Source organism: Salmo trutta, chromosome 37 (genome assembly GCF_901001165.1).
Source record: "Salmo trutta chromosome 37, fSalTru1.1, whole genome shotgun sequence".
NCBI lineage: Eukaryota > Metazoa > Chordata > Actinopteri > Salmoniformes > Salmonidae > Salmo > Salmo trutta.
Genome location: NC_042993.1, coordinates 13,192,535 through 13,318,398, shown reverse-complemented (window position 1 = coordinate 13,318,398; position 125,864 = coordinate 13,192,535). Strand labels below are relative to the sequence as shown.

At 44.8% G+C, this 125,864-nt stretch overlaps 2 protein-coding genes and 2 long non-coding RNA genes across 8 annotated transcripts; 3 read left to right on the top strand and 1 right to left on the bottom strand.

The window, feature by feature from the left end:
* Positions 1 to 2,340: 2,340 nt before the first annotated feature.
* LOC115176446 (uncharacterized) lies at positions 2,341 to 3,993 on the top strand. The gene is made up of 3 exons (XR_003872238.1): positions 2,341 to 3,028; positions 3,382 to 3,429; positions 3,804 to 3,993. It is a non-coding gene; the product is annotated as an uncharacterized LOC115176446 (long non-coding RNA).
* Positions 3,994 to 52,610: 48,617 nt separating this feature from the next.
* LOC115176444 (IgGFc-binding protein-like) lies at positions 52,611 to 66,131 on the top strand. Its single transcript, XM_029736486.1, has 21 exons — positions 52,611 to 52,659; positions 53,006 to 53,053; positions 53,549 to 54,775; positions 54,982 to 55,322; positions 55,440 to 56,013; positions 56,106 to 56,710; positions 56,872 to 57,442; positions 57,594 to 58,192; positions 58,284 to 58,827; positions 58,989 to 59,185; positions 59,432 to 59,570; positions 59,717 to 60,042; positions 60,160 to 60,733; positions 60,826 to 61,430; positions 61,593 to 62,163; positions 62,275 to 62,873; positions 62,965 to 63,508; positions 63,670 to 63,866; positions 64,112 to 64,250; positions 64,397 to 64,725; positions 64,846 to 66,131. Exons 1-21 carry the CDS (start codon positions 52,644 to 52,646, stop codon positions 65,422 to 65,424), a joined length of 9,324 nt encoding a protein of 3,107 aa, XP_029592346.1. The 5' UTR covers positions 52,611 to 52,643; the 3' UTR covers positions 65,425 to 66,131.
* An 8,483-nt stretch (positions 66,132 to 74,614) lies between these two features.
* Positions 74,615 to 94,166, bottom strand: ncam3 (neural cell adhesion molecule 3). Of its 4 annotated transcripts, none has more exons than XM_029736489.1 (16): positions 93,901 to 94,166; positions 91,995 to 92,066; positions 88,871 to 89,065; positions 88,114 to 88,251; positions 87,524 to 87,661; positions 87,267 to 87,384; positions 86,760 to 86,914; positions 83,882 to 84,024; positions 83,611 to 83,749; positions 81,459 to 81,626; positions 81,086 to 81,206; positions 79,318 to 79,447; positions 79,050 to 79,215; positions 76,905 to 77,109; positions 76,648 to 76,773; positions 74,615 to 76,228 (listed from the first exon to the last, which is right to left on the bottom strand). In XM_029736489.1, the coding sequence occupies exons 1-16, from the start codon at positions 93,959 to 93,961 to the stop codon at positions 76,189 to 76,191; spliced, it is 2,115 nt and encodes a 704-aa protein (XP_029592349.1). In that variant the 5' UTR covers positions 93,962 to 94,166; the 3' UTR covers positions 74,615 to 76,188. The 4 variants fall into 4 exon arrangements, with proteins under 4 accessions (XP_029592349.1, XP_029592348.1, XP_029592351.1 ...); XM_029736488.1 differs by having other exon boundaries at positions 87,524 to 87,664; positions 93,901 to 94,163; XM_029736491.1 differs by lacking the exon at positions 76,648 to 76,773 and having other exon boundaries at positions 74,615 to 76,224; positions 87,524 to 87,664; positions 93,901 to 94,163.
* Positions 94,167 to 120,849: 26,683 nt separating this feature from the next.
* Positions 120,850 to 122,744, top strand: LOC115176608 (uncharacterized). 2 transcript variants are annotated; one of them, XR_003872249.1, is made up of 4 exons: positions 120,850 to 121,225; positions 122,066 to 122,137; positions 122,221 to 122,358; positions 122,587 to 122,744. It is a non-coding gene; the product is annotated as an uncharacterized LOC115176608 (long non-coding RNA). The 2 variants fall into 2 exon arrangements; XR_003872248.1 differs by having other exon boundaries at positions 122,061 to 122,137.
* The last annotated feature ends 3,120 nt before the right edge of the window (positions 122,745 to 125,864 follow it).

The window sequence follows — 125,864 nt, the reverse complement described above, 5'->3', positions numbered from 1 at the left end:
GGAAAGAATGTTGATTCAACCAGTTTTTGTCCAGTGGGTGTTATTGCAAAATAACACAAATCAGTTTGGTGGTTTGGCTGTGGAATTGTTGTGGCTGTTGGAATTTTTTTCTCTCCAAAAAGCAGAGGTTTGACAGTAATTTCAGTGAAATCAATGTTTTATTTTGACATCAGTACTCCTACACAACCCCCCAGTCCTCAATAAGAATAATTTGCCCAGCCACTGCTGGTCAGATAACACACAGCAGAGATGTTGGTACTACGTTCTTGGATCAAAGATTGTATTAATTATATATTTTCTGGAATACAACTCTCCTTCCTACAGGGCTAAAGCTGTTATGCACTGTCAATACATTCTACAGATATCTCTGCTAACTCTAATCTCCCTGCCAGGTACGTTTTATCTTTGTTTCGGTTAATTATATCCATCAGTGGTTTTTCTCATCACAAGGGCAATGATGTTTTAAATCGCGGTTTTCAGGCACACTCGTCCAGAACTGGTCAGTCTGGTACAGGTACAGGACTATCGTTATCTGTGCATCAAAAGGCTCATCAGTGGTATTTGACTGTACATACAGCTACCCAGCTACCCAGATAGTTAGAAGAAGGATATGGTTCACTCCGAGAGACTAGACGGCTCACAGCAAGGAGATGGAGTGTTTAACACATCTGGACTGATTAAGACAAGATACAGTAGAAGAACAGAGTTTTATGACCAAGACAATAACTGCACACTGAAACTCAACAATGTGACTGAAGATGACAGTGGTCGATTTTTCTTCAGATTTTAATCAAATACAAGTAATGACGCCCCTCAGGGATTTACAGGATCATTGGGTGTGGACCTGAAAATATCAGGTAAATCTAGACTTATGTACAGTTGAAGTCGGAAGTTTACATACACTAGGTTGGAGTCATTAAAACTCGTTTTTCAACCACTCCACAAATGTCTTGTTAACAAACTATAGTTTTGGCAAGTCGTTTAGGACATCTACTTTGTGCATGACACAAGTAATTTTTCCAACAATTGTTTACAGACAGATTATTTCACTTATAATTCACTGTATCACAATTCCAGTGGGTCAGAAGTTTACATACACAAAGTTGACTGTGCCTTTAAACATCTTGGAAAAATCCAGAAAATGATGTCATGGCTTTAGAAGCTTCTGTTAGGCTAATTGACATCATTTGAGTCAATTGGAGGTGTACCTGTGGATGTATTTCAAGGCCTACCTTCAAACTCAGTACCTCTTTGCTTGACATCATGGGAAAATCAGAAGAAATCAGCCAAGACCTTTTTGTAGACAACAATTGTAGACAACAATTGTCATCCTTGGGAGCAATTTCCAAATGCCTGATGGTACCACGTTCATCTATACAAACAATAGTACACAAGTATAAACACCATGGGACCACGCAGCCGTCATACCGCTCAGGAAGGAGATGTGTTCTGTCTCCTAGAGATTAACGTAATTTGGTGTGAAAAGTGCAAATCAATCCCAGAACAACAGCAAAGGACCTTGTGAAGACGCTGGAGGAAACAGGTACAAAAGTATCTATATCCACAGAAAAATGAGTCCTATATCGACATAACCTGAATGGCCACTCAGCAAGAAAAAAGCCACTGCTCAAAAACCGCCATAAAAAAAGCCAGACTACGGTTTGCAACTGCACATGGGGACAAAGATTGTACTTTTTGGAGAAATATCCTCTGGTCTGATTAAACAAAAATAGAACTGTTTGGCCATAATGACCATCATTATGTTTGGAGGAAAAAGGGGGAGGCTTGCAAGCCGAAGAACAACATCCCAACCATGAAGCACGGGGATTGCAGCATCATGTTGTGGGGGTGCTTTGCTGCAGGAGGGACTGGTGCACTTCACAAAATAGATGGCATCATGAGGCAGGAAAATTATGTGGATATATTGAAGCAACATCTCAAGACATCAGTCAGGAAGTTAAAGATTGGTCGCAAATGGGTCTTCCAAGTGAACAATGACCTCAAGCATACTTCCAAAGTTGTGGCAAAATGGCTTAAGGACAACAAAGTCAATGTTTGACCCAAGTTAAACAATTAAAAGGCAATGCTACCAAATACTAATTGAGTGTATGTAAACTTCTGACCCACTGGGAATGTGATGAAAGAAATTAAAGCTGAAATAAATCGTTATCTATACTGTTATTCTGACATTTCACATTCTTAAAATAAAGTGGTGATCCTAACTGACCTAAAACAGAGAATTGTTACTAGGATTAAATGTCAGGAATTGTGAAAAACTGAGTTTAAATGTATTTGGCTAAGTTGTATGTAAACTTTTGACTTCAACTGTACATGTCATCATACTAAACAATTAGAGTATTACCTAATGTACAGTAGAGTGGCCAGTTATTAACCCTTCAACGTGTCCTATATTTGTTATACATGTTTCTTCTTCATGTCAGTCTTATCCCTAAAGTTAAATGAAAATGGCCCTGTTAAGAAGAGAGATAATGTCATCCTGGCCTGTCATCCTGGCCTGCACGGCAGTCGTCTGACTATGACCTGCAGTAATAACGCCAACCCTGCAGCAGAGACCTACACCTGGTTTCAGAGGTCAGGACCGCTAACTTCACTAAGATTAGGGATGGGGAAAGAACACACCTTCAAAGAAATAGATTCTGATGACAGTGGACTGTACTTCTGTATGGCCCAGAATGCCCTTGGATCACAGAACTCTACAGACCTGGAGGTGAAAGTTAAAGGTTGTGCAACACTTCTGCACTTCTTGCATGTCACGCTGTTGTGATATCTGTCCTGTGTATCTCAACAAAACAATGGCATGCAGACAGGGATATGAAGTTACAGTATATGATGTTGCATGTCATCTGTGGAATATCTTGGAGGAAATATCTTATATACAAAACCATGGTCTGATCAGTTCTAATAGTGTATTTTCAGAATCAGCCCATTTAATGATGGTCCTGGCAGCATTTGTTGCTCTTTTCCTTGTCACAGCAGTGATTGTGGTGCTCAACATTTACATAAAAAGGTGAGTGGTTTGAAAATGCGTAATAAAGAACTAAACATATATTATAGTGCACTGAAGGGCCCTCTCTCCCCTATCTTCTTTAGAAATATACATAATTCCATTCCCCTCCCTCTTTAGCTGTGTATACAAATGAAAATACACTGTCTACAGGCTTGATGTTGTAATCATGTCACAACTGAGACTTCTTCTTTCTTCTTTCTTTCCAAATGTTCTTTCAAAAGAGATACCAAACTGGCATCGACAACCACCAACTGTTGGTTTGGTTGGCCAACAGTGGAAAGTTACTAAAAAACATAACAGTCTATTTAGTTGGCCTTTATGGCTGAATTCCCTCTTTGTTTTATCATCCACAGAATTGGAACAGGGCCGAGAAGAAGCTTCTGACCAAACCAGTCCCCCAGGTAGGTGTTCAGAGGAAAGTAATGTACTAACAGTAGCCTTACTGTGGTTGTCTGCTTCTACCCCTTCACCAACACAGTCAGTCTGATCACCAGCCCCTGTTGTCTGAAGGGAAATTACTAAATCGGTAACTGTGGAGAGTCACTTCAAAGTGATGCAATGGACTATGTTGTCATTGCAAAACAAACCTTACACATGACATTTATTGTTCTGTTTTTCTTAGATAATAAAAACCAGCTCGTATGAAAGTGAATGGTAAATGTGAAAATCAATCTCATTGAACTTTGAGTTAGTTAAAGTATACCAAAGAGTAGAAAGAGAGTCATTCTATGTCAGGGTCCAGTGCTCAGTATTTTGACTGTATTCTGACTGTTAGATACAAAAATCAACATTGTCTACACCAGAGGACATCTATGAAAACATGAGACGGTCAGCCAAGCCGATCACTGATCCTGATGACATGAACTACGCAGAGCTCAATATCAGCCCTGCTCCTTCACCCAGGTAAATAACCACAGAGTGAGTGAGACACTCACAGTAAATTCCACAAGTAAAATAATGTGTATCAAAACAATTGCATAATAACTTGCAAAAAAACATGTACCCAACAATGCAACAACAGGCTTACATTACGTAGTATCTGTAATATAGTAATAACTACTAGGTAAATACAAATATAGATCTGCACTAAAACTTCTTCCCCTTAAAAGGAGGCAGCGAAATAACAAGGCAGAGGATGACGATGCAGTTAACTACAGCCAACTACAATCACACTGAGGTGGTCAGAGTATGTACAAACAATGTACAGTGTACAAAATAAACAGTAAAAAAGTGGATAATTAAAGAAATACAAACATAAAATCATTACATGAGAACACAGGGTATGTCATTTAACAACAGGTTATAAAGAAATGTGCATTTCATATTGCTCTGTGCTATATAAGAGATCTGTATATTTCTCATGATTACAACACTTGAAGACATGTAATTTTGACACGTCGTTATTTGTTAATGAGATTATGCTGTATACTGTACATTCAATGTGGAAATATATTAATATGTTAGGATAAAATGTCCTTATTAAATAATGGTATGTCACTTTCAGATTTTTTGCAGATTAAAGTGAATATAAACTTCAATAAATAATGAGTTATGATTAAATTCATGAACTACGAAGGTCTCCCTGACAATTTACAGCAGCCTTAATGTACTGAAATATAACATGAATGTACTGAAACATAAAAGCAAGGAAATGTAACACTTAACATGAGATTAGACAGGGCTGGATGAAATTACAATCATCTGTTGATGTTAGACATTACAGTTCACAGATGACTTTCCTAATCCTTATCCTTTCTCAACATGGACTGTCCTGGGAACTCTCCAAAAACATTTAACTAAGACCCCAACTCACAATACTTCCTCCTTACTTTGGCATTTATAGGTTCCATTCTTCAGATACTATGATGTCACTTCCTGTTCAGTAACTCAGGCCTCTGTGGCAGGATCTCCACTGGGGGCCGTCTTCCTGATAGGAAATGATAGGTCAGGTTAGAAATAAAATACAACTCAATACAACTAGCCATGCAAATATTTAATGAGTCATTGGCTCAGTAACTCAATATGCACATGCAAATACAGGAAAAAAAGACTGTGTGCCTACTAATTCTGAGAGGGCATTCCCGTGTTCGTCAGCTCAAGTCATCAAAGACTCTAGCAGTGGCGAGTGGGTGGTGACTACCTAACAATTAAAATGGGTATAAAAAATGGCTAAGGGTTTCACTTTGCACATGGGTATAGTAGTTATAATTTAATTAGTCAGTGATCAAACACACTTGCTGACTTATAAGTGCGGAGATGCCTCTGTTTGCCCTTTTTTAAGGATCACAGCCCGTTTAGGGCGAGGGTGGGCTGTGTCCACCCCTCTGACATCATCATGGGCAGCCTACTCAAAATTTGGTGAGGGGCGCTTTGTCGTACGTGACCTCCGCCTGCAACCCATTATTTGCTCCATTTTGTGTCTGCAGTTTTGGGATGCTATCCCTCGCTATGCCAAGCCTATTCAACTTCAAGTCTCTGCATTGAAGGACACACATAAACTGAGGCTCAGGAGGGTTCATACAGAGAAACACACATAACCACACTACAACCCTCTAAATATGTTACATTGAGGAACAGGGAGACAGTAGGCTAGAGAACAGTGTTACCCATTAGAGGTGCCGTCACCCTCCTCCACAGTCTTCATCCCAGGAACCTTCTGCCCAAACAGCTTGACAGCCAGGAACATCAGCATGCCACAGTGGTTGGTATAGCAACAGGTGGCGTCCACAGCGATCAGTAGCACCAAGAAGATGACTATGACAATGCATGCCACAGCCCCTTTCCCCATCCCACCCTTATTCATCTTGGCTACTGAAAGGGAAGAAGGGAGGGAAGGAGTGAGGGAGGGGATGAAAGGGACGGAGAGAAGGAGATAGAGACACAGAGAGGGAGAGATAATCATAACATTTTGCTGATCATAACATCAGCAAAACATTTTATCCTGCCCTGGCATTCTGTTCTGTAACTGTTTTTATTTCAGAGATATTTTCCTCTCTATTGGACAATCGTCCGTTTTCCAGTATGTGACGTCACCAAATCATGAACTAATTGCTGGCACCTGTGCCTGTTTGCCAGCTTTGCCCGGGACTCTGGAAAACCTATTATAAGGTGAGAGTGCAGAAAGGTGTTAACGGGGGAGCTGGTCCTTCGATGAACGTGAGGCTCTGTAACCCTTGCATTTATATACTCACCCTATAATCAGGCATCGGCTATGAGCTTAATTACACACTAGGAGGTGACATTGCACACAAAGGCGGGAACATGTGGTTACACAGAAAACTGGACATCAAATACTCTTAAAGCGTGACTTCACTGCAGACAGGTGCTTGGACCAATTCAAACAGTCAAAAGACCCACACGATAGTGATGAAGGCACATATAGGACCCAGCCCTACAATTACAGTTCTGTCCTCCCTTCATAACCCAAACTGTAATTTAAAAAGGTACTCCTAAAAACTAAACACATTTAACAGGACTCAGCCAACAGAATAGGACACAGACATGACACTAAAAACATTTTTTTTTAAATTAAAAACATTCAGCTTGTCTAGCTGACGAGACGCTCCCGTGGGGTCTGAGCATGTGCACCCTTGCTGAGCTGGCAGGCACGGCAAGTTGCAGGCCGACGGTAGGTACATATCTAAGGTGCACTGAGTAGCCTTAGCCTTAAGCAACAACCTCGCAAAAAAGCTTTCTTATCTGGTTGTCGTCGGCAGCCTTACACAGCAGCGAATAACACCCTCCCACCATGTGCCTTACACCACAGTTTTCTTCTTCCTACTCAGGCTCAGTGGCATAGACAGCAGAAATATAGTAGGGCGCCTATCTGAGATAGGCTGTCTTATGAAATGAAATGTTTTTAATAAAGTATATAATTGTTTGTTATATTGTTGTTGAGTTCTGGTGTGTCCTTCACTCTGACATACCGGTTAATCTTAAGGTGGTGGCAGCACTACGTTACTCTGCTCAATCCAGTATTTGTCCCACCTCTCGAAAGGTCTCAAGCTTTATTTCACTACTACAGTATGCCATAGCAGCTTACCAGGCTGTGGGACGTTGAAGTTCAGCTTGGCGGGGCTGGAAGAGCCGTAGGAGTTGACGGCTAGCACCTCCATGTGGTAGTCTGATTTATACTGCAGGTCATGGAGGTTGATCACTGTCGAGTTTGACGGCACGTCCTTCTACCTCTAGTCCTCGTCCGCCTTATTCTTAGAGAGAGACAAAGAGGGGGGATAAGGACATGCAAACTCTGTAATGTCTTGAATGGAGCCGGAGAGGATGGCTGATGTTTTACATGCTCCTAAACAACTGTGTTACTTCTTTTTTTTCTTGTGTTGTTTGTAACTTATTTTTTTACTTATTTTGTACATAATGTAGCTGCTACTGCCTCTTATTACCGAAAATAACTTCTGGACATCAGAACAGCGATTACTCACGATGAAATGGAAGAAGCTTTTTCCTTTATCGAGTCCAATGTGAAGGATATACTGCTTTCCCGGGAACAGGCCCAAATCCCTGTCATTTGCGTGAAGCAAAGATGGAGAAAAAGGGGGTGGAGGTCAGGCTGCCATCTGAGAATTGGTAGGCGAGCGAGTAAACCTCCACTTCTATCCGTTCTACTGGCCAACATGCAATCATTGGAAAATAAAATTGATGACCTACGAGCAAGATTAATAAACTACGGGACATTAAAAACTGTAATATCTTATGTTTCACCGAGTCATGGCTGAACGACGAGATGAATAACACAGCTGGCAGGCTATACACTGTAGCGGCAGGACAGAACAGCAGCCACTGGCAAGACAAGGGGTGTGGGGCTTTGTATATTTGTAAACAACAGCTGGTGCATGATATCTAAGGAAGTCTCGAGGTTTTGCTTGCCTGAGGTAGAGTTTCTCATGATACGCTGTAGAATACACTATCTACCTAGAGAGTTTTCATCTGTATTTTTTATAGCTGTCTACATACCACCACAGAACAATGCTGGCACGAAGACCGCATATGTATACCACCATAAGTAAACAGGAAAATGCTCATCCAGAGGTGGCGCTCCTAGTGGCCGGAGACTTTTTAAATCCGTTGTACCAAATTTCTACAGGCATGTGAAATGTGCAACCAGAGGGAAAAAAACTCAAGTCCACCTTTACTCCACACACAGAGACACGAACAAAGCTCTCCCTCGCCCTCCATTTGGCAAATCTGACCATAAATCTATCCTCCTGATTCCTGCTTACAAAAAAATTTAAGCAGGAAGAACCAGTGACTCGGTCAATAAAAAGTGGTCAGATGAAAGAGTTGCTAAGCTACAGGACTGTTATTCTTGCACAGACTGTAAAATGTTCCAGGAATCTTCTGATGGCATTGAGGAGTACACAACATCAGTCACTGGCTTCATCAATAAGAGCATTGATGACGTCGTCCCCACAGTGACTGTATGTACATACCCCAACCAGAAGCCATGAATTACAGGCAACATCCGCACTGAGATAAAGGTTAGAGCTGCCGCTTTCAAGCAGCGGGACTCTAACCCGGAAGCTTATAAGAAATCCCGCTATGCCCTCCGACAAACCATCAAACAGGCAAAGCATCAATACAGGACTAAGATTAAATCGTACTACACTGGCTCCGACGCTCGTCGGATGTGGCAGGGCTTGAAAACTATTACAGACTACAAAGGGAAGCACAGCCGAGAGCTGACCAGTGACACAAGCCTACCAGATTAGTTAAATTACTTCTATGCTCGCTTCAAGGCAAGTAACACTGAAACATGCATGAGAGCATCAGTTGTTCTGGACAACTGTGTGATCACACTCTCCGCAGCCGATGTGAGTAAGACCTTTAAACAGGTCAACATTCACAAGGCCGCAGGGCCAGACAGATTAACAGGATGTGTACTCCGAGTACACGCTGACCAACTGGCAAGTATCTTCCCTGACATTTTCAACCTCTCCCTGTCTGAGTCTGTAAGACCAACATGTTTCAAGCAGACCACCATAGTCCCAGTGCCCAAGAACACTAAGGTAACCTGCCTAAATGACTACTGACTCGTAGCACTCACGTCTGTAGCCATGAAGTGCTTTGAAAGGCTGGTCATGGCTCACATCAACACCATTATCCCAGAAACCCTAGACCACTCCAATTTCCATACCACCCCAACAGATCCACAGATGATGCAATCTCTATTGAACTCCACAATGCCTTGTCCCAACTGGACAAAATGAACGCCTATGTGAGAATTACATGCATTGAGTACAGCTCAGCGTTCAACACCATAGTTACCTCAAAGCTCATTAATAAGCTAAGGACCCTGGGACTAAACACCTCCCTCTGCAACTGGATCCTAGACTTCCTGACGGGCAGCCCCTCAGGGGTGCATGCTCAGTCCCCTCCTGTACTCCCTGTTCACTCATAACTGCACGGCCAGGCATGACTCCAACACCATTATTAAGTTTGCCGATGACACAACAGTGGTGGGCCTGATCACCAACAACAATGAGACAGCAACTATGGAGGAGGACAGAGACCTGGCCGTGTGGTGCCAGTACAACAACCTCTCCCTCAACGTGATCAAGACAAAGGAGATGATTGTGGTCTACAGGAAAAGGAGGACCGAGCACGCCCCCATTCTCATCGACGGTGCTGTAGTGGAGCAGGTTGAGAGCTTCAAGTTCCTTGGTGTCCACATCACCAACAAACTAACATGGTTCAAGCACACCAAGACAGACGTGAAGAGGGCACAACAAAACCTATTCCCCCGCAGGATACTGAAAGGATTTGGCAAGGGTCCTCAGATCCTCAAAAGTTTCTACAGTTGCACCATCGAGAGCATCCTGACTGGTTGCATCACCACCCTGGTATTGTAACTGCTCGGCTTCTGACTGCAAGGCACTACAGAAGGTATTGCGTACAGCCCAGTATATCACTGTGACCAAGCTCTCTGCTATCGCACGGCAAGTGATACCGGAGCGCCAAATCTACTTCAAGAAGATTCTAAACAGCTTCTACCCCGAAGCCATAAGACTCCTGAACGTCTAATCAAATGGCTACCCAGACTATTTGCATTGCCCCCCCCCCATATTTTACGATGCTGCTACTCTCTGTTATTATCTATGCATAGTCACTTTAATAACTCTATCTACATGTACATATTACCTCAATTACCTTGACTAACCGGTGCACCCGCACATTGACTCTGCACCGGTACCCCCTGTATATATCCTCGCTATTGCTATTGTTATCTTACTGCTGCTCTTTAATTATTTGTTACTTTTATTTCTTAATCTTATATATATATATACTGCTCAAAAAAATAAAGGGAACACTTAAACAACACATCCTAGATCTGAATGAAATAAATCATCTTATTAAATACTTTTTTCTTTACATAGTTGAATGTGCTGACAACAAAATCACACAAAAATAATCAATGGAAATCCAATTTATCAACCCATGGAGGTCTGGATTTGGAGTCAAACTCAAAATTAAAGTGGAAAACCACACTACAGGCTGATCCAACTTTGATGTAATGTCCTTAAAACAAGTCAAAATGAGGCTCAGTAGTGTGTGTGGCCTCCACGTGCCTGTATGACCTCCCTACAACGCCTGGGCATGCACCCGATGAGGTGACGGATGGTCTCCTGAGGGATCTCCTCCCAGACCTGGACTAAAGCATCCGCCAACTCCTGGACAGTCTGTGATGCAACGTGGCGTTGGTGGATGGAGCGAGACATGATGTCCCAGATATGCTCAATTGGATTCAGGTCTGGGGAACGGGCGGGCCAGTCCATAGCATCAATGCCTTCCTCTTGCAGGAACTGCTGACACACTCCAGCCACATGAGGTCTAGCATTGTCTTGCATTAGGAGGAACCCAGGGCCAACCGCACCAGCATATGGTCTCACAAGGGGTCTGAGGATCTCATCTCGGTACCTAATGGCAGTCAGACTACCTCTGGCGAGCACATGGAGGGCTGTGCAGCCCCCCAAAGAAATGCCACCCCACACCATGACTGACCCACCGCCAAACCGGTCATGCTGGAGGATGTTGCAGGCAGCAGAACGTTCTCCACGGCGTCTCCAGACGCTGTCACGTCTGTCACGTGCTCAGTGTGAACCTGCTTTCATCTGTGAAGAGCACAGGGCACCAGTGGCGAATTTGCCAATCTTGGTGTTCTCTGGCAAATGCCAAACGTCCTGCACGGTGTTGGGCTGTAAGCACAACCCCCACCTGTGGACGTCGGGCCCTCATACCACCCTCATGGAGTCTGTTTCTGACCGTTTGAGTAGACACATGCACATTTGTGGCCTGCTGGAGGTCATTTTGCAGGGCTCTGGCAGAGCTTCTCCTGCTCCTCCTTGCACAAAGGCGGAGGTAACGGTCCTGCTGCTGGGTTGTTGTGCTCCTACGGCCTCCTCCACGTCTCCTGATGTACTGGCCTGTCTCCTGGTAGCGCCTCCATGCTCTGGACACTACGCTGACAGACACAGCAAACCTTCTTGCCACAGCTCGCATTGATGTGCCATCCTGGATGAGCTGCACTACCTGAGCCATTTGTGTGGGTTGTAGACTCCGTCTCATGCTACCACTAGAGTGAAAGCACCGCCAGCATTCAAAAGTGACCAAAACATCAGCCAGGAAGCATAGGAACTGAGAAGTGGTCTGTGGTCCCCACCTGCAGAACCACTCCTTTATTGGGGGTGTCTTGCTAATTGCCTATAATTTCCACCTGTTGTCTATTCCATTTGCACAACAGCATGTGAAATTTATTGTCAATCAGTGTTGCTTCCTAAGTGGACAGTTTGATTTCACAGAAGTGTGATTGACGTGGAGTTACATTGTGTTGTTTACGTGTTGCCTTTATTTTTTGAGCAGTGTATATCTTTTTTTAACTGCATTGTTGGTTAACCTGTTGTGGTATAGGGGGCAGTATTTGCACAGCCGGATAAAAAAGGTACCCGATTAAATCTGGTTACTAATCCTGCCCAGAAACTAGAATATGCATATAATTAGTAGATTTGGATAGAAAACACTCTAAAGTGTCTAAAACTGTTTGAATGGTGTCTGTGAGTATAACAGAACTCATATGGCAGGCCAAAACCTGAGAAGATTCCATGCAGGAAGTGCCCTGTCTGACAATTTGTTGTCCTTCTGTTGCATCTCTATCGACATTACAGCATCTGTGCTGTAACGTGACACTTTCTAAGGCTTCCATTGGCTCTCTAAAGCCGCCAGAAAGTGGAATGGGGTGTCTGCTGTCTCTGGGCAAAGTACAGCAGCAGAGTTTGTAAGTGGTCAGCCTGGGGACAGTGAGACTGAGATGCGTGTTCACGAGATTTCTAAACATTTTTCTTTCTCTCTCTGAATGAATACAGCATTGCCCGGTTGGAATATTATCGCTATTTTATGAGAAAAGTAGCATAAAAATAGATTTTAAACAGCGTTTGACATGCTTCTAAGTACGGTAATGGAATATTTTGAATTTTTTTGTCACGAAATGCGCTCGCGCGTTACCCTTCGGGTAGTGACCTGAACGCACGAACAAAACGGCGGTATTTGGATATAACTATGGATTCTTTGGAACCAAAACAACATTTGTTGTTGAAGTAGAAGTCCTGGGAGTGCATTCCGACGAAGAACAGCAAAGGTAATCCAATTTTTCTAATAGTAATTCTGAGTTTAGGTTGTCCCAAACTTGGTGGGTGTCAAATTAGCTAGCCGTGATGGCCGAGCTATGAACTCAGAATATTGCAAAATGTGCTTTCGCCGAAAAGCTATTCTAAAATCTGACATAGCGATTGCATAAAGGAGTTCTGTATCTATAATTCTTAAATTAATTGTTATGTATTTTGTCAACGTTTATCGTGAGTAATTTAGTAAATTCACCGGAAGTTTTCGGTGGGTATGCTAGTTCTGAACATCACATGCTAATGTAAAAAGCAGTTTTTTTATATAAATATGAACTTGATTGAACAAAACATGCATGTATTGTATAACATAATCTCCTAGGAGTGTCATCTGATGAAGATCATCAAAGGTTAGTGCTGCATTTAGCTGTGTTTTGGGTATTTGTGATGCATGCTAGTTGCTTGGAAATGGCTGTGTGGTTTTTTGTGTCTATGTACTCTCCTAACATAATCTAATGTTTTGCTTTCGCTGTAAAGTCTTTTTGAAATCAGACAATGTGGCTACATTAAGGAGAAGTGTATCTTTAAAATGGTGTAAAATAGTTGTATGTTTGAGAAATTTGAATTATGACATTTTGTTGTTTTGAATTTGCTGCCCTGATATTTCACTGGCTGTGTCCCGCTGGTGGGACGCTAGTGTCCCACGTAGCCCATAGAAGTGAACAGATCCACAGATGATGCAATCTCAATTGCACTCCATTCTGCCCTTTCCCACCTGGACAATAGGAACACCTATGTGTGAATGTTATTCATTGACTACAGCTCAGCGTTCAACACCTCAAAGCTCATCACTAACTGGATCCTGAACTTCCTGACGGGCCGCCCCCAGGGGGTAAGGGTAGGTAACAACACATCCACCATGCTGATCCAACACGGGCCCCTCAGGGGTTCAGGCTCAGTCCCCTCCTGTACTCCCTGTTCACTCATGACTGCACTGCCAGGCATGATTCCAACACCATCATTAAGTTTGCCGATGACACAACAGTGGTAGGCCTGATCACCGACAACGACGAGACAGCCGATAGGGAAGAGGACAGAGACCTGGCCGTGTGGTGCCAGGACAACAACCTCTCCCTCATGTGATCAAGACAAAGGAGACGATTGTGGACTACAGGAAAAAGAGGACCGAGCACGCCCCCATTCTCATCGACGGGGCTGTAGTGGAGCACTTTGAGAGCTTCAAGATCCTTTGTGTCCACATCGACAACAAACTAACATGGTCCAAGCACACCAAGAGAGTTGTGAAGAGGGCATGACCAAACCTATTCCCCTTCAGGAGAATTAAAATATTTGGCATGAGTCCCCAGATCCTCAAACAGTTCTACAGCAGCACCATCGAGAGCATCCTGACTGGTTGCATCACTGTCTGGTATGGCAACTGCTCAGCATCCGACTGCAAGGCACTGCAGAGGGTAGTGCGTACGGCCCAGTACATCACTGAAGCCAAGCTTCTTGCCATCCAGGACCTCTACACCAGGCGATGTCAGAGGAAGGCCCTAAAAATTGTCAAAGACTCCAGCCACCCTAGTCATAGACTGTTCTCTCTACTACTGCACAGCAAGCGGTACCGGTGAACCAAGTCTAGGTCCAAGAGGCTTAGAAACAGCTTCTAGCCCCAAGCCATAAGACTCCTGAATATCTTATCAAATGTCCACCCAGACTATTTGCCCCCCCCTTCTTTTACACCGCTGCATGCAACTCTCTGTTGTTGTCATCTTTACATAGTGACTTTAATAACTCTACCTACATGTACATATTACCTCAAATAACCGGTGCACCCGCACATTGACTCTGTACCGGTACCCCCTGTATATTGTCTCGCTATTTTCTTTTTACTGCTGCTCTTTAATTACTTGTTACTTTTACTTCTTATTCATATTTTTTATGTAAAATGTTTTTTAACTGCATTGTTGGTTAGGGGCTCATAAGTAAGCATTTCACTGTAAGGTTGTATTAGGTGCTTGTGACTAATAAAATTTGATTTGATTTTAAAATGCCAGCCTGGGTAAAGTTGAAAATTTACCCTGAGGCCTTTGACCCTACAGCTACCTTACTCACCAGTTTCTCCGCTAGAAGTCCATAGGTCATCCCAGTAGACTGCCCAAAACTAGTGTCTTACAGCTGTATACGTATCATGTAGGTATCAATTTAGGATAGTGCCTAAGCAACACCACTAAGTAGGAAAACCCTAGACATGACATTAGAGACAATGCCATGATAGTCATTTAGCCAAGGCCATGGACGTATATAGAATACAGTCCAATTAGATGGTTAAGGTGTGATAACTATATTTTGTTATATATCTTATATCTCTATATCTCTTTTATTTATGCTTCAATTAATTTTGTTTCATTTTCTTTGACACTTAGGAGCCAATCCCCTCTCCACTGGGATTCTCTACCTCAAACCCTATTACAGGTGTCACGAATTCCACCGAAGTCGGCTCCTCTCCTTGTTCGGGCGACGTTCGGAGATCGACGTCACCGGCTTTCTAGCCATCGCTGCTCCATTTCTCATATTCCATTGGTTTTGTCTTGTTCCATTACACACCTGTTTTTCATTCCATAATTACTGCATGTATTTAGTCCTCTGTTCTCCTCCATTGTCTTTGTGTGTAATTGTTTGTTTGTTATGTGGATTATTGTCAGGCGCATGTTCCGTGTTTTTGGCACGTTATTGTTTTTATGTGCTGTCATTTATGGAACGGAATTAAAGTGCGCCTGTTCACTACACTCTCCTGCACCTGACTTCGCCTCCCGTACACACCCTTGACAGAATTACAGCAGGAGCAGGGACTCCGGTTAGAAGAGTTGAGGAGCGCGTCTGTCACGTTCGTCGTAAAGATGGGACCAAGGCGCAGCGGGAATGTGTATACTCATCTTCTTTATTGTGAAGAAAACCAAAATAAACACTTAAACAAAAACAACGACGAACAGTCCTGTAAGGCACACGGCTTACATACGGAACAACTACCCACAAAACCCATAGAAAAACACCCCTACTAAATAGGACCTTCAATTAGAGGCAATGAGGAACAGCTGCCTCCAATTGAAGGTCAACCCAATAAACTAAACATAGAAATAGAAAAACTAGAATGAACATAGAAAATACTATCATAGAACATTAACCAAAAAAAAACGAAACACATAAAACAAACACCCCCTGCCACGTCCTGACCAAACTACAATAACAAATAACCCCTTTACTGGTCAGGACGTGACAGCGTCCAGGAACATTCTGCTATGTTACATCATCTTGGTGCCATGATGGATCGCGTTGTCCAGACTATGGACCGCTGGGAGAGACAGGAATTCTCCCCAGTGCCTCGACCGGCGCAACCGGGGTTACCTCTACTCGTCCCGTCCGGAACCAGTCCTAGTGGGATGTGTCTCTCCCTTCCCAGGGAGTATGATGGGATGGCAGCACAGTGCCAGGGATTCCTGCTACAACTGGACCTCTACCTGGCAACTGTGCACCCGGCTTCCTTGGAAAGGGAGAGAGTGTCTGCCCTCGTCTCATGCCTCTCGGGGAGAGCTCTGTAGTGTGCAAACGCCATGTGGGGAGAAGAAGACGCGGCGTTGGACCACTTCGGGGAGTTCACCCGTTGCTTCCGGGCCGTCTTTGACCATCCACCCGAAGGTAGAGCGGCGGGGGAACGGCTCTTTCTTTTGAGGCAGGGGACAAGGAGCGCCATGGAATTCGCCTTGGAATTCCGGACCTTGGCCACCGGAGCAGGCTGGAACGACAGGGCCCTCATCGACCACTATCGGTGCAGCCTGCGCGAGGATGTCCAACGTGAGCTGGCCTGCAGGGTTGCTACCATCTCCTTCGACCAACTGGTGGATTTGTCCTTCCGGTTGGATAACCTGCTGGTCACCCGCGGATGTCCAGAGGGAGCTCTGTCGGTGCCATCTTCCAGCACCCCCGCTCCGGTGCCCATGGAGTTGGGAGGGGCTGTGCGTAGGGAGACTGGGGGAGGAGCCATCACGTGCACCATCTGTGGCCGCAGAGGGCACACTGCTGGTCGGTGCCGTGTCAGTTCCTCTGGGAGTAGAGGCAACAGGCAGGGCACTCTGGCATCACCCCAGGTGAGTCTGCACCACACTCATCCAGAGTCCTCTGTTGACCACCTATTTGTACCTGTTTTTTTCCCTGATTTTCCCCCGCATTCCCAGCATAAGGCGCTCGTCGATTCAGACGCAGCTGGGAATTTTATCGACAGAGCGTTAGCCCTTAGTATAGGGATCCCCATTATTCCTGTAGTTAGACCTTTCCCGTTTCACACTCTGGATAGTCGACCATTAGGGTCTGGCCTAATCAGGGAAGCCACAATCTCCTTGGGCATGGTGACGCAGGGGGGTCACGAGGAGAGAATCAGTCTCTTCCTCATTGACTCTACTGCGTTTCCCGTGGTACTAGGCGTTCTCTGGTTAGCTCAGCATAACCCCACTATCTCCTGGCAACAGAGGGCTCTGACGGGGTGGTCGCGAGAGTGCTCGGGGAGGTGTGTAGGGGTTTCCGTTGGTGCTACCACGGTGGAAAGTCCAGACCAGGTCTCCACCGTGCGCGTCCCCCCAGAATATGCCGATTTGGCTCTAGCCTTCTGTAAAAAGAAGGCAACTCAATTACCCCCTCATCGATGGGGGGATTATGCGATAAATCTCCTGGTAGATGCTGCGCTTCCCAGGAGTCACGTGTATCCCCTGTCGCAAGCGGAGACGGTGGCTATGGAGACATATGTCTCTGAATCCCTGCGTCAGGGGTACATTCGGTCCTCCACTTCCCCCACATCCTCGAGTTTCTTTTTTGTGAAGAAGAAGGATGGAGGTCTACGCCCGTGCATTGACTATAGAGGTCTAAATCAAATCACAGTGAGGTACAGTTACCCGTTACCTCTTATCGCCACGGCGATTGAATCAATGCATGGGGCGCACTTCTTCACGAAACTGGATCTCAGGAGTGCGTATAACCTGATGCGTATCCGGGAGGGGGAGGAGTGGAAGACAGTGTTTAGTAACACCTCAGGGCATTATGAGTACTCAGTCATGCTGTACGGGTTGATTAATGCTCCATCAGTTTTCCAATCCTTTGTAGACAAGATTTTCAGGGACCTGCACAGGCAGGGTGTAGTGGTGTATATCGATTACATTTTGATTGTCTCCGCAACACGCGCCGAGCATGTGTCCTTGGTACGCAAGGTACTTGGATGACTGTTGGAGCATGACCTGTACGTCAAGGCCGAGAAATGCCTGTTCTTTCAGCAGGTCGTCTCCTTCCTAGGGTATCGCATTTCCACATCAGGGGTGGAGATGGAGCGTGACCGCATTGCAGCCGTGCGTAATTGGCCAACTCCCACCACGGTGAAGGAGGTGCAGCGATTTTTAGGGTTTGTCAATTACTACCGGAGATTTATCCGGGGTTTTGGTCTGGTGGCTGCTCCCATTACCTCACTACTGAAGGGGGGTCCCATACGGTTGCAGTGGTCGGCTGAGGCGGACAGGGCTTTTGGGCAGCTAAGAGCTCTGTTTACTTTGGCTCCCGTGCTGGCCCATCCGGATCCCTCTTTGGCGTTCATAGTGGAGGTGGACGCGTCCGAGGCTGGGATAGGAGCCGTGCTCTCACAGCGCTCGGGTACGCCACCAAAACTCCGCCCCTGTGCTTTCTTCTCGAAGAAGCTCAGCCCAGCGGAGCGTAACTATGATGTGGGGGACCGGGAGCTGTTGGCTGTGGTTAAAGCATTGAAGGCGTGGAGACATTGGCTTGAGGGGGCTAAACACCCTTTTCTCATCTGGACTGACCACCGCAACCTGGAGTACATCCGGGCAGCGAGGAGACTGAATCCTCGTCAGGCAAGGTGGGCCATGTTCTTTACCCGTTTGTGCTTATCCTATCCTACAGACCAGGTTCCCAGAATACGAAGGCAGAAGCACTGTCCCGGCTGTATGACACAGAGGAGCGGCCCATGGATCAGACGCCCATACTCCCAGCCTCTTGCCTGGTAGCGCCGGTTGTGTGGGAGCTGGACGCAGACATTGAGCAGGCGTTGCGTACAGAGCCTGCTCCCCTCCAGTGTCTCAACCCGAAACCTGCCCCTCCGCCTGCCCTGCCGGAAAATGGGTCCGCGGTTTGTGGAGCCATTCAAAGTCCTGAGGAGGGTGAACGAGGTATGTTACAGATTACAGCTTCCCTCTGATTACCGCATTAACCCCTCGTTTCATGTGTCTCTTCTCAGTCCTGTGGTGGCTGGTCAGCTTCAGGAATCTGAGGTGTGGGAGGTCCCTCCGCCCCCTCTGGACATCGAGGGGTCCCCTGCGTCCTCCATTCGTTCCATCCTGGATTTGAGCTGTCGAGCAGGGGGCCTTCAGTACCTCGTGGAGTGGGAGGGGTACGGTCCGGAGGAGAGGTGTTGCTTTCCCGGTTGTGGATGTTTTGGACCCCGAACTGCTGCGGGAGTTTCACCGTCGCCGGCCGGATCGTCCCCGAGGCCGGTGTTGGCGCACCGCTGGAGCCGCGCGTCAAGGGGTGGGGGGCACTGTCACGACTTCCACTGAAGTCGGCTCCTCTCCTTGTTCGGGCGGCGTTCGGCGATCGACGTCACCGGCTTTCTAGCCATCGCCGCTCCATTTCTCATATTCCATTGGTTTTGTCTTGTTCCATTACACACCTGGTTTCCATTCCATAATTACTGCATGTATTTAGTCCTCTCCATGTTCCCCTCCATTGTCTTTGTGTGTAATTGTTTGTTTGTTATCCTGTTGAGGACAGACGTTCCGCTAGCGGAACCCCGTTCCACCTGCGGAACCCCTAGCCAACAGCCAGTTGAGAACTTGTTCTCAACTGGCCTACCTGCTTAAATAAAGGCGGAAAAATTTTTAAAAACATAACAGATGACTCAGATGTACATGATGACTCAGATGTACATGATGACTCAGTTGTGTTCAAGAAATGTGACTGCTACATTGAGGGTATTAAAACCTCACTGGTGATTGACACTGGAGTGAAAGTGTCACTTTTGAACAAAGCCACTTATGAATCATTCTTCTTACATGTGCAGAGACCAGCAGTATCCCTCTACAGCTACAACCACACACCAATCTCAATCATTGGGACTGTCTCACTGCCAGTCTGTTACAACAACAAAACCACACCGGCCAACCAGTTCTACATTGCAACAGATGGCGCTAACATCCTGGGACTGGACTTATTTCCTGCCCTAGGGTTCAAGATGTCAGATTGAACTGGTGCACATGTGCATCACTTGCCTACACCAGTGTCTATGGAGTACTCAAAACTGTTTGAGGGGCTAGGTCATCTCAGAGGTTTTGTCCATCGGCCTACAGTCAACAAAGATGTCAAGCCAGTAATGCAGCCATTGCGGAGGGTTTCGTTGACCCTTCGGGAGCCCATTGACAAGGGACTTGAAAACCTCCTGGAGGATGACATCATCGAGCCTATCGATGCCTCGTCATGGGTCTCAAACCTGATAGTTGCACCCAAGAAAAATGGCGATCTTCAGATATACATGGACCTCAGGGCCGTGAACAAAGCTATTATTGCCGACAAGTACCCGCTACCAACCGCTGAGGAGCTCACAACCAATTTTTATGGATCCATGTTATTCAGCAAACGTGACCTGAGGCAGCAATACCTCCAGGTTCCCCTGGCACATGAGAGTCGAGATCTCACTGCATTTCTTTTGTGTTTCTTCCATTTGCGAATAATCTCACCAAATGTTGTCACCTTCTCACCAAGCTGCTTGGCGATGGTCTTGTAGCCCATTCCAACCTTGTGTAGGTCCACAATCTTGTCCCTGACATCCTTGGAGAGCTCTTTGGTCTTGGCCATGGTGGAGAGTTTGGAATCTGATTGATTGATTGCTTCTGTGGACAGGTGTCTTTTTTACAGGTAACAAGCCCTTTAAAAGTGTGCTCCTAATCTCAGCTCGTTACCTGTATAAAAGACACCTGGGAGCCAGAAATCTTACTGACTGAGAGGGGGTCAAATACTTATTTCCCTCATTAAAATGCAAATCAATTTATAACATTTTTGACATGCGTTTTTCTGGATATTTTTGTTGTTATTCTGTCTCTCACTGTTCAAATAAACCTACCATTAAAATTATAGACTGATCCTTTCTTTGTCAGTGGGCAAACGTACAAAATCAGCAGGGGATAAAATATTTTTTTCCCCCACTGTATCCACTGCTGCTAATGCTGCTGGAAGAGGTCTGAGCAGGAGACCAAAAAGGATTAGAAAACACAAGAATAGAATGACCTTCAGTCCATGGTCACTCAACAGGCTTTATGCCAGAGCAACTATCATTGCTTGTTTACAGAGAAAACATAAAGGGAGGACAGCCTTTTACACTAAAGTCCATTTTCATGGACAATACATTATACACAAAGTTCAACACAATACAGTGTTGAACTTCTCCCCCGATTGCTCAGTTTGGCTGGGCGGCCAGCTCTAGGAAGAGTCTTGGTGGTTCCAAACTTCTTCCATTTAAGAATGATGGAGGCCACTGTGTTCTTGGGGACCTTCAATGCTGCAGGCATTTTTTGGCACCCTTTCCCAGATCTCTACCTCGACAAAATCCTGTCTCAGAGCTCTACAGATATTTCCTTCGACCTCATGTCTTGGTTTTTGCTCTGATATGCATTGTCAACTGTGGGACCTTATATAGACAGGTGTGTGCCTTTCCAAATCATGTACAATCAGTTGAATTTACCACAGGTGGCCTCCAATCAATTTGTAGAAACATCTCAAGGATGATAAATGGAAACAGGATGCACCTGAGCTCAATTTTGAGTTTCATAGCAAAGGGTCTGAATACTTATCTAAATAAGGTATTTCAGTTTTTTTGTTATAAATTTGCTAAACTTTCTAAAAACTGTTTTTGCTTTTTCATTATGGGGTATTGTGTGTAGCTTGATTAGGATTTTTATTTATTTTATCCATTTTAGAATAAGACTGTAAAATAACAAAATGTAAAAAAAAGTCAAGAGGTCTGAATACTTTCCGAATGCACTGTATTACAGAAATGTCCGCAAAAACACTACAGTGATTACTATAGTATATAAACATAGTAATACCACAATATTTATACCATAGTATAGTACAGTATTTTTTCACGTGTGCATATGCTTTTTACATCCACTGTTGTCCCACGGGGCTTTGTCAGTAAAATGTATTTATTGATCTATTGATTGGTTGGTTGTAATGATGGCAGCTATCGAGAATCAACTGAAAATTGTTACATGTTTGTACCAGTCAATGTGGAATACATTCCTGAATGTGTGATTTTGTTATAAAAGGAGATGAACTAGCAATTGCATTGTCTTTTTGCTCATAACATAATATTTTATTGAGGGCTTCATTTAAAAAGCTGATAGTAAAAAGTTAACCGAATTACAACACATTTGAATTTTTTTTAATTGAATAGGAAAAATGGTGTGAAAAAAAACGTGTAATTTTTTTTTTTTATTAACAGGCAATGTTTATTTTTTTAACAGGGCTATGGCAGTCAATTGCAAAACATTCTAACAGTATTTGTTATTGTATTCTCAACTCACCATAATATACTTTTAATGTGGGGCTATGACAGACATTTGCAAATTAGTCTGACATAATTTATCTCATCACCACCACTAATGAGATGGGTGTGCTTGATACATGTCAGGTCTGAGATTCTCAAAGTCCGGGGTGTGGTCGACAATGTGCACCTCATCTCTCCTGTCACATCCAACCTGGATCCATATTTGTTTTTAATGCAGACGCGAGCACTGAATCAGCGTACCATGTGTTTCAATGCTCGGAGGGAGACGGCACAGAATTCCCTTTGAGTCAGAAACCAAAACTCCTCCATAGTGACCCGTGAATGACTTCTCTCCAGGATTCGGTCACATTACAGCTTGATCAGCTTTTCGATTTCACTTACCGCATGTCAATTGAGCCAGGATCACAGTCAAATGGATTTCACTGAGTCAGTCACTCTTCTGTAGATTTTTTTTTGTTTTTCCCCGGCATACTTGCATTCAGTTCGTTCAGTTTCCCAAATCCACTATATATACACAAAAGTATGTGGACACCCTTCAAATTAGTGGATTCGGCTATTTCAGTCTCACCCGTTGCTAACAGGTGTATAAAACTGAGCACACAGCCATGCAATTCCATAGATATATTGGCAGTAGAAAGGCCTTACTGAAGAGCTCAATGACTTTCAACGTGGCACCGTCATAGGATGCCACCTTTCCAACAAGTCAGTTGGTCAATTTCTGTTCTGCTAGAGCTGCCCAGGTCAACTGTAAGTGCTGTTATTGTTAAACGGAAACATCTAGGAGCAACAACGGCTGTAGAAGCACAAAGTGGTAGGTCACACAAGCTCACAGAACAGGACCGCCGAGTGCTGAAGTGCATAAAAGTCATCTGTCCTCGGTTGCAACACTCACTACAAAGTTCCAAACTGCCTCTGGAAGCAATGTCAGCACAAGAACTGTTCGTCGGGAGTTTCATGAAATGGGTTTCCATGGCTGAGCAGCCGCACACAAGCCTAAGATCACCATGTGCAATCAAAGCGTCGGCTGGAGTGGTGTAAAGCTCGCCGCCACTGGACTCTGGAGCCGTGGAAACGCGTTCTCTGGAGTGATGAATCACGCTTCACCATCTGGCAGTGCAACGGACGAATCTGGATTTTCTGGGTTTTGCGGAAACCAGGAGAATTCTGCTTGCCCCAATGCATAGTGCCAACTGTAAAGTTTGGTGGAGGAGGAATAATGGTCTGGGGCTGTTTTTCATGGTTCGGGCTAGGCCCCTTAGATCCAGTGAGAAATCTTAATGCTACAGCATACATTGACATTCTAGACGATTCTGTGCTTCCAACTTTGTGGCAACAGAAGGGGGATGGCCCTTTCCTGTTTCAGCATGACAATTTCCCCATGTACAAAGTGAGGTCCATGCAGAAATGGTTTGTCAAGATCCGTGTGGAAGAACTTGACTGACCTGCACAGAGCCCTGACCTCAACCCCATCGAACACCTGCGAGCCAGGCTTAAGTGACCGACCTCACTGATGCTCTTGTGGCTGAATGGAGGCAAGTCCCCGCAGCAATGTTCCAACATCTAGGGTAAAGATTTTCAGATGAGTGGAGGCTTTTATAGCAGCAAAGGGGGGACCAACTCCATATTAATGCTCATGACTTTGGAATGTGATGTTCGATGAGCAGGTGTCCACATACTTTTGGTCATATAGTGTATCAGTTGCAGACGGTAATATCAAAGACGGTAATATCAATAACGTGTGCTTTTATTGCGTAGCAGGCTTAGCCACTGTCATGACTGTCCTGATCAGGTCAGGGTACAGGAGACCACCACCCTACAGATTATCTCCCAAACCCCCAACAGAGGAGGAGAGATCTAGGGGTCTGAAGATGTGGGGGTTTATGACACCTCACGCCCATAATAAACCTTAGGCCACAGAGAAATTCCTTTATCCTAACAATGGAGAACTGGCCTCAGAACATTAAACATGCAATAAAGGGACTTTGGAACAATGGTTTCCGTCAGCCACAATGGTGGTCATGACGAGAGGTGGAATATTAAAATGTATGTAACTTTTGTATTGTTTTTAAAGGTTAAGAGATGACGTTATTATGAAAACATTGTACCTTTAAGAGTTTTCCCAGTATATGCCTGATGTTTATACATTGTACGTTGTGTAGAAAATATCCAAATCAAACAGAATGTTTTAGTAAAGATGAAATGTGAAGTTAGTGTCTAAAATGGGATTTTTAGTAGAATCTAAGCCTTGCACCCTTTTACTTGGTCCGCCCAGAGAATTGCCCTAAAGGCGGTTACACCCACTTCTGACCCGAGGGTATAAGACAGGAGAGTGAAGAATTAACATAGGAGACTAATTGACCCCAAGCTGCAGCTAAGGTCTAACAAAGTCGACGAACCCCAAAACGAAACACAAGGTTGAAGACAAAGAAATCTTTTTCTACATGAGCTACGGACGAGTAGCTGTGTCTAAGCGGGTGAATTCAAGCCGAACCACCCAGCCTCCACTCTCCATTTAATCGTGGTATCGACACCGTTCGGGCCGAAGCTGTGAGCTCTGAGCTACAGAGCTGTCTGTCCTCAGAAGACCCCTTTCAGATCAAGGGTGAGGGATCAGACCACTTAGCCAAGAAAGGACACTGACATCGTGAGGACAACCAGAGAGTTGCGCCGGAGAAGTGCGTCATTTAGAAGCCTAAACGACCCACGCGGAGCTTCCCACCTGAGACCTCCAACACGTAATTACATCATTATATTCTGACCCATAAGAGCGGCAGTTCGGGGCAAGGCTAATTTTAAATAAGCATGGCTGACAAATGAACCCAAATGTATATTTCTCTCGTGTACTTCCTTTATTTCTCTCTCTTTAAAATCCCCATTTTGGGTAACAAGCGCCATAGTGTGTTGGCCCGTTATACTAAGTCCTAATCAATAGCTAGACTGTGTTTTGTGTATGTGTATTTTTATCATCATTTTAGCTTGCTAGTAAATAAATAATCAACTAAGATTGGTGTGGTAAATTCAGTGGTAAAGCCCGGGTCCGTGCAGATTCCCGGATTATGCGACGTTCAGATTATGAGACTGTAGAGGAAATTGATTAATTTGGCGACTGTTGTAAAATCAATATTCTGATATCCTTTGAGTTAATTTGGGAAATAGAAACTCAATCAAAACAATGTTCCCATGGTGCCCCAGGTTAATGAGTTAATAATTGCTTGATTCATTGCTTAATTTATTTAATCACGCAATTATAAACCGTTAATCATTCGATGAGCAACAGTCATCACATTAACTAATACAACGTCACGACATATGGCGCCCCGTGTGAGGAGTCTAAGATAGGACTAGGCCGCACTGTTGTGTTATTCCATATCAATTGTGTAGCAAGATATAAACATTCCATTAATAGCTATAGGCAGGACTAGTGCGGGAGAGAAGTGTGTGTGTGTCGTTCCATTTGACCCAGATACTGGTCGGGAGAGAACGACCCCTGTTCTCTCCCAAAGCCAGTGTGAAGGGGGGTCTACTGAATGCTAACAGCTAGGGCATATGTACCAGCCGATGCAGGCATTCTGAGAAATAATACTAGTTGGGCCTAACGTAGTGTTATTTCTGTCGATCGCTTTCAGGAGTGATCTGACTCGGTCATAAGTAATTCCTAGAGCAGAGGACATATGAGCCAGCCATTACGGAAATTAGAGTAGATATATTCGTTTGACCGAAGCGAAGTTATTATCTCTCTACCTCTCGCGTTTGATAACAGTGAGACGTCACCAAGTAAACCCGTTCCCTTGTTGGAGGGAACATCCCTTGTGCAGCGAGGGGGAAACCCCGCGCAAGGAAAGCTAAGCATTGCGCCAGATGCTAAGCTAACAAAGGGGAGCAGCCATTTTTGTTTTCCTCTTTGTTCATAGTGAATTCCCGCGTTAGACGGGAATCCTGTGTGATCTCAGCTTGGGCTATCTGTAACCTCTGGTCTGGGGCTGTTTTTCATGGTTCGGGCTAGGCCCCTTAGATCCAGTGAGAAATCTTAATGCTACAGCATACATTGACATTCTAGACGATTCTGTGCTTCCAACTTTGTGGCAACAGAAGGGGGATGGCCCTTTCCTGTTTCAGCATGACAATTTCCCCATGTACAAAGTGAGGTCCATGCAGAAGAATCGCCAGTCATTTTTCGTGAAATAAGTCAGGTTACGCTGTAGGATATCAAACCAGTCTTAACTGATTAGATATCATTGTCTTGTTCAATTTTAAACATACATTAAATTGATACACTACCTTTCCAGGTTGGTTATGAGAATAATACACACACGAATGTGCCATAACCAATGAGACATGGTTAAACGGTTCCACGTTAACTTAGATATAGCAACTATTTCAGGTTAATTAAAGCTAATTCCTTTAGCCTATACGGGGTTGACTAATCATTCAAATTGATTAATAGATTAACGCTGTTTTACCAGCTTAATGGTGTTTAGGTAGACTTTTTAACAGTATTGTAAAATTCTATTTTCACTGGTACCCTGTCAATTTTAGCTTGTGTTAACAGTGACCTCCGGTGGTGAAGAATCACCAGTAATTATTTTTAGATAATTCAGGTTATGCTGTACGATATCTAACCAGTCTCAACTGATTGGATATCATTGTCTCGTTCAATTTAATATACATTAAATTGCTACACTACCGTCCAGGTTGGTTATTGGAATAATACGCAAACTAATGTGTACTAACCAATGAGACATAGTTAAACTTTTCAACGTTAACTTAGAGATAGCAACTCTTTCAGGTGAATTAAAATTAAAATTCCCAAATAGCCGATACAGGTTAGATTTATCATTAAAATCGATTTAATCAATTAAACCTGTTTTGGCAAGTTCAGTAATAACCAACTCACATTACTGACCCAGTCTTGATGATTCATTGACGTTTACAAACTGAGTTAAATCGTGTTTGCAGCCTCCAACTAAAAACCCCAAACATTACGTAAATTGAAATAACTGACAATCATAATAATGAGCAATCCATCAGATGGGTTTCCACCCATTTCCCCTCTAATCAGGGGACCTTCACCCACGGAAAGATTGATCGCGGACCTCAGAAACGATGCAAATCCTAACTATGCCGAGGGGCTGAAAATGTTAGATTTCAATGCCATAAGCGAGAAAAATGCAGACATTGCGACAGACGCTCTTCGAAATAGACCATCAGGCGGAGGCCTTGTGAAGGTTCTCTCCAGTTTAGCCCTCAACTATGCCCACCAGCAGAGATGGACAGTGCACCAGTACCTCAGTGCCCAGCAGAGGCACGAGCAGGAAGCTGGGGAGTTCAAGGTACAGGTGGAGAGAACCAGGGAGCTGGCATCGAAAGCCGAAAAAGATAAGTTACTGCTAGCTGAGGAACTGTGTGTGAGAACAGATAAATTGGAAGATCTGTCTAACACTTATAACAAAGAACGCGAACAATCTCTTGACCAAGTCCGTATTCTAAAAGAACAACTCGGTTTAGCCAAAACTAAATACGATGAAGTCCACGCGAAACTAGATGAATCGGACGAGCTAGCTAGAAAACGGGGCGAGCAAATTGATGCCCTACAAACGGTTGTGAAGGAAACCACTCAAAGCAATAATGCTCTATTCCAAAAGCTGCAGACCAAAGACGATCAGTTAATGAACACAATGACCAAGTTGGAGGACAAAACAGCAGAACTCATTGAAGTCGCTGATTTAATGAAGGATGAGAAAGACCAGGTGAGAAAGTTGGAAAATGTGACCTCTAAACAAAAGGAGGACATCGCATCACTGGATCTCTCACTCCACACTCGCGACCTCTCCCTGCAAACCATGACAGATAAGTATGAGGCCGAGCGAAGCAAGGGCGACACCTACGTGTCGAAAATAAACACCCTCAACTCCCAGGTGGACTCTGCGATGCAGCATAACACCACCCTTAGGTATCATCTGGAGGAACTCCAGAACAGTCACGCGCTATCGCGGGACAACCAAACCAAGCAACCTAGCTCACATCCGGAGCTAAGAGAACGAGGGAATGTAGATGACAGGAGATTTCAGCCTCTTTCTCTTGGCCATTCGGCCCACAGTGAATTGGGGCCTCCTTGCCAACACAACCACAGCTTGACTTTTCCTCTTGGCCTCTCGGCCCACAATTCTCCACGGGAGAGTGCAGATGCTCCCCGCGCACTTGGCGGGGATCGCCTTGACAAAATCTTCAAAAACTTCTGCCTCTTCGACCCCGTTCCGGGAAAGCCAAACGACACTGAGACATTCTTAGCAGACATAGAGGACGCCTTGGATGGCTACCCAAACGCTACGAATGCAGACAGGCTCTATCTTTTGAAGCGAACGTCCAACAGACACGTGACAAGGTTCATCCGTCTACAAGAGCAACACGTGCAAAACGACTATGCTAAACTTGCCACGGTTTTGAAAATAGAATTCAGTGGTTCTGCGACTCGCAAACACGATAGTTCGTTGGCTACCAATATCAGACAAGCTCGAAATGAACACCCACAAGCCTACTATCACCGGCTTCATTCAGCTTACTTTGGCATGCTCACTGAAACAGGAATGGAAGACCTATTACCGTTCAAACACCTTTTTCTGTCAAACATGTCTCCCAACTTCATTAACTACTTGGGCCCTACTGCCCACGTCGGGTTGCCAATCTCGACGCTCCGAGAGCTGGCAAGCACCGCTTTTGAAGCATCAAAAGCAAGCCGGGCTAAGAGCCCGGACACCTCGACTTTCGAGCTTAGGCGGGAACCATCACTCGAATTAGAAGGGGCTGCATCAGGGACATATGCTGTAAAAGAGGATGATCAAAGGGGGTGGCTACCAAGTAACCACCACCCCGACAACCACCGCCGTAACAATAGCTACGATGAACGTCCCCAATCTAACATGCCCCTCCGCCTAACTCTCACAAAGGGTCAGGACACAAGGGTAACAAGCGTAACAAGGGCAACAAAGTGTTCAACAATGATTTAAACGCTAACCGAAATGATATAGAAGCTCTGATAAAAGATGTACTGCATCGTAAGAAATTTGAGAAAGAGGACAAGGATAAATCCTCATGACTAGGTGTAAAATCGTTGGAAACCGAGTCCGCCGAAATTCATGCAATTCAAGAGGACGCAAACATTTCCATTACCCCCGCCCCCACTCAAATCCCTGTCCAGGTACCGCCCGTTCTAGACACAAGCCCGCAGGTTTTGTCTACAGACTTGGACACGGAGGTAGAGATGCACAAGATAAGCATCTTTGCAACAGACGATTCCTCTCCCATTCCGATAGAGGACCCACTGGGTCACGTAGGTGACTTATCCGTCTTGGAAATCGACACAGATTACAAACCGCTCCGTTCTCCCAACCCACTCCATTTTGTTGGGGATATGACGAGAAAAACCAACTCGAACAGGCCATACCTTAGAACAGTCCTGGAGGACTGTGTGACCTGTCACGCTCTGATAGATTCGGGTTCGACAATTTCCCTCATATCCGAAACCTTGCTGGATGAACTAAAAAGGGCAGTGGACCCAACAAAACGTTGGTTGAAAACGGAACATTGCGATACGAATCTTCGAGGTTTCACTCAAGCTACCTCGCCCCTAACCAAACGTCTCCTACTTAAACTCAACTTCGAAAGCGTGTCACTGATACACCCCGTGTATGTGACTAGCATCGAAATCGAACGGATGCTGATTGGGAGTGATTTAATTGACCGTTTGGTACCACTAATGGATTGGAAAACCAATCAAATCTGGTCACAGATACCTATGCCAACTCCGTTGACTTCGCCGCATTCTTCCAAGGCTACCTGCCATACATTGTGCAACGACGTGGGTCCGACGTCAGCATCTGACGCAAACCCGGTGAACTTGGCTATGAGCCCGCCATTTGTGGCAAATGACAATGTGAGTTCGACTCGGAACTTAACCGAACATGAGGTTTTCTTGTACGGCTTGGGTGATTCACCAGCCGACACTTACCGCCCTCCTCTGATAGGGGGCGTGTGTCTAAACGGCACTATGGCTGAGGATACCAGGCTGGCCACCTGGTCAGAAAAATCCGCAATCAGTTTGGAAATGTTCAACGAAATTTCGAAAACGGCTAACTGCCATCCCCTTGTGCCGAAAACGTTTAGATTTCCACTGAGAACGACTCCCCAGACAACACTCACCGCAATAGGGGTGTGCACGCTATCGATCCGCATTGGAACCAAGGAATTATCCCACTACCTACTGGTTGTCGCGGACCTCCCACATACAGTCTATGTGGGAGCGGACATTTTAGTAAGATTGGGTGTTAAACTTGATACCATACACCAAGTTCTTTGGTCTTTGGCGCAGCCAAAACAACATGCCTTGTCTTTCGACCCGGTGCGAATGGCTTCCGGGCAGACTATTCCTGAAGCTTGCAAGACGATAACTGAGTCCGCCATGTTGATACCGGCAAGAACCACAGAGGTTTCTGTAAGACTGAACCTGGCGCCCGGATACCGGATGGAAGGCACCACTGCGTTCTTCCAACCCTCCCCAAAACTATTCGACTTGGGGCTAACTATCAATGGCAACCCACTGTTGGAACTAACCGCTAGATCCACTTACCTCCTGGTACAAAATCTGACTCAAGCGGATATTTCCATTCCTCGGCACACTCAGCTAGGAACATTGATCGATTACGCCTTCCATGATTTTGAACTAGTTGTTCCTGTGATTGGGCCTCTTCCGTCCTCCCTAGACCTAGATGGCGAGGGAGGTACGCTGTTTACTTGTCAGTCAAAAGCAATAGCACTAACTCCTGTATTGCCACTGGACGACACATCGGCATTCCGGCTGGATGACGATCCTGACAGCAACCTGTTAATATACTCCATCGTCACGGAGGATGATATTGCGTCTCCTCCTGCATGCGAAGTACACTCTTGTGAGGAAACAACCGATGACTCTTCCAAAGGTGACATGCCGTCACCACCCGTTGAAGACCTGTACAATGTCGCCGAACCATATCCTGGTTTCCATGCACAGGTAATACAACTCCTGTCGGAGGCTGATGCTCTTGTCAATGACACTGAACGCCATCAGTTGAGAGAATTGTTTAACAAACACAGTGAGATCTGGTCGACAGACTCGCTGGATTGCGGGGTTACGGGTATCCATGTGGTGCGTATTCCTACGCCACCCGGAGCAACTCCTACGTTCGTTAGACAATACAAAATCCCGCTCGCAGCATACGCAGCAGTACAAGAGATTATTGATTCCTTATTAGCTAAACGGATAATCAGGGAATGTAACAGTACGTACAGCGCTCCCGTGTGGCCCGTTCTGAAACCAACGGGTAAATGGCGCCTTACCATTGACTATAGACAACTCAACAAACTAGTTCCGTTGTCTCGTTGGCCAATGACACAGCTCGACCAAGAGTTGCCAAAGGTGGCAAACGCCAAGTACTTCTCCACCGTCGACGTGGCAAATGGTTTCTGGACCATGACAGTCGACCCGCGTGACCAACACAAGTTGGCTTTCTCTTTCTCGAACAAGCTCTTCACGTTCAATCGTTGCCCATTCGGGTATGCGAACTCCCCCTCAGAGTTCAACATCTTCCTGTATAAGGCGATGCCAGACGCAGCCTCTAGGGGGACGATAATTTACGTGGACGACGTCATCACCTCAATGAAATGGACCACGTTCTCACCCAACTCGGGACTGCAGGGGCTAAGTTGGCCATCATGAAAGGACAATGGTGCAGGACCAAGGTAAACTACGTTGGGCTTCTGGTGGGTGCTGAGGGCATCCTGCCACAGTCTAACCGAATCCAAGCAGTCAGCAACATCAAAACACCTACAAACCTTCACGAGGTGCGCAGCTTCTTGGGAGTATGTAATTACTCCCGTCAATTCATCGAAAACTACGCCGACTTGTCAAAACCGTTGACTCACCTTCTTCAGAAAGACACCCCATTCGTTTGGGATGTCACTCACAACGAAGCGGTGGCTTCCTTGAAAAACCTGCTTTGCGAGGCACCCTGCCTGGTATACCCCAACAAAGACAAGACATTCTTTTTGGAAGTCGGTTTCTCAGAGCACTGCCTTAGCGCTGGGTTGTACCAAAAATACGACCAAGACAAACGTGTGGTTGCTTACGCGAGCAAAACACTCAACCCCGCCGAACACAAATACTCAGACTGCGAAAAAGCGCTGCTGTCGACAGTCTGGGCGATCAAACACTTCACCAGTTATGTCGGCGGACAAAAGGTGATCATAGAAACATGTCACCAGCCTGTGACTTTTCTGAAAAGCCAACGAATCCGTGAGGGTGCTGTACACAACAGCAGGATAGCGGCTTGGCTCATGACGCTGCAGAGCCATGATGTAGTAATCAACTACGCAAAAGCAAAGAACCTGCCTTTGGGCAGTGCTTTGGCGGTGTGTCAACACTGTGGTGACGATGAAACCGACTCCGGACCACCCCCGCGTGACATCGCTCCGCCATTGCCTTCGAACCATCACTATTTCGAAGAGAACGTGTGTCTCGACATGCCGATGGCATTTGTAGATGGCTGTTCTTACCGCCATCTAGACCACTTGCAAGCTGGGGTGGGATTGGTATGGCACAACGACATTCCGTGCAAACCACTTCAATTTCAGCTTGGCAACAAGACCAGCCAGTTTGCAGAAGTGGCTGGCGTGCTGATCACCCTGCAAACAGCGGTGAAACACGAATTGGCAGAACTGGCGATCTGCACCGACTCTAACTACGCGAGACTCACCTTCTTATGCCATTTGCCGTTTTGGAAACAAAAGCACATGACTACTTCAAGTGGTAAAGAGGTGAAAAACAAAGAGCTCATTCTAGCTTGTGATGATCTCATCACCAAACACGACATACAGGTGTATTGGAAGAAAGTCAAGGGACACTCCAAATCACCTGGTCGTGACAAACTTGGCAACGACCATGCTGACAGCATGGCGAAATCTGGTGCAATTCACGGCACCCCTTGGGTGTTTGCTGCTCGAGACGAAAAACCCACTGAGGAAGCTATGGTGTCTGCGGTAACGCGTAGCCATGTAGCACCACGGAAAACGTCGTCGCACAAACATAATGTGTTGCTAATGCATTCATTCATGAATGGCGACCTGGTAGCAATGCAACACCAAGATGAGTCCCTCGCCACTTTGATGGCATTCCTGTCGGATCCGGTCAACCACCCAGTGTCCGAACTGGCTTTGGCAGGTTCACACGACTTACGTTCGCTGTACGCAACTAAACAGCACCTCACACTTGTAGATGACCTATTGTTGTATGTTTCAGAAACCGACACCGTTCGAAGGTGGGTGGTTCCTAAAACACAGAAGGGGATAATGATAGCTCATGCCCACGACGAGCCATGTGGAGGCCATAGGGGGGTCAAGGCTACATGTGAAACATTGCGACAGGTGGCCCACTGGCCTCACATGGAACAAGACGTGACACGATACGTGAGGGGGTGTCTAGTTTGCTGCCAGTTTCAACCCACCAAGCCACTTCACAGAGCACCCCTGCAACGCAAGGGTGTGTCTTACCCCTGGAGCTCGATCCAGATCGACTGGGTCGGCCCAGTTGCCAGGTCTGCCAGAGGCAACAAGTACCTCCTCACAGTGACTTGCGCATTCACAAAGTGGGTGGAGTGCCTGCCGGCGACCAATGACACAGCGGAAACCACTGCCGTTCTTTTGCTAAACCACGTTTTCAGTCGTTTCGGCCTGCCAGGGGAAACCGTGGACAGCGACAGAGGAACCCACTTTTCGGCAGCTGTAATGACCGAACTGTGGAAGCTCCTGTGAGTCAAAGCTAAACTCCACATCGCGTACCACCCTAGGAGCTCGGGGGGGGTAGAAAGGAGCAACCAATCAATTGTCAGAATCTTGAGGATATATGTGGCAGCCAACCACAAAGATTGGGACCTCAAACTCCCATTGGTACTGATGGCAATCAGAGCCACACGCAACAGGTCTACGGGAATGACACCCTTTGAGATGATGACGGGCCGGCAAATGACCCTTCCACTGCATCTCCTGTACCAACCGGGAGATGTCGCCGCAGCCACCGCCTACACGGCTCATCAATACGTGACCGACTTGCGGAACCATCTCCAGACTATCTTTGCGTACGCTCAAGGACAATTGGAAAGAAGTGCAGAAGGTGACAAGACCTATTACGACAAAAAAAGCCTCACACCAGGTGTTCGAGGTCGGAGATAAGGTGTGGTACTACATATACACCAAACCCGCGGGCGTCGCAACAAAGTTCCTGCCCCACTGGACGGGGCCACACGAGATTGTGGTGAAGCTATCACCTGTAGCTTACCAGATCAAAATCAGCAAAGGTCGACAAAACGCCACATTAAAGTGGGTCCACCGGAACCAAATCAAGTTGTACACTCCCCCCATGGGAATAGAAGGGGTGCTAGCCAGCACCGAATAGATAAAAACCCTAGCAAAAAACCAGAGGTACTAAGAAAATTCTTAAGTACCCTCAGCTGATCCCTTCCAGGAGACCAGTACGTTGCACCTACTATCTTTTATTATCTTCCCAGCTACCAGATATACATCTGTTGTCACTAGTGATATCGTCCTGCGCTGTACTGATTAAAAATAAGAAAAACAGAAAAATAGTTGTCAAAACAATTTTTGTTTACGAATACAAATAACTGAAAATATCCAACGATCTCCGATTATGCGTTTCTGTAGGATGGAGTTCCTTTGGATGATCCTGACACTCTGCGCCCTGGTCAAAAGCAACCCAGCAGACGTAATCACGAACGGACCCCCTACGGGAATCGTTCTCCGCGACGATCCAGGACTCCTCATAACTAACTGCAGAGTACACACGCAGAGGGTATATGTCCGCCTAGATGCAGAGAATGTGTACCGCCAACACATTCCACCTGCGGCACATTTGAGTTGGGCCGGGGCTGACTGGACCAGCCAGGCAATTAAGCACGCCCAGCTAGACACTGCCCATATGTTGGCCCAACTCCAAAAGTTCACAGTAACCCAGTCAGAACTAGCTGAGCCCAGGCAAGAAAAACGATTCGTCGGGGCGCTACTATCGATAGGGGCAGCCGTAGGGTCACTATTTGCCCTAGGTACCACTGCCGTCAACGCAGTCAGTCTAGCCACAGTCAAGAGGAATGTTAGGGAGATTACTGAAGAGATGCCACTTATCCAGCAGCAGATGAAGGCACAGGCCCTTAGGTTGCAACATGTGGGAAAGTCTCTCCAGGACACTATTCTGGTGGTCAACACACACGCTACTCTCCTGAACAAAACTATCCTGTCTGTAGGAAAGCTAGCAGAGGTCATGAACCATGACTATGCCCATGTCCAATTGGTTCGATTGTTACTGGAGGATTTTCTCCGTGAAGTTAGCTCTTCTATGGACCACTTGGCCATGAATAGAATCCCCTCATATTTAGTGCCCCTCTCAATGGTGCACGACATATTGACCTTAGCTACTTCAACCACACTAAGGCCGTTACAATCACATTTGGCCTATAGTCTGGGGTCGGCCATCCCAATACACGTTGATGTTGATCGTAATGAAGTGGGTTTTCTACTGACGCTGCCGGTTGTTGAACTGGAGAATATCTATAGATTGAAAACGGTTCTCAATGTAGGATTTTGGCGCGACAGTACCCACGTAAAGATTGCCACGCCCCCAGTTGTAGCTTACCAGGAAAACAACCCAGATTTCTATCTCACCCCTAACCTGCTAATGTGTACTCTAACCAAAGATGTCCACTACCTTTGTCCTAGCAAACCATTTGTCAGGGATAACACTGAGCGTCTTTGTGGTATTAAAGCTATCACCAGCGAAGAACGCTGTAGAGCCAAACTAACAGCCAGGGATGGGGCCACCACCACACAAGTGGAGGTGGTAGGGAACCGATGGTTGGTCAACACACCGTTCGCGTCCGCCACTATGACTTACGAACGCCATGACTCCATCACCCAATTGAACCTCCCCAACCAGACTGTTTTTGTTACGGTACCAGAGGGGGCGATTATTCACGTAGACGACCTCGCTCTATACCACCTTCCCGACGACCGGATAGACACAGAGATTGAAATGCCGGACGCTTTTGCTAAACGTTCCCTTGAGTTACCACAAGCCATTCAATACCAAATCCGGTACGAGGGACCCATGACTGTTGATCTTAGCGTACTGGATGAGGCACTGTTAGTCGACCCGACTGACTACAGACCAAAAGATTGGTCTGTCGCCCGCTCTTGGACGGTGCCGGACAGTATCCTGACTGTTACCATGATCCTTGGTCTCATTTCCCTTGGCGTGTGCACCTACTACGTACACAGGCGCACACGTGCAATGGAAGACCTAATGAGGTCTTATACTAGGATCACCCGTGGGACGGAAGCGATCCCGATTTTTGGAAAGTTGGCAATGGATCCGGAAACCCTCTTACAGGGCCCAGTCCCAGCCTCCTCTCCCGAACTCGCTAGGTCAGCCCAGTAATGTCCCTAATGTAAGCTTTGGCCTTCAGGGGCCAAGTTCTTCCAAGTGCCTTAACTACCCACCTGCAAGTAGGATCACCCTAGACATGACATTAGAGACAATGCCATGATAGAGCTATTTAGCCAAGACCTTGGACATGTATAGAACATAGTCCATATTAGATGATTAAGGTGTGGTAGACATATTTTGTATACTTCTATGTTTTTATTCAAATTTTTCATTTCATTACCTTTGACACTTAGGAAGCCTTAGAGCCAAGACGCCGCTCGTTTGGGGAGGAAATGTAATGATGTATTGCCTGAGTGTTGTGCGTTATTAACGTCTGCCAAGTTACTGCCTAGGTCCACTAACCGGGAGAACCGGACGACGGGCCGGAACACAGAGCCACTGCCAGACCTCCTTGGTCCATTCTGGTGGTGATCCACAGCTTGCGGAAAGCCTACCAGGGGGAACCACCAAAGGGGGGGGGGGGGGGGCTGCTCTGATGATCCACAGACCAGGACATCCGATGGTCATTCTTATGGTGGGTTGCAACATGCAGAATCATTCCAAGTTGAACCTACCAGAGGGGGACTGTCATGACTGTCCTGATCAGGTCAGGGTACAGGAGACCACCACCCTACAGATTATCTCCCAAACCCCCAACAGAGGAGGAGAGATCTAGGGGTCTGAAGATGTGGGGGTTTATGACACCTCACGCCCATAATAAACCTTAGGCCACAGAGAAATTCCTTTATCCTAACAATGGAGAACTGGCCTCAGAACATTAAACATGCAATAAAGGGACTTTGGAACAATGGTTTCCGTCAGCCACAATGGTGGTCATGACGAGAGGTGGAATATTAAAATGTATGTAACTTTTGTATTGTTTTTAAAGGTTAAGAGATGACGTTATTATGAAAACATTGTACCTTTAAGAGTTTTCCCAGTATATGCCTGATGTTTATACATTGTACGTTGTGTAGAAAATATCCAAATCAAACAGAATGTTTTGGTAAAGATGAAATGTGAAGTTAGTGTCTAAAATGGGATTTTTAGTAGAATCTAAGCCTTGCCCCCTTTTACTTGGTCCGCCCAGAGAATTGCCCTAAAGGCGGTTACACCCACTTCTGACCCGAGGGTATAAGACAGGAGAGTGAAGAATTAACATAGGAGACTAATTGACCCCAAGCTGCAGCTAAGGTCTAACAAAGTCGACGAACCCCAAAACGAAACACAAGGTTGAAGACAAAGAAATCTTTTTCTACACGAGCTACGGAGTAGCTGTGTCTAAGCGGGTGAATTCGAGCCGAACCACCCAGCCTCCACTCTCCATTGAATCGTGGTATCGACACCGTTCGGGCCGAAGCTGTGAGCTCTGAGCTACAGAGCTGTCTGTCCTCAGAAGACCCCTTTCAGATCAAGGGTGAGGGATCAGACCACTTAGCCAAGAAAGGACACTGACATCGTGAGGACAACAAGAGAGTTGCGCCGGAGAAGTGCGTCATTTAGAAGCCTAAACGACCCACGCGGAGCTTCCCACTTGAGACCTCCAACACGTAATTACATCATTATATTCTGACCCATAAGAGCGGCAGTTCGGGGCAAGGCTAATTTTAAATAAGCATGGCTGACAAATGAACCCAAATGTATATTTCTCTCGTGTACTTCCTTTATTTCTCTCTCTTTAAAATCCCCATTTTGGGTAACAAGCGCCATAGTGTGTTGGCCCGTTATACTAAGTCCTAATCAATAGCTAGACTGTGTTTTGTGTATGTGTATTTTTATCATCATTTTAGCTTGCTAGTAAATAAATAATCAACTAAGATTGGTGTGGTAAATTCAGTGGTAAAGCCCGGGTCCGTGCAGATTCCCGGATTATGCGACGTTCAGATTATGAGACTGTAGAGGAAATTGATTAATTTGGCGACTGTTGTAAAATCGATATTCTGATATCCTTTGAGTTAATTTGGGAAATAGAAACTCAATCAAAACAATGTTCCCATGGTGCCCCAGGTTAATGAGTTAATAATTGCTTGATTCATTGCTTAATTCATTTAATCACGCAATTATAAACCGTTAATCATTCGATGAGCAACAGTCATCACATTAACTAATACAACGTCACGACACCATTCACCATTGGAATGATTCAAGTTCAACGGTCAAGTGTGCCCTTTTCCCACGATCTAAGGGCGCTCTCTGGTTGACTTTTAACTTTTGGATTAGAATAATTTTCATTTATATTTTTAAGGTTAATCACAGTACAATGATTTTGAGAGACAAAGATGATATTATAATGTATGTATATTTTTGTGTGTTTTTCTGCAGGATTTTGGAAATTCTCCCTTGACCCAATTTTTATATCAGGTGATCCCACATGGGGTCGTGACCCCTAGTTTGGAAACCACTGACCTAGCTCGAACAGCCACTAGTGACCTGTTCTAGTGGTCTAGTGGTAGCTGCTTCACACATGTCGAGGCAGCCTGGTCTCAGAGACTAGATGTAATATAGTAAAATTTAAATCCGGGCCACCCAAATTAGTATATGCTACGTTTGGTATGGCTACAAAAGACAGATGATTACTTTAAGGCAAAAACAAAAGTATTTTGGTTGGTCGGGATGGGTGGGCATATAATAGGAATGTATAGCAACCCAAAGGTTGCGAGTTAGAATCTCATCCCGGACAACTTTTGCATTTTAGCTAATTAGCAACTTTTCAGGTACTTACTACTTTTCAGCTACTTTACACCAACTTAGCTTGTTAGCTAACCCTTCCCATAACCCTAACCCTTTTAGCTAACCCTTCCCCTAAACCCTAACCTTAACGCTTTAGCTAACCCTTCCCCTAAACCCTAACCGTAACCCTTTTAGCTAAACTTAACCCTAACGCTAACCCCTAGCCTAGCTAACATTATCCAGCTAGCTAACATTAGCCACATAGCTAGAATTCATAACATATCATACGTTTGACAAATTTGTACCATATTGTACATTTACAAATTCGTAACATATTGTACGTTTGCAAATCTGTAACATATGATAGGAATTGTAATTCGTAACATATCATACGGAATTGGTGATGGACATCCACAAATTAATACATACCATATGAAACGTAACATATAATAAATGAAGTGTCACAGATTTACGTACAGAATAATATGAAATGATCTGAGACCACGTTGGTCGAGGGGATTCCCTCAAATTAAGGAACATGAAGACATCTCTGTTCCTAGCCTCAAGCATAGTGTGCAGTGAAGAATTTGAAAACAAAACTAGTTTTCTAGAAAATCAGCTGTCCTCGTTGTCATTGGTATTTTATATAATCCACCTAGTTAATTGAGTCTTTACCGACCTGTGAGACTGCAAAATGAATGTTAGTAGCATACAGGTGCATAGGATAATGCAGCCTATGTGCAGATGAAACAAATTAAGATGACAAATATAAACCGTTATCATGTTCACCTTTATTGGGGATTCTTGCTGTTGTAATTAGTTAGCCAGTTATTGCCCTGCAGTTTAGGTTACCGGTAAACTCATATCACATCATTATAGCTAGATGATACCCACGCTAGTATCTATCCATCTTTAAATTAAATCTTAAATCTTTTTAAATAAGGTATGCTATTATTTTTTAATTCAATTTGCAGGCTCTGATTGCTCTCAGTGATGATATTTCTAAGATAAAGCTACCGTAATTTCCGGACTATAAGCCGCAACTTTTTTCCCACTCTTTGAACCTCGCGGCTTAAACAATGACGCGGCTAATATATGGATTTTTCCTGCTTTCACTTTTTTTTCCAAAAAAACACATTCTGTGACGTGCTCAGTTTTTTGGCGGCATGAAGCTTTCATTATAAAAATGAAATTGCCGAACAGGTTAAGGTCAAATAACTTTTTTGTTTACTGTTTAGATTAATTTGAGCGCGCTCAAACTTCCCATCATTCTGATTACGGTAGTCATTTTGTCACCCTGATTCCTGGGGGTACAACAAAGTATTTGCAGCCACTCGACATCAGTGTAAATCGTGCATTTAAGGTGGCGCTCCGTGTTCAGTGGGAGGCTTGGATGACAAGTGGGGAGAAATCCTTCACTAAAACGGGCCGCATGCGAAGAGCAACTTATGGTCAAGTCTGCCAGTGGGTCCTGACAGCGTGGAGCATTGTCAAAAAATCCACTATCTTCAACGGGTTTCGAAAGGCTGGACTGCTGCGTGTTGAAGAGGGCTCAGCGGGGGATTTGCCTCCGGATGAAAGTGACGAGAGCGACAATGAAAACGATCCAATATCGGATGAAGCAATTCTGAGGCTATTCAACTCCGAATGGTTCAGTGGTTCAGTGGTTTCAGTGCACAGGAGGAGGAAGATAGTAACCAATGACTTTCTTGGTAGGCTACTGTTTACTGCTATTTTTTTATTTTTTGTTACAAGCCGTGTTTCGATAAAGCCTATTTATTTTTGTTATAAGCCATGTTTCGTTAAAGCCTATTTATTTTTGTTACAAGCCGTGTTTCGTTAAAGCTTATTTATTTTTGTTACAAGCCGTGTTTCGTTAAAGCCTGTGTAAAGTTCATTTGTTTCAATGTACCGGTAGGCACCTGGGGCTTATAGACATGTGCGGCTTATTTATGTTCAAAATAATATATTTTTTTAAATTCAGTGGGTGCGGCTTATATTCAGGTGCGCTTAATAGTCCGGAAATTACGGTTACAAGTTACAAAACCCAAAGTCTGGATACAGGTGACTGCCGAAATAAAGGAAACATCAATATTAAAATGTCTTATGGGGTTGGGCCACCACGCAGACTGGTCTCATAGACTAGACGTAACATAGTAAAAGTAAATCTGAGACACTGAAATTATACTGAACAAAAATATAAATGCAACATGCAACAATTTCAAAGATTGTACTGAGTTACAGTTCATATAAGGAAATAATTTAATTGAAATAAATTAATTAGGCCCTAATCTATGGATTTCACATGACTGGGAATACAGATATGCATCTGTTGGTCACAGAAACCTTAAAAAATAGGTAGGGACGTGGCTCAGAAAACTCCTCATGTCTGGTGTGACCACCATTTTCCTCATGCAGTGCGACACATTTCCTTCGCATAAAGTTGATCAGGCTGTTGATTGTGGCCTGTGGAATGTTGTTCCACTCCTCTCCAATGGCTGTGCGAGGTTGTTGGATATTGACAGGAACTGGAACACGCTGTCGTACACCTCGATCCAGAGCATCCCAAAAATGCTCACTGGGTGATGTGTGGTGAGTATGCTGGTCATGGAAGAACTGGGATAGCTTCCAGGATCTCGTCACGGTATCTCTGTGTATTCAAATTGCCATCGATAAAATGCAATTGTGTTCATTGTCCGGAGCTTATGCCTGACCATACCATAACCCCACCTCCATCATGGGGCACTCTGTTCACAACGTTGACATCAGCAAACTGCTCGCCCACATAACGTCATAAACTAAGTCTGCGGATGTGAGGCCAGTTGGACGTACTGCCAAATTCTCTAAAACAATGTTATGGTAAAAACATTTCCACTGCATTTCAGCCCTGCCACAAAAGGACCAGCTGACATCATGTCAGTGATTCTCTCGTTAACACAGGTGTGAGTGTTGACATGGACAAGGCTGGAGATCACTCTGTCATGCTGATTGAGTTTGAATAACAGACTGGAAGCTTCAAAAGGAGGGTGGTGCTTGGAATCATTGTTCTTCCTTTGTCAACCATGGTTACCTACAAGGAAACATGGGCCATCATCATTGCTTTGCACAAAAAGGGCTTCACAGGCAAGGATATTGCTGCCAGTAAGATTGCACCTAAATCAACCATTTATCGGATCATCAAGAACTTCAAGGAGAGCGGTTCAATTGTTGTGAAGAAGGCTTCAGGGCGCCCAAGAAAGTCCAGCAAGCGCCAGGACCGTCTCCTAAAGTTGATTCAGCTGCGGGATCGGGGCACCACCAGTACAGAGCTTGCTCAGGAATGGCAGCAGGCAGGTGTGAGTGCATCTGCACACACAGTGAGGCGAAGACTTTTAGAGGATGGCCGGGTGTCAAGAAGGGCAGCAAAGAAGCCACTTCTCTCCAGGAAAAACATCAGGGACAGACTGATATTCTGCAAAAGGTACAGGGATTGGTCTGCTGAGGACTGGGGTAAAGTCATTTTCTATGATGAATCCCCTTTCCAATTGTTTGGGGCATCTGGAAAAAAGCTTGTCTGGAGAAGACAAGGTGAGCGCTACCATCAGTCCTGTGTCATGCCAACAGTAAAGCATCCTGAGATCATTCATGTGTGGGGTTGCTTCTCAGCCAAGGGAGTGGGCTCACTCACAATTTTGCCTAAGAACACAGCCATGATTAAAGAATGGTACCAACACATCCTCCGAGAGCAACCTCTCCCAACCATCCAGGAACAGTTTAGTGACGAACAATGCCTTTTCCAGCATGATGGAGCAGCTTGCCATAAGGCAAAAGTGATAACTAAGTGGCTCGGGGAACAAAACATCGATATTCTGGGTCCATGACCAGGAAACTCCCCAGACCTTAATCCCATTGAGAACTTGTAGACAATCCTCAAGAGGCGGGTGGACAAACAAAAACCCAGAAATTTGGACAAACTCCAAGCATTGATTATACAAGAATGGGCTGCCATCAGTCAGGATGTGGCCCAGAAGTTAATTGACAGCATGCCAGGGCAGATTGCAGAGGTCTTGAAAAAGAAGGGTCAACACTGCAAATATTGACTCTTTGCATCAACTTCATGTAATTGTCAATAAAAGCCTTTGACACTTATGAAATGCTTGTAATTATAATTATACAGTATTCCATAGTAACATCTGACAAGAATATCTAAAGACACTGAGGCAGCAGACTTTGTGAAAATTATTATTTGTGTCATTCTCAAAACTTTTGGCCACGACTGTAATTCTTAACTTGACCATGCTTAAAGTGATATTAAGTGTCTGATTTGTTATTGTTCCCCATCTATCAATCATTTCCCTTCTTTATGAGGCTTTGGAAAAGCTCCCTGGTCTTTGTAGTTGAATTTGTGCTTTGAATTCAATATGTGACTAAGGGACCTTATAGATGTTGTATGTAAGGGGAACTGGTGAGTCCATATAACTTCTTATTTGATTTAGTAAACCAAATGTTACTCCTGAACTAATTTTCCTAAACAAATGTGGTGAATACTTATGCAGCAAATATACTGAACAAAAATACAACACAACATGTGAAGTGTTGGTCCCATGTTTCTTGAGCTGTAATAAAAGATCCCTGAATTTTTCCATAAGCACAAAAAGCAAATTTGTTTACATCCCTATTAGTAAACATTTCTCCTTTGTCAAGATAATCCATTCAGGTGTTGACAGGTAATCCATTCAGGTCCTGACAGGTGTTGCAACCTAGACATGTGAAATTCATAGATTAGGGCCTCATTAATTCCTTTCAATTGACTGATTTTCTTATATGAACTGTAACTCACTACAATCATTGAAACGGTTGCATGTTGCGTTTATATTTTGGTTCAGTATGTACTTTTGTTATTTAGGTTATTCTCATTTGTACAAATTTGTTGAATTTTCTTTTCACTTTGACATTATGGAATATTTTGTGTAGATCAATGAAAAAATATTGAAATTAAATCTATTTCAATCCCACTTTGTAACGCAACAAAATTGGAAAAAATCCAAGGTGGGTGAATACTTACGATACCCACTGTAAGGATTACTTTTCTGATAAGATTTGCATGATGGGACAAGGGAATTACCATAACTGTCTGCACTAAGCACCACACCCACACTCTCTCACTATCGCTGTCACACATTTTAGATGGTAAGAGCTGCTCTAACTTCACCATGTGGAGAGACGTAGACTTGCAAGTTGTTGCAACAAGACATGCTCGACTAACCTTGAGCCACCCACAGAAGGTACATATACAAATACAACACACCTACTCCTCCATCCCCACCTTAAGTATAATCGTTTTGTGAATCCATACATTGACCCACCAGGAAAAGGTTGCTAATAGGAACTTTTCATTTTATGAGAGGAATTTGCATTGTCACTTAGATAAAGAATAAAATACAACCCTGGTGATAGCAGTTCAAAAAGGTGCCCTCTGACACGTCACCCTCAGAGCTATACTGTGAACCCATACATGCATATTAATAATTTGCCCTTTACTTATATTGATGACAGGGATGAGGCCAGCCTGTGCCCACCATTTCAACGTGTCAAAGAAACTAAGCAAGAGGAGTGTTTTGTTTGTGAGCTGCAGTGCCATGTATGCCTAGTGTTGATTATAAGTATGTTGGCAGCTCTGTAATGCATTTCACATACTCACCTCTCCCCTTAAACTATGCAAACACGCCCATGACATGATGTGTATTTAAGACAAATAAATCCTCACCTCACCCCTCTCGTCACACCCCCAAAATCCTCATAAGGGTCCATAGTCAATTATTTTTCAGACCTCTGTCACCCTATTCTTGATTGGGCTGACAGTAAATAAAGATTGTTTTCTTTGTTAACTGGGATGTGGCTCTCATATCCTGTTTCAATATCAATGTTTCTGTAATGGTATCCATGGTTGGCTTTGTTTGTGTAAGCTCTCCTCGCTCGTCTCCTATTGACATAGACTTAAATCATGTTCTGTTGACATACACTTAAAACATCCATGTATAAGTGATGAGCACTTCTTCTAATCCATGTTTAAATAATGCCATAAAACAAAAAATTAAAAACATACGATATTTTGAATCATTTGAAAGTACATTGTTATTTTATATGGTCCCAATTTGTATTTCATTTATATTTTACCTTTATTTATCCGGCCAAGACAATTAAGAACAAATGATTATTTACATCACTACACAGTGATGCTAAAAACTATATAATAATTACATGGTTTACATGCCTTATAAGAGGTATAATAGTTGATAGTACTATGTAACAACTACCCACACTAGTTACACTACGCTGCTATATTAACATTATGTGATACTTAATATAGAGTGGGACCTTTTTAAAAGTTATATTCTATTGCAAATAAAACATTTAAAAATCTGGTCAGTGGGCCATAGTAAATGAGTCTATGAAAAATACAAAATCTAAAAGTGACAAACCTGGTTAAATAAATCAATTAAATTGTTTTATTTTATATATGTTGAGGTAGATTGAGGTAAAATTGTATGAAACAGATGTTTGTTTCCAATTTCTTTTAAAAGTATTGTTTATAAGGAAAAATCCTGTAACTGAGATGCTAGGAGTCGAGAAGCAGGTGCAGGTGAAACATTTAATAAAATAACAAACATGAAACGAGACAGCATAACAGTGGCAATAAGGCATGAACAATATCAACTGAGGAAGGAACTTAAGGGAGTGACAGATACAGGGGAGGTAATCAGGAATGCAATGGAGTCCAGGTGAGTATCCTAATGATCTGCAGGTGCGCGTAATGATGGATGCCAGGTGTACGTAATGAAGGATCATTTAAGTCATTTAGCAGGATCCCAGGACCAGTGGTTAGTATACTGGCGATGTTGAACGCCGGAGGGGAGGAGCGGGAGTAGACGTGACAGTACACCCCCTCTGACGCGCGGCTCCCGCCGCAGGACGTCACCTGCCGCAGGACGTCACCTGCCGATGGGACAACCCCGTGGATGAGGAGCGGGCCGGTTTGGGCGGCGAAGGTGGTTATCACGGATAATGTTGTGTTCCAGATTGTCCTCCACCGCAACCCAACACCGCTCCTCTGGGCCATACCCCTCCCAGTCCACCAGGTACTAGAGCAGACCCCCATGATGCCGGGAGTCCAGTAGGGATCTGACAGCATATGCTGGATTCCCCTCGATGTTCGGGGGGGGGGGGGGGCGTCGTGGGGGACAGCATCAGCTAGTGGACAAGGAACCACCAGCCTGAGAAGGGAGACATGAAAAGAAGGTGAGAATCAATTGTGACTGGGAAGCTGTAACCTATACGTCACCTCGTTGACCCTCCGGAGAACCTTGAACGGCCCCACAAACTGGGGACTCAGTTTTTTGCAGGGCAGGAAGAGTGGGAGGTTTATGGTAGAAAGCCAGATATGATCTCCAGGGTGTAACACAGGGGTCACATTCTACGGTGGCGGTCTGCCTGCTCCTTTTGCCGGTGTACGGAATGCTGGAGTCTCACGTGAGCGTCGCTCCACACCTCTTCTGCGCGCTGGAACCACTCATCCACTGCAGGAGCTTCTGAACACACTGGATGGGGGTCAACCCAGTGGAGGAGTGATGTAGCGAGTTCTGGGCGCACTCTGCCCATGGAAGGAATTGTGCCCACTCTCCCTGCCGGTCCAGCTCAAGGTTCATCCTCTTCACCTGCCCATTGGACTGAGGCCGGTACCCGGAAGTGAGGCTGACCGTTACCCCGAGCTTCTCCATAAAGGCCTTCCATACCCGTGATGTGAATTTGGGGGCACGGTCGGAAACGTGTCCTCCGGAAGGCCATAATGCTGGAAGACCTGCCTGAAGAGTGCCTCAGTGACCTGGATAGCAGTAGAGAGACCAGAAAGAGGGATTCATCGACAAGACTTTAAAAATCTATCTGCAACCCCCACAATGGTGGTGAAACCGTTAGAGGAGGGGAGATCAGTTACAAAGTCAATGGATAGATGTGACCAGGGTCGCTGAGGCACGGGAAGGGGGAGGAGCTTCCCCGCAGGAGCGTTCTGGGGGATTTGGTTTCGGCACATACGGAACATGTGTTGATGTAGCGAGTGACATCCTGCGTTAATGTGGGCCACCAGTATTTCCCAGAGATTGATTGGGTAGTGTGAGAAATACCTGGATGTCCAGTGACGACAGCTGAGTGCACCCAGGTCAGCAGCCGGTCCCTTATCTCTGTGGGAATGTAAATACGCTAGAGAAGACAGTTAGTGGGCGGGGGCTCCCTCTCCAGAGCCTGGCAGATGTCCACATCTACATCCCAGACCACAGGAGCTACGTCTCAGGAGGATGGGATTATAGGCGCGTTCTGAACCTTCTCCCGAATCGTAGAGATGGGACAGGGCATCGGCCTTGGTGTTCTTTGAACCTGGGCGATAGGTCAGGATGAAGTCCAACCTTATGAAGAAAACCTAGCTTGGCGCGGATTCAGCCTCCTCACTGTCAGTATGTACTCCAGGTTCCGATGGTCGGTGAGAATGACGAATGGCTCCTTAGCGCCCTCCAGCTATTGTTTCCACTCCTCCTGGTATACCCCCGGGATGTTGAGCTGAAGGGCAACCACAGGCCTCTCAACCGTCGTGGAACCACAGGGGACAGGGAATCAGGTCCTCCGGAATTCAGGTGACCAATCTGTAATTTTCATCCTCGACCATGAGATGGTAGGGTTATGTCGTTGAAGCCAGGGAAGCCGAGGATGATCTTGCGGACTGGTGCACTGGTAATGAAGAAGGGGATGTTCTCCTGATGAGTGGACTCCACAGTGACAGTGAGTGGTTGTGTGATGTGGGTGATGGTTCCGGATCCTAAGGGCCGACTATCAAGGGCTTGAACCGGAAAAGGAGAGGTGAGCGGAAGGGCTAGGCCCCTTTTTTCTCCACTTCCTGTCTGAATGACGTGTCCAAAGTAAACTGCCTGTAGCTCAGGCCCTGAAGCCAGGATTTGCACGTACCATTGGAAAGAAAACACTTTGAAGTTTGTAGAAATGTTAAAGTAATGTAGGAGAATATAACACAATAGATATGGTAGGAGAAAATCCAAAGATAAACCAACCAGAATGGTTTTTTTGGAGCGACCATCCTCTTAAAAATGCAAGAGAAAGGTCATATTGAAAATCAGCTCCCTGGATGAAATTCCTATGGCTTCCACAGGGTGTCAGCAGTCTATGTTCAAGGTTTCAGACTAGTAACTTCAAAAACGAATAAGAAATATCAGTTTTAGTAGAGGGACACAGTCTTGGAAATTCATGTTTGCACGCGCCATGAAGACATTACGCACCATATTTCTTTCTGTGTGACCCCTACCTCCATGGGTTTAGGCTCTGATTCCGAGTGTTCACTGAGGGAGGGAGAGAAGCAATGAGAGTACCTGCGCTCCCGAAGTAGGTTAGCCAGATGGATAGCAATTGTAATGAGTGCGTCCAAGGTGAGGTTGAGGAGAAAAAGGGCTGTGAGACACAGGTTTAATTCTGGACACATGAAAAGTGGGATGTATACGGAGGGTACGTGGCAACAGAAGACGAACAGCAGAGGGGCTAATGACCTTGGAGATGGGGAAAGGGTCGATAAACCGGGGGGAGTGTTTGCGGGGCAGATCCCGGGTGGACAGCCATACCTTCTGCCCAAGACGATCCCGGGGTCCGGTGGCGATCAGCTTGTCATCGATACCTGAAGGTGGTCTTGAGAAGGGCCGACCGGGCTCTCTTCCAGGTACAACGACAGCGGCGTGGCAGAGCAAGGAAGGGTGTTGTGGGTGTATTCGACCCACACTAGTTGCTAGCTCCAGGTGGTGGGGTTGCCGGAGACCAGACAGAGCAGAGTTGTCTCCAAGTCTTGGTTGGCTCGCTCCGACTTGACGCTGGACTGGGGTGGAAACCGGAGGACAGGCTGGCCGACAACCCAATGAGTGAGCAGAACGCCTTCCAGAAGGGTAGCTTGGGGAGAGGAATGAAGTGGGCGGCTTTGGAAAACCGATCCACTAAGGTCAGGATGGTGGTTTTGCCATCAGACAGGGGAGACATGTGACAAAGTCCAGGGATATGTGAGACCAGGGATGGTGAGGGACAGGTAGAAGTTGAAGGAGACCGGCCGAAGCTTGCCGAGGAGTCTTGTTCTGTGCACAGATTGTGCATGCGGCGACAAATGCGGAGATGTAAGGAACCACGGTAGGCACCAAAAGGGTTGTCGCACAAAGGCAAGGGTCCGACGGGAGCCCGGGTAGAAAGCAAGCCTGGAGGAGTGGGCCCACTCCAGGAACGAGGAGTGGTCCGTGTCAGGAACAAACATCCGGTTATCTGGGCACCCACCAGGGTTCGGCTGGGAACGCTGGCCTCACGAACCTGCTTCCCTATTCCCCAGCTGAGTGCTGTCTTCCGGCACGAGCTGGGAAGCATGGTCTCGGTTTCCGGGGTTGTAGCCTTGGGGCTACAGCGGCGTGACAGCGCATCCTGCTTGACATTCTTGGATCCTGGCCGGTATGAGAGGGAGAAGTTGAACCAAGTAAACAGCACGGCCCACCTAGCTTGCCTGGAATTGAGGCGCTTGGCGGTGCCGAGATATTCCAGGTTCTTGTGGTCGGTCCACACAATGAACAGATGTTCCGCCCCCTTCAGCCAGTGCCTCCACTCCTCCAACGCCATCTTCACCACGAGAAGCTCACAATTCCCCACATTGTAGGTCCTCTCCATGGCGTTGAAGCGGTGGGAGAAGAAGCCGCAGGGATGTAACTTGAGGTCCAGGCCAGACTGTTGGGACAGGACAGCCCCCACACCGACATCCAAAGCGGAAGTGATGGAATTTGCACTTCTCTGCTTTTACAAAAAGCTGGTTCTCCAGGAGGCGTTGGAGAACCTGTTGGACGTAAAGCATGTGTTCTTGGGTGGAGCGGGAGAAGATGAGGATGTCATCGAGGTAGACAAAGACGAACCGGTTCAACATGTTGCGGAAAACATCATTAACCAGAGCCTGGAACATAGCAGGGGCCTGGGTAAGGCAAAATGGCATGACCAGATACTCGTAGTGACCGCTGGCCGTGTTGAAGTCTTCCACTCGTCCCCTTCCCGTATCTGCACCAGGTGGTAGGCGTTCCGTAGGTCCAGCTTGGAGAACACGTTGGCCCCCTGGAGCGGCTCGAAGGCCAAGGAGATGAGGGGTAGCGGGTAGCGGTTCTTCACCGTGATGTCGTTGACAACCCTGCACCGGGGAGGCAGAAGGGGAGGCAGAAGGACGGATGAACCCTGCATCTAGGGAGTCCTCAATGTAGGTCTCCATAGCCTTTGTCTCCGGACACGACAGAGAGTACAGTCATCCCCGGGGCTGAGTGGTGCCTGGGAGAAGGTCAATCCCACAGCCATATGGTCGGTGCGATGGAAGCGAAGTGGCCAGGGCCTTTCTGAACACCTCCCGGAGGTCCTGGTACACCGCAGGAATGGCGGAGAGGTCCGGGGCAGGCTGCGCTGACTTCAGGCAATGGGCGTGGCAGAATGGGCTCCAGCCCATGATGGCACCAGCAGACCAGTCAATGAGGGGATTGGGTTGCTGGAGCCAGGAGAATCCCAATACCACGGGAACCTGAGGAAACTTAATGAGCAGGAATTGGATAGTTTCACTGTGGTTCCCTGACACAAGTAGGTTGATGGGGGTGGTATTGTGGCCTGTAGAGTGCCCGTCCAGTGCTCTAACGTCCATGGAAATGGAGAGGGCAGCGTGGGGATGCCCAGCTCGGATGCCAGGGTAGAGTCCAAAAAACTCTCATCGGCCCCAGAGTCGATGAGTACCCGGAGAGATTTCGACTGGTTCCCCCACAGCAGGATGGCATGGAAAGGGCTGCGAGTAAGGGGAGAGGAAAAGTTCTCCATAAGGCCCACCAGAGTACTCGCTCCTTCTTGATGAGTGTGTTTTTTTAATGGGCAGGTAGCTACGAAATGTCCCGTAGCTCCACAATATGGACAGCTCTGTGTGTTGAGTCGGTGTATGCGCTCAGCCGGAGTCAATCTCGCCCTGCCCAGGTGCCTAGACTCCGAAAGAGTGATTCTCGGTGATTCCCGAGAGAACTCAGGTGACGTTGGGTTCACTCAGACATGTAGAATTTGGGGCTCTCCGGGATTCTTCGGTGGCGAGGTGGGAATCGAGGGTGACAGGTCACAGGATGGTCAAGGCTATGAGGGAGTCAAGGTGCATGGGCAGCTCCCGGGCTGCAAGCTCATCTTTGACCACCTCCGATAATCCGTGAAGGAACATGTCGAACAATGCTTGCGGGTTCCAGGCACTCTCAGCCGCCAATGTGCGAAAATCCAATGCATAGTCTGCCACACTACAAGACTCTTGACATAGCTGGAGCAGCTTACGAGCAGCCTCTCTCCTGGACAATGGAGAATCAAAAACCTTCCGAAACTCCTCTAGACTGTTGCTCCTACACCACCATAGCCCAAGTGAGTGCGCTCCCAGACGTTAGCGATATGATGGACGCTATCCTCGAGTGGTCCGAGGGGAACGAGGAAAGGCTGCAGTTCGAAAACGAGGGAGCACTGGGAGAGAAAATCAAGGGGAAAACGCTGGTAGGTTTCACGAAACAAAACAAACTGGCAACAAACAAACACAGGTATAAATACACTGGGGATAACAGGGAAGATGGGTGACCCCTGCAGGGGAGTGGAGACAAAGTCAGGTGAAACAGATCAGGGTGTGTGCGACAAAAGTAGACGCTGTGAGTCGAGAAGCAGGTGCAGGTGAAACATTTAATAAAACAAGAAACATGAAATGAGACAGCATAACTGTGGCGATAAGGCATGAACACAGGAACAATGCCAGGTAATGGAGACCAGGTGAGTATCCTAATGATCTGCAGGTGCACATAAGGATGGATGCCAGGTGTGCGTAATGACGGATGCCAGGACCAGTGGTTAGTATACTGGCAACTTCAAACGCCGGAGGGGAGGAGTGGGAGTAGACGTGACAAAGCCTATGTAAATGTTTTGGTTAGATGGAAACTAAAGACGTGAAGTTGTCAATATATGCATTACAGTCATATATACACTATGTTGACTTAATAAGTACGGTAATTAAATATTTTGTCAAGGATGTGTTATTTTTATCCATCCTCTTCACAATATAAAACACCCTCTCATCCCTCCCTGTCTGTTATATCCTTCATGGTCCCACCAACAGGTAAAGTATGGACATCAGATCAGTCTTTTGCATTAGAAATATTGGTGAATAGTATCAGTTGAAGACCAAATTATTACGGAGAAGAAAGTAAATTGAAATAAACTATTTCCTGTCTTTGTAGATGCATGTACAATGTATTAATGCATAGTAATCACATTATTTTTGTGGATGTAATTTATTGATGGATATAAATTAATGAAAGTAAATGCCTTTAATATTAATTACATATGTCTTCTCTCCTGTCAGTAGCTACTCTATAATCTAATCTAAACAAAACTGATTTTGTTTTTACATCCATTTTCCATTTTTTCCATATAATTTGTTGACTGTGCATTTTGGTTTCCAGCCATGGGGCCAACTTTCCTGCTTTGTGTGGCTGTCACCCTATTCATTGGTAAGAATCACAGTTTACCTTTCAATATTCCATGTCATGTAATCACTGACAGAATTGAACAAGTTGATCATTTATTATTATCTAACATTATGGGTAAACAAATACAGTACCGTAGCTTGGCAAATGAAATCTTCCTAGCCTCCTCTAATTAGATAGTACATTTATGTTGTTTGTTCTGCAGGGCACACTATATAGACATGTAATACTGGTTATAAAGCTATTCAGGTGGAAGTGACAGCATGTGTATTGTTATGTTCACAAACATTTGTATACGGTCATGTCATTCAAGAAAAAACTAATTATTTTGTGCCTTACTAAACTGACACTTGACAGTCAGTGAATTCAGCAAGAGCAGTCGGAGCAAGACAATTGTACTGTACTTAATTAAGCTATAGTATATGTTTCATTATTAAACTGATATTACATTAGTCAAATGGTTGCAAAAATAATGCAGGTGCTCATCTGTAAAATTGTCTTTCTTCCTTTATGTTTTAGTGGTCAGCGGATCATGCCCAGTGGGGAGGGAGTTCATTACTGCCTTTATGCCTAACTATTTGCAGAGCTACCATGATGATCAGAGTCTTCAACTGGCCATAACCACACAGGATTTTCCAGCCATTGTTCAAATTCAGGTCAATGCAATCGGCTTCTCGACCTCAGTGAAAATAGAGAAACAGAACACCAAATGGATCGGCATACCTGGTACCGCTGAAATTGGGGGTCCAGGAGCTTCCACCAAAACAGTGCAGGTCACCTCCAACTCTGACATCTCGGTGGTGGCCTTCAACTACAAGTTCTCGACCGGAGACAGCAGTGTGGTCTTCCCGACTGACCAGCTGGGCACTGACTATGTGGCCTTCACCCCTGTAGGGGGTCCAAGCAACATGCACAAGCTTATGTCTATTGTCAACGGCAAAGAGCCCAACAAGATCACGATCATCCCTGTCTCCAACATGAATCTCAGTGGCGTGGATTCCTGGAAGCAAAGAAGGGCGATGATTGTTACCATGGAACCATACCAGGTCAACCTCTACCAAAGCTACACCACTTTCACTGGGACCAGGGTAAAAGCCAAGCACCCTGTGGCAGTCCTGGGGGGACATGAGTGCGTTGCAGATGGAGGCCGCTGCAATCACGTCTACGAACAACTGCTACCAGTACAGAGCCTCTCCACCAATTACCTGGTTCCTTCCATGCACATGACCCAATCAACAGACTTTGTCAACATTGTGGCCTCAGAGGACAACACTCTAGTGAAGATCTTTGAGGGAAAGGTATCCACTGCTAAACAGCTGAATGAGGGGCAGGCGTATGTGGTTTCTGTCCAACCCAAATATCCGCTGATCATCAAAAGTGATAAGAAGGTCATGGTGATGTACTTCAGCAACAACAAGCCCTACGATCCATTCCTCACCAACATCCTCCCAATGTCTGATCTAGCCAATGAGTGGTCGGTGGACACGCAGAGCAAATTCGAGAGCATGTTGGTCATTGTCTCCGAGGGGGAAGGGATCAAAACCGTTAAAGTCTGTGAGAAAAATAATTGTGTGAAATCTCTCCAATGGACATCATTCAACTCAGACCCTAAGTACGTGTGGGTAAATATTCCATTGGGAGAGCAGCAACAGCATTTCTCAATCAAAGGCAACTCCCTCATGGCTGTTTACGTTTATGGTGGCATGCCAAGAGACGGCTACGCTACAACAGGAGTATGTTCCAAAGGTACGCTGTTTATAGACACATCCACTTAAATAGCCTATCAACTGCCCCTCAATACCTCCCCTGTTAAAGAGTACAAATCTTTAACAACCCTTTGCAACTCAACACATTGCAATTCTACGCAACACAATAAAACAATACGCAATACAAAAAAATGCACTGCATGAAAACTAGTGTTAGTCTTGAATGTTACTTTTGTACTCCCTCAGGCACTGCACCACCCACTCCACCACCAGACACCTGTGAGAACGTCAAATGCAGAGAAAAGGAAGAATGTACAAAGGGGGTTTGTGCCCACATCTCCAAAGCAATCTGCAGGGCTGTGGGCGACCCCCACTACCTCACCTTTGACGGGGAGCGATTTGACTTCCAGGGCACCTGCTCTTACGTCATGGCCACGGTTGTTAAATCTGAACCTGGCCTCATCCCGTTTACTGTCCTGACCAAGAACAACCACAGAGGGAACAACAGGGTGTCTTTCGTAAGGAAAGTCTCAGTCACGGTCTATGGGCTGACTGTTGTGATCAGCACGCATAAAGGGAAGGTTGAGGTAAGTACCAAGAGACCAGAGGGAAATGATCAGGATTGGGGTCGGTTCCATGGTAAATTTGGTCAATCCAGGAGGAAAATGAGTGGTTTTTCCATATGCTTATTGATCTTTTCTTAGGTGAATGGTGAGAATGTCTACCTGCCTGTGACCCTAGCCAGGGGAAACCTAACGGTGGTGTATAGTGGCAGCTATGCTGTTTTGAAGACAAACTTTGGCCTGAAGGTTATGTACGACTGGAACATGAAGTTCTACATCACTGTCCCCAGCAGCTATTTCCGCACCCTGGGTGGGCTCTGTGGGAACTACAACGGGGATCACAATGACGAGTTCACTAACCCCAAAGGTAACAAGGAACCCAAAGTGGTGAAGTTTGCCCAGAGCTGGAGAACTGAAGACGGCGACTTGTTCTGTCATGATGACTGCCAAGGGGAATGTCCTAGCTGCACTCCGGCTCTCCAACAGAAATATAAGGGAGAGAAGTTATGTGGTCTCTTGGCCAAAAAAGATGGCCCATTCACCAGCTGCCACAAGGTCCTGGACCCAGGCATGTTCATGGACAACTGTGTCTATGACGTCTGCATCAATAAAGGCATCTATCAGTTCCTCTGTGAGAACATGAAAAGCTACAATGATGCCTGTTTGGCCGAGGGGGTCAAAATTAGCCCTGAGTGGAGGACAATCACTGGATGCTGTGAGTTTTCCGCTTTCCAGACTTTTCATGCAGATTTTTAGATTGCACTTTTCACTATTATTTAAATCTATTTTCTCATTTCACATTTGCAGCATTGGAATGTCCATCAAACAGCTACTACGAGGCATGTGGCACAGCTTGCCCTGCCTCTTGTTCAGATCTAGATGCCGAAGCAAAGTGCAAGGAACCCTGTGTGGAGACCTGTCAATGCAACAAGGGCTTTGTCCTCAGTGGAGACAAATGCGTCTCCAAGGAGAGCTGTGGCTGCTCTTATGAAGGACGATACTACCCGTCTGGAATGAAGTTCTGGGAAGATGACAAATGCACAAAGCAGTGTGAATGCAATCCAGGAACAGCCAAGGTTGAATGCAAAGCAACAGCATGCAAGAAGTCAGAGATGTGTGGCCTGCAGAGTGGTAAGAGAGATTGCTACCCAACATCTTATGCCACTTGCCAAGGTTCAGGCGACCCCCACTACCGCACGTTTGATGGCAAGAGGTTCGACCTCCAGGGAACGTGTACTTACGTTCTCTCCAAATTGGTCAGCAAAGATGACAAGTCTCTGGCGCCTTTTGAGGTGCTTGTAAAGAATCAGAATAGGGGGAGGAACATGGCAGTGTCTTACACAAAGACAGTCACCGTCATTGTCTTCAAAAACATCATCACCATGAGTAGGGACAACCCTGGCAAAGTATTGGTAAGCTACCTTAAAATGTTATCCATTCCAAATGAATGACATAATTGCATTCCGGGTTTACTGGTTAATAAGCTTTTATGATTATACTACTTAATGTAAGAGGAAATATCAGGACAGTATCGTCCTTCGTGTTTCATTAACGTTTCTTTCTCTCTTCCCAGGTCAACAACCAGTATGTGAACTTGCCATTTGATGTAGAAGATGGCCAACTGTCCATCTTCCGCAGTGGGTATTTCGGGGTGGTGAAGACCAAATTTGGCCTGACACTGAAGTTCAACTGGAACAGCCACGTCTCCCTAACCCTCCCCAGCTCCTACTCAGACCTCATCGGAGGGCTCTGCGGAAACTGGAACGGCCAACGGAACGACGACCTCCTCAAACCAGACAAGAGCCCTGCCAACACCCCAACAGTATTTGGGGACAGCTGGAAAGTGGGGAACGACCCTGGCTGCTCCAGCGACTGCGACGGCAAGAAGTGCCCCACCTGTGACCACAGCCTGATGCTTGATTACCAAACAGGGAAGTACTGCGGCAGGATCACAGACAAAAACGGTCCGTTCAAGCACTGCCACGCCAAGGTGGACCCCACAGAGTACTATGAGGACTGTGTGTTTGATATGTGTCTGTACCGTGGCCATGCCTCTGCCCTCTGTAATGCCCTCAGCACCTACACCACTGCCTGCCAGGATGCCCCTGCCAAGGTGGAGCAGTGGAGGTCGGACAGCTTCTGCCGTAAGTAGTGTACAGACACACCTCATCAGATGTGTATTTCAAAACAAAGACTGTAACAATTATGGTCGTAACAATAAGTCAGAAGTGGTTTGTCTAGCTAACAGCTCCTGGTACCAAAATAAAATTCTAAATTTGACCTAATGTGTTGTAGCATCTTCCTGCAAGGCCAACAGCCACTATGAGGTGTGTGCCTCAGGCTGCCCCCAGACCTGCAGCGGCCTCAATGAGCCTGAGAGCTGTGAGAACTCCCTGTGCACCGAGGGCTGTGTCTGTGACGACGGCTTCATACTGAGTGACAGTGAGTGTGTGATGCTGTCTGAATGTGGCTGCGTTCACCAAAGCCAGTACTACCAGATGGGCCAGGTGTTCTTCCCCAACGGCCAGTGCAAAGAGCGCTGTGTGTGTAACAAGGATGGACACGTGGGGTGTAATGTGAAGTTTGCCTGCGGTCCCAATGAGAAGTGCCAGGTCCAAGACGGGTTGCAGGCTTGTATACCCATGAGCACGGGCACCTGCCATGTGAGCGGGGCCAGGAGATTCCACTCGTTCGATGGCAGCTGCTTCAGCCTACACGGGGACTGTGTGTACAAAATGTCGGAGGTTGTGGAGAAAGACGGATCGATGGCTCCATTTGTTGTGTCAGTGCAGCAGTTGACCAAGATGGATGATGCAATGGTCACCAGGAGGGTTGAAATACAGGCCTACAAATACAAGATATCTATGTCTCCCAGAGTTATATGGGAAATAACGGTAGTTTTCTGTCTTGATCTACTCATTTCAGTATTAAAAAGCAACACTTGATTCGAAAAACTGATGTTTTCAATCTTTCCTTCTTTCACAGGTGGATGACGTTGCAACAAATCTCCCACTGTCACTCGGAGATGGAAAGGTCAGGGCCTACCAGAACGGCATTAACATCATCGTGGTAACAGACTTTGGCTTGATGGTGACCTACGACACCATTGCTGGCGCCATCATACAGCTTCCATCCACTTACAAAGGTGTTACCGGTGGTCTCTGTGGCAACTATAATGACAAGAAGGAGGATGACTTCTTGCTGCCCAGTGGGCTGCAGGAGTCGTCTGTGGAGAAGTTTGCAGCGGGATGGTTAGTGGTTCAGGAAGGGGTCAAATGTCAGACAGGATGTGACGGTGGCTTGAAGTGTCCTCCCACCAGTGGACCCCCGCCGGCTTGTAGCATCATAAAGTCAACCAAGGGTCCATTTGCCCAATGCCATGCTGTTGTGCCACCACAAGAGCACTTTGAGGAGTGCATGAAGGAGGGAGAGGGTGGAGATGCCCTGTGCCGCCACTTACAGACTTATGTGACTTTCTGTCAGGCATCCGGTGGCCTTGTCAGCAGCTGGAGATCTGACCAGTTTTGTTGTGAGTGAATTTTGATATTGAAAGTTAATTTACCTTATCCTGGTTTATCTTAGTGTGCAATATTTGTCTGACCTAATGCTCTGCTGAAAAACAATTGAAGCTGAAGCTGATTTAAGTTTTTTGATAACATGCATCTCCTCCCATTTCCATCTGTCCTCTAGCTCTGACGTGTCCAGCTAACAGTCACTATGAGTTGTGTGCCGACACCTGTTCTTCCACCTGTGACTCTCTCAGTGAGTCTCCCAAATGCCCACTATGCCAGGAGGGCTGCCAGTGTGACGACGGCTTTGTGTTTGATGGTGGCAAGTGTGTCCTACTGGAGAACTGTGGCTGTGTGGTTGATGGACACTATTACAAGGTGAATACTGATTTATTGTGTATTGACAAGTAAATTTTTTTTCATATCCCAAAAATTAAATGGTATCCTAAAGTGATAAATACAATTTTAGGCCTGTATCTGTTCTACGCTAAATGCAAATATAAAGTGCAAATAATATAATCAATCACTAACCTTGGTAAATATTTATTGTTTAAAATAAATCTATGGTTTATACCATAGTATAAACACTAAATGATATCATTGACTTGTTTTGCTGATTTTCAGTCTGGCCAATCTGTGATGCTTGGCAACTGTTCTGGGACCTGCAGCTGTGCAGCAGGAGTGTTCACCTGCAAGAACTCACAGTGCAAAGAGGGTCAAAAATGTGGTTTGAAGAATGGAGTCATGGACTGCTACATCACAGGTTAAAAACATGAATAATAATAAAACCAAACAGATATGGCTTTGTGTTAGTGAATTTGGATGTGGAATTATGGACTTTGTAAATGTTATTTTTTTAATATTACTATGAGCTGGATTTGCTAACGTCTCTAATGTACATTTTGTCAGACCCTTGTGAGGACAATGAATGCCGTGAGAATGAAAACTGTGCGGTGATGAACAATAAGGCGGTATGTGTGGCCCAGTCCAAGGCCACCTGCAGAGCTGTGGGCGACCCCCACTACCTCACCTTTGACGGGGAGCGATTTGACTTCCAGGGCACCTGCTCTTACATCATGGCCACGGTTGTTAAATCTGAACCTGGCCTCATCCCGTTCACTGTCTTGACCAAGAACAACCACAGAGGGAACAACATGGTGTCTTTCGTAAGGAAAGTCTCAGTCACGGTCTATGGGCTGACTGTTGTGATCAGCACGCATAAAGGGAAGGTTGAGGTAAGTACCAAGAGACCAGAGGGAAATGATCAGGATTGGGGTTGGTTCCATGGTAAATTTGGTCAATCCAGGAGGAAAATGAGTGGTTTTTCCATATGCTTATTGATCTTTTCTTAGGTGAATGGTGAGAATGTCTACCTGCCTGTGACCCTAGCCAGTGGAAACCTAACAGTGGTGTATAGTGGCAGCTATGCTGTTCTGAAGACAAACTTTGGCCTGAAGGTTATGTACGACTGGAACATGAAGTTCTACATCACTGTCCCCAGCAGCTATTTCCGCACCCTGGGTGGGCTCTGTGGGAACTACAACGGAGATCACAATGACGAGTTCACTAACCCCAAAGGTAACAAGGAACCCACAGTGGTGAAGTTTGCCCAGAGCTGGAGAACTGAAGACGGCGACTTGTTCTGTCATGATGACTGCCAAGGGGAATGTCCTAGCTGCACTCCGGCTCTCCAACAGAAATACAAGGGAGAGAAGTTATGTGGTCTCTTGGCCAAAAAAGATGGCCCATTCACCAGCTGCCACAAGGTCCTCGACCCAGGAATGTTCATGGACAACTGTGTCTATGACGTCTGCATCAATAAAGGCATCTATCAGTTCCTCTGTGAGAACCTGAAAAGCTACAATGATGCCTGTTTGGCCGAGGGGGTCAAAATTAGCCCTGAGTGGAGGACAATCACTGGATGCTGTGAGTTTTCCTCTTTCCAGACATTTCATGCAGATTTTTAGATTGCACTTTTCACTATTATTTAAATCTATTTTCTCATTTCACATTTGCAGCATTGGAATGTCCGTCAAACAGCTACTACGAGGCATGTGGCACAGCTTGCCCTGCCTCTTGTTCAGATCTAGATGCCGAAGCAAAGTGCAAGGAACCCTGTGTGGAGACCTGTCAATGCAACAAGGGCTTTGTCCTCAGTGGAGACAAATGCGTCTCCAAGGAGAGCTGTGGCTGCTCTTATGAAGGACGATACTACCCGTCTGGAATGAAGTTCTGGGAAGATGACAAATGCACAAAGCAGTGTGAATGCAATCCAGGAACAGCCAAGGTTGAATGCAAAGCAACAGCATGCAAGAAGTCAGAGATGTGTGGCCAGCAGAGTGGTAAGAGAGATTGCTACCCAACATCTTATGCCACTTGCCAAGGTTCAGGCGACCCCCACTACCGCACGTTTGATGGCAAGAGGTTTGACCTCCAGGGAACGTGTACTTACGTTCTCTCCAAATTGGTCAGCAAAGATGACATGTCTCTGGCGCCTTTTGAGGTGCTTGTAAAGAATCAGAATAGGGGGAGGAACACGGCAGTGTCTTACACAAAGACAGTCACCGTCATTGTCTTCAAAAACATCATCACCATGAGTAGGGACAACCCTGGCAAAGTATTGGTAAGCTACCTTAAAATGTTTTCCATTCCAAATGAATGACATAACTGCATTCCGGGTTTACTTGGTCAATGAGCTTTTCTGATTATACTACTTAATGAAAGAGGAAATATCAGGACAGTATCGTCCTTCGTGTTTCATTAACGTTTCTTTCTCTCTTCCCAGGTCAACAACCAGTATGTGAACTTGCCATTTGATGTAGAAGATGGCCAACTGTCCATCTTCCGCAGTGGGTATTTCGGGGTGGTGAAGACCAAATTTGGCCTGACACTGAAGTTCAACTGGAACAGCCACGTCTCCCTAACCCTCCCCAGCTCCTACTCAGACCTCATCGGAGGGCTCTGCGGAAACTGGAACGGCCAACGGAACGACGACCTCCTCAAACCAGACAAGAGCCCTGCCAACACCCCAACAGTATTTGGGGACAGCTGGAAAGTGGGGAACGACCCTGGCTGCTCCAGCGACTGCGACGGCAAGAAGTGCCCCACCTGTGACCACAGCCTGATGCTTGATTACCAAACAGGGAAGTACTGCGGCAGGATCACAGACAAAAACGGTCCGTTCAAGCACTGCCACGCCAAGGTGGACCCCACAGAGTACTATGAGGACTGTGTGTTTGATATGTGTCTGTACCGTGGCCATGCCTCTGCCCTCTGTAATGCCCTCAGCACCTACACCACTGCCTGCCAGGATGCCCCTGCCAAGGTGGAACAGTGGAGGTCGGACAGCTTCTGTCGTAAGTAGTGTACAGACACACCTCATCAGATGTGTATTTCAAAACAACGACAGTAACAATTATGATCGTTACAACATTAAATTCTATCATGTTTGACATAATGTGTTGTAGCATCTTCCTGCAAGGCCAACAGCCACTATGAGGTGTGTGCCTCAGGCTGCCCCCAGACCTGCAGCGGCCTCGATGAGCCTGAGAGCTGTGAGAACTCCCTGTGCACCGAGGGCTGTGTCTGTGACGACGGCTTCATACTGAGTGACAGTGAGTGTGTGATGCTGTCTGAATGTGGCTGCGTTCACCAAAGCCAGTACTACCAGATGGGCCAGGTGTTCTTCCCCAACGGCCAGTGCAAAGAGCGCTGTGTGTGTAACAAGGATGGACACGTGGGGTGTAATGTGAAGTTTGCCTGCGGTCCCAATGAGAAGTGCCAGGTCCAAGACGGGTTGCAGGCTTGTATACCCATGAGCACGGGCACCTGCCATGTGAGCGGGGCCAGGAGATTCCACTCGTTCGATGGCAGCTGCTTCAGCCTACACGGGGACTGTGTGTACAAAATGTCGGAGGTTGTGGAGAAAGACGGATCGATGGCTCCATTTGTTGTGTCAGTGCAGCAGTTGACCAAGATGGATGATGCAATGGTCACCAGGAGGGTTGACATACAGGCCTACAAATACAAGATATCTATGTCTCCCAGAGTTATATGGGAAATAACGGTAGTTTTCTGTCTTGATCTACTCATTTCAGTATTAAAAAGCAACACTTGATTCGAAAAACTGATGTTTTCAATCTTTCCTCCTTTCACAGGTGGATGACGTTGCAACAAATCTCCCACTGTCACTCGGAGATGGAAAGGTCAGGGCCTACCAGAACGGCATTAACATCATCGTGGTAACAGACTTTGGCTTGATGGTGACCTACGACACCATTGCTGGCGCCATCATACAGCTTCCATCCACTTACAAAGGTGTTACCGGTGGTCTCTGTGGCAACTATAATGACAAGAAGGAGGATGACTTCCTGCTGCCCAGTGGGCTGCAGGAGTCGTCTGTGGAGAAGTTTGCAGCGGGGTGGTTAGTGGTTCAGGAAGGGGTCAAATGTCAGACAGGATGTGACGGTGGCTTGAAGTGTCCTCCCACCAGTGGACCCCCGCCGGCTTGTAGCATCATAAAGTCAACCAAGGGTCCATTTGCCCAATGCCATGCTGTTGTGCCACCACAAGAGCACTTTGAGGAGTGCATGAAGGAGGGAGAGGGTGGAGATGCCCTGTGCCGCCACTTACAGACTTATGTGACTTTCTGTCAGGCATCCGGTGGCCTTGTCAGCAGCTGGAGATCTGACCTGTTTTGTCGTGAGTGAATTTTGATGTTGAAAGTTAATTTACCTTATCCTGGTTTATCTTAGTGTGCAATATTCTTCTGACCTAATGCTCTGCTGAAAAACAATTGAAGCTGAAGCTGATTTAAGTTTTTTGATAACATACATCTCCTCCCATTTCCATCTGTCCTCTAGCTCTGACGTGTCCAGCTAACAGTCACTATGAGTTGTGTGCCGACACCTGTTCTTCCACCTGTGACTCTCTCAGTGAGTCTCCCAAATGCCCACTATGCCAGGAGGGCTGCCAGTGTGACGACGGCTTTGTGTTTGATGGTGGCAAGTGTGTCCTACTGGAGAACTGTGGCTGTGTGGTTGATGGACTCTATTACAAGGTGAATACTGATTTATTGTGTATTGACAAGTAAATTGTTATTTCATATCTCAAAAACTCAATGGTATCCTAAAGTGAGTATTACAATTATAGGCCTATATCTGTTCTACGCTAAATGCAAATATAAAGTGCAAATAATATAATCAATCACTATCGTTGGTAAATATTTATTGTTTACAGTCGTCCTATGGTTTCCACCATAGTGTAAACTCAATGATATCATTGACATGTCTTGCTGGTTTTCAGTCTGGCCAGTCTGTGATGCTGGGCAACTGTTCTGAGACCTGCAGCTGTGCAGCAGGAGTATTCACCTGCAAGAACTCACAGTGCAAAGAGGGTCAGAAATGTGGGTTGAAGAATGGAGTCATGGACTGCTACAGCACAGGTTAAAAACATTAATAATAATGCAACCAAACAGATATGGCTTTGCGTTAGTACATTTGGATGTGGAATTTTTTACATTGTTGATGTTTCTATTATGATATTGCAATGAGCAAGCTATGTTAACATCTCTAATACCCATTTTGTCAGACTCCTGTGAGGACACTGAGTGCCGTGAGAAAGAAAACTGTGTGTTGTTGGACAATAAGGCGGTATGTGTGGCCCAGTCCAAGGCCACCTGCTGGTTGTTCGGTGACCCTCACTACAGCACGTTCGACGGCCAGCCCTTCTCCTTCATGGGCACCTGCTCCTACATTCTGGTGAATACGACGGGCAAAGATCCCTCCCTGCCTCAGTTCAGCATCCTGACCAAGAATGAGCTGCGCGCCAACTCCAAAGGCTCCTTCCTCAAATCAGCCATCATAGACCTGAGTGGTCACAGGATCACCATTCTCACTGGCCAAAGAGGGACAGTGGAGGTGGGTGGCTTCCAGTTATACTTGATACAGATTTTCCATGTTGAAATTGAATGTAAGAATCCTCTATGCTCTCCATCCGCTTTAAGTCCTCTTTAAATCCTCATCTCTCTATCGTCTCAGATTGATGGCATTAGGTCTGACCTCCCTGTGAGTTTGGAGTCTGGCAACATCAGAATCACAGAGTCTGGTTTCCAAGGGACCATCCAGACAGATGTCGGCCTGAAGATCACTTTTGACTGGACTGCCTTCTTCATGGTGACCATCAGCAGCAGTTACTACAACAACCTCGGTGGCATCTGTGGCAACTACAATGGTAACAAAGCAGATGACTTCACCACTCCCACAGGTGTGCTTTCAGCAAATACCACGGCTTGGGTGGCATCCTGGAGTGTTGCCGACGGTGACCCATTCTGCTGGCACGTCTGTAACAGCAACTGCCCCACGTGCTCAGATGCAGACCGGGCGCTTTACACTGGACCACAGTACTGTGGTTTGATGACAGATGGAGGGGGCCCATTTGAACAGTGTCATAAGAAAGTGCCGGTGAAGGAGTTTGCCTCAAACTGCCTCTATGATGTGTGTCTGAATGAGGGTCGACAGGAGGTGTTGTGTGAGGCCTTGGCTAACTACGTGGCCCAATGTCAGCAGGCTGGGGCTGTAGTCTCACCACTGTGGAGAAAGGCCTCCAACTGCCGTTAGTACTCAGCTATAACAAAACATCACATTTAGGAAATCAGACCTCCTCAAATGTGTATAATGACACGATAGACCAACTTCTGCATTTGCAAAATGTATTAGGACTGCATTTGTGATGTTTGTTTTTTCTCAACTCGAACAGCCCTTGCTTGCCCATACCACAGCCACTATGAGCTATGTGGCACTGCCTGCCCTGCTACCTGTGCCGATCCCAATGTCCCAGAGATCTGTTCCAAGGTCTGTGTGGAGGGTTGCCTGTGCGACAAGGGTTACGTGCTCAGTGGTGAACACTGTGTCATCAAGGAGTCAGGGTGTGGCTGAATGAAAAACTACTGAACAAATATGGAAAACCTGTACATGTCAAGTTTGGAGGCTTAATTTTCAAATAAACTCTCATGGCTCCAAAATATCCTTTAAAAATAAAAATGTTCCTTTCACGTCCTGGTTGTAGTCTAGAGCATTTCGACATAAAATCGTAAAAGTACCTTAAAATTACCTTCTGTATGTGATAACATATTCCAAACCATATAATGTTGTGAGGGATTATGAGTATTCATGCATGGAATTGTTATTGAACTCTATATTCATTCAAATTCAAATATAATCCCAGAGTTGTGTATTACTAAAACTCAGATCATCTCTGTACGCGTGTATCTGTGTCTATCCTTTACAACTTTCAAAAGCCTAATAATAAACATATAGCAGCAAAATGAGTCTGTGTCATCTGTTTATCCAGCATTTAGCAGTAATGGTGGAATTACTACACTTTTGGTAACTGTAATAACTCAAAACCTCTCAAGTAATTCATTCAAACAAAACTGTTGAGTATATTCATCTTGAAATATATGTCATGCCATGTTGTATACCTCCTCTGCCCACTGGGCACAGATGTCAGTTCAACATCTAGTTTTGAATTTTTACCTGCGAGGTATTGAGTTGTCAACTGATGTGTATTCAACGTGAAATCAACAACACATGTCTCCATGTCATTAGATTTAGGTTAAAAGTTTGGTGAAAAAAAGACAATCCCCTTACATTGATTACTTTATGCAAATCCAATCAGTTTTTCATGTTGATTCAATGTCATAACATTGATTTTTGGGGTTGAAATGACATGGACACAACGTTGATTCAACCAGTTTTTGCCCAATGGGTGTTATTGCAAAATAACACAAATCAGTTTGATGGTTTGGTTATGATATTGTTGTGGCTGTTGGAATTTTCTTCTCTCCAAAAAGCAGAAGTTTGACAGAAATTTCACCGAAATAGATGTTTTATGTTGACATCAGTACTTCTCCACAACCCCCCAGTCTTCAATAAGAAGTATTCGCCCGGACACTGCAGGTCAGATAACACACAGCAGAGATGTTGGTACTACGTTCTTGGATCAAAGATTGTATTAATTATATATTTTCTGGAATACAACTCTCCTTCCTACAGGGCTAAAGCCGCTATGCACTGTCAATATATTCTACAGTTATCTATGTTAACTCTACTCTCCCCAATACCCCAACAAAACCCATAAACAATAACCCCTAAACAATAAGGGAGGAAGGGAGGGTGGCTGCCTTCAATGACGGCACTGTGCTACACCCTCCCTCCCCAACCCACCTATCCTGGAGGTGGCTCAGGTGCGGGACGTGGATCTCGCTCCACCTTCGGCGTCGCCCACTTCGGTGGCGCCGATAGCTGTGCTGGGCAGACGGGCCACTCGGGCTGGGCCGGAGGACAGGCGGGCCACTCGGGCTGGGCCGGAGGACAGGCGGGCCACTCGGGCTGGGCCGGCGGACAGGCGGCCCACTCGGGCTGGGCGGAGGACAGGCGGGCCACTCGGGCTGGCCCGGAGAACAGGCGGGCCACTCGGGCTGGGCCGGAGGACAGGCGGGCCACTCGGGTTGGGCCGGAGGACAGGCGGGCCACTCGGGCTGGGCCGGAGGACAGGCGGGCCACTCGGGCTGGACCGGAGGACAGGCGGGTCACCCTGGCTGGACCGGAGGACAGGCGGGTCACCCTGGCAGATCCGGGCAGGCGGGCCACTCTGGCAGATCCGGGCAGGCGGGCCACTCGGGCTGGGCCGGGCAGGCGGGCCACTCGGGCTGGGCCGGGCAGACAGGCCACTCTAACTGATCCGGGCAGTCGAGCCACTCTGGCAGATTCGGGCAGTCGGGCCACTCTGGCAGCTCCGGGCAGTCGGGCCACTCTGGCAGCTCCGGGCAGTCGGGCCACTCTGGCAGATCCGGGCAGTCGGGCCACTCTGGCAGCTCCGGGCAGTTGGGCCGCTCTGGCAGCTCCTGACTAGCGGGCGGCTCTGGCGACTCTTGACTGGCGGGCGGCTCTGGCGACTCTTGACTGGCGGGCGGCTCTGGCGACTCTTGACTGGCCGGCAGCTCTGGCGACTCTTGACTGGCGGGCAGCTCTGGTGAATCTTGACTGGCGGGCAGCTCTGGCAACTCTTGACTGGCGGGCAGCTCCGGCGACTCTTGACTGGCGGGCAGCTCCGGCGTTTCTTGCCTGGCAGGCAGCTCTGGCGACTCTTGACTGGCGGGCAGCTCTGGCGACTCTTGACTGGCGGGCAGCTCTGGTGACTCTTTACTGGCGAGGCTGGGCTGACGCACGAGACGCCTGAGGCGTGGGGCTGGTACTGGACGTGCCAGCCTGGAGACACGCACCTCCATGCTAGTGCGTATAGCAGGAAACACCGGACCGTAGAGGCGCACTGGCGGTCTTGAGCGCAGGGTTGGCATCACCCCTTCCGGCTCGATGCTCACCTCGCCCTGGCACATGCTGGTACAGGGCGGACTGGGCTGTGCGTATGTATAGACGAGATGGTGCATACGTCAGCGAAACATGGCGCCCTCCACCTCATACGCACCTCCCTGTAATCACGGGTAGCTGGCTTACGGCTCTTCCTTGGCCTGGCCAAACTACCCGTGTGCCCCCCCCAAAAAAATTATTGGGGGTGCCTCTCCGGCTTCCTTGCCAGCCGTGTTCCAGCATAACGTTCGCTCCCTTTTCCTGCTGCCTCCGCTCTTCTCAGTGCCTCCACCTGTTCCCATGGGAGGCGATCCCTTCCGGCCAGGATCTCTTCCCAGGTGTAGGATCCCTTGCCATCCAGGATGTCCTCCCATGTCCATTCATCCAACCGATGGTCCTTCCTCTTCCGCTGCTTGGTCATTTTGTGGTGGGTAGTTCTGTAACACCTGTCTTCAAGAATGGACCAAGGCGCAGCGGGAATGTGGATACTCATATTTTAATAAAAACAAAGAGTAAAGCATCCACCGGACAAAAAACAATACACACGACAGGAACAGTCTTGCAGGCACACAAAACGCAATGCAAGAACAACTACCCACAACCCCAAAGAAAAACACACACTACTATATAGGACTCCCAATCAAAGGCAACTCAACACACCTGTCTTCAATTGGAAGTCCAATCACCAACACAACACTTAACAAACAAAACCCTGCCATATCCTGACCAAAACTAATACAATTGCTCCCTCTGCTGGTCAGGACGTGACACCCGTGGAATAAATATTGTGGATCTTAATGATTTTCCTCATAATCCTGGACTTTCGGACCAGCATTTTATTACGTTTGCAATCACAACAAATAATATGCTCAGACCCCAACCAAGGATCATCAAAAGCCATGCTATAAATTCTCGGACAAACCAAAGATTCCTAGTTGCCCATCCAGACTCCCTCCACCTACCCAAGGATGTCAGAGTACAACAATCGGTTAACCACCTGAGGAACTTAATTTAACCTTGCGTAATACACTAGATGCAGTCGCACCCCTAAAACCAAAAAACCTTTGTCATAAGAAACTAGCTCCCTGGTATACAGAAAATACCCGAACCCTGAAGCAAGTTTCCAGAAAATTGGAACGGAAATGGCGCTACACCAAACTGGAAGTCTTCCGATTAGCTTGGAAAGACAGTACCATGCAGTATTGAAGAGCCCTCACTGCTGCTCGATCATCCTATTTTTCCAACTTAATTGAAGAGAATAAGAACAATCCTACATTTATTTTTTATACTGTCGCAAAGCTATCTAAAAAGCAACATTCCCCAAGAGAGGATGGCTTTCACTTCAGCAGTGATAAATTCGTGAACTTCTTTGATGAAAAGATCATGATCATTAGAAAGCAAATTACGGACTGCTCTTTAAATCTGCATATTTCTCCAAAGCTCAGTTGTCCTGAATCTGCACAACACTGCCAGGACCTAGGATCAAGGGAGACACTCACAATTTTTAATAATATATCTCTTGACACGTTGATGAAAATAGTCATGGCCTCTAAACCTTCAAGCTGCATACTGGACCCTATTCCAACTAAACTTCCTGTGCTTGGCCCTCCTATGTTGAACACAATAAATGGCTTCCTATTCACCGGATGTGTACCAAACTCACTAAAAGTGGCAGTAATAAAGCCTCTCTTGAAAAAGCCAAACCTTGACCCAGAAAATATAAAAAACTATCAGCATATATCAAATCTCACATTCCTCTCAAAAAAATTTAAAAAGCTGTTGCGCAGCAACTCACTGCCTTCCTGAAGACTAACAACGTACACGAAATGCTTCAGTCTGATTTTAGACCCCATCATAGCACTGAGACTGCACTGGTGAAGGTGGTAAATTACCTTTTCATGGCATCAGACCAAGGCTCTGCATCTGTCCTCGTGCTCCTAGACCTTCGTGCTGCTTTTGATACCATCGATCACCACATTCTTTGAGAGATTGCAAGCCCAAATTGGTCTACATGGACAAGTTCTGGCCTGGTTTAGATCTTATCTGTCGGAATGATATCAGTTTGTCTCTGTGGATGGTTTGTCCTCTGACAAATCAACTGTAAATTTTGGTGTTCCTCAAGGTTCCGTTTTAGGACCTCAATTGTTTTCACTATATATTTTACCTCTTGGTGATCTTGGTGGTCTTCGGAAACATAATGTTAACTTTCACTGCTGTACATTTAACTTACACAGCTGTACATTTCAATGAAACATGGTGAAGCCCCAAAATTGCCATTCCTGGAAGCCTGTGTTTCAGACATAATGAAGTGGATGGTGGCAAATGTTTTACTTTTAAACTCGGACAAAACAGAAATGCTAGTTCTAGGTCCCAAGAAACAAAGGGATCTTCTGTTGGATCTGACAATTAATCTTGATGGTTGTACAGTTGCCTCAAATAAAACTGTGACGACCTCAGCATTACTCTGGACCCTGATCTCTCTTTTGACGAACATATCAAGACTGTTTCAAGGACAGTTTTTTTCCATCTACGTAACATTGCAAAAATCTGAAACTTTCTGTCCAAAAATTATGCAGAAAAATGTATCCATGCTTTTATCACTTCAAGATTAGACCACTGCAATGCTCTACTTTCCGGCTACCCGGATAAAGCACTAAATAAACTTCAGTTAGTGCTAAACACGGCTGCTAGAATCTTGACTAGAACCAAAAGATTTGATCATATTACTCCAGTGCTAGCCTCTCTACACTGGCTTCTTGTTAAGGCTAGGGCTGATATCAAGGTTTTACTGCTAACCTATAAAGCATTACATGGGCTTGCTCTTATCTATCTTTCCGATTTGGTCCTGCCGTACATACGTACATGTACGCTACGGTCACAAGACGCAGGCCTCCTTATTGTCCCTAGAATTTCTAAGTAAAAAACAGCTGGAGGCAGGGCTTTCTCCTATAGAGCTCAATTTTTATGCAATGGTCTGCCTACCCATGTGAAAGACGTTGGGGGAGATCTTCGTGGGCTGTACTCTGCCTTGTCTCAGGGTAGTAAGTTGGTGGTTGAAGATATCCCTCTAGTGGTATGGGGGCTGTGCTTTGGCAAAGTGGGTGGGGTTATATCCTGCCTGGTTGGCCCTGTCTGAGGGTACAGTCGGATGGGGCCACAGTGTCTCCCAACCCCTCCTGTCTCAGCGTCCAATAATTATGCTGCAATAGTTATGTGTCGGGGGCTAGAGCCAGTCTGTTATATCTGGAGTATTTCTCCTGTCTTATCCGGTGTCCTGTGTGAATTTAAGTATATTCCCTCTAATTCTCTCTCTTTCTCTCTTTCTCTTTCTATTTCTCTTCTCTTGGAGGACCTAAGCACCAGGACCATTCCTCAGGACTACCTGGTCTGATGACTCCTTGCTGTCCCCAGTCTACCTGGTCGTGCTGCTGCTCCAGTTTCAACTGTTTTGCCTGCGGCTATGGAACTCTGACCTGTTCACTGGACGTTTAACCTTGTCCCGGACCTGCTGCTTTCGACTCTCTCTCTCTACCGCACCTGCTGTCTCTAACTCTGAATGATCGGCTATGAAATGCCAATTGACATTTACTCCTGAGGTGCTGACCTGATGCACCCTCTACAACCACTGTGATTATTATTATTTGACCCTGCTGGTCATCTGTGAACGTTTGAACACCTTTGCCATGTACTGTTATAATTTACACTTGGCCACCCCTCAGAGCCTGGTTCCTCTCTAGGTTTCTTCCTAGGTTCCTGCCTTTCTAGGGAGTTTTTCCTAGCCACCGTGCTTCTACATCTGCATTGCTGGCTGTTTGGTGTTTTAGGCTGGGTTTCTGTATAGCCCTTTGTGACATCGGCTGATGTAAAAAGGGATTTATAAATACATTTGATTGATTGATTGAATGTGTTTATGTTTTAAATCGCGGTTTTCAGGCACACTGGCCCAGAACTGGTCAGTCTGGTACAGTGACAGGTTCAGGACTACCGTTATCTGTGCAGCAAAAGGCTCATCAGTGGTATTTGACTGTACATACAGCTACCCAGCTACCCAGATAATTAGAAGAAAGATATGGTTCACTCCAAGAGGCGATACAAAACTAGACGGCTCACAGCAAGTTGATGGAGTGTATAACACATCTGGACTGATAAAAGACAAGATACAGTAGAAGAACAGAGTTTTATGACCAAGACAATAACTGCACACTGAAACTCAACAATGTGACTGAAGATGACAGTGGCAGAGTTTTCTTCAGAATTGAGGAAAATTAACGTAATCAGGCCCCTCAGGGATATACAGGACCATGGGGTGTGGACCTGACAATATCAGGTAAATCTAGATTTGTGTACATGTCATCACACTAAACAATTAAGGTATTACCTAACCTAGGATGGTCAGTTATTAACCCTTCAACATGTCCTATATTTGGTTATACATGTTTCTTCTTCATGTCAGTCTTATTCCTAAAGTTAAATGAAAATGGCCCTGTTAAGGAGAGACCACGTCACCCTGGCCTGCACCTTCACCTGTAACCCTCCTCAAATAGAGTTCCTCTGGTTTAAAGATGGCCTCCCACTCCCTGGTTTCTCTGGTGTCCATGGTGGACAGTGTCCTCTAGGTCCACTTTCCCCTAATGACACTTGGTGCTACTCCTGTGGTCTGGGGCAAGGCATATCTACACCAATACTGCTGGATGTGAGATGTAAGTCAGCAATAAATGTTGGTTTGATGCGATTTATGCTGTAGTCAGCTATCTTAAATGTGTTGTTTTCTCTTCGCAGTGGCCAATGTACATCTGAGATGGCTTGGTTGATTCATTGTCTGTATTAATGTATAAATGCAGTACTACTAACATACAGTCAAATGAATACACGCAGAACAATGTTGTTTTCTGTACATCTGCTTCCAGATGCTCCAAGGGACGTTTCTGTTAAGGTCATTCCGAGCCCCGAGGTAGTGAACGGCAGTCGTCTGACTATGACCTGCAGCAATGACGCCAACCCTGCAGCAGAGACCTACACCTGGTTTCAGAGGTCAGGACCACTAACTTCACTAAGATTAGGGATGGGGAAAGAACACACCTTCAAAGAAATAGATTCTGATGACAGTGGACTGTACTTCTGTAAGGCCCAAAATGCCCTTGGATCACTGAACTGTACAGACCTGGAGGTGAAAGTTGTTATGTCTGCCCTGTGTATCTCAACAAAACAATGGCATGCAGACAGGGATATGAAGTTACAGTATATGATGTTGCATGTCATCTGGAGGGAATATTTTATATACAAAACCATGGTCTGATCAGTTCTAATAGTGTATTTTCTCGTCTTCCAGAATCAGCCCATTTAATGGTGGTCCTGGCAGCATTTTGGGCTCTTTTCCTTGTCACAGCAGTGATTGTGGTGCTCAACATTTACATAAAAAGGTGAGTGGTTTGAAAATGCATAATAAAGAACTAAACATATATTATAGTGCACTGAAGGGCCCTCTCTCCCCTATCTTCTTTAGAAATATACATAATTCCATTCCCCTCCCTCTTTAGCTGTGTATACAAATGAAAATACACTGTCTACAGGCTTGATGTTGTAATCATGTCACAACTGAGACTTACATAACTTCTTTCTTTCCAAATGTTCTTTCAAAAGAGATACCAAACTGGCATCGACAACCACCAACTGCTGATTTGGTTGGCCAACAGTGGAAAGTTACTAAAAAACATAACAGTCTATTTAGTTGGCCTTTATGGCTGAATTCCCTCTTTGTTTTATCATCCACAGACAGAAGTGGAACACGGCCGAGAAGAAGCTTCTGACCAAACCAGTCCCCCAGGTAGGTGATCAGAAGAAAGTAAAGTACTAACAGTGGCCTTACTGTGGTTGTCATTGCAAATCTGGTTGTCATTACGAATGGGCTATGTTGTCATTTCGAAACAAACTTTACACATGTAATTTATTGTTCTATTTTTCTTAGATAATAAAAACCAGCTCGTATGAAAGTGAATGGTAAATGTGTAAATCAATCCCATTGAACTTTGAGTTAGTTAAAGTATACCAAAGAGTAGAAAGAGAGTCATTCTATGTCAGGGTCCAGTGCTCAGTATTTTGACTGTATTCTGACTGTTAGATATGTTAAAGTTGCGTCAATTTGTTTCTGGTATCAGAACAAAATAGTCAGCACATAGTAACTTCTGATTTATTTGTACTTTAATTAATGCAGACACGTGTGTGGTAAATGTGTGGTTCGTATATATACGGTCTCTTTGTGACACCTCGCAGGGCAGACAGAGAAGAGATCGTCCCATCCTATTGTTCTCTCTTATATACTCTGACAGAGATAGTTCCCGCTCACTGCTGGCCTGTCAGAGGGAGGATGAGCGTGGTTTAAACATGCTCCTCCTATCGTCGGCGTGCAGGCTGGTCCCAGCCTCGTGACGCACTTCCTGTCGCCGGTTGTAGTTCTTCTTGTCTTCAGCAGTTGATTTATCCGTATTTTATATACTTAATATTGTAGCATAGCTTCCCCGGTATATTATATAAGTTATGCAAACAAATAGCCAGTTCAACCCTAACAGATACAAAAAGCAACATTGTCTACACCAGAGGACAATTATGAAAACATGAGACGGTCAGCCAAGCCGATCACTGATCCTGATGACATGAACTACGCAGAGCTCAATATCAGCCCTGCTCCTTCACCCAGGTAAATAACCACAGAGTGAGTGAGACACTCACAGTAAATTCCACAAGTAAAATAATGTGTATCAAAACAATTGCATAATAATTTGCAAAAAAACATGTACGCAACAATGCAGCAATAGGCTTACATTACGTAGTATCTGTAATATAGTAATAACTACTAAGTAAATACAAATATAGATCTGCACTAAAATCTGTTCCCCTTAAAAGAAGGCAGCGGAATAACAAGGCAGAGGATGACGATGCAGTTAACTACAGACAACTACAATCACACTGAGGTGGTCAGAGAACTTTGATATCTAGACCACAAGGCCTACAGTATGGTAAATTCAAGAAAAGTGAATGAAAAACAGCATGTTTTTAAGTCACATTTTTTAAATAGCAAAATGCATAGCTGTTATACTGTATGTGTATGTACAAACAATATACAGTGTACAATGTACAAAATAAACAGTAAAAAAGTGGATAATTAAACAAATACAAACATAAAATGATTATATGAGCAATTTGCAATTTAACAACAGATTATTAAAAAATAAGCACATCATATAGCTCTGTCATATATGAGCTCTGTATATTCCTCATGACTACAACACTTGAAGAGATGTAATTTTGACACGTTGTTATTTGTTAATGTGATTATGCTGTATACTGTATATCAGGGCTGCCCACCCACTTCCTGGAGATCTACCGTCCTGTGGGTTTTCAGTCCAACCCTAATTTAACACACCTGATTCTACTAATTAGCTGCTCAACAAGACCTTAACTAACTGAATAAGATATGCTAAATTAGGGTTGGACTGAAAACCTACAGGACAGTAGATCTCCAGTAGGAGGGTTGGGCAGTCCTGCTGTATATTGTTAATATGTTAGGATAAAATGTCCTTATTAAATAATGATATGTCGCTTACAGATTATATTGCAGATTAAAGTGAAAATAGACTTCAATAAATAATTAGTTATGATTCAATTAATGAACTACGAAGGTCTCCCTGACAATTTACAGCAGCCTTAATGTACTGAAATATAACATGAATGTACTGAAATATAACATGAATGTACTGAAACATAAAAGCAAGGAAATGTAACACTTAACATGAGATTACACAGGGCTGGATGAAATTACAACAATCTGTTAATGTTAGACATTACAGTTCACAGATGACTTTCCTAATCCTTATCCTTTCTCAACATGGACTGTCCTGGGAACTCTCGAAAAACATTTAACTAAGACCCCTCAACTCACAATACTTCCTCCTTTCTACTTTGACATTTACAGGTTCCATTCTTCAGATACTATGATGTCACTTCCTGTTCAGTAACTCAGGCCTCTGTGGCAGGATCTACATTGGGGGACGTCTTCCTGATAGGAAATGATAGGTCAGGTTAGAAATAAAATACAACTCAATACAACTAGCCATGCAAATATTAATGAGTCATTAGCTCAGTAACTAAATATGCACATGCAAATACATGAAAATAAGACTGTGCCTACTAATTCTGAGAGGGCATTCCTGTGTTCATCAGCTCAAGTCATCAAAGACTCTAGCAGTGGCGAGTGGGTGGTGACTACCAAACAATTAACATGGGTATCAAAAAATGGCTAAGAGTTTCAATTTGCACATGGGTATAGTAGTTATAATTTAATTAGTCAGTGATCAAACACACTTGCTGACTTATAAGTGTGGAGGTGCCTCTTTCTGCCATTTTTTATGGATTACAGCCCGTTTAGGGCGAGGGTGGGCTGTGTCCACCCCTCTGACATCATCATGGGCCACCTACTCGAATTTGGTGAGGGGCGCTTTGTCGCACGTGACCTCCGCCTCCAACCCATTCTTTTCCCCATTTTGTGTCTGCAGTTTTGGGATGCTATCCCTCGGTATTCCTAGCCCATTCAACTTCAAGTCTCTGCATTGAAGGACACACATAAACTGAGGCTCAGGAGGGTTCATACAGAGAAACACACATAACCACACTACAACCCTCTGAATATGTTACATTGAGGAACAGGGAGACAGTAGGCTAGCGAACAGTGTTACCCATTAGAGGTGCCGTCACCCTCCTCCACAGTCTTCATCCCAGGAACCTTCTGCCCAAACAGCTTGACAGCCAGGAACATCAGCATGCCACAGTGGTTGGTATAGCAACAGGTGGCGTCCACAGCGATCAGTAGCACCAAGAAGATGACTATGACAATGCCTGCCACAGCCCCTTTCCCCATCCCACCCTTATTCATCTTGGCTACTGAAAGGGAAGAAGGGAGGGAAGGAGTGAGGGAGGGGATGAAAGGGACGGAGAGAAGGAGAAAGACACAGAGAGGGAGAGATAATCATATTTAAACTCAGTAAAACCTTTTATCCTGACCTGGCATTCTGTTCTGTAACTGTTTTATATCAGATAGTCTGTGCAATAGTCTGTTTTCCAGTATGCGACTGTGGTAAAGCTGTGAAACAGCTCGTAAGGAATGACATCACCAAATAATGAACTAATTGCTGGCACCTGTGCCTGTTTGCCAGCTCTGCCCGGGACTCTGGAAAAACTATTTTTAAGGTGAGAGCGCAGAAAGGTGGTAGCGGAGGAGCTGGTCCTTCGATGAACGTGAGGCTCTGTAGCCCTTGCAATTATATTGCGCTCACCCTATAATGGTGGGAGGGTGTTATTCGCTGCTGTGTAGGGCTGCCGACGGCAACCAGATAAGAAAGATTTTTTGGGGGGTTGTCGCTTAAGGCTAAGGCTACTCAGTTCACCTTAGATACGTACCTACCGTCGGCCTGCAACTTGCCATGCCTGCCGGCTCAGCAAGGGTGCACATGCTCAGACCCCACGGGAGCGTCTCGTCAGCTAGACAAGCTAAATGTTTTTACATTTTTTAAATATTTTTAGTGTCATGTCTGTGTCCTATTCTGTTGGCTGAGTCCTGTTAAATGTGTTTAGTTTTTAGGAGTACCTTTTTAAATTACAGTTTGGGTTATGAAGGGAGGACAGAACAGTTATTGTAGGGCTGGGTCCTATATGTGCCTTCATCAATATTGTGTGGGTCTTTTGACTGTTTGAATTGGTCCAAGAACCTGTCTGCTGTGAAGTCACAGCTTGGGTTGTGCCGTGGCGGAGATCTTTGTGGGCTATACTTGGCCTTGTCTCAGGATGGTAAGTTGGTGGTTGAAGATATTGCTCTAGTGGTCTGGGGGCTGTGCTTTGGCAAAGTGGGTGGGGTTATATCCTTCCTGTTTGGCCCTGTCCGGGGGTATCATCAGATGGGGCCACAGTGTCTCCTGACCCCTCCTGTCTCAGCCTCCAGTATTTATGCTGCAGTAGTTTATGTGTCGGGGGGCTAGGGTCAGTCTGTTATATCTGGAGTTTTTCTCCTTTCTTATCCGGTGTCCTGTGGGAATTTAAGTATGCTCTCTCTAATTCTCTCTCGCTTTCTTTCTTTCTCTCTTTCTTTCTTTCTTTCTTTCTTTCTCTCGGAGGACCTGAGCCCTAGGACCATGCCTCAGGACTACCTGACATGATGACTCCTTACTTTCCCCAGTCCACCTGGCCATGCTGCTGCTCCAGTTTCAACTGTTCTGCCATGCGGCTATGGAACCCTGACCTGTTCACCGGACGTGCTACCTGTCCCAGACCTGCTGTTTTCAACTCTCTAGAGACAGCAGGAGCGGTAGAGATACTCTCAATGATCGGCTATGAAAGCCAACTGACATTTACTCTTGAGGTGCTGACTTGTTGCACCCTTGACAACTACTGTGATTATTATTATTTGACCATGCTGGTCATTTATGAACATTTGAACATCTTGGCCATGTTCTGTTATAATCTCCACCCGGCACAGCCAGAAGAGGACTGGCCACCCCTCATAGCCTGGTTCCTTTCTAGGTTTCTTCCTAAGTTTTGGCCTTTCTAGGGAGTTTTTCCTAGCCACCGTGCTTCTACACCTGCATTGCTTGCTGTTTGGGGTTTTAGGCTGGGTTTCTGTACAGCACTTTGAGATATCAGCTGATGTAAGAAGGGCTATATAACTACATTTGATTTGATTTGAGTTCTGGTGTGTCCTTCACTCTTACATACTGGTTTATTGGAAGGTGGTGGCAGCACTGCGTTACTCTGCTCAATCCAGTATTTGTCCCACCTCTTGGAAGGTCTCAAGCTTTATTTCACTACTACAGTATGCCATAGCAGCTTACCAGGCTGTGGGACGTTGAAGTTCAGCTTGGCGGAGCTGGAGGAGCCGTAGGAGTTGACGGCTAGCACCTCCATGTGGTAGTCTGATTTATACTGCAGGTCATGGAGGTTGATCACTGTCGAGTTGGACGGCAGGTCCTTCTCCCTCCAGTCCTCATCCACCTTATTCTAAGAGAGAGAGAGGAGGTGGGGGGGGGGTGTAAGGTCTTGCACACTGTAATGTCTAGATCTTTTGTCTTCACTGAAAAACAAAAACGCATGCATACTCACCAATCTGTAGCGGACAGTGTAGTGGATAATGGGGGAGTCTCCGTTGTCCAACTGCATTAAAGGGATTGAGAACATATTGCCCTCAACCTTCCCCTCGCTGGCCACCAGGACCGGGCTGTCTGGTTCCCCTGGGGAGGGAGGGAGGTAGAGGCAGTGTGTTGGTACAATAGGTACAGAGGTCAGGGGTGTTCATGCATCAGCCAGCTTACACACAGTGTGAGAAATCTACTGTCATGTTAGGGAGGTTGGTTATCCGTGAAAAATTTACATTTCAGAGTTTTTCGACACGTATCAGTACTTTACCTCCTGCGGGGCCGAATGCCGATGGAATGGGATGATGTCATCAGGAGCGGGGCAGTAATGGAGCATGAATAGCCATCAGCGAGTAGGTGATGATGTCATGTGGATGATCATGTGACAGCGGAATGAGTGAATTATGGCAGATTAATTTTTCTTCCAGCCAAAATACAGCTGAAGTCGGAAGTTTACATACACCTTAGCCAAATAAATTTAAACTCAGTATTTCACAATTCCTGACATTTAATCCAAGTAAAAATTCTTTGTTTTAGTTCAGTTAGGATCACCACTTTCTTTTAAGAATGTGAAATGTCAGAATAATAGTAGAGAGAATGATTCATTCCAGCTTTTATTTCTGTTATCACATTCCCAGTGGGTCAGAAGTTTACATACACTCAATTAGTATTTGGTAGCATTGTCATTAAATTGTTAAACTTGAGTCAAACGTTTCGGGTAGCCTTCCACAAGCTTCCCACAATAAGTTGGGTGAATTTTGGCCCATTCCTCCTGACAGAGCTATTGTAACTGAGTCAGGTTTGTAGGCCTCCTTGCTCGCACACGCTTTTTCAGTTCTGCCCACACATTTTCTATAGGATTGAAGTCAGGGCTTTGTGATGGCCACTCTTTGACTTTGTTGTCCTTAAGCCATTTTGCCACAACTTTGGAAGTATGCTTGGGGTGGAAGACCCATTTGCGACCAAGCTTTAACTTCCTAACATCTTGAGATGTTGCTTCAATATATCCACATAAGTTTCCTACCTTATGATTCCATCTATTTTGTGAAGTGCACCAGTCCCTCCTGCAGCAAAGCACCCCCACAACATGATGCTGCCACCCCCGTGCTTCAAGCTTGGGATGGTGTTCTTCGGCTTGCAAGCCTCGCCCTTTTCCCTCCAAACATAACGATGGTCATTATCACCAAACAGTTCTATTTTTGTTTCATCAGACCAGAGGACATTTCTCTGAAAAGTATGATCTTTGTCCCCATGTGCAGTTGCAAACCGTAGTCTGGCTTTTTTATGACGGTTTTGGAGTAGTGGGTTCTTCCTTGCTGAGCGGCCTTTTAGGTTATGTTGATATAGGACTCGTTTGACTGTGGATATAGATACTTTTGTGATACAGTGAATTATAAGTGAAATAATCTGTCTGTAAACAATTGTTGGAAAAATTACTTGTGTCATGCACAAAGTAGATGTCCTAACCGACTTGCCAAACTCTAGTTGGTTCACAAGAAATTTGTGGAGTGGTTGAAAAATGAGTTTTAATGACTCCAACCTAAGTGTATGTAAACTCCAACTGTAGATAGACACTCAAAACAGTAGGCAATATGGATATACTGTAGCTTGACACAAGTAATGCAGTTTGAACAATGATAGTTGGTGACAATTAGTAATAATTATACTGCATTTGCCTAGATATGATGCGGTTGGGAGTGAGGAGAGAGAGAGGAGGAAGAGGAGGGTGACACTCACGTATGCCCTGTGTGCGGACGGTGAGCTCTTCGGAGAAGCCTCCCTGACCCAGGTGGGTCTTTGGGGCAAACCGGACAGAGTAGGTGGTGTAGGGGTTCAGATCTGTGATAACCAGGGGGTCTGCACACAAATAACAGAGTGCATGAACACACACATATTACTTTTATATATGTATACACTCAAACCAATCAAACTACTCATAACAAGTCATATCACTAAAATGGTCTTCAGAGGCCTCCCCTGGTTTAGGGAAATCAGTGATCAGATACGACTTCTAGTCCTCAGCGTATTCATTGGCTTCATCTTAAATGTCTCAAACATCATCTATAGTATTTCATGAAATAGATTGGGCACTGAGAGTCAGGTGTTTACCTGTGGACTGGATGACTTTCTCCTGCCAATTGTTCTCACGTCCTGTCTTCCACTGGAGGGTGAAGTGGGTGATGGGAGAGCCCCCGTCCACCAGGGAAGCCCCCAGGGTGAAGTGGACCGACGTGGGCCCTGGGGTGCCACTTACCTGGGATGCTTTACCTGGCCAGGCTGGGGGAGGAGAGATGAGAGAAACATGGAGAACGAGAGGATTGAAGGAGGGTGAAATAGGGAGAAAGTAGGGAGCAGAGCAGTTCAAAGACAGAGAGGTGAAGAGGGAATGAGCATGTCAGAGATGAAAGAATAAGAACATTGTCATTAGAAATAAAAAACGGTGAACACTGCAAATGTAAATAAACTCACCAAAAAAAGAAACTGTCAACTGCATTTATTTTCAGCAAACTTAACATGTGTAAATATTTGTATGAACATAACAAGATTCAACAACTGAGACATAAACTGAACAAGTTCCACAGACATGTGACTAACAGAAATGGAATAATGTGTCCCTAACAAAGAGGGGGTCAAAAGTAACAGTCAGTATCTGGTGTGGCCCCCAGCTGCATTAAGTACTGCAGTGCATCTCCTCCTCATGGACTGCACCAGATTTGCCAGTTCTTGCTGTGAGATGTTACCCCACTCTTCCACCAAGGCACCTGCAAGTTCCCGGACATTTCTGGGAGGAATGGCCCTAGCCCTCACCCTCCGATTCAACTTGTCCCAGATGTGCTCAATGGGATTGAGATCCAGGCTCTTCGCTGGCCATGGCAGAACACTGACAATCCTGTCTTGCAGGAAATCACGCACAGAATGAGCAGTATGGCTGGTGGCATTGTCATGCTGGAGGGTCATGTCAGGATGAGCCTGCAGGAAGGGTACCACATGAGGGATGTCTTCCCTGTAACGCACAGCGTTGATATTGCCTGCAATGACAACAAGCTCAGTCCGATGATGCTGTGACACACCGCCCCAGACCATGACGGACCCTCTACCTCCAAATCGATCCCGCTCCAGAGTACAGGCCTCGGTGTAACACTCGTTCCTTCGACGATAAACGCGAATCCGACCATCACCCCTGGTGAGACAAAACCGCGACTCGTCAGTGATGGGCACTTTTTTCCAGTATGTCTGGTCCAGCGACGGTGGGTTTGTGCCCATAGGCGACGTTGTTGCCGGTGATGTCTGGTGAGGACCTGCCTTACAACAGGCCTACAAGCCCTCAGTCCAGCCTCTCTCAGTCTATTGCGGACAGTCTGAGCACTGATGGAGGGATTGTGCGTTCCTGGTGTAACTCGGGCAGTTGTTGTTGCCATTCTGTACCTGTCCCGCAGGTGTGATTTTCGGATGTACCGATCCTGTGCAGGTGTTGTTACACGTGGTCTCCCACTGTGAGGACGATCAGCTGTCCGTCCTGTCTCCCTGTAGTGCTGTCTTAGGCGTCTCACGGTACGGACATTGCAATTTATTGCCCTGGCCACATCTGCAGTCCTCATGCCTCCTTGCAGCATGCCTAAGGCACATTCACGCAGATGAGCAGGGATCCTGGACTTCTTCTTTTGGTGTTTTTCAGAGCCAGTAGAAAGGCCTCTTTAGTGTCCTAAGTTTTCATAACTGTGACCTTAATTGCCTACCTTCTGTAAGCTGTTAGTGTCTTAATGACCGTTCCACAGGTGCATGTTTATTAATTGTTTATGGTTCATTGAACAGCATGGGAAACAGTGTTAAAACCCTTTACAATGAAGATGTGTGAAGTTATTTGGATTTTTACGAATTACCTTTGAAAGACAGGGTCCTGAAAAAGGGACGTTTCTTTTTTTGCTGAGTTTAGAGTACCTACACTTTAGCTAAAATCTCCCACTGTTTCCAGTTATTTTAGAATTTTATAGTGGTTTGTGGCTGCTTGTCCCTTTATTGAAAGGTAAAAACTGATCGAATCAAAGTGGACGTTGAATCAACGTGGAAAACTGATTGTATTTGAAAAAAGTAATCAACGCAAGGGAATTTCATATTTTTTTCACCTAAATCCAATGACTTGGTGACATTTTTTGTTGATTTCACGTTGAATTAACATTGAACTGACGTCTCTGTCCAGTGGAATGTTGTGTTAGTGCTAAGTATTATCATAACAGAGTAGGAAGGTCAAGAGTGGCCTTACTCTGCAGGCTGAAGTCTGTGGAGGCGTTGCCAGCAGGACTGATAGCCATGCAGCTGTACAGCCCTCCATCTGAGGGCGTCACATTGTCAATGACCAGGACATAGCCATCCTCCATTCTCACTCGACCTCCACCAGCGTCCTGTGTCCACACAAACACAACCAGACAGGAACTCAGAGGAGAGAAATATAACAAAAAATGTATTCTCTGCCTGATTCTCCCCCAATATTTGTTGTAATTAATGCCACTGTGTGAATGTATCGTCTGTCTTACCACTGTTAGCAGGTGGTCATTGTTGGTCTTCCTGACCCACTGCAGTGCGGGCATAGGGTGTCCTGAGACGTTACAGGACACTGAGAGACTCTGGCCTGGCTCCACCTCCATCTTCTCCTGGCTCAGCACTGCTACAGGATGCTCTGTAAACACGCACAGAACAAGAGACAGGACAAACTGAGTGCTTTGTGTGACAATAACAAACAAATTACAATAGATAAGAATATGTGTAAATTATTAACAATATATGTGCATCTTCTGTTAAATAGGAAAAATTATTTTGTTGTGTGTTCAGATGGCTTCGAAGACCAGAAAGATATTGGTATTGTATCTGGTTAGGGAGTGAAAGTTATTTATAATAAGGGTTACATGGAGAAAAACTGACCTCTCTGAAATGAAAATGGATGGGCCTCCCTTCAGCAAAATATATTTGACCTAAACCCTCCCTGAACGCTTGAAAGAAAAAAGTGACCGTCCCCTATACCCAAAATAATAATTCAAACATAAAGTGGATAACAGAGAACATGTCTACCATTTACCCTCACTTCTTGGACAGACCAGAGCCTTAGATATGAAGTTTTAGAAACTGTTCTGTCTTGTAAGCATTACATGACAGCAAAGGAATTTTTATTGCGCACAGGGCTGCGGCCGGGGCCAGAAGGTTGTGGGTTCACAGACCCCCGTGGACAAGAGTATGGGTGGAAAGATTTCCTTTATAGTAAAAGCATTGCATAAATCTATCATCGTATTTGCAGGTCCGAGAAAAAATGGCCTTTTATGCAATTCTACGTCATTTTACATATTAGCAGAATATGTGTTAATAACACACAAACTACCAAAATTACAGGCCAAGAATGGACAGAGAGTTGTCCCTATTTGTTCATCTTATCATATTTCTCTAATGCCAAATGTCTTGTTTTAAATGAAACTGTCCAAGATAGCAAATAATTATATCTCTGACATCATGAGGAATCTTGAAGTTAGGCCTGCCTACCTTTCCACCCCAGACAGAGTAGGACTACTAAAATGTAAGTGTCACGACTTCCGCTGAAGTCGGCTCCTCTCCTTGTTTGGGCGGTGTTCGGCGGTCGACGTCACCGGCTTTCTAGACATCGCCGCTCCATTTTTCATATATCCATTCGTTTTTTCTTGTTCCATACACACCTGGTTTTCATTCAATAATCAACTGCATGTATTTAGTCCTCTGTTTCCCCTCCATGTCTTTGTGTGTAATTGTTTATTGTTATGTGGATATTATTCAGGCGCTATACTTTTGTTATGTTATGTGTTTTTGGCACGTTTAAGTTTTTATGTGCTGTAGTTTTTGGACCGGAATTGAAGTGCGCCTGTTTACTACACTCTGATCTCCTGCACCTGACATCGCCTCCGTACACACCCCTAACAGTAAGTTTTAACTGCTGGCTACTCTTCTTCAATGGCTTAACCCAACGAGAGAAGGTCACAAGTGTTTCCCTAAAAGCTGTCTGTGTTTAAACATCTTCTGTTGCACAGAACGTGAATAGATTAATCAATCGATAGTGATAGAATTATACGAACAAAAATATAAAGGCAACATGCAACAATTTCAAAGATTTTAGTAAGTTATACTTCATAGAAGGAAATCAGTTAATTGAAATAAATTAATTAGGCCCTAATCTATGTATTTCACATGACTGGGCAAGGGCGCAGCCATGGGTGGGCCTGGGAGGGCATAGGCCCACCCACTTGGGAGCCAGGTCCACCCACTGGGGAGCTAGACCCAGCAAATCAGAATGAGTTTTTCCCCACAAAATGGCTTTATTAAAGACAGAAATACTCAGCACCCTTCCCCTCCTCAGACTATCTCGCAGGTGAAGAAGCCGGATGTGGAGGTCCTGGGCTAGCGTGGTTACACATGGTGTGCGGTTGTGAGGCCGGTTGGATGTACTGCCAAATTCTCTAAAACGACGGCTTATGGTAGAGAAATTAACATTCAATTCTCTAGCAAAAGCTCTGTTGGACATTCCTGCAGTCAGCATGCCAATTGTACACTCCCTCAAAACTTGAGACATCTGTGGCATTGTGTTGTGTGACAAAACTGCACATTTTAGAGTGGTCTTTTATGGTCCCAGCACAAGGTGCACCTGTTTAATGATCATGCTGTTTAATCAGCTTCTATCGTAGAAATATAACTTTGCTCTGTGCTTCTGCAAGCATGCATTTCATAGCCTATAGCCTATAGGCTACGGATCATTTGATTGAGACCACACTAAATAGCCTATAGGCACACCTGATATTGTTTGACCGTTGGAGAATCAGAGATGAGGGGCGGCATCGGGCACACATCGATATATAGCCTTATAAGCAACTCATTTTAAAACACTAAGAAATATTGGAATTTCATCAATTAAAAATTACATGACCCTCCCAAGAACTAGATTTGAAAAAAAAACACTAAACCTAGAACTTGACTGAAATTGAAAAAGCATGAACCTTCCCCATTTTCCTCAAAGGTGCCCATTCTTTCCATCAATCTTTCTGAAAACACCTGAAGATAAAAAATATATATATATTCCCTGATGAGAGACACACACTGCTGCTTTTCCCTGGTTGAAAATGTTACACGGGTAATGGGTTTGAATGGGATCAAATGGTTTGTTTTCTGAAACAGCTTCTGTTGGCTCAGGCTCACTAGACTGTCTGACAGAAAATGGTTGCTTACATAGAATCAAATTCTCCATGATATCTCTGTATATCAGGAACGTAAACATCTGGAAGGAAGTATTCAAATAACAAGCCATTTTTTATCTGTTATTTTGGAGAAAGCTTAGTCTTATGAAGCTAAAGCGGTTTGTTTCCAGGGGGAGTGTGTTTCCTGATGTTCTCTAACAAACCACACCTGAGACATCCAGCATGATCATGGCACTGCTCTCTGAGATTTTATTCTTGGCCGTGCAGATGTACTCTCCGTGGTCGCTCCTGACTACGGACGAGATAATCAGCTCACTCTTGTCTGAGTTGTACTTGTAGCGGGACTCATCTGAAGAGTCTGGGCTGAGGAGGGAAGCGCCGACAGACAGACAGACAGACGTGAGGCCTGGTGCTACAGAACATTAGCACGCTGCTGATAAGGAAGTTGACAGGAAGTGAGACACACAGTCAACCACACAGACAGGATGGCACGCCACATTAGTGGTGTACTGAGACATAAATGACCACATAAATATAGACACACTGGAGGCCTTCACCCAAACATACACTTTCCAATACACACTAGTTTTTCTCTCTCTCTCTCTCTCTCTCTCTCTCTCTTGCTCTCTCTTTGTGTTATTGCAAACTGTTTTGAGCAGGATACTCTGGCTTTACACACATGCACATCAGTGTGAAGAAACACACACACACTCACACTGTCCAGATGATGTTCGGTTGGGGGACTCCCTCGACCAGGCAGCTGAGGGAGACATTGGTCTCTGGTCCGGCCGTGGCTATCTTCACCTCCTCATGGATCTTCGCTGTGGGAGGAACTACAGCAGGAGGGTCAGAGGAGACATGATTTATTATAGTCAACAACAACACTCCTAATCCTCTGGTCTATACAGAGTTTCTACGAAATAAAGATCCTAAAATATCCCTTATTCCCTCCTGCACTTTGAGTAACCCCACCGTTGACAGAGATGGAGATGTTGAGCTTTTCGAAAATGGGCCGGTCCTTGATTTTAGCCTCACAGGTATATGTTCCGTGATCCTTCCTGGTGATGTTGTTGATCTGTAGAGAGTTGTCTTTTAGTCTTCTGATCCGACCTGCTGGGAGCAAAAGATGGCAACAGGGAAAAGAAAGATCAGCCCCATCTCAGCATGAGGAACACGTTCTGTCTGCTTAATCATCAATATAACCAAGCTTCAAAAAGCAATCACGCTTTCTCTTTAAGGTTGTCAATGGGGACGTTCACATGAAACAGGGTCAGGGCTTGTCTGACGGTTATTTTCAGTGTGTTTTGTCCCTCTGGAAAAAAAAGACAGATTGAATCAGATGTTTCCTGGGGAAGAGTCCGGAAAACATCCCTCGATTTTTACGGCAAATCGGATTAGCCTATGAGCTACGTGACCACTTCTGCCCCTCAACAGCCTGTCCACCATTGCCACCTCTCCATTGGTCGCAGGCAGGCAGGCAGGCAGCAGCTAGTGCGAGGAGCTAGGAAGCTAAGAGACCCCCATACCACATGAACAATCAGAACCCAGGGTACCCCTCCTACCTTCAGAGTGCAGTTTCTCATGGTCCCTCTCCCAGTTGACTTCCACCGCCGGCTTGCCAGTGACCATGCAGGTGATGAGCCCATCTTGACCTTCCAGGAACTCATGGTAGGCCGGTGTTTCCCCGAAGGATGGCCGCTCTGGGTAAGTTGAGAGGGATGGAGAGAGTGAAAGGGTCATTGTGTGTGTGTTTTTGGTTTTACTATCCTCAAGGAAAATTTCACTGGTCCCAACAAGGAAAAAGGATATTTCAGGCTAAGGGTTTCGGGTTAGAATTAGGGTTAGGAGTTCGGTTGGGGGTTTGAGGTTTGGGGCTAAGGTTAGGATTAAGGAAAATGTTACTCTTCCCCACAAGGAAAAAGGCTATTTTAGGCTTAGGGGTTAGGTTTAGGGTTAGGGTTCGAATTAGGGTTTAGGGTTAGGAAGTTGGGGGTTTGGGGTTAAGGTTAGGGTTAGGGTTAGGGATGAGGGAAAATAGGATTTTGAATGGGAATAAACGTTTTGGTCCCCACAACGATACTATAACAAACGTGTGTGTGTGTGTGTGTGTGTGTGTGTGTGTGTGTGTGTGTGTGTGTGTGTGTGTGTGTGTGTGTGTGTGTGTGTGTGTGTGTGTGACAGAGATATGAGCTATGTGGCATCTTTGATCTTGCAAGACAACACTAATTAGCTCAATACTCAAACAATAAGAGAAAAACCCTTCAACACTGACTCTTGGTCATATTAGCCAGGTGAAAAGTTTAACTTTAAACATCTTACCGTAGACAAAGATGGTATACAATTTATCATCTCTGTGACCGGAATCAAATTCACAAAAGCATTTGTACTGTCCTGCATCCTCCATCTTGGCATTCCTGATGAACAGTTTTGACGATGTCTCATCCACTTTCTCAACCTGGTAATCTTCAGCATCCTCTCCATCTTTCTGCCAGGAGATGTCTCCTTCCCCACCAGCTATGAGGGGTTATGTGTGATTATATGTATCATATTTGAAAAATTTGTTAAGGATGTATATTTATATATATATACACAGTTGAAGTTGGACGTTTACATACACCTTAGCCAAATACATTTAAACTCAGTATTTCACAATTCCTGACATTTAATCCTAGTAAGAATTCCCTGTCTTAGGTCAGTTAGGATCACCACTTTATTTTAAGAATGTGTAATGTCAGAATAATATTAGAGAGAATGATTTATTTCAGCTTTTATTTCTTTCATCACATTCCCAGTGGATCAGAAGTTTACATACACTCAATTTGTTTTTGGTAGCATTGCCATTAAATTGTTTAACTTGGGTAAAAAGTTTTGGGTAGCCTTCCACAAGCTTCCCACAATAAGTTGGGTGAATTTTGGCCCATTCCTCCTGACAGAGCTGGTGTAACTGAGTCAGGTATATAGGCCTCCTTGCTTGCACACGCTCTTTCAGTTCTGCCCACAAATTTTCTATGGAATTGCTTTTTTATGGCGGTTTTGGAGCAGTGGCTTCTTCCTTGCTGGACGGCCTTTCAGGTTATGTCGATATAGGACTCGTTTTACCTGTTTCCGCCAGCATATTCACAAGGTCCTTTGCTGTTGTTCTGGGATTGATTAGCATTTTTCACATCAAAGTACGTTCATTTTTAGGAGACAGAACGCGTCTCCTTCCTGAGCGGTATGACGGCTGCGTGGTCCCATGGTGGTTATACTTGCGTACTATTGTTTGTACAGACGAGCGTGGTACCTTCAGGCATTTGGAAATTGCTCCCAAGGATGAACCAGACTTGTGGAGGTGTACCATTTTTTTTTGTGTGAGGTCTTGGCTAATTTCTTTTGATTTTTCCCATGATGTCAAGCAGAGGCACTGAGTTTGAAGGTAGTCCTTGAAATACATCCACAGGTACACCTCCAACTGACTCAAATGATGTCAATTAGTGTATCAGAAGCTTCTAAAGCCATGACATAATTTTCTGGAATTTTCCAAGCTGTTTAAAGGCACAGTCAACTTAGTGTATGTAAACTTCTGACCCACTGGAATTGTGATACAGTGAATTATAAGTGAAATAACCTGTCTGTAAACAATTGTTGGAAAAATTACTTGTGTCATGCACAAAGTAGACGTCCTAACCGACTTGCCAAAACTATAGTTTGTTAACAAGACATTTGTGGAGTGGTTTAAAAATGAGTTTTAATGACTCCAACCTAAGTGTATTTGAACTTCCGACTTCAACTGTATCTATGTGTGTGTATATATATATATATATACTGCTCAAAAAAATAAAGGGAACACTTAAACAACACAATGTAACTCCAAGTCAATCACACTTCTGTGAAATCAAACTGTCCACTTAGGAAGCAACACTAATTGACAATAAATATCACATGCTGTTGTGCAAATGGAATAGACAACAGGTGGAAATTATAGGCAATTAGCAAGACACCCCCAATAAAGGAGTGGTTCTGCAGGTGGGACCACAGACCACTTCTCAGTTCCTATGCTTCCTGGCTGATGTTTTGGTCACTTTTGAATGCTGGCGGTGCTTTCACTCTAACCCACACAAGTGGCTCAGGTAGTGCAGCTCATCCAGGATGGCACATCAATGCGAGCTGTGGCAAGAAGGTTTGCTGTGTCTGTCAGCGTAGTGTCCAGAGCATGGAGGCGCTACCAGGAGACATGCCAGTACATCAGGAGACGTGTGCAAGGAGGAGCAGGAGAAGCACTGCCAGAGCCCTGCAAAATGACCTCCAGCAGGCCACAAATGTGCATGTGTCTGCTCAAATGGTCAGAAACAGACTCCATGAGGGTGGTATGAGGGCCCGACGTCCACAGGTGGGGGTTGTGCTTACAGCCCAACACCGTGCAGGACGTTTGGCATTTGCCAGAGAACACCAAGATTGGCAAATTCGCCACTGGCGCCCTGTGCTCTTCACAGATGAAAGCAGGTTCACACTGAGCACGTGACAGATGTGACAGAGTCTGGAGACGCCGTGGAGAACGTTCTGCTGCCTGCAACATCCTCCAGCATGACCGGTTTGGTGGTGGGTCAGTCATGGTGTGGGGTGGCATTTCTTTGGGGGGCCGCACAGCCCTCCATGTGCTCGCCAGAGGTAGCCTGACTGCCATTAGGTACCGAGATGAGATCCTCAGACCCCTTGTGAGACAATATGCTGGTGCGGTTGGCCCTGGGTTCCTCCTAATGCAAGACAATGCTAGACCTCATGTGGCTGGAGTGTGTCAGCAGTTCCTGCAAGAGGAAGGCATTGATGCTATGGACTGGCCCGCCCGTTCCCCAGACCTGAATCCAATTGAGCACATCTGGGACATCATGTCTCGTTCCATCCACCAACGCCACTTTGCACCACAGACTGTCCAGGAGTTGGCGGATGCTTTTGTCCAGGTCTGGGAGGAGATCCCTCAGGAGACCATCCGCCACCTCATCAGGAGCATGCCCAGGCGTTGTAGGGAGGTCATACAGGCACGTGGAGGCCACACACACTACTGAGGCTCATTTTGACTTGTTTTAAGGACATTACATCAAAGTTGGATCAGCCTGTAGTGTGGTTTTCCACTTTAATTTTGAGTGTGACTCCAAATCCAGACCTTTATGGGTTGATAAATTGGATTTCCATTGATTATTTTTGTGTGATTTTGTTGTCAGCACATTCAACTATGTCAAGAAAAAGTATTTAATAAGATTATTTCTTTCATTCAGATCTAAGATGTGTTGTTTAAGTGTTCCCTTTATTTTTTTGAGCAGTATATATAAATTCATACAACTGCATATGCCAGTGTACTAGAATATGCAGAAGACACTCTACCCTTTACATTTTTTTGCTTTATATTGTATTTGTTCAACCATGGTAAGATGTTGCTCTTATGGAAATGCCAGAACATTGTACCAACCTTTGCAGAGGAGCATAGCATTCTCACCCAGCAACACATCTGGCTTGCTGGTGATGATTTCCATTTTGGCCTCTGACACAGTGAGGAAGAAGAGCAATATTATAACAACCTTTCAGACACCTAACAGTAACACCACTTGAAACTTCTACATTCTGGAATAACTATTGAAATGGAGAACCTAGAGCCAAACATTTGGGCCTGTCTATCGACTTGACTAAGAATACATTAGTGTGATTAATCAAATACCACCAAACCACACCTGTAATGTATTTTCTACACTGTATCTCTACAACAGACTGTAACGATGCACTCATCAACACTATACATTTCCAAGAGAGATCAGTTGATTGATTTGACCTGGGACACCTGCAGAAGGAGAGAGGTCTCAATTGCTCCTGTCAACGCTGAAGCCCTGCAGATTGCCATCAATCTGGAGATAGTAAGTTAGGCCTACAAATAGGCTCCTAGGGACTAATTGCAGCATGCTGACAGGCGGCCAGGAAAAAAACAAGCAGGGACCTTGGCAGTGGTGGACTTCCTGAGCAGCACACTATTCCTTCCTGTACTGTGGCTGAGAATGGCTGTATGGCTGCGGCTCAGACGGGCTCTATGGCTGTGGATGAGACAGGCTCTATGTCTGTGTCCCAATTCTCTTATATGGCCACATCTCCTTCGCCTCATAACTTACTTTCTTTCTGTCTTTGTCTTTGTTGGCCACTGAAAGGTGAAATGGTTGGTTAGATTTCCAACCTTTTGCTTTCCTTTCCCCTATCATCAATTTGGTTGTAAAACAAGGTCAGGGGGCTCTTGGAGCCTAAACCAAATTACAGCAGAGGGAAGATATAGCCTTAACAATCACAGCTGGGTTAATTAGGATGAGTTTAGATGTGGTGGAATTAGAATAAGAGTAGTTAGTTGGCATCTCTTTTTTGGCATTTTAAAGATCACTGCCAAATTATGGACTGGGGTGGATTCAGAAAGCATTTATCTCCTATTACAATTCAGCCTCAGAAACAGATGAGCTTGGACATTGCTCTGGGTACACCTCACACTGATGGAACTCAGTAGAGATAGAATAAAGAAAATCTATTTTTTAACATAAGAGATGACCAAACTCAGTATTCTCTCCTATGTCCTAGCATTCGGGATGCTGTATAGCTGTAGCACCACTTTCATGTACTTGAGGAATGTGTTGAAAGTGCTATATATTGTACATGTAGGGAAAAATAATCCTGCAGCAACAGGAAATGTGCATTATTATGTGGATTATAATGAATTTACATTTTTGTAGGGGTTGATAAATGTATCTTAAGGGAAAATCAAGTCTGAAATGTCAAAGTGGAAATTACAAACTTCAGAAAGCTTTTTAAACACACACCAAGTTTTAAATGTCCTACATCAGAGGAAAGCTATCCTGCAACAGGTTGATCAAATTAAGATCCTACATCTGTAGCAGTGATATGATCATCAGATATAGGCTATACCAGCTCTGATATACTGATTTCAAGAAAAACAGAAAAATACACGTGTTAAGACTGGACCAAATATTCTAAGAGCTACACTATACTGTACTTCTGCTGAGCAGCCTACAACCATGCCATCCAGTGTGTTGGCATTCAAGTGACCAGATTAAAGAAGTTTGTTTCATTACACTGAAGCATACCACATATTCAAAGAAATGAACTCCAACAGTGACATTTTTTGGTCTATATATGTCTATATTATTTAAACTATTGGCAAATGCATATTGACAAATAATGAACAAATAAACAAATAAATAATAGAATAAATACAATTAAAAACAAAAAATAGTCCCACTCCCAACAAATATAAAAGTAGGCCTAATTAATATGATTATTTAAAGAAATATTCAAACCTTGAAGTGTTTAGGATTTTGTATTCTCACCTGAAAAACCAAGGACCAGCATTATGGAACACATTCTCAAGATGAGCATCGATTCAGCCATTTCTACCTCAACGTTGTCACTATCCTCAATGAATGGATCGATGTAGTCCTTGACACCTGCTGCATGCAATTGCGCGCGAAATACAACAGTGGTGGAAACATGTGTTTCATGCTTTTATAGGCAAGAGGTGAGAACCAGGGAGACAGACAGGGACCCCACAATCTCTAAAATCTCTGTACGCCGCCCTCCCCTGCTAAAATCCACACCCCTTAACATTTTCGGTTCAGATCATGCACCGGGGAAAAATAATGCTGGAAAGTTGCCTTCCCTACCCTATCAGGCGCCACCGCAGCCCCTGCCTCCGCTCCAAAACACCGGATAAAAGGAACTCTGCACTCCCCACTCCCCCAGGGATGAGATTGAAGAAGATATTTTTATCACTCGACTCCATCAGTTTTAGTTAAAGAGCAAGTTCATCTGAATTCAAAATGTGATGAAATGAAGTTATGCAAATAAAACATATATTCTTGATTTAGTAAAGCCTTCGTTTCTTGACTACATTTTTCTGTTCCCATCATTTCTGTTTGTAGAAAATGTCACACTTTGTCTGGAAAGCTCATGTAAAATGTTGATAATTTATGTTCTCAGCATAAATAACACTAGGTTAAAAAAAGAGAAAACAATACAATCAAAGTAGCCGAAATTAAACTCTGCCATTAATGGAAAAATAAAGTCTCAGAATAAAAATATTCAAGATGCAGGGATTGTACATAGTTGCACTTATTTTATGGAGAGCACTTATTTTAATTATCCAACTCCAAAGGAAACTGCTACTTGTGCGCTGCGCAAGGTATAGATTCGTTTCACACTACAGTAATTCTGACATAGCTGAGAGATGCAGTATGAGACGTGATAAATCGACCATAGGCAATATTTTATACTATTTTTATGGTGCTCAACAATAAGGTTTCCCCGGTGACATATGAAAAATTAAAGGAGAGCCGCACACTCTATGAGCTCAGATGCAATAATTGAATAACCTAATATCCAACGTTTCGACAGACAACCTGTCTTCATCAGGGTATATTCTCCGGGGGCATACCCAGTCAATTAGATATTGTGCTTCGTTAACCAGGTCCTCTGCCAGAACAGCTGAGTTAAACAATGGAATGTCAAACAATTGATAGTGGTGTATAATCTATGGACGCCCATTCTTCAATACAGAAACATTACAATAATATATTTTCTTTACTCATGATGAAGTAAAAAAGCAAAATATGTTTTTAATTAGTTAAAAAACAACTACATTTCCAAATAAAAAGTCATCAACGTGAGGGCATTTCATCTTTTTTTCACCAAACTTTTAACCAAAATCCAATGACATGGTGGCATGTTTTGTTGATTTCACATTGAATTCACGTTAGTTGACAACTCAACCAAATGTAAATCAAAACTAGACTTTGAACTGACGTCTGTGCCCAGTGGGATCCCTCACTTCAAATGTAGAGTTATTAAGAGGAGATTATGTACACACATTTCAGTATAAATCTTGCAATCAAATTAACAATCTGCGAACTCCGGCACCGCATCTGCCCCTTTGATTGTGAACATCCTGGAAACTAGGGCATGGTGTTTATCGTAAAATGAGCATGAAGGTCATTTGGGACACAAATTAAGTATTTTTCCACAGAATCTTATGTAAACACAGTTCAGTTTCAAGCCAATCCGGAAACCTACATACTTTTCATCTTGGTACAAGACGTGTCTATTTAAGGTGCACACTCACATACTCATATAGGTTAAAGCATTGGCCTGTCACTCTGGCATGAAAGCTATCTAAAAAAAAATGTGGTAGGTGATGTAATCACAGTTTAGCAACCAATATCTGAGCAACACGCACACGCACGCACGCACGCACGCACGCACACACATAAACACACACACACACACACACACACACACACACACACACACACACACACACACACACACACACACAGTCTTGTACTATTAACCTTGTGGGGACACACAATTCAGTCCAATTTAAATTCATATTTTCCCTAACCCCTTAACCCGAAAGCCTAACATTAACTCCTAAACCTAACATTAACTCCTAAACCTAATTCTAACCCTAACACTAATTCTAACCTTAACCCCAAACCCCCTAGGTAGGCATTTGACCTTGTGAGGACTAACAAAATGTCCCCACTTTGTCAAATTTTTGTTTGTTTACTATTCTTGTGGGGACATCTGGTCCCCACAAGTATAGTTATCCATGCCAACACACACACACACACACACACACACACACACACACACACACACACACACACACACACACACACACACACACACACACACACACACACACACACACACACACACACACACACACACACACACATACACAGCATCATCACCCTCCTTTTATCTGGCCAGCCACCCAGTAGGAGCTCAGTATCACTCGTGTTCTCAACCAGGCCGCCACACCTCTGAAGCCATATCATCATATCAGCCATGGGGCCCCAGTGCCAGCCAGCCCTTCCCAGCACCTCGACGCTGATAGTGAATCAATCGCAGGCTCCGGACCGTGGTCCACTCAGCCATTGGAGACACAGCCCTTCCATCAGGGCCGCCTATCACAGCGATTATCAACAGCCTCTCATTATAGGGGAGCGTGCTCTTTATGAAAGTTGGCACACAAAGGGGAAAAAGTGGCAGTCCCAGCTGTGATTATCTTTGTTCCCTCCTCCCCTCTCTTCTTTTCTCACTCCTCCTTCTTGTCATGTTCATCCCTTGATTCAGAGAAGTACAGGGACGTTTGGCAATGCAGCTAGCTACCAAAACCACTATCCTTTTAGGTGAAAAGGAATATGAACTAGCGCTGACTGAGAAGACAAATATATATAAATATGTTTAGCTGAATTATCTTGGGTCCAGATCTTTGTTGATGAATAAGTCAAATACCATCAGTCTCAGGTGACAATGGCTAGTCAAGGCACACTCCCCAAAACAAGGACCCCACACCCTCATGTTTTTGGGATGCCACATGACGCCAGTCCCCAAAGTGTAGACCAGCCACCGTTCCCTTCTTTGTCCTCCTCTCATACTGGTAAACAAACAATGGCCAGATGAACAATGGGGTGTTGTTTTGGTGCCAGAATTGCAACGCTGGTTTAGATAATAAAAACACAAATACCACCACATACTGTACACTGTGCACACACACATTCTTAACAGAAACCCCAGATGTGAGGAGACACTGCAGGAAATTGGGACAGACGCCAAAGGGCTCTCGTGACATTTAAGGGCTACACACCAGAGGAGGCTGGTGGGAGGAACTATTGGAGGACGGGCTCATTGTAATGCTCGAATGGAATACATTTAACGTTATCAAACACATGAAATATATGGAAACCACGTTTGACTCTGTTCCATTGACTCCATTCCAGCCATTAAAATGAGCCTGTCTTCCTATAGCTCCTCCAACCAGCCTATTCTGCCACACACCCTCCTGTTGCCTTGTAGATGGCTGGACTGGATTGGGGGTTGGAGGCTGGGGTGGAAGATATCTCCCATGTAGAGTCATAATTCTGCTTATGAACAATTCTGTAACTACAAAGTTGAGTCAGGGTTAAGGAACTTGGGAGAGTCTGGAGAAACATAACAGCTGTTAGTTTTCCTTTTTCCCCCTTGTTGCTTGCCCTCACTTGTCTATCAGCCTGTGAATACACTCTGAAATGATTTCTATTACAGTTTCAATGTAAAATAAATCTTCGAAAGGATCCAAGGAGGCTATAGGGCGTTGGTTTTGCCCTGTTGGATCCCTTTCGCCCAGATAAAATTATAGAAATGTGTAGCATAACGTGCCTTGACTTGCATTCACAGGGGGGAAAGGGTGAGCTGAGGGTAGGGTGTATGTTACAGTCCTACATGGGCATTGTTGGATTCTGGGTGAAACTTTGAACATTGTCATACTCAGAAGTATAGGAACATTAGTTACAAAAGAGACATGAGGGGTGCCATAATGAAGCTTGGGAGGGGCTGAGTGCAGGGAACACAATCACATAATGAAGCTTGGGAGGGGCTGAGTGCAGGGAACACGATCACATGTGGCAGTACTTATAAGGGGAGAAACCGTTGAAGGCTCATGTCACTTAGCCCCGTGCTTAGCAATAATGATGCAATGTTTAGCGATAAGGAGGAGACTCCACCCAAAGTGGGGTATGAATACTACCACAGGGGAAGCCATGTCTGTGTCTGAATTACAGCTGTATAGACCCTTTGGGAAGAATTAAACTTGGTTAAGCTTCTCTAGTGTCCGTGAGTTATTTACTCTGAAAATTAGAACCTAATAGAATGAAATATGTAACGAGTAGGGACAGCTCTAATACCGAGGTTAATGAATGAACATGTATAAAAGGTTTTCCAGCAGAAAATGACTTTATAGCCCAAGCATCATAACACTAAACTGGATTGAACCCTGAGACCGACCACAGGCTTTGGCAACTCCAACCAGAATCCTGTTAACAATAGACAAGGTAATTAAATCCTGTTCTGTTGAATTCAAGAAAAACGTAATTCCTCTTTATTCTTAGATGCTATTTGTGTGGGTGAGTGACATATAGAAATGTATTCTCTCAGACTCTCTGGACTAGACTATTACACTTACTTTGACTTGACACTGGGAAGATTTAGGTCATTTCTAAAAATGTATCTTGATAGAGAAAACCGCTTTTATCCTCTGTCACATCAGCAATCTACAAGTAACACTCACAAAGGAACATTTCACAGTCCTTTGTCTTCATTCTTGGCTTGGTTCATGCGAATACTGTAAGTTATATTCAGATAGTAAGATATTTATACATTTGAGAGGAAGGAAAGAGTCCCCCTTGTGAGCCAGAAATCTCTAAAAGAAAAAAAGCGGTATGGAGGCCTGATGTGATGGACTATGGGATAGGACAAGAATAGAAGGGGACTGTTTATATTGTTCCATAGACAAATGCATACACTATTTGTTTTATGTTGTCTGTATATTGTAAGACTGTTTACATGCAACAATAACTTTTCTAAATTGTTAGGTTCACATAGTAGCTTGGAGAGAATCCTAGGTAGTGGACGGTTGGTAGCACTGCTGTGTAATGAATACTCAAGGAGAAAAAGGTGAGATTCACTTGCAGAGTGCGGCAGGTGTTTATTACGCCTTCGCAGAAGGCAGGAATCGTGGTCACAGGCAGGCAATTGTCATACACAGGTAGGCAAACAGGCAGGTGAATCAAAACTAGGACTGAAGGCTACAAATGGTTCTCACAATCGAGCTAGGAAAAGGCTTAGTAGAGTCAAAAACGAACAATACCTCACAAAGGCACAAACAGAATGAACTGAACTAAATAAGGAGCTGATGAGACCAGGTGAGTAACTTACATAGGTGAAATCAATGAACAAAAATGAAAGACGGCTACGTTCAAGAACACAAAGAAACAGAACACAAGGTTGACTAAGAAAATAAATACAGAACCTTACAGTACACCCCCCAAGGGAAGCTCCTGACGGCCCAATGGCACCGGAGGGTGGAGCGGGCGGGCGGGGGAGCAGAGGCGGCCGCCTACCTTGGGGGCGAGGTCTGGCAGGCTGGTTCGACAAGGTCGTGGACTGACCTGACGTTTTGTGTCGAGGCTGATGTTCAATGGGTCTGTTCGGGGGTCGACCCCGAGGTCGGTGAGCGGGACGATCCGGACGTTTATGGTGGAATGCCTGAATCATCTCTGGGTCGAGGATGTCCTGGTCGGGGACCCAGGAATGGTCTTCAGGCCCATAACCTTTCCAGTCCACTATATGCGACCTCTTAGGCGTTTGGAATCAAGGATGGCCAGAATGGCGTAGGCAGGTTCCCCTCCGATGTCCAACGGTGGGGGCGCACCGCAGGTTGAGACTGGAGGATGAAGAGGACTGCAGGTGACCGGTTTTAACAGAGACACATGGAAGGATGAGAAGATTTTATACTGACGGGGTAACTGGAGGCGGTACGTGACAGGGTTGATGCGATGGGTTATCTTGAAAGGTCCAATGAAGCGAGGACAGAACTTTTTGCACGGGAGGCGGAGCCGGATATCTCTGGTAGAGAGCCACACGCTGTCCGTGGTGAAAGATTGGCGTAGGTCGGCGGCGTCTGTCGACAAAGCGCTTCTGGGTATTAGAGGCTTCCTGCAGATGCCGGTGAGCGGTCTCCCATACCTGATCACTACACCGAAACCAGTCGTCGACAGCTGGGACAGTACCAGGCTCCGCCTCCCAGGGAAACATGGGGGGTTGTTAACCAAGTACACACTGAAACAGAATAAGGCAGATGGATGAATGAATGAGTGAGTTCTGAACGTATTCAGCCCAGGCCATATATCGACTCCAGTCGTGTGGAGAGGCAGAACATTGTTGGCGGAGGTACATTTCTTGGTTCAGGCGTTCCGTCTGCCCGTTGATCTGGGGATGGTACCCAGAGAAGAGGCTGAGGGCAAACCCCCCCCAGCCGGTCACAGATGGCTCGCCATACCCGGGAGACAAACTGGGGCCAGTGGTCAGAGACGATGTCCTCTGGAATCCCATACAGACGGAACACCTGCTGGAACATACACTCAGCCAATTCCATGGCATTAGGTAAATGAGGAAGAGGAACCAGATGACACATTTTTGAAAAACGGTCTACTATGACAAGAATGGTGGTGTTACCAGAGGATTCACAGGATTCTTCCAATGGCATTGAGGAGTCACCACATAAGTCACTGGCTTTATCAATAAGTGCATCGAGGACGTCGTCCCCACAGTGACTGTACGTACATACCCCAACCAGAAGCCATGGATTACAGGCAATAATTCGCACTGAGCTAAAGGGTAGAGCTGCCACTTTCAAGGTGCGGGACTCCAACCCGAAAGCTTACAAGAAATCCTGCTATGCCCTGCGATGAACCATCAAACAGGCAAAGCGTCAATACAGGACTAAGATTGAATCATACTACACTGGCTCCGATGCTCGTCTTATGTGGCAGGGCTTGCAAACTATTACAGACTACAAAGGAAAGCACAGCCGCGAGCAGCCCAGTGACACGAGCCTACCAGACGAGCTGAATAACTTCTATGCTCGCTTCGAGGCAAACAACACTGAGGCAAGCATGAGAGCATCAGCTGTTCCAGATGACTGTGTGATCACGCTCTCCGTAGCCGACATGAGTAAGACCTTTAAACAGGTCAACATACACAAGGCTGCGGGGCCAGACGGATTACCAGGACGTTTGCTCCGGGCATGTGCTGACCAACTGGCAGGTGTCTTCACTGACATTTTCAAACAGTCCCTGATTGAGTCTTTAGTACCAACATGTTTCCAGCAGACCACCATAGTCCCTGTGCCCAAGAACACTAAGGCAACCTGCCTAAATGACAACCGACCCGTAGCACTCACGTCCGTAGCCATGAAGTGCTTTGAAAGGTTGGTAATGGCTCACATCAATACCATTATCCCAGAAAACCTAGACCCACTCCAATTTGCATACCACCTTAACAGATCCACAGATGATGCAATCTCTATTGCACTCCACACTGCCCTTTCCCACCTGGACAAAAGGAACACTTATGTGAGAATGCTATTCATTGACTACAGCTCAGCTTTCAACACCATAGTCCCCTCAAAGCTCATCACTAAGCTAAGGATCCTGGGACTAAACACCTCCCTCTGCAACTGGATCCTGGACTTCCTGACGGACCGCCCCCAGGTGGTGAGGGTAGGTAGCAATACATATGCCACGCTGATCCTCAACACTGGAGCTCCCCAGGGGTGCGTGCTCAGCCCTCTCCTGTACTCCCTGTTCACCCACGACTGCATGGCCAGGCGCAACTCCATCACCATCATTACGTTTTCAAACAACACAACAGTGGTAGGCCTGATCACAGACAATGACGAGACAGCCGATAGGGAGGAGGTCAGAGACCTGGCTGGGTGGTGCCAGAATAACAACCTATCCCTCAATGCAACCAAGACTAAGGAGATGATTGTGGACTACAGGAAAAGGAGGACTGAGCACCCCCCCATTCTCATCGATGGGGCTGTAGTGGAGCAGGTTGAGAGCTTCAAGTTCCTTGGTGTCCACATCAACAACAAACTAGAATGGTCCAAACACACCAAGGCAGTCGTGAAGAGGGCACAACAAAGCCTATTCCCACTCAGGAAACTAAAAAGATTTGGCATGGGTCCTGAGATCCTCAAAGGTTCTACAGCTGCAACATCGAGAGCATCCTGACTGGTTGCATCACTGCCTTGTACGGCAATTGCTCGGCCTCTGACTGCAAGGCACTACAGAGGGTAGTGCGTACGGCCCAGTACATCACTTGGGTTAAGCTGCCTGCCATCCAGGACCTCTACACCAGGCGGTGTCAGAGGAAGGCCCTAAAAATTGTAAAAAATTGCCCCCAGCCACCCCAGTCATAGACTGTTCTCTCTACTACCGCATGGCAAGCGGTACCGGAGTGCCAAGTCTAGGACAAAAAGGCTTCTCAACAGTTTTTACCCCCAAGCCATAAGACTCCTGAACAGGTAATCAAATGGCTACCCGGACTATTTGCATTGTATGCCCCCCCCACCCCCTCCCAACCCCTCTTTTTACACTGCTGCTACACTCTGTTTATCATGTATGCATAGTCACTTTAACTATACATTAATCTATATACTACCTTAATTAGGCCGACCAACTAGTACTCCCGCACATTGGCTAACCGGGTTATCTGCATTGTGTCCTGCCACCCACCACCCGCCAACCCCTCTTTTACGCTACTGCTACTCTCTGTTCATCATATTTGCATAGTCACTTTAACCATATCTACATGTACATCCTACCTTTACTACCTCAATCAGCCTGACTAACCGGTGTCTGTATGTAGCCTTGCTACTTTTATAGCCTCGCTACTGTATATAGCCTGTCTTTTTACTGTTGTTTTATTTCTTTACTTACCTATTGTCACCTAATACCTTTTTTGCACTATTGGTTAGAGCCTGTAAGTAAGTATTTCACTGTAAGGTCTACACCTGTTGTATTCGGCGCACGTAACAAATACACTTTGATTTGATTTGACCGATGTGGTGTACTCCTCAATGCCATTGGAGGAATCCCGGAACATATTCCAGTCTGTGCTAGCAAAACAGTCCTGTAGCTTAGCATCTGCTTCCTCTGACCCCTTTTTTTATTGATCTAGTCACTGGTGTTTTCTGCTTTAATTTTTGCTTGTAAGCAGGAGTCAGGACAGAATTATGGTCAGATTTGCCAAATGGAGGGAGAGGGAGAGCTTTGTATGCATCTCTGTGTATGGAGTATAGGTGGTCCAGAGTTATTTTCCCTCTGGTTGCACATTTAACATGTTGATAGAAACTAGGTAAAACTGATTTAAGTTTCCCTACATTAAAGTCCCCGGCAAATAGGAGTGCCGCCTCTGGATGAGCATTTTCTTGTTTGCTTATGGCGGAATACAGCTCATTCAATGCTATCTTGGTGCCAGTCTCTGACTGTGGTGGTATGTAAACAGTTACAGAGAATATAGATGAGAACTCTCTCGTTAGGCAATGTGGTCTGCAGCTTATCATGAGAAACATTTCCTCAGGCGAGCAATGGCTCGAGACTTCCTTAGATATCGTGCACCAGTTGTTGTTTACAAAAATACATAGACCGCCGCCCCTTGTCTTACCAGACGTCGCTGTTCTATCCTGCCGGTACATCGTATAACCAGCCAGCTGTATGTTGATATTGTCGTCGTTCAGCCACAACTCTGTGAAGCATAAGATGTTACAGTTTTTAATGACCGGTTGGTAGTTTAATCTTCCCAATAACTCGTCCATTTTATTGTCCAAAGATTGCATGTTTGAGAGCAGAATTGAGGTGAGTGGGGGTTTATTCGATCACCTCCTACACCTCAGAGGGCTGCCCGCCCTCCGGCCTCTCTTTCTCCGCCTAGTCTTCACACAGATCACTGGGGTCGGGGCCTGTTCCCGAGGGAGCCGTATATCCTCCGACTCGGGCTCGTCAGAGTCGTGAAAGAAGAAAAATGACTCTGCTAGTCCGTGGTGAGTAATCGCAGTCCTGATGTCTAGAAGTTATTTTCAGTCATAAGAGATGGTAGCAGCAACATTATGTACAAAAATAAGTTACAAACAATTTAACATTTGAAGAAGAACCTTTTGAAGTACCTTTTGCATATAGTGTATGTGTTCCTTCAGGGAGTGGTAGTAAATCAGGATGTCATCAATGTTGATCTCCATTGCCTCATTTTCCGGGATAGATAGGGGGTTAACACGGCCCTTCGGTTGGGACACTCCAGGGAGTAAGTCAATAGCACAGTCCCCTGGGCAATGTGGTAGCAGAGTGGAGGCCTTGATTTTGCTGAAGACATTGCTGTACTGGGAGTATTTAGATGGTATGGTGGGTAGCACTGCAGAGGCAGAGTCCTCAATGGTGGTGGCTCTGCAGGGTAGGCTGAGAGAACTGGTGAAGCAGGTAGAAGACCAGGACAGTAATTCACCTTGTTTCCACAAGATGGCAGGGTCGTGACGACAAAGCCAGGGGTGTCCGAGGATGGGTGGCTGTTTGGGGGATGAGAGTTCCATGAGTTGAATGGTTTTGGTGTGGAAGACTCCAATCTGGAGGGTGACGCTCTGTGTCAGGTACGTAATGAAGCCCATGCCCAATGGCTGCCTGTCCAGGCTGTTAATCCTTAAGGGAGGGGTGACAGGTGTTAGATCAATGTCATGCTCTTGTACTAGCTGGTGATTGATAAAATTACCTGCTGCTCCCGAATCTATCAAACCCTCTACATACTTAGTAACCCCCTTCACGGTTATCAATACTGGGATGGAGAATTGCTTCTGGGAGATATTTAGAAATAAGGACACGCCTACCTGCTTGGCAGCGGAGGGACCCTTCTCATGTCTCCGTGGGGGGCGAACAGGGAAATGGCTGAGTAGATGATCTTTCCCTCCACTGTATAGGCAGAGCCCTTCTTGGATCCGACTTTGACGTTCGATACAAGGGAGAGGAGCATGGCCCAACTGTATGGGCACTGGAAAACTCAGATGGGAAGACGGAATCGAGGAAAGAGAAGGTTTTGGGTTCCTCGGTGGCAGAGTTCTTTGGCGGTCAGCAATGAGGTGGTCGATGGATATACGAATGTATTGATTTAAATCCTGAAGGTCACCTCTACAGGCCAGCTCCGCCTGAAGTTCCCTGTTGAGCCCTCTTCGGTAGACGGTAAGTAAAGCAGCCTCACTCCATCCACTCCCTGCAGCCATGGTGCGGACGATCGAGGGCATACTTGGCAGATGAATTGCATCCTTGTTAAAGTTCTATGAGGAGGTCTCCTATAGGACGACCGATAGGAGAGTGATCAAATACCTCTTTGAAGAGGGTGTAGAAATGGGTCTCAGATCCGAGTTCTGTGCTGTTGGCAGTCCATATGGCAGTGGCCCAATCCAGGGCTTTGCCTGTGAGTAGAGATACAACCAAATCCACCTTGCTCTTGTCGGTGGTGAAGTTAGTGGGGTTGTGCGCAATGTATTTGCGGCATTGCATCAGAAATCCCTGACATTTTCCAGGTGAACCGTCATATTTTCTAGGCATGGATATGAATGAAGGAGAGCTATGGGTTACGATACCTGGCATCGGTGGAGAAGGGATAGACTGGCGGAGAAGATGACAGATTTCCTCCATATGCTCCTCTTGCTGGGTTAGGCGCCGCTGTAGCTCCGCTGAATCCAATCCATTTAGGTTGAGGTATTCTGTAATGAATACTCAGGGAGAAAAAAGTGTAGATTCACACGCAGAGCACGGCAAGTGTTTATTTCGCCTTCACAGAAGGCAGGAATCATGGTCACAGGCAGGCAATGGTCATACACAGGTAGGCAAACAGGCAGGTGAATCAAAACAAGGACTGAAGGCTATAAATGGTTCTCACAAACGAGCTAGGAAAAGGCTTAGTAGAGTCAAAACGAACAATACCTACAAAGGCACAAACAGAATGAACTGAACTAAATAAGGAGCTGATGTGACCAGGTGAGTAACTTACACAGGTGAAATATGAACAAAAATGAAAGACAGGGCTACATTCAAGAACACAACGAAACAGAACACAAGGTTGACTAAGAAAATAACTACAGAACCTTACATGCTGCAAAGCCCTGTTAACTCATATCTACACATCATCTGACAAACCGCAATAGAGATCCTGGATGAAGTCCAGGTTTGACCAAAAAACACCTAATCGGTGTTGGCATTAAGTTCATGCCCCCTTGAACTTACATTACATCTATATTATTGTTTTGAAGAGATTACGATCCATTCCTAGCCTAAACAAAGGTGGATGTTGCAATTAATTAAATAGAGGGATGTGGCCTTGATCTAATTTTTGTCTGATCTCTCATGTTAAGACTATAAACAATATCAACAGGAGGAAAAGGTGTCCTGTAGTCACTAGCAAGCATGTGCAAATAAAAACCAAGTAATGGAGGTCGCCAGTTAATAGAAGGATAGACAAAGAGTGTCATCTAACAAATTGTGGTGTCGTAATGACTTTATAGAACGACTGCCAAAACGATGGATGCTTTTTCATGTAGGGACATGGCACCACATACAGAGTCAAAGTATTTATATGTGGATTGTGAACAGCAGAGAACATGTTTACTCTGTTAGCAGCAACTAACCTGCTTATCAAGAACTGAAACTCGACTGTTGTCCTTTGTCTCCCTCCATAGGAACATGCATATTCAACAATAATATATTTAAACAGAACACAAACTTTGTGCACTTCCGCTTTTCTCACTCAGTAACTTTCCACACACCAAGTTCCTCTTGACCCTGTTAGATTCTGGGTGAAACTTGGAACATTGTTATACGCAGAAGCATAGTATATTTTTATTTTACCTATACTTAACTAGGCAAGTCAGTTAAGAACAAATTCTTATTTTCAATGACAGCCTAGGAACAGTGGGTTAACTGCCTTGTTCAGGAGCAGAATGACATATTTTGTACCTTGTCAGCTCAGGGATTCGATCTTGCAATCTTTCGGTTACTAGTCCAACGCTCTAACCACTAGGTTACGCTGCCACCCATATAAGACAGATGGCTTTGGAATGTGTTGGGTGGACGGGAGGAAGTCACAGGATTGCTTTAGGGGAAGCGGATGGACATCTGTGGATTAGGCGAAGGAGGGGTTGAGGTCAGGTCAGATCCCCTGAAGGGATAAATTATGGTTTATTACCCTATTACCCTCTTCCTGTCGAACCATAAGATGTAAATATTGGAGAGAAGGAGGAGTGCCTAAAGTGGAGTATATGTACTTGTGGTGGTGGAAACACGTTTTTGTCTGAATTACAGCTGTATGGACCCTTTGGAAAGAATTAAACTTGGTGTAACGGTCGTCGTACGTAATGGACCAAGACGCAGCGGGTTGAGTGCTCATCTTAACTTTATTTGAACACATACGAAACAAAACAAGAAAACGTTCGAACGAACAGTATTGCAGGCTACACACACAGCTATGCAACAACAACTTCCCACAAACCACAGGTGAAAAAAGGGCTACCTAAGTATGACTCCCAATCAAAAACAACGATGTACAGCTGTTCCTGATTGAGAGCCATACCAGGCCAACAAAGAAATACACAACATAGAAAACCATAGAAATACAAAATAAGAACATTACCCAAAAACCCCGGAACACATAAAACAAACACCCCTCTTACATAAATACATATCCCAATAAACCCCGAAACACATAAACAAATAACCCCTGCCACATCCTGACCGAACCACAATAACCAATAACCCCTTATACTGGTCAGGACGTGACACTTGGTTAAGCTTCTCTAGTGTCCGTGAGTTATTTACTCTGAAAATTAGAACCTAACAACCCCTTACATATACATTCCTTATGGATATAAAGTAATCAATAAGTTCTAGTATGATAACATGAATAAGTATATTTCAAGCTAGAATCCAACGGTATTGACACAGTGAAACCAATACTGAGCATACTAAAACAAACATTTGGATCACTCTTGGAAAATTGGTAAATGATAATAGGATTTTCCATTTAAATCTAGATTATACGTCTTTGTCTTGTCTCGTCCCATGTATATATCTTTTTAGATCTTTTCCTTCGCATTCTTTTTAATATTTTTCCTAATCCTCAACTTCAAAATACTCTACTGCAACCCGCCTCACCCAATGTGGTGTGGATCTGTTATTTTTCTAAAGTATTTCTACTTCCCTCCAAACTGGAATACCTCAACTGAAGCTAGCTAGCTAACTAGCTACCAGCTATCAGTCAGCTAACCTTTAGCTCGGAAAGCTCTCGCCAGTTCATACAACGCGTTTCAAACCAGAGCATACCGGACCTATTTTTCTCTCCATATCCCCGGATTCCTACTGCAAACTCTGAACCCTTTCATCTGGATCACGGCAGCTAGCTAACCGCAACCCGGGTTGACTACCCCTGGCTAACGTTTCCTTCCCGGAGCAAGTGTAACCGATGTGAAATGGCTAGTTAGTTAGCGGTGGTGCGCGCTAATAGCGTTTCAATCAGTGACGTCACTCGCTCTGAGATTTGAAGTAGGGTTTCCCCCCGCGGCTTTTGTGGCGCGATGGGTAACGATGCTTCGTGGGTGTCAGTTGTTGATGTGTGCAAGGGTCCCTGGTTCGAGCCCGGGTTGGGGCGAAGAGAGGGACGGAACTTACACTGTTACACAAGCACCAACTAGCCTGGGGCTAGCCCATGCTAGACCAATCTCCCGGCTAGGGCTCCTGGGCTACTCCTGAAGCCCACTCCTCGGCTACAATATGTGGACCCCTTCTACTGCCGGTACGGGGCACGGAACCCCGTCGATCCTTCACGACTGGATTACCGACATAATCTGCCCGAGGATCCCAACAGGCCCATCAGGTGCGACGTCCCCTGAAGGCCCATTCTGCTAACCGTGGCCTGCTAGCTATCGATAGCATATTGGACTGTTAGCTGATCCACAGGCCAGTTTCTTGGACCACTATACCCATTTTGCCAAATGGACTTGGACCCCTCTGCTACTTGGAACCTTACTAATTCCACGACTGGTCTATCAACGTCACCGCACGAGGAGGCAAAAACAAACTTTCCCCCATCACGACGTCCCTATAAGGCCCTTATGGTAGCTTGATTGCCCCGGCCTGCTAACTGTCTGAATCGCCGTGTCCCCAGCCAGCCCAACCACTCACTGAACCCATACGATCACTTGGCTACGCATGCCTCTCCCTAATATCAATATGCCTTGTCCATTACTGTCCTGGTTAGTGATCACTGTCTTATTTCACTGTAGAGCCTATAGCCCTGCTCAATAACCAACCATGTTGTTCCACCTCCCACATATGCGATGACATCAGCTGGTTTAAACGTCTCTAGAGACTATATCTCAATGACTAGGTTTACCTCCAATGTACTCTCTTCCTACCATACCTTTGTCTGTACATTATGCCTTGAATCTATGCCATCGTACCCAGAAACCTGCTCCCTTTACTCTCTGTTCTGAACGTGCTAGACGGCCAGTTCTTATAGTCTTTAGCCGTACCCTTATCCTACTTCTCCTCTGTTCCTCTGGTGATGTAGAGGTTAATCCAGGACCTGCAGTGCCTAGCTCCACTCCTACTCCCCAGGTGCTCTCATTTGTTGACTTCTGTAACCGTAAAAGCCTTGGTTTCATGCATGTTAACATTAGAAGCCTACTCCCTAAGTTTGCTTTATTCATTGCTTTAGCACATTCTGCCAACCCGGATGTCTTAGCCGTGTCTGAATCCTGGCTTAGGAAAATAACCAAAAACCCTGAAATTTCCATCCCTAACTATAACATTTTCCGCCAAGATAGAACTGCTAAAGGGGGCGGTGTTGCAATCTACTGCAGAGATAGCCTGCAGAGGTCTATCTTACTATCCAGGTCTGTACCAAAACAATTCGAGCTTCTACTTCTAAAAATTCACCTTTCCAGAAACAAGTCTCTCACCGTTGCCGCTTGCTATAGACCACCCTCTGCCCCCAGCTGTGCCCTGGACACCATATGTGAATTGATTGCCCCCCATCTAACTTCTGAGCTCGTGCTGCTAGGTGACCTAAATTGGGACATGCTTAACACCCCCCGGGCATCCTACAATCTAAACTTGATGCCCTCAATCTCACACAAATTATCAATGAGCCTACCAGGTACAACCCCAAATCCGTAAACACGGGCACCCTCATAGATATCATCCTAAGTACCTCGCCCTCCAAATACACCTCTGCTGTTTTCAACCAAGATCTCAGCGATCACTGCCTCATTGCCTGCATCCCTAATGGGTCTGCGGTCAAACGACCACCCCTCATCACTGTCAAACGCTCCCTAAAACACTTCTGCGAACAGGCTTTTCTAATTGACCTGGCCGGGGTATCCTGGAATGACATTGACCTCATCCCGTCAGTAGAGGATGCCTAGTTATTACTTTAAAAGTGCCTTCCTGACCATCTTAAATAAGCATGCTCCATTCAAAAAAAAATTGAACTAGGAATAGATATAGCCATTGGTTCACTCCAGACCTGTCTGCCCTTGACCAGCACAAAAACATCCTGTGGCATTCTGAATTAGCATCGAATAGCCCCGTGATATGCAACGTTTTAGGGAAGTTAGGAATCAATATACACAGGCAGTTAGGAAAGCTAAGGCAAGCTTTTTCAAACAGAAATTTGCATCCTGTAGCACAAACTCAAAAAAGACACTGTAAAGTCTATGGAGAATAAGAGCACCTTCTCCCAGCTGCCCATTGCACTGAGGCTAGGAAACACTGTCACTACCGATAAATCCACAATAATTGAGAATTTAAATAAGAATTTTTTTACGGCTGGCCATGCTTTCCACCTGGCTACCCCTACCCCAGTCAACAGCCCTGCGCTCCCCACAGCAACTCGCCCAAACCTCCCCCACTTCTTCTTCACCCAAATCCAGATAGCTGATGTTCTGAAAGAGCTGCAAAATCTGGACCCCTACAAATCAGCTGGGCTAAACAATCTGGACGCTCTCTAAAATGATCTGCCAAAATTATTGTAAACCCTATTACGAGCCTGTTCAACCTCTCTTCGTATAGTCTGAGATTCCCATAGATTGAAAAGCTGCCGCGGTCATCCCCCTCTTCAAAGAGGGAGACACTCTAGACCCAAACTGTTACAGACCTATATCTATTCTACCCTGCCTTTCTAAGGTCTTTGAAAGCCAAGTTAACAAACAGATTACCGACCATTTCGAATCTCACCGTACCTTCGCCGCTATGCAATCTGGTTTCAGAGCTGGTCATGGGTGCACCTCAGCCACGCTCAAGGTTCCAAATGATATCATAACCACCATCGATAAGAGACATTACTATTCATCGACCTGGCTAAGGCTTTCAACTTTATCAATTACAACATTCTTATTGGCAGACTCAACAACCTTGGTTTCTGAAATGATTGCCTCGCTTGGTTCACCAACTACTTCTCTGATAGAGTTCAGTATGTCAAATCGGAGGGCCTGTTGTCCGGACCTCTGGCAGTCTCAATGGGGGTGCCACAGGGTTCAATTCTCAGGCCGACTCTCTTCTCTGTATACATCAATGATGTCGCTCTCGCTGCTGGTGATTCTTTGATCCACCTCTACGCAGACGACACCATTCTGTATACCTCTGGCCCTTCGTTGGACACTGTGTTAACTAACCTCCAGATGCGCTTCAATGCCATACACCTCTCCTACCGTGGCTTCCAACTGCTCTTAAATGCAAGTAAAACTAAATGCATGCTCTTCAACCGATCGCTGCCCGCAACTGCCCCCCCCATCCAGCATCACTACTCTGGACGGTTCTGACAACTACAAATACCTAGGTATCTGGTTAGACTGTAAACTCTCCTTCCAGACTCACATTAAGCATCTCCAATCCAAAATTAAATCTAGAATCAGATTCCTATTTCGCAACAAGGCATCCTTCACTCATGCTGCCAAACATACCCTTGTAAAACTGACCATCCTACCAATCCTCTACTTCGGCGATGTCATCTACAAAATAGCCTTCAACACTCTATTCAACAAATTGGATGCAGTCTATCACAGTGCTATCCGTTTTGTCACCAAAGCCCCATATACTACCCACCACTGCGACCTGTATGATCTCGTTGGCTGGCCCTCGCTTCATACTCGTCACCAAACCCACTGGCTCCAGGTCATCTACAAATCTCTGCTAGGTAAAGCCCCGCCTTATCTCAGCTGACTGGTCACCATAGCAGCACCCACCCGTAGCACACGGTCCAGCAGGTATATCTCACTGGTCACCCCTAAAGCCAATTCTTCTTTTGGCCGCCTCTCCTTCCTGTTCTCTGCTGCCAATGACTGGAACGAACTGCACAACTCTCTGAAGCTGGAGACTCTTACCTCTCTCACTAGCTTTAAGAACCAGCTGTCAGAGCAGCTCACAGATCACTGCACCTGTACATAGCTCATCTGTAAATAGCCCATCCAATCTTCCTCATCCCCATACTGTATTTATTTATTTATCTTGCTCCTTTGCACCCCAGTATCTCAACTTGCACATTCATCTTCTGCACATCCTACCATTCCAGTGTTTAATTGCTATATTGTAATTACTTCGCCACCATGGCCTTTTTATTGCCTTACCTTTCTTATCATACCTCATTTGCACATGCTGTATATAGATTTTTCTACTGTATTATTGATTGTATGTTTAATTATTCCATGTGTAACTCTGTGTTGTTGTATGTGTCGAACTGCTTTGCTTTATCTTGGCCAGGTCGCAGTTGCAAATGAGAACTTGTTCTGAACCAGCCTACCTGGTTAAATAAAGGTGAAATAAATAAAAGATGCAGTTAATTTAGTCGGAAAGGCACAAACATATATATTCTTTACTTGTCACCCTAAAGCTGTCACCGTGTTACCTGTCACTAAGTCCCACATCAATTTGCTTACTGCCCCAATAGGTCCACAGACGATGCAATCGCCATCGCACTGCACACTGCCCTTTCCCATCTGGACAAGAGGAATACCTATGTAAGAATGCTGTTCATTGACTATAGCTCAGTATTCAATACCATAGTACCCTCCAAGCTCATCATTAAGCTTGATGCCCTGGGTCTCGACCCTGCCCTGTTCAATTGGGTCCTGGACTTCCTGACGGGCTGCCCCCAGGTGGTGAAAGTAGGAAACAACATCTCCTCTTCACTGATCCTCAACACTGGGGCCCCACAAGGGTGCATGCTTAGTCCCTTCCTGTACTCCCTGTTCCCATGACTACGTGGCCACGCACGCCTCCAACTCAATCATCAAGTTTGCAGACGACATAACAGTTGTAGGCTTGATTACCAACAACAACGAGACAGCCTACAGGGAGGAGGTGAGGGCTCTCGGAGTGTGGGGTGTCAAGAAAATAACCTCTCACTTAACGTCAACAAAACAAAGGAGATGATCGTGGACTTCAGGAAGAGGGAGCACCTCCTATCCACATCGACGGGACAGCAGTGGAGAAGGTGGAAAGTTTTAAGTTCCTCGGGGGTAATCATGGACAAACTGAAATGGTCCACCCACACAGACAGTGTGGTGAAGAAGGCGCAACAGCACCTCTTCAACCTCAGGAGGCTGAAGAAATTTGGCTTGACACCTAAGACCCTCACAAAATTTTACAGATGCACAATTGAGAGCATCCTGTCGGGCTGTATCACCACCTGGTATGGCAACTGCACCGTCCACACCCACAGGGGCAAACCACCTGCCCTCCAGGAAGGCCAAAAAGATAATCAAGGACAATAACCACCCAAGCCACTGCCTGTTCCCCCTGCTACCATCCAGAAGGCGTGGTCAGTACAGGTGCATCAAAGCTGGGACAGAGAGACTGAAAAACATCTTCTATCTCAAGGCCATCAGACTATTAAACAGCCATCACTAGCACAGAGAATCTGCTGCCTACATACAGACTTGAAATCATTGGCCACTTGAATAAACGGAACACTAGTCATTTTAATAATGCCACTTTAATAATGTTTACATATCTTGCATCACTCATCTCATATATATATATATATATATATATATATATATATATATATATATATATTGTATTCTATATCATCTATTGCATCTTAGCCTATGCCGCTCTGTCATTGCTCCCTCATATATTATTATTTATATTTATATATATATTCCATTCTTTTACTTAGATTTGTATGTATTAGGTATTTGTTGGGGAATTGTTAGATATTACTTGTTAGATATTGCTGCGCTGTCGGAACTAAAAGCACAAGTATTTCACTACACTTGCAATAACATCTGCAAACCATGTGTATGTGACCAATCAAATTTGATTTGATTTAAAAGCCCATTAAATGCTGAAATACAGCAGTCTTCTGTGCTGTGCTGTGCCTGTGCCTGTGCTGTGCACGGGTTACTTTGCCTGGGTTTCTCCTGTGGCTGTAAACCTTTACAGAGCTATCTCAGAATAAATAAACAGATCAGGCCAGGGACCGGAAGCAGCAGCATTACATCACATCCCAACACAGATAACTGGACAGAAAAGACCTCACTACCACCCCCACCTGTGTTTCACTATTTATTTATCTAATTTCTTACTCTGGCTCGAGACGTCTAGGCACTTTCTCTGACCTCCAACGGGCAACAGTTTAAGCTGAAGGACAGGAGAACAGCAATACATGGATGTTTAAAGAGGAGCCATATCCTGGAGATAGTGGTATAATTAGATTTGAAAATGGTTTTCACTTTCCGCTGACTTTTGTAAAGACGTGCATTTACACAATGATGTTTTATGCAGACTGGTTTTAGGATCAAATACGCCTGAAAGAGCTTTATCCAATTAATTATGGAAAGATGCACTGCCATGTGCCCTTTGTTGTTTTGCGAATGACTGATATTAAAAAATGAATGCAAATTTTCTTTCTTTTTGGTGAAATGAGTTTGGATTTCCAACGGCAAACAGTGGTTTATGCAAAACCTGTTGCTATAAATATGCTTTCTTAACTTTGCCGCCTTAATTACATAGAATCCATGCCTGCCTCTCAGTCCATGGGGTTAAAGATTGAAGGGGCTGGATGTGTGTGTGTTTGTGTTTGTATGTTGCGCGTGTGTACAGCATATGTGTGTGTTACTGTATTAGCCCTCCCTCCCTTTTATTTGGATTTTATGTAATGGACAAACACAAAATATTCCAAATTGCTGAATTCAAATAAAAAAATTACTTGTTTCAAAATTTTTTAAAAAACCCCCCTGAAAAGTGGTGCTTGCATACAGTTGAAGTCGGAAGTTTACATACACCTTAGCCAAATACATTTAAACTCAGTTTTTCACAATTCCTGACATTTAATCCAAGTAAAAATTCCCTGTCTTAGGTCAGTTAGGATCAACACTTTATTTTAGAATGTAAAATGTCAGAATAATAGTAGAGAGAATGATTTATTTCAGATTGTATTTCTTTCAACACATTCCCATTGGGTCAGAAGTTAATATACATTCAATTAGTATTTGGTAACATTGCCATTAAATTGTTTAACTTGGGTCAAGCGTTTCAGGTAGCCTTCCACAAGCTTCCCACAATAAGTTGGGTGAGTTTTGGCCCATTCCTCCTGACAGAGCTGGTGTAATGGAGTAAGGTTTGTAGGCCTCCTTGCTCGCACATGCTTTTTCAGTTCTGCCCACAAATGTTCTATAGGATTGAGGTCAGGGCTTTGTGACGGCCACTCCAATATCTTGACTTTGTTGTCCTTCAGCCATTTTGCCACAACTTTGGAAGTATGCTTGGGGTCATTGTCCATTTGGAAGACCCATTTGCGACCAAGCTTTAACTTCCTGACTGATGTCTTGAGATGTTGCTTCAATATATCCACATAATTTTCCTCCCTCATGATGCCTTCTATGTTGTGAAGTGCACCAGTCCCTCCTGCAGCAAAGCACCCCACAACATGATGCTGCCACCCTCGTGCTTCACGGTTGGGATGGTGTTCTTCGGCTTGCAAGCATCCCCCTTTATCCTCCAAACATAACGATGGTCATAATGGCCAAACAGTTCTATTTTTGTGTCATCAGACCAGAGGACATTTCTCCAAAAAGTACAGTCTTTGTCCCCATGTGCAGTTGCAAACCGTAGTCTGGCTTTTTATGGCGGTTTGGAGCAGTGGCTTCTTCCTTGCTGAGCAGCCTTTCAGGTTATGTCGATATAGGACTTGTTTGACTGTGGATATAGATACTTTTGTACCCGTTTCCGCCAGCATCTTCACAAGGTCCTTTGCTGTTGTTCTGGGATTGATTTGCACTTTTCACACCAAAGTACATTAATCTCTAGGAGACAGAACGCGTCTCCTTCCTGAGCGGTATGACGGCTACATGGTCCCATGGAGTTTATACTTGCGTACTATTGTTTGTACAGATGAACGTGGTACCTTCAGGTATTTGGATATTGCTCCAAAGGATGAACCAGACTTGTGGAGGTCTACCATTTTTTTTGGTAAGGTCTTGGCTAATTTATTTTAATTTTCCCATGATGTCAAGCAAAGAGTTTGAAGGTAGGCCTTGAAATACATCCACAGGTACACATCCAATTGACTCAAATTATATCAATTAGCCTATCAGAAGCTTCTAAAGCCATGACATCATTTTCTGGATTTTTCCAAGATGTTTAAAGGCACAGTCAACTTCGTGTATGTAAACTTCTGACCCACTGGAATTGTGATACAGTGAAATAATCGGTCTGTAAACAATTGTTGGAAAAATGTATTGCATCATGCACAAAGTAGATGTCGTAACGTACTTGCCAAAACTATAGTTTGTTAACAAGAAATTTGTAGAGTGGTTGAAAAACGCAACTTAATAAGTGTATGTAAACTTCCGACTTCAACTGTATGTATTCACCCCATTTGCTATGAAGCCCCTAAGTAAGATCTGGTGCAACCAATTACCTTCAGAAGTCACATAATTAGTTAAATAAGGTCCACCTGTGTGCAGTCTAAGTGTCACATGATCTCAGTATAAATACACCTGTTCTGAAAGGCCCCAGGGTCTGCAACACCACTAAGCAAGGGGCACCACCAAGCAAGCGGCACCATGATGACCTAGGAGCTCTCCAAACAAGTCAGGGACAAAGTTGTGGAGAAGTACAGATCAGGGTTGAGTTATAAAAAAAATATCAGAAACTTTGAACATCCCACAGAGCACCATTAAATCCATTATTAAAAAATGGAAAAAATATGGCACCACAACAAACCTGCCACCAAAACTCATGGACCAGGCAAGGAGGGCATTAATCAGAGAGGCAACAAAGAGAACAAAGAATACCCTGAAGGAGCTGCAAAGCTCCACAGCGGAGATTGGAGTATTTGTCCATGGTACCACTTTAAGCCATACGCTCCACAGAACTGTGCTTTACGGAAGAGTGGCCATAAAAAATCCATTGCTTGAAGAAAAAAATAAGCAAACACATTTGGTGGGAGACTCCCCAAACATATGGAAGAAGGTACTCTGGTCAAATGAGAGTAAAATTGAGCTTTTTGGCTATAAGGAAAACGCTATGTCTGGTGCAAACCCAACACCTCTCATCACCCAGAGAACAACATCCCCACAGTGAAGCATGGTGGTGGCAGCATCATGCTGTGGGGATGTTTTTCATCTGCAGGGATTGGGAAACTGGTCAGAATTGAAGGAATGATGGATGGCGCTAAATACAGGGAAATTCTTGAGGGAAACCTGTTTCAGGCTTCCAGAGATTTGAGACTGGGACGGAGGTTCACCTTCCAGCAGGACAATGACCCTAAGCATACTGCTAAAACAACACCCGAGTGGTTTAAGGGGAAACATTTAAATGTCTTGGAATGGCCTAGTCAAAACCCAGACCTCAATCCAATTGAGAATCTGTGGTATGCCTTAAAGAATGCTGTACACCAGTAGAACCCATCCAACTTGAAGGAGCTGGAGCAGTTTTGCCTTGTAAAATGGCCAAAATTCCCAGTGGCTAGATGTGCCATGCGTATAGAGACATACCCCAAGAGACTTGCAGCTGTAATTGCTGCAAAAGGTGGCTCTACAAAGTATTGACTTTGGGGTGGTGAATAGTTACACATGCTCAAGTTTTCTGGGGTTTTTGTCTTATTTCTTGTTTGTTTCACAATCAAAAATATTTTGCATCTTCAAATTGGTAGGCATGTTGTGTAAATCAAATGATACAACCCCCCCCCAAAATCTGTTTTAATTCCAGTTTGTAAGGCAACAAAATAAGGAAAAATGCCAAGGGGGTGAATACTTTCGCAAGCCACTGTATGATGGATGGATGTATACAGTCTACTCTCTCTCTATCTCTCTCTCTCTCATTCACTCACCCACACACATATACACACACACCCCAACTTGGGTGTCTCAGTCCTGGCCGTCGGCAATTAGAGGAAATTATAGGAAGTTAATTAGTGTTATCAGGGGATGGCGAGGCTGCAGCTGGCAGAGCTGGACCCTGCTCAAGTCACGTACGGCTGAGAACCTTGGGTGATATGCCCAAGGAGGAGAGCACACACACACACACACACACACACACACACACACACACACACACACACACACACACACACACACACACACACACACACACACACGAGCATACCCATACCGAGAGAAGAACATTTTGAAAATAGTTTGCTATACGATTTATCTTCCCAAAAATACTGTGAAAATGTACAGGTAACTGCCAAAATAAAGGAAACAGTTGAGTAATTTAGGGATTCAACGCATATTGAAAGCAGGTGCTTCCACATAGATGTGGAACGAACATCCAATGAGCTTAGGATCACGTATAAAAATGCTGGGCAGTCCCAGTTGCCCATTATTTTGGCTCTCATGTCTAGAAGAAGTCTGAGTGACTATAAAAGAGAGTTGATAGTTGGGGTACATTTGGCAGGAGCTTCAGCAACGAAGACTGCTCAACTTGCTGATGTTTCACAATATGCCATGGCCGTCTCAGTCACCAGATCTCAACCCAATTGAACACTTATGGGAGATTCTGGAACAGGGCCTGAGACAGCTATGTCAACACCAAATTATGGAATTTCTTGTGGAAGAATGGTGTCGCATCCCTCCAACAGAGTTCCAGACACTTGTCAAATATATGGCTCATGGTGGCCCAACACACTATTAAGACACTTTATGTTGGTGTTTGATTTAGTTTAGCAGTTACCTATACCTTTGTCATGATATTAATAACATTATATTATCACATCCATAGTCTCACAGTGCAGATGGCATATTTATATGTAAGCTATTTCTCATGTATTATAAGGCCAAACTTACAATGCTTTGTAAAATTGGTATCCTCATCGCTTATTAATAAAAACATGTGAACTCTCAACATTACACAACCACTGCAATGTGGTAGTTATGACGCATGCTCCATATAGGAGGGGGGAAAGCACGTAGGCCTATGACCAGGGCACACGAATTCGCTCATCCATTACGTAAGAGATACACACTTCCTGTAGGCACTAACTTGATAGATTTAGCATATAGATTAAATGGGAAAAAGGAAATGCATGACGTCTGCATGTGGCCCATTTAAACCTAAAAGCCACACCACAGAGACAGTATTTTAGCATAAAGCATAATCTCACAATATGTCAAGCAGAATTCCCAGCTTCATTCCAACACAGAAACAAAGTGACACAGAAACAATTGTCCATGGAAACCCACCTAAAATTAATCAATGGCATCAAGTAGGAACAAAAGAAAACCAAAATAAACACAAGAAATCCCGTAACTAACTAAACCATGTTGAGGTTACCACAAAATAGAAGTCCCGTATGTATTATCCAGAGAGGCAAGAGTACAGTAGGGCATGTACTCAACCAAATGTCATACAAATAAATTCAAAACACTATGACCATCTATCATACATTTAATTTATGCAATTAGGAGAAACGATTTAATCCTGGGATTGATAACAAACGGTAGAGATGATGGCCTTTGTAAGTTGCTGCTGAGACTCAAGGTAAAGTACAAAAAGTATTGTTCAACAGCAATGGGTCTTTGACACAACCAAATAAATAGGTAAGTTAACTGATAAACATATAATAAGGCCTATTACTTCTTCACCTTTGCCTATTCTGTAATCTGTTCAGAAAAGTGAAGTAGAAACCTTACTCACTGGGTACACACTGGTTGAATCAATGTTGTTTTCACGTCATTTCAATGAAATAACGTTGAACCAACTTGGAATAGACGTTGAATTGACGTCTGTGCCCAGTAGGTACTTGATATAAGAAATGGGAAAAGTATATTTGACACAAACCTTACAGAGGTAGCCTACTTTATTATCACTAAAAGTACATAGGATTTACACTGGGCATTACACAATATGTTTCTAAAATGAACAAATGTTTTCATTCATAAAACAGTGGGTTTTTTTCTCCCTATTTCCTCACATAATCTCAGATATTTCATTGAAAATTAAAACTTTCACAGACAGGCACCCAGCTTAATGATGTGTGTAAAATGAGGGAAGTGTTTTGCAGAAACATCCTAAACGGAAATCCAAGAAAAAACACTGTTGGCCTTCTGCAGTGTTCGTGCACCCAGTCATTGAATGAAATTGTGGCATACGAAACATAATTCTTTTTTTTAAAAAACAGTCAAATTGTCTATTCAACTAATTACCTGAATTTGCTTTATCTTGGCTAGGTCGCAGTTGTAAATGAGAACTTAAATAAAGGTGAAATAAAAAATAACTTTTTTTTAAAGAAAATATAATTCAACCTAAAACAGCCTGCATACTAGAGTAAATATATTTGTATTTAATTTATTTCTTATTTAATTGTCTTTCATTTAATTTCTTGATTAAATGATCTTGATTATGTATACATTACATTATTGTATTGCAAATATTTGTATCTATTTTTGGCAAATTATTCAACGTGTTATAATGTGCAAGTAAGGCATTTCACTGTACTTGTGCATGTGACGTTAAAACTTCAATAATTGCCTTTGACTAACAAAACAGTTTAATTGATTGGAGTTAATCATTTATGTACAAATAAATAGCCATGTCATGTGGTAAAATCTATCAGAGAATACTTTTCAAGTTCCCACCCAGTCTCCCGCCAATCAATCAATCACGTTAATGTTTAGATTTCATTTTGGCAACCGGTCTAATAACAATTCACTGACACTGTCGTTGCCTATCACCTTCGCTGGATGAGGTTGTCAAATGGAGTGATTTCAAATGGAGAAAAAAGAAGGTAAAACGGAAACACATCGTTGAGTACAAGCCTGTTGAGTGCTTACTGTAATTGTTTGTAAGTTTTGTGGTTGAAATAAAGGTCCCTTAGGAAATAATGCTGTAGTCGTACTAGGCTAACGTTAGAGCTCAACTTGTGATGATGCTCTGGTTAGCAACTGGAATTGAGCTTGTAACTAGCTAGCTACCAGTTATTTATTTTGTTCGCCAATTGTCAATCAAACAAACCCTTCCGAGGAAGGAAGTACATTTCAGACCTCTGCACAAGTTCGGTCCTAACGCAGTAAGCAAGATTCCCTGTAGATGGCGGTAGAGGAGAACATAGCCAGGCCTAATAATAACAAAATAACAAGAGCTCCACACTGACAACCCACCTTTCTTGCTAATTGGTACGATAGGTAAAGTTCCTATTAAACGCAGCTCTAGGATAATCATGCCCAGTATTTCAGATTACAGTATCACTTCAGTAATCTACCCGAACCTGTTCAAAAGGACCCCAAACAGACAATATTTGTAAAATAAATAGAATATTTAAATAGGGCTACGATTACCTTTTTTTTTACAAAGAGCACGTGTGCGCCTTGGCTTAAAATATGTAGGCGCACATAAAGAAATTTAGGAGCAAAAGAAAAAACATTTGAGGTAATAATACTAGAATCCTTGATTTTTCTAGGCTCATTGGTGCTCCTAAATATTTCGGCATATATGTGAGTTAAATGGTCGCACTATAGAGCCCTGTTAAATGTTCTAATGATTGCTGCAGGTCCCAATTGTCTTCAACGTAACCAATACATTTCTTATTATTCCTGCAAATCTGGATGTGGAATGTGTGATAGAGCAGTAATGAGTCAACCAAACATTCCGGCAAAGTGGAACCCAAGGATTCTGGACTGTTGCATTGACAGGAGAGTCTGTAAGTGTAGGCTGTAATAACAAACATAACCCTTATTTAAAATCTTTAATGTCAAAAATTTCATAATAACTTCTATCTTCCAGGTTTGTGTGGTACCTTCTGTTCAATGTGCCTAGCCTGTCAGATGGTTGAGAGGTATGGCGAATGCTTGTCTCCCCCTGCTGCCAACAACTATGATGATGATGATGCGCACATCAATGAGAGAGAGATACAACATCCCGGTGAGATAGCTGTCTAGTACAGTGCAACAAACCTAAAACACATCTGTGTATTATTGAACAACTACATTTTATCATCACAGTGAGATTGCTGGACAACATCATTGTCAATTTTTAATAGCTTGGTTTGACTGTATGATTTATGTGTACTTATACCGTACAGTAGTCACCAGTAAGCAAAATATATATATATATATATATATATATTTTGTCATCCCTCTGTATTTCTAGGGCAGCTTAATTGATGACTGGGCAGGTCACATGTTCTGTGGACCCTGTGCTCTGTCAGATGGCAAGAGAGAAGAAACATCAGCTGGGTTGAGATTAAATGGTAATCAATCCATTTGAGTTTTGGGGGTCTGTGCATACCTAATAAAAGAAGAAAAACACTGATGGCTTTACAGTATCTGTATAAGGGCACAGGGCAAGACCCAGACACGGGAGGCAGATGGTTCAAGTCTCTGATATTTATTATAATCCAAGGGACAGGCAAAAGATCATAACAAGGTCAGAGTCCAGGAGGTGCAGAGTGGCAGGCAGGCTCGAGGTCAGGCAGGCGGGTTCAAAATCAAGGGTCAAAACCGGGAGAACTAGCAAAAGAGAGATAAGAAAAAGCAGCAGCACGGAAAAACACGCTGGTTGACTTGACTTGACCAGACAAACTGGGAACACCAGAATAAATACCCAGGGACTAATGAGGAAAACGGGTGACACCTGGAGGTGGGTGGAGACAATCACAAAGGCAGGTGAAACAGATCAGGGCTTGACAACCTGATAAATTCCAATTGAATAAGTCATGCATGGAATTTACAAAAAGGCCTAATAAACCTGCATGTATGACTACACAACTTTTGTATATAGTGCACAACCATAATAAATGTGTTTTTGTTTATATTCTTGCACATGCAGTTGTCAATTTGACTATTGATTATTGTTTGTTGCTAAAACAATGACAAAGTAAAGTACGATTAATATACATGAGGAAATACTCTCACAGAATTTTCAACACATTTTCATAGTAATGGCAATGGATGGAGGGATGATATTGGCTGTGGAATGCAATTTATGAATTACCGTTGCCTAGTAACATCCTAAACACCAAAGAATGCCATAAACTAACTTTCTAGCAAAGTTAGGTTTGTTTGTTAACCTCTAGGTACGTTTTGAAATGCAAAAGAAAAGTTTACTAAAGATTGAACATTAAGAGTGTAAATGCATTATTTTGCAGATCATTTTATTTTATAAAATGCACATTTGCTCAAGTAACTTGTTACTGTTGCTAGGTAGCTAGCTAGCTATTCACAGCTAAAAGCTAGCTAGCCACAGTAGCTAGCTAGCTATTCCTATGACGAGCTAGCTAGAAGTAAAATGTAGGCCTATATTAATTCTGTATTAATTTATATTACTTGAGCAGGGTAGTTGCAGGAAATATGTGCAACGTATTTCAAGACGCCACTACAAGACAACCAAGGACTTTAGCTGGGGGGCAGTTTGCCGGGATCCAGAAAAAGACATGGAGCTCTTGAGTGGTATATGGTATTTTATTAGGATCCCTATTAGCTGTTGCAAAATTATTCGTTTTTTTATGCAAGAATATAATTGCTCACTGTTTGTCGTGGGCATTTCCTGCCTAAGTTTGGCCACTTTGCCAATAAAATAATCATTAAAATAATCGGCAACATCAAATGGTTTTGTGATGAATAAGCCATCTGATTCGATGAAAAATGGAGTTGAATTTGTCTTTCGGTCCATAATTTCATTTAAAGTAATCCAAAGTTTTTTTCCATCATTCTTTATATAATTGATCTTGGCTTCATAATGAAGTTTCTTATTCTTTTTGTTGATTTTAGTCACATTATTTCTCAATTTGCAATAAGTAAGCCAGTCAGATGTACAGACAGATTTATTAGCCACTCCTTTTGCCCCATTTCTGATGGGGCAATGGATTGCTGTGTCGACAGAGATGTCTGTAAGCAATGGCTAGAATGGTACCTACACATTTTGATTGTTTGCATACTATTTGATTAATACAAGCCAAGATGTACACTACATATTTATTTTGACAGTGAAGCTAAAACTTTTAAGGTGACTCTATATTACAGCATTTTGGTTTAAGATCAAACATGTTAACAAGAATGTCACCTTCTATTTGAGGGTATTTTCGTACATATTTGTTTTACCATTTAGAAATAAAAGCACTTTATGTAGTGCTTTCATTTTATCTAGACCCCCATTTGAAGCTGTCATACGTATTTAGACAAATTCACTTATAGTGTATTACATTTAGTCAAACGTTTCTTGTTTGGTCCCATATACCTAGCACACAATGACTACGTCATGCTTGTGACTACACACTTGGTGGATGCATTTGCAGTTTGTTTTGGTTGTGGTGCCCAATAGAAATGAATGGTAAATAATGTATTGTGTAATTTTGGAGTCATTTTTACTGTAAATAAGAAAATAATATGTCTTTGAACACTTCTACATTCATGTGGATGCTACCATGGTTAGGGATAAGCATGAATGAATCGTGAATAATGATGAGTAAGAAAGTTACAGATGCAAAACTATCATACCTCCAATAAAATTGTGACTTCACCTGTTATTGGTAATGGTGAGATGTTAGCATGTTTTGGGGGAATCTGTAACTTTCTCACTCATCCTTATTCACGATTCATTCACGATTAGGCCTATCTGTAATCATGGTAGCGTTCACATTAATGTAGAAATGTTCAGAAACCTATGATATTCTTATTTACAATAAAAATGATTTGAAAATTACTCAATACATTAGTCACAATTATTTTCTATTGGGCCCAATATACAGTGCATTTGGAAAGTATTCAGACCCCTTGACTTTTTCCCCAAAAAATTCCCTCACAAGTTACAACCTTATTCTAAAATAGACTAAATGGTCCCCTCCCCATCAATCTACACACAATACCCCATAATGCAAAAACTGTTTTTTTTTCTCTGCAGATCCTCTTAAGCTCTGTCAGGTTGGATGGGGAGCGTCGCTGCACAGCTATTTTCAAGTTTCTCGATGTTCGATTAGGTTCAAGACCGGGCTCTGGCTGGGCCATTCAAGGACATTCAGAGACTTGTCCCGAAGCCACTCCTGAATTTTCTCGGCTGTTTGCTTAGGGTTGCTGTCCTGTTGGAAGGTGAACCTTCGCCCCAGTCTGAGGTCCTGAGCACTCTGGAGCAGGTTTTCATCAAGAATCTCTCTGTACTTTGCTCCATTCATCTTTCCCTCGATCCTGACTAGTCTCCCAGTCTCTGCCTCTGAAAAACATCCCCACAGCATGATGCTACCACCACCATGCTTCACCGTAGGAGTGGTGCCAGGTTTCCTCCAGACGTGACGCTTGGCATTCAGGCCAAAGAGTTCAATCTTGGTTTCATCAGACCAGAGAATCTTGTTTCTCATGGTCTGAGAGTCCTTTAGGTGCCTTTTGGCAAACTCCAAGCGGGCTGTCATGTGCCTTTTACTGAGGAGTGGCTTCTGT

Coding starts and splice junctions, on each gene's coding strand:
- LOC115176444 (XM_029736486.1), top strand. Junction 60,734..60,825: donor GAGGACAATCACTGGATGCT/GTGAGTTTTCCT, acceptor TCACATTTGCAG/CATTGGAATGTCCGTCAAAC. Junction 63,867..64,111: donor TTGATGGACTCTATTACAAG/GTGAATACTGAT, acceptor GCTGGTTTTCAG/TCTGGCCAGTCTGTGATGCT.
- ncam3 (XM_029736488.1), bottom strand. CDS start 93,961: ATGGCTGAATCGATGCTCATCTTGAGAATGTGTTCCATAATGCTGGTC. Junction 84,025..86,759: donor GATCATGCTGGATGTCTCAG/GTGTGGTTTGTT, acceptor GCGTGTTTACAG/AGCATCCTGTAGCAGTGCTG. Junction 76,229..76,647: donor GCGCCCCTCACCAAATTCGA/GTAGGTGGCCCA, acceptor ATTTCCTATCAG/GAAGACGTCCCCCAATGTAG.